The sequence below is a fragment of the Nycticebus coucang genome, chromosome 5 (assembly GCF_027406575.1).
Source record: "Nycticebus coucang isolate mNycCou1 chromosome 5, mNycCou1.pri, whole genome shotgun sequence".
In the NCBI taxonomy this organism is placed as follows: domain Eukaryota; kingdom Metazoa; phylum Chordata; class Mammalia; order Primates; family Lorisidae; genus Nycticebus; species Nycticebus coucang.
This window is the reverse complement of record NC_069784.1, coordinates 27,476,815-27,620,993: the sequence shown is the minus strand read 5'-3', so window position 1 is coordinate 27,620,993 and position 144,179 is coordinate 27,476,815. Positions and strand designations below refer to the sequence as shown.

At 36.0% G+C, this 144,179-nt stretch overlaps 1 protein-coding gene across 5 annotated transcripts; it reads right to left on the bottom strand.

Annotated features, from left to right (window-relative positions):
• Positions 1-27,605: 27,605 nt before the first annotated feature.
• PTBP2 (polypyrimidine tract binding protein 2) lies at positions 27,606-106,277 on the bottom strand. Of its 5 annotated transcripts, none has more exons than XM_053591250.1 (14): positions 106,023-106,277; positions 104,457-104,487; positions 86,613-86,688; positions 69,695-69,867; positions 68,634-68,777; positions 60,608-60,772; positions 60,409-60,519; positions 56,780-56,975; positions 39,414-39,568; positions 37,924-37,957; positions 37,414-37,506; positions 29,462-29,678; positions 29,282-29,359; positions 27,606-29,103 (listed from the first exon to the last, which is right to left on the bottom strand). In XM_053591250.1, exons 1-14 carry the CDS (start codon positions 106,028-106,030, stop codon positions 28,971-28,973), a joined length of 1,614 nt encoding a protein of 537 aa, XP_053447225.1. In that variant the 5' UTR covers positions 106,031-106,277; the 3' UTR covers positions 27,606-28,970. The 5 variants fall into 5 exon arrangements, with proteins under 5 accessions (XP_053447225.1, XP_053447220.1, XP_053447222.1 ...); XM_053591245.1 differs by having other exon boundaries at positions 27,606-29,100; positions 106,023-106,146; XM_053591247.1 differs by having other exon boundaries at positions 39,414-39,553; positions 106,023-106,146.
• Between the last annotated feature and the right edge of the window lie 37,902 nt (positions 106,278-144,179).

The window sequence follows — 144,179 nt, the reverse complement described above, 5'->3', positions numbered from 1 at the left end:
GTTCAGCCAGCACCATTTGTTAAATAGGGAATCTTTTCCCCACTGAATGTTTTTAATTGGCTTGTCAAAAATCAAACAGCGGTAAGTAGCTGGATTCATCTCTTGGTTCTCTATTCTATTCCAGATATCTACTTCTCTGTTTTTGTGCCAATACCATGCTGTTTTGATCACTATCGATTTGTAGTAAAGTCTGAGATCTGGTAGTGTGATTCCTCCTGTTTTGTTTTTATTTCTGAGTAATGTCTTGGCTATTCGAGGTTTTTTCTGATTCCATATAAAACGAAGTAATGTTTTTTCAAGATCTTTAAAATATGACAGTGGAGCTTTAATAGGGAGTGCGTTGAAATTATATATTGCTTTGGGTAGTATGGACATTTTGATAATGTTGATTCTTCCTAGCCATGAGCATGGTATGTTTTTCCATTTGTTAACATTTTCAGCTATTTCTTTTCTTAGAGTTTCATAGTTCTCTTTATAGAGATCTTTCACGTCTTTTGTTAGGTAAATTCCCAAATATTTCATCTTCTTTGGTACTACTGTGAATGGGATAGAGTCCTTAACTGCTTTTTCAATTTGACTGTTGTTGGTGTATATAAAGGCTACTGATTTATGAATGTTGATTTTGTAACCTGAGACGCTGCTGTATTCCTTGATCACTTCTAGGAGTTTTGTAGTAGAGTCCCTAGTGTTTTCCAGATACACAATCATATCATCTGCGAAGAGCGAGAGTTTGATCTCTTCTGACCCTATATGGATACCCTTGATCGCCTTTTCTTCCCTAATTGCGGTGGCTAAAACTTCCATTACAATGTTGAAAAGCAATGGAGACAATGGGCAGCCTTGTCTGGTTCCTGATCTGAGTGGAAATGATTGCAATTTAACTCCATTCAATATGATATTGGCTGTGGGTTTGCTGTAGATAGCCTCTATCAGTTTAAGAAAAGTCCCTTCTAGACCAATTTTCTTGAGTGTTCTGATCATGAAGGGATGTTAGATGTTATCAAAAGCTTTTTCTGCATCAATTGAGAGAATCATATGGTCTTTGTTTTTTAATTTGTTTATGTGCTGAATTACATTTATAGATTTACGTATATTGAACCAGCCTTGAGACCCTGGGATAAAACCAATTTGGTCATGATGTATAATTTGTTTGATGTGTTGTTGGATTCTGTTTGTTAGGATCTTGTTGAATATTTTTGCATCTATATTCATTAGTGATATTGGTCTATAATTTTCTTTTCTTGTTGGGTCTTTTCCTGGTTTGGGGATCAGGGTGATATTTGCTTCATAGAACGTGTTGGGTAGTCTTCCTTCTTTTTCTACCTTTTGGAACAGGTTGAGTAATATAGGTACTAATTCCTCTTTAAAGGTTTGGTAGAATTCTGACGTGAAACCATCTGGTCCCGGGCTTTTCTTTTTAGGGAGGTTTTGTATAGTTGATGCTATTTCTGAACTTGATATGGGTCTGTTCAACATTTCCACTTGATTCTAGTTAAGTCTTGGAAGGTGGCGTGCTTCCAAGTATTGGTCTATTTCTTTCAGATTTTCATATTTCTGAGAATAAAGTTTCTTGTAATATTCATTAAGGATTTTTTGGATTTCTGATGAGTCTGTGGTTATTTCGTCTTTGTTGTTTCTGATTGATGATATTAGAGATTTTACTCTTTTTTTCCTGATTAGGTTGGCCAGAGGTTTATCTATTTTATTGACCTTTTCAAAAAAACAGCTTTTTGATTTATTGATCTGTTGTATTATTCTTTTGTTTTCAATTTCATTTAATTCTGCTCTAATTTTGGTTATTTCTTTTCTTCTACTGGGTTTGGGGTTGGAATGTTCTTCCTTTTCCAGTTGCGTGAGAAGTCCCATTAAGTTGTTAACGTCCTCTCTTTCCGTTCTCTTGAGGAAGGCTTGCAGTGCTATAAATTTCCCTCTTAGAACTGCCTTTGCAGTGTCCCAGAGGTTCTGATAGCTTGTGTCTTCATTGTCATTTTGTTCCAAAAAATTGGTGATTTCTTTCTTAATCTCATCTCTGACCCAGCTATCATTCAACATAAGGTTATTTAACTTCCATGTTTTTGTATGGGTATGCAGATTCCTGTTGTTACTCAATTCAAGTTTTATTCCATGATGGTCCGAGAAGATGCATGGAATAATTTCTATTCCTTTAAATTTACTGAGGTTAGACTTGTGACCTAAAATGTGATCAATTTTGGAGTAAGTTCCGTGGGCTGATGAGAAGTATGTGTATTCAGTTTTGTTGGGATGAAATGTTCTGTAGATGTCTGCTAAATCTAAATATTGGATGGTTAGTTTTAAATCTAAGATTTCTTTGCTCAGCTTCTTTCTGGAGGATCGATCCAACACTGCCAAGGGAGTGTTGAAATCTCCAACGATTATGGAGCTGGAGGAAATCAAGTTACTCATGTCTGTTAGAGTTTCTCTTATAAATTGAGGTACATTCTGGTTGGGTGCATAGATATTAATAATTGAGATCTCGTCATATTGAGTATTACCCTTAACAAATATGAAGTGACCATTCTTGTCCTTCCTTACTTTTGATGGTTTAAAGCCTACCTGCTTTTTTCTGATTACCATTTGCCTGAAATATGGATGACCATCCTTTCACCCTGAGTCTGTATTTGTCTTTTAAGTTGAGATGTGACTCTTGTATGCAACAAATACCTGGCTTGAGTTTTTGTATCCAGTCAGCTAACCTATGCCTCTTTAGAGGACAGTTTAAGCCATTCACATTGATGGAGAGTATTGATAAGTCTGGTGGAATTTTGGGTGTCGAGTTTTTCAAAGGTCCAGTGGACATTTTTAATCCTTTCGCCAGTGTGGAAGTTGGAGTTTGATCCGAAGTTTCTGAGTGAGTTTACTTTTGTGGTATAGGATTGGGTTGGTCATTGTGGAGGATAGGTCTGAGAACATCCTGAAGAGCTGGTTTACTTATGGCAAATTTTTTCAACATATGAATGTCATTGAAGTATTTAATTTCTCCATCATAGATGAAACTCAGTTTAGCTGGATACAAGATCCTGGGTTGAAAGTTTTTTTGCTTTAGGAGATTAAAAGTTGATGACCAGCCTCTTCTTGCTTGAAAAGTTTCAGCAGAGAGATCTGCAGTTATTCTAATATTCTTACCTTTGTACGTTATAGTTTTCTTTCGCCGGGCTGCTTTGAGAATCTTCTCTTTCATGTTAACTTTAGTGAAGCTAATTATGATATGTCTGGGAGATGGCTTATTGGGGTTGAATCGTGCTGGGGTTCTGAAGCTGTCTGCTATCTGAATTTCAGATTCTCTAGGCATGTCTGGAAAATTTTCTTTCATAATTTCATGTAGAAGGGCCTCTGTGTCCTTGGCAGCCACTTCATCATTCTCCAAAATTCCTATAACCCTTATGTTGTTTTTTTTTCGAATTATCTGAGAGCTCTCTGAGTGAGTGATCCGTTTTTGCTCTCCATTTCTCTTCCTCTTTGAGAGATTGGGAGCGTTCGAAGACTTTATCTTCAATGTCAGAAATCCTTTCTTCTGCTTGCTCCATTCTGTTACTGAGGGATTCTACTGTATTTTTCATATCTTTGAGGGCTGTAAGTTCTTGTTTCAGTGTGTCTAAGTCTTTGGTGGTTTTGTCTTTAAATTCGTTAAATTCTTGAGACAATTTTTGAATTTCTCCTCGAATTCCTAATTCCATTTTATTAATCTTGTCTGCAAAACAAATTCTGAATTCAACTTCTGACATCTCAGCCAGTTGTTTATGAATGGGATCTTCAATCACATCTGCCGTATCTTTTCTTGGGGGGGGTTGATCTATTCTGGTTATTCATGTTACCAGAGTTTTTCCGCTGATTCCGCCCCATGGTTTACTCCCTTTGGTTTTTCCCCTGGGGTTTTATCGAGGGCCTGTACAGTGTTGTGGCCTGAGAAACTGGGGCCCTGTCTGGTGTGGTGGAGCAAAGTGGTTCTGTCTTGTTTTCAGCTGGTTTCTGTTCGATCCTATTGCAACTTCTACTCTGGCTTGAAGTCTCAGCTGTGTGGAAAAATCAGCAATTAAGTCACCCCGCCTGCCCACCTCTGGCCCCAGTTGGAAAAGGAGAATCAAACCTTCCTACAATCGCACACCCAGGGCACCGCCTGAAGAGTCCTCAGTCTATTAGCCCAGTTCAAAAGGTCCGAATCAACTGTCTCAATCGGCACTTGTCTCAGGTGGAAGGGTTCAAGAGGTCTCTGGGAACTGGATCACAGGGGCCTGGTGACTCCTCTGACACAGCTCACCCCAGTGCAGCGTGGAGTCAGGAGGAGCCACCCAGCAAACAGAGCAGTCTGGGAAGGTTGACGTCTCCTTCCCCACTTTGCCCCTCCGTCGGACCCAGTCACTGGTATCTCTGCAGATGGCTAACCCAGTTGCCTGCAGTGAACAGACACTCCAGGGGTTTGCACCTGCCTGAATCGCAAGGAAGTCTGCCAGGCCCCCGCAGACTGCCGCTATCTAGCAGGAGGAGATGGGGCCTGACATCTTTGAGTGTTTGATGCAGGTGATGGGAAGGAGGTGTTCACTCAGGCTTAGCCCCGTCCCTGATGGATGCTGCTAACAGAACAGAACAGAACAGAACAGACAACTTTGTGAGGTTCTGTCTCTGTTCCTGTCGTCGCCTACAGGAGACGGGCTGTTTTGAGTTCAAACGTCTTTGCTGCTGGAGAATTGCGTCTGAACACCTCTCTGGGTCGGCCCCGCCCTGGAGGCTTCCAGGTTTGTGAGCTGAGTGGCCGGTGGCCTCCTCCGGTTGCCCAGGGAGACAGGGGGTGTGGCCTCAGAATATCCAGAAGTGAGCGTTCTGCCGTTAAAGAAAAAACGGCTGTTGATCTACCTCCAGGGAACTGCTGCTCTGGTGTGGGCACTCAGGCGACCCTTTTCTCCTCTGTCCCGCGCCCCAGAGTCAGCACTGAGCGGCCGCAGTTTGTGCTGGGTCCACACCCCTTAAGAGATCCCCCAAGAATCAGAACTCTTGGGGGATGGGCCCCCAGACCCCGATTGGGAGTGGGGCGGGGGGAAGCTAGAGTTTCATTCAGTTTCACGCAATACTACGGTCCGGGGAGGGCTCCTGCACTGCACCGCAGGGAAGTGCCGCCAAGGCTTGATTTCCCCTCAGCAGAGTGCCCTCTCCTCGCTCACGTGTCCCAGAGTCAGCGCTGACCTGACGCAGCTCAGGCACTGTGCACTCCCCTCGAGAAATCACCCAAGGAGCCGAACTCCTGGGGGATAGGCCCTCAGACCCCGAGTGAGAGTAGGGGTTCTCAGCTCTCAGCGGGGAGGCCAGAGTCTGATTCAGTCTTGGGCCCCGTATGCCTGGGGAGGGTTGCTGCACTGCACCGCAGGGAAGTGCCGCGAGGCGTGACTCCCCCTCAGCCCGGTGCCCTCTCCTCACTCGCGCGCCTCAGAGTCAATGCTGACCAGTCGCAACTCGGGGACTGTCCACTCCCCTTGAGAAATCACCCAAGGATCCGAAGTCCTGGGGGACAGGCCTCCAGACCTCAGTGGGCGGGAGGGGAGCGCCGGGGATTCAGGGTTGCCGGCAAAGGATTCCCAAAGTTTTATTCAGCCCTATGTCCGGCAGGAGAACGCCACGGCACCCCAGTAGGGGAGGTAGGTCCAGTTTTTAGAAGGTCTCTCCCGTGGAGTGTAGTGGGAGGGCCTTTAATTTCTGCCCGCTTGTTAAATTGTGGGGCTCTAGAGCCGGTCTCATGGGGGAGGGGGACTCCCGTCCGCTTGGTGGTGGATGTTGTACCTTTTGTTTGCGTCCTTGTGATCACAACTTGCCTCAGCGGTGTTGATGTGCGTTCTTCAGCCTTCTCTCTTGGTGAGGCTCAAGTCCACCAGGATACTTACTAAATTCCTGTCCCTTAACTCTCCTTCTGGACGGGAGCCTTTGTTGAAAGCTGGCTTCAGTCCGCCATCTTGTCTCCCCTCCCAGATCTATTTTAAATCATAGTTTTTCATTGTTATTTACTCTCAATCAAAAGTACTAAAAACTAAGGATTTTTATGAAATCATGATTGTCTTTGACATAACCAAAGGTCCTCAAACTCAAAAAGATTAGAAAAAAATTGTAGGAATGTATAGTCCCATCGAAGAGCAAAGCTTTGTTTCTACTGAAGAATATTTAGATAATAACTACTGAAATAGGATAGATTAGTATATTGAAGTTCCTGTTAGAATTTTTTTTTTCCCTTTTATTAAATCATAGCTGTGTACATTAATGCAATCATGGGATACAATGTGCTGGTTTTATATACAATTTGAAATATTTTTCATTTAACTGGTTAACATAGCCTTCATGGTATTTTCTTAGTTATCGTGTTAAGACATTTATGTTCTATATTTAGTAAACTTCACATGCACCCTTAGTTTAGGCCATTAACTTAGTGCTCACTCCTTAATGTATACGCAGGATTCAGGAAATAAAAGGAATGGCAAAGGTATCAGTTTTAGCGGGATCCCCTATAAAAGGAGAAAGGATTTAAAGGCTGATTTAGTAACAAAAGGGCCCACAAAGTGTATAGAAAATGCAATGTGTATTAGTTAAGACTGCTAGACAGCTGAAGCAAATACATTCTGAAATTTCAGTGTTTCAGTACAAAAGAAGTTCATTTTTCTTTACGAAAATCCTAGATTGGCTGGTGATTTGGGGAGCAGGCAGCCTGCTTCCTGTTAGAATGCCAAGGCGTATAAAGATTGTTTTAAGGCTTGAACAGACACATGCTGTTTTTAATAGCTACATAGTATTCTATCCTATTATGATATGTAGCATACCTGAATAGTCTCCTGTTGAAGGACATTTGTTTCAATTTTTAATATCACAAGCCACAATGTAATAAATATCCCTGTAGAAATACTCACATGAATTTCTGGGTCACAGGCCATGCCTAATCAAATCATCAGAGCCAAAAAGAGGTTCTAATTCTAACAGCCTTTTGTGTGCAAATTTCATAAGACTTCAGAAGTCTGTGTAGACTAACCTCTGCTATCATTTTAATTGCCATATGAAAGAGAGTAAGATGATAAACAGAATAAAACAAGGTATGTTAACAATGATATATATAAAGTAGGGGGATGTATGTAAGAAACAAGAAGCTATTGATGGTGCTAAGCAGAGGTCGACCAACAAATTCATAAACAGGCAGATGTGATGCATCCTCTGCTTCTTTGCAGACAATGATAATCATAATGTTTCTCACAATGAGCCCACAGATTCCTTTCCAACACATTATTCCTTATGCCTTCTCCACAGGAGTAGGATATAAGATCTACTAGAGCAATGGAATTCAAGTATGCCAACATGCTCCCAGGGAATCGAGCGTGGATTATCCTGAGATCAGACTCCTCAGCTTCCATAGTATTCTTTTAAAAACTGTTTTGCCTGAGCACCTGCCTGGGTTTACATTAGACCTTCTTGCCTTTACCAAATAAGGCCTATCTCTCTCCACAGTCATCTTACTGTGATTTATTGATGGAGGTTTGGAATCCTCCATATTGCCAAAATGGGGGAACACGCTTTTCAATAATTAATCAAACAGCATAGACCCACAACATTTTTATATTTTCCCATAATTTATACATTCTTATTAAAGATAAATAAAGCTTGTATTAGAAATGTGGGGTTTTGGCCCATGTTGGAACTTTTCAAATCCAGACATAAGCTATTTCTATTCCCTGATTCTTGACATGGAAAAGGGAAAGGATCCAAGGAAATACAGCAAAAAAGGGCATTGGTAAGAAATACTGAAATGCTGGTGGTGGCAAACAGACCCTAAGCTGGCACTCCATGATTTTGTTCCTCCCGATATCCACATCTTTGTATAATTCCCATCCCTTGAATGTGGGCACAACCTGTGACTTGCTTCAAGCAAAGGCGTTGCTCCCATGACTATGTTCTCCTCAGTTGACTGTAAGGAGATACTCTCTGCTGACTTGATAAAATAAGCAGCCGTGTTCAGGAAGCACAGATGGCAATGAACTGTGAGCAGCTTGTAGAGAGTGTGGAGAGCAAATAGGACCTAGCCACAAACCAGCAGGAGGCTGGGACTTTCAGGCACCTAGCTACAAAAAAGACTTCTGTCATCAACCTGGATAAACTTGGAAACAGATTCTTACTCTGTTGAGCCTTCAGATGAGAACATATTTTGGCCCATACCTTACTTGAATCCTTGTGAGACTCTAAGCGGAGAACCTAAACTAAGCCAGGCCTGGACTTGGGGCTCATGGAAACTGTGAAATAGTAAATATGTGTTGTTTTAAGCTGCTAAGCTTGTGGCAATTTCTTACATCACAAAAGAAAAGTTGATATTTTAATTTTAAAAGATTTTCATTGCATGCAAGGGTAACCAATAAAAAGCACATGATTATTTGGACAAGAGGAATGAAAATTCAAGGTGAAGGATTAAAAGGAAGTGTAAAAAAAAAAAAAAAATTTTTTTTTTTTTTTTTTGCAGTGTTTGGCCGGGGCTGGGTTTTAACCCACCATCTCTGGTATATGGGGCCAGTGCTCTACTCCTTTGAACCACAGGCGCCGCCCAGGAAGTGTAAAATTTTTAATGTCATGGAAAAATTTTTACAAAAGCGATATTAAATGGAAGATGGTAGCATATTATCATATAAAAGAAATGAACAGTTCTATGCTAAAAATATTTATAATACTCTGGAGATTCAAATTGATACTAACAGATTTTGTATGTAAGCTTAACATATATTAAGGGATACATACTTTTTCAAAATTCTTCTAGAAGGTACATGAGCAAAAATACTGAAGACCATAGTTGTCCACCATTAAGTTCTTTTCTAATGATGGTGATGTATATGGTACTCCTAGGACATAGAGCAATGCCTAAGACATAGAATAAGTTTAATACTTGTATGGAGTTAAGGTAAACTTATTTTTATAGAAAATCTGCTACCATGAAAGGAGAAAAAGTAGCTTCTTGGTAAAAATAAAAAAATCTTAACAGATATGAAGATGGTGGAAAGGATTTCCTTTGTGGGAAATATCTTTTTCCTATTAGTTTCTGTGTTTAGAACTCCAGAAGTGGGGTGAGAATGTAACATTGGGTGATCAAGCATCAAATTCTTGGCTACTGAAATGGATTCAGAGCAGACAAATAACCCAAACCTAAACAACCAGGGAATTTCTATCCGGACCATGGTGGTAACAATAAGAATTAGCACATGAGTGAAGCTGAGCCCAGCAGGCTGACTTGTAGGATGTGAAGAATTACAAGGAAGTGAAGTTCTTCATCTGCAATACTAGGATAAGAATAGGATGTTAGAGGACCAAGTACAATGATACATGTAAACCACTTGCATCGTAAATTTGGTAATCAGAAGGTAATAATTTGGTGAGAACAAGCTCTGTGATCAAGTTGTATTTAACAATGTATTCTAAGCCTATGATGACCTTAAACAATAGATGTCAGATTTTAATAGTTCTATAGAGATCTTCCAGGCCATCCACAATTTTCAAGGGAAAAGCACTAGTGTTCAGAGTCCTTAAGCTAGTTAAGTGTAGAGCCTACTTAGGAACCCAGCTCGGGTGGTGCCTGTGGGTCAAAGGAGTAGGGCGCCAGCCCCATATGCCGGAGGTGGTGGGTTCAAACCCAGCTCCGGCCAAAACTGCAAAAAAAAAAAAAAAAAAAAAATTTACATCAATTAATTATGTAAATCTACAAAATTTACATCAATTAATTATAGTAAATCTATTCATGAGAAAATGTTGTCTAGTAAATGGTTAAACGATTTATTCCAGGTCAGTCTGAACACTGGCTCACTCTCCTGGACTTTTTAATGTGTTCCCTTACATAAACAAAGAATTTATCATGATAAAGTGAATATATTTTAAATAGGAAAATATAATTGCACTAAATCAATTTAGTGGATCACAGGCAACAAAAAGTCTTTAGGTTGTAGAAATAGGCCTCCCTATAAGCAAAACAAACTTTTAAGAAGTGCTTATTTACTTTTATGTTCCAATTAAGCATTTTTTGACCTGTATCTTATCTAATCAATTGACATAAAAAAGAAAGCTTAGCTTAATACAATTATCTGGGGGGAAAAAAGATGCTCTAAGTTTTTACTCTAGGTAGAATTCTTTTAGTTTGTCCTTTTTACTCCTACTGACATCAGAAATATGTTTATTTTAAATTGTAAAACTGTATTACTTCAAACAACTGGCCTATTTGGGCTTCACAAATCCTTGCCAAATCAAACATAGATGGAATAAAACTAATCTACATATCACAATGAAGGTTATAGTATTTAACAAATAAAACTGATACATGTCTCTAAGTGCAAAACAACATTTAGATGAATACACAAAGAGAAATCATATTTTATCTGCTATTGCGTGGTTTCTACCAACTTCTGATTTTTGAAACATCTTAGATTCTTTAAGAATAAGAAATTAAGGTCCAGCACAGTGACTCACGCCTGTAATTTTAGCACTCTGGGAGGCCGAGGTGTGTGGATTGCTTGAGCTCAGGTGTTTGAGAGCAGCCTGAGCAAGAGCGAGATCCCTATCTTCACTAAAAATGAAAAACAGAGGCAAGACAATCCCCTGAGCCAAGAGTTCAAGGTTTGCTGTGAACTATGATGCCAAGGCACTCTACCCAGGGTGAAAGAGTGAAACTCTAATGTCTCAAAAAAATAAAAATTACTTTAAAAGTACATGTAATTTTTGCTAGCATGCACGTTGTATATATAACTATGCTTTTTGTTAGAAAAGTATTTAATTTTGAGAATCTAACAAAAATTAAGGGGTTTTGTTTTCATAAAAGGATATTTTTAGAACAAATAATACATAAGATGTTGAACTACTAGTGAACATTTAAGAACTATTACATATATATATATATGTTTTTATTTTAGTAAATTATTTGTCCTAACATTTTCAGGAATAAGGAAAATATTAAACTTGGTTTAATTATCATGGTTGTTACAATAACTGCCAAAGTAACTTCTCAGTCATGTTAATTCCAAATTGGAAAATACTCTTATACAGTATATAGTATTATATATCTCTCATCTCTGTTAAATAGATGCCTGAAAATCAGCCATAGCCATGGATTTTTTGAATTAATATGTATTGCACTTAAATCCTACTATCACTACACAGCCAAATTCTATGTGTCAAGTAGGGCAAACTTCTGAATTTCTCTATAGTTAAATAAAGTTACATGATAAAAGTAGCAATATGCAGAATACTTACCCTTAGAGAATACTAAATTGAAATGTATATTAAAAATAAATATAATAGGCAATAAAATTTCTGTGATTGACTGATAGGCATTTCTCAGGAGTTATATGAGTTTGAAATCCTGAGTCAAAGCAGTATTTTAGCCCTGACTGATTTCCTATGATAAAATAAGTTTCTTGAGATTTAACTTGAGAATAAATGAAATTTCTAGCAGCTTAATTACAGCAATAAGACAACTTTAAGACAGTGCTTCTTGAAATTATAATCATGTTTGTGAATTTCAAGCAAAGCTTAAGTTCCAAATGCTTCAAAGTCATGACTATCTTTTCTTTAAAAGTTATTTTTTAACGAATGAATGAAAGCCCACAAGTTTGTGAACTGAATGTTGTCTTGATGCCATAATCTATATTTAAAAATAGAACACTCCAGGACAAGCATCGTGCTGAGTAGGACCACTGCAAAGCCTTCAAATATTTATAAATTAGATCACTGATAATATCAATGAAGCACTAAAGGTGAGAGGTCAATAGCTGTAAGAAATGTATAGTTATTCACCCTCTATTACTGGCTGGAAAAGTATGGGTTAACTAATGACGTGAAATGTTTGTTATAGAGATTTGATAGTTTTACAGCTATATATTAAGATCTGGCTCTAAAATGATAAACTGAACCATAGAAAAGAAGCAATTACTTTTTTGAGGCAATTACTAATCAGGAAAAGATTCTAATAAATCAATCAGCATTAAGGTTGCTCTTCATCAGCTAGATTCATGGTACTGCAAATTATTTACATTTTTAAATGGCTCACCTGGCTTAGCAATGATATTCAAATCATTTCCATAATGTAGCCTGACAAGGACACCTTAGAAAATTGCTTATTTAACTTTGGTATTTTATCGGGAACAAGGAAAGTGTGTGCAGAAAAAAGAAAAGGGGGTGGGGCAACCTCACTAAGGCAGAGAAAAAATAAATAAAAAATGCCCAATGTAAAAAAATAAAATTTTAACAAGTATGTGCACATAGTCAGCCTACTGACACACTGTATTTATACATATAGAATTGTGTAATTTCTCCATGATCACATATCTGTAAGTGATTTATATCCTTATAGAATATGCAGAGATAGTCTAAGCCCCTTTTCATACACTCGGTGAAAATTGTACAGTACCCTATTTATATGTTCTACCCTTTTGATTAGCATATATTTAAGCTTCAAAGCAGAACAAAAGACATCACTTTCTCTCCGAAAGTGACTTTTCAACATCACTTCCCCCCCCAAGTGACTTTTCTATGTTCTTTAAAATTCTCTAAGGTAAACAAACAAAAACCTGTATCTAGAGTTACAGAGTAAGTTCCACAAAGCTTTCAAATTTTTCCCTGTGGTGAAATTTCACTGTATTATGTACCTTGCCAGAAAGTACTTTCTAAATTATTCCCTGTGCAGAACTGGAGAGTGAGTGCATAGGCATAGAAAGAAAAGTGCTTTAAACATAAAAGAGCAAAGAGGGAAAAAATTTTTAAGTAAATGACCATGTTGAAAGTATCATTTTCTGCTGCTACTCTTTTAGAGGGATACAAAATTGGATTCAGTCCCAACCCTCAATGAGCACACAGTCTACTTGGGCAGAGGACTGACAAAGGATGAAACAGATAAAAACAGAAATACCTACTCACTATAGGTGATCTTATTCACTCTCACTTCTATTACTTATGTGGAATAGCCAAAGGACTCCAAACATTATCTCCACTCTCACCTCTTTTATGTGACTTATATTTGCTTTTACAACCCAACTGGTTGTTTCAAAAGTTTTTTAAAACTGAGGTATAATTCACTATCTTCCCTACTCTTTCACCATACTACAACTACTTAATTTTTTTCCTAATAGAAATAATAACTCTCTAGTCATCAACTCTTCCTTCTCCTTCCTGCACTCTCCTTTAGCCCATCCCCCAGACTGTCCAGATACTCTCCATGATCTCACCAATCCTACTGCCTGAGTTCAGAGCATCATCTGTGGCCTACCACACTCCAAGAACGTCTCTGACTGATGTCAATTATTCCACTCTTCACTGCAATGCATCCTCACCGTTCCTTCTAGTTACCTTTCCAATAGAAATCTGATCAGATAAAACCCTTATTTACCTATAGGGGAGACTAAAATCCCCTGCATGGCACACAAGACATACCAACTTTTTCATTCTTATCAATTGCCATTCCCCATCTGCCATCAATGTTGAACTATTTGTATGAGCTGGACATATTCAGCCTCTGCATATTTTCCACTGTATCTAAGATAAGTTCCTCACCCATTTCTCCTTCTGGCATATGCTCACTTAGCCTTTAATACCCTAGTCAGATGTCATTTCCTCTGTGCCATTAATCATCCTTCCCAGGTGTTCTCATAGAACAAATATATACAGAGGGTGCCAAAAAAATGTATACACATTTTTCAAAGTTGAATTAAAGGTACAATGACTGGTCAAGTGTACCAGACATGCTACGCACATCCATTTTACCTACAATTCATCCACTTTTGAGGAATGACAGATTCTGATTCCAACAAGATCTCTTACAATGTGTATACACATTTTGGCACCTCTGGCATATATGTATATGTCCACACATATATACATATATTATATATACTACATCTATAATGATATGATTGTTTTTATGTTTTCTTTGCTAGACTGTAGGTTATTTTTCTTTCTTTTTTTTTTCTGTAGTTTTTGGCCGGAGATGGGTTTGAACCCACCACCTCCTGCATATGGGGCCAGCGCCCTACCCCTTTGAGCCACAGGTGCTGGCCGACTGTAGGTCATTTTTCAATCATTGCTTAAAAAACGAATTTGCCAAGTGCAGCATTAAAGGTAAATAGAGTTTATTAGCAGAGTACAATTTGCCAAATCTAGACTGAGAAATCAGGGAAGAATTCAAGTTATACAATTCAGTCTTAGGGGATAAATATACATCAGTAGGCTAGGAAAAGAAGAAAAAAACATTCCAGGCACAAAGACGAACATGTATAGAAAAGTTACGTTTAGTGATCTGCAAGTATTTGCTAGTGGTAAAGTTGGAAATATGTATATACAGGCTAAGGAAAATAGGAAAAATTGAATTTGATCCTTAAAATTATTAAAGATGTTGCTAAAGATGCAGATAAATTGAGCTAACCTATAGATTTTGTTCAAGTGTACTTGAAAATTCAAGCAAAGAATATAGATTTTGATACTGATCTGTGTTGGAATTTGCTGGGCAGATGTGGCATATATAAGTTAAATTTCATTTCAGGAAAATGAAAATTTTTAGTAAGTAGTTCAGATGACCAGTTCTTGGTTCCATACCACAGAGGGGAGGAACACAGGCTGTGTTTTAAAGATTCGGATATACCGGGACTAAGAAATGAAAAGCCCTAATTCATGGATATAATATTTTTTAAAACATTTACCATGTACAAAATACTGTTTTAGAGAAACAGTACAGATACACTAAAGGAGAAAAAAAGGACAAAAATCCTCAAGTTAAAGCTGGTGTTCAAGTTTTCAGAGCAAAATCAGTTGTAGAAAATACAAAGACCATATGCTGCCGTGGGAAGAAATGACTGAAGTGTTTGTTGTAGAGGTCTGGAGATTAGGAGAACATATTCCACAAAGATATGTTTAAGACATAAACAGGAAATCCATCAGGACATCAGGACTTGTATGAAAAGGAAAAAAAAAAAACAAAAAAAAAACCCAGGTGTATTCTTTAATGAATGTGGAGTGAACAGGAAGTTACTAGATTTAGGGGCAAAAACGGGTAGAAGCGGGCCTAGTCAGATGTAAGTCTTTTTGAAGAAATACTTCTTACTTGAAAGAGAATGGTGAGAAGCAGAGTTAAGACAAAAAAGTATGCACTGCTTACTGATCCTGTGAAATGCACATAAAGTAAAAATGAGGTTTGAGTTAAGGCAAGGCAGTGGGAAAGGGGGGACACGAACACTAAGGCTATCAAGTACTTTGTTTACCAGACGGTGAGGAATAATGGTTCCAAAGGCCCAGTGAAAGGTCAGGGAGAGTAGCAGTGGGAAGTTGCTTCTGAAGAAAGCAAGACAGAAAAGTGTCATCGGGGTGAGTGTAAGGTACATAATAAACTTGAGGAACTTACTTTGTGTAGAGTGATCTGTTTTGGATTTAGCTGTTTCGTGAATTATAAAGAAAACAGTGCAGCAGATGAAAGCAGGTTCTAGAGATAGACTTCCCTCCAGTTTTACCACTCTGGGAGACTTTGAAAACTGTATTGAGTACTTTCTGTAGGGCTACCCAGCGATTCTTAGAGATCAGCTATTATTAATGTGCTAACGTCCAAGAGTTGAAAATTGACTGAAGGTAGTCACTGGAGGCCTGTTTTTTAAACTGAACTGATGTAGGCAAAGCCCTGGGAAATCAAAGGTCTGTCAAAGTTGAAGTTAAGGTACCAAAAAGCGGTTCCTGGTGGAAATGGGAGGCCAGCACATTGAAAAACTCAGTGTGGTATCACTACATTGAGGTAAATAGAAAGGTGATCAAAGGCCTAGTGGCCACCACAGCCACAGCTAAAGGGATAATCAGTGGCCTTCGTACTTAGGTCAATAGTTCTCCAACTTGAGTGTCCACCAGTCATCCAGATGATTTGCTAAAAAAACAGATTGCTGGATCCCATGCTTGCTAGTTTCTAATTCAGTAGATCTGGTGGGTATCTGGAGAATATGCATTTACACCAAACTCAAGTAATGCTAATGCTGGTCCACGAGCCACACACAATTAAGAGAATAATACATTTAGGCCCTAATTACAGATGCACTCCCAGCAATCAGAGGTCAGTTGTATGAGATCTGTTTTCAACGAATAAAGTGATCGGCTAAATTGTACTATTTACAATCCAGACAGATCACGTAGTCTCTAAACATGAGAGAATAAGAAGGCGATTTTAATAACCCTAGAAATATACATAGACATTAGAGAGCTAGAAGAAAGGTGAGGGGACAGAGAAACAAAAACAAAAACTTAACTCCCCCAACTGGAAAGTGAGCCTACCTTTGTGTTTCTTATTTACCCATCACTCTATACTGAACCTTAGAGCAGAAAAATGAGACAAGATGAATAATAAATGTGTCAAAAGAAACCATATGGACATTCATGGAGGCATATAGTTATTATCAATAAAAATCTGTTGGCTGAAAAAAAATAAAATAGTTGCTAATGATAAAAAAGTCTGTTGGCAGGGAACACAGACTTTAGAGGGAGGATTAGTGTTTAAAACATGGGCTCAAGCTTTACCATTCTCCACCCTTGTGGTAACATTTACTGAGCTTTGTTTTCTCTAATATCACATTGTGTCTCACAATGTTGCCACAAGAATTAAAGCAGCAAATGCATAGAGCTTAGTAGAGTAAGCATTGCTAGAAAATGTTAAGCTTTAGCTCTTACTTCCTACAGGATTACACCCGTAAAACTAGACCTACTGGACATCAAATTTTTCTGTTGCCACTACTCCAACAAAAGTGTGTCATTTCCTGAAATTTTACTGAATCCACATTATCTGAAAAAGAAAAAGACATGCTCTTATGCTCATACTCCAGGACGAACAATGGGGACAGCTTAAAGTTCTAGCACTTTAGTACAAAAATGCATTTGGATCTAATGATAAAAACGTGTGAAGTTTATTCCGAAGGACAGAAGAAATGTTAATATAAAATTGTGTCAGAGATATGACTTGTATAGAGAAGGGATCAAGGGTAAAGATGATTCAAGAACATTTTTTTCTTCGTCTCCCTTTCACTGAAGGGCTCCCAGATGGTTTGCTTTTGTACTGCAAATCTAACAAAGCTACATCAGGTACATGGGCAGGGACCATAATTGATTTTAGTCATGTTTTTATCACAGCAAATAAAACAGTATGTATTTGGCTTCTCATGCAAATTTTCAAGAAATTGTCAAATATCTGCTTACTGTGGATTAAAAAGTAATTTTCTGTTTTTGAAAATAAAGAGTTCACTGTGATTCCAGATCCCAAGGCAAGTGTTGCCTGCTAAGTATAATGTAAATACTAGAGAAAAGGGATACAACTAGCCACGTTTGTGTTCTTTCAGAAATCTTGTTACATGTCAAATAACACTGCGTTTTTGTATCTTGTTTGATAATCTGAATTGTTCTGTAACGTTTGTTTCAACTAATCTATAAGGAATCACTTACTTCAGCTGTCCAACTTCCATAGAAAACATTCTAACTTCTCCTGAAAAGCATAAATAGAAAACTCTTATGTATTTGTATAAGTACTTTTGTATATTTAGATACAATTTAGTGAAATGAGATAACATATAAAAACAAAATTTGAGCTAATTTTGCATTTATTAGGGCCATATATTTGCTAAGAATAGTCTTTGAGGTTTATGTAGTAAATACATTAAACACAGAATGAACAAAGTGAGTTCTTTGATCTTCTCTGGCAGGTCAAACAGTATTAAACTAATAATTAAAAGTAAGTTGCATCCACTCAATAATTCATTTAAAGTTTGTGTCAAAATTAGAGTTTGAGTTTCTAAATTAGGATTTGACCTAGACATCAACTCCATACTTTATTTTGATTATGAATGATTAATAAAAAGGACATAGAAAAATACTTGAGGAGAGAGAATATGACGTTGGTAACCTAGATTTCTAGGTCAAGTGTAGTGATTCAGTGATTAAAAAAAAGAAAATGCTAACAAATATTTTTAGAAAACCTGTTTACGTTTATGTATTGTAAAACTCAATATTCCCATAGACAATCTGTCCGTTTGATTTAAATTAATCTTCAATTACTGAATAAGCTAAGGCAGATAGCAAGTGGAGAGGCACAGGTAACAAAGTTGTGTTGAGTTTTTGATCATTAAACTGGTTTTTTGTGTGGTCATAAACTCAAGAATATACTGATGTATAATTCTACTTGAATTATCCAAATGTAACAGATAACGATTATAACGAATAACAGGTAATGGTTGGCAGGTGTTTTATCTACTGTGAGGAGACAATTTAAATGGCAAAACATTTTTAATAAATGTTTTTGCTCTTCTACATTAATTCTTTTAACTTGAAAAATCATTGCTGTTTCAGCTTTAAAATGTTTATGTTACTTAGTGATTCTCAGCAAGAGGAGCAGCACAGCAGAGTGAACTAGTATTCCTGGCAAGCCTTGAAGCATATCCAAAAGTGGCCCTAAAAGCAGAGGCTGAAATAGCTTTGAAATTTCATTTTACAAGCTTTATGTTTGCTCTTGTCTTGTATCTGTTTTAATGGGGGGGGACTTTAAATTATCAGAAAAGAAGATAATAAAAAAAACACATTCTGCTTGTTCCACGGCTTTAATTCTTGTTTCACAGGAGCATGGTCAAAGGGTTTTTAACTATCAGAGGACAATGCAGGCTTACTGAGTAGGGGTTGGTCCTTTCAATATTAATAAGATTCTTTTGGAAGTCTTAATTTTGTATTTCTAAAAAGAGTATCAAGTTTTGTTTGTAGTTTTTTAAATGGATAGGTTTAAATTTATTTTGTTCATTGATTTTTTTGGTAATAGAAAGAAGAAACACAAAACCTAAACCAAATGAAAAGGGGTAATGAATACGGTAAATTCACCAATCTTTTTCTTTTTTTTTTTTTTTTTTCTTGAGACAGAGCCACAAGCTGTCACCTTGGGTAGAGCGCTATGGCATCATAGCTCACAGCAACCTCCAACTCCTGGGCTTAAGCGATTCTTCTGCCTCTGCCTCCCAAGTAGCTGGGACTACAGGCGCCTGCCACAACGCCCAGCTATTTTTTGGTCACAGCCGTCATTGTTTGGCGGGCCCAGGCTGGATTCGAAACTGCCAGCCTTCAGGTGTATGTGGCTGGTGCCTTAGCCGCTTGAGCCACAGGCACGAAGCCTCTCCAGTCTTTTCAAGTCAACCCTGTCTCTACTCCTAAATCCACTTTACCAATAATTGTATTTAAAAACCATAGTTTGGATAGATATCCACTGGTTTTAAAATAGAAGCCAAATGCCTTAGGGTCCTCAAACTTTTTAAACAGGGGGCCAATTCACTGTCCCTCAGATGGTTGGAGGGCCGGACTATAGTTTAAAAAAAAAAAAAACTACGAACAAATTCCTACGCACACTGCACATATCTTATTTTGAAGTAAAAAAACAAAACGAGAACAAATACAATCACACCGCTTCATGTGGCCCACGGGCCATAGTTTGAGGACCCCTGCAGGGTGTTCTGACCTCTTTCTATCCAAACACTTCTCTATTTTTTTCCTTGTCTCATAATTTATGACTTGTCAGTGCCAAACTCTGGTTTCTTCAGGGTGCAATATTCTTGATTCTGGTTTAAAAACAACAAACCTGTTTTGTTAGCAACACTTGTACCTCCTACCCTTCCCTCCAACCCAGGTAACCACCTCCAAAAACCCTTTCCTAACTGCTAATATTGCGCATACTGTAATAGAACCCAGTGATTTCTCCATAAAATGTATCAAGCCATATAATTCTTTACTTATCTCACACCACACTGAAAGCCCCATGGCAGGAACAAACTGTATTTTAATTGCTGTTTCATCCATAGCACTGAAGATGGCACACAGAGCTCTAGTAATGAGTATTTGTTGAATGAAAGATTCTCGAGACTAAAAGTAGATGTTAGCAAATAAAGACTAAAATCAAGTTTCATAGTTATGACTTATGTTGCTAGCTAGCTGGTTGAAACCTGTATTTTTCAGGTATTTTCTTTCATTTGAAAGCAAAATACTGGATGTTTTACACTTACACACAACTTCAAAGCTGAAAGTGACCTCTCCTGGTGCCCTTCTGCAGTTTTTACAAATAGATACAAATAATTAAATTCAAACAAAATTGTAAAGTCAAAGTAATAAATTAATCACAACTTACATACACCATGTTATTCCTTATGGTATAGAGAAAAAAAGGCATGGTTTTTAAGGTCTAAAAATATCTCCATTTGCTTGGAAAAATGTTTTATAAAAATCATCTCACCTTAAAATTTCTCCAAAAGGTGATTTTTATACCACTATAGTCCCAACTCTGTATTTCTACAACATGACATTTATTAATTCATGCTTGCATGAATTATCTTGTTTGGAACTAAAAATAACCCTTTAAAAGACAGAAAGGACACAGATTATCAGCTCCATTTCACAGATGAGAAAATGGGCTTGGATATGTGAAGAATCTTGTTTAAGCTACCATCATTATTATATGACATGCCCAGCCCATTTCCTCACGTCCAGTGCTGCATTATTTTGCTAAACTGCATACTGTCGTGATGCGAATCAGACTAGAACAGAAGCTCCTTGAAAGTAGAAAGTCAGTTCTACTATAAACTAAACATTTTCCCAAATTGCCACACTATGGAAAATTGCACAATACAAGACCACAGGACTTATGAGAAAAATGGTTAAAAGTAGGGGCCCAACATTTGAAATCATCATCAGTGATACAAATAAATACTTGCAGCACAGTTTTACATATATTAAATGGTTACAAAATACGGGTACTACTATAAATCACATCTGGTCCTTGAAAAAGGTTGAGAGGAAGAAGTGTTTGTAGGGTTGCAACTTGTCAGTTACTGTGAAGTGCTGGAAAAAGGATTATCTGAAATGAGATGGAAAGTCGCGTTAACAGCAGATATGGATGAGTGTGGCTCTTAATGTGTGCTCCCCTGAGGGAGCTAACGAAGGTCTCAGGTGTGCACAGGTGTGACATGGCCCAGTTCGGCTGGGTGCAGTTTTCTGCTGTCATCTAGTTTTTCTCATAATGAAATCACAAATAAACAAACATGAAATTCATGTTACATGTATATTATTCTCTAATACATCAAATATGCTGAAACAAATTTACATTTCCACAGTGTTATAGAACTGACTATACTGTGGTTTTATCTTTGTATTCCTTACAATGCACATAGCAAGTGTCCAATAAATGTTTTCTGAATTCTTAAAAGAGGTCAGAATTAGTTTTTAGGGGAAAAAAACTTTCTGCCAACGTAATGAAAAATTTTTTCTCCTCTAGCAGACACCACGAAAAAATACCAATGAATGGAACTGTATTTCACATAATCTTAAGTGAACATATGAAATAGATTATTTCCATTTACAGATGAGAAAATTATGGCTTTTAAAGGTCTCATAGCTACTTGGTAGAATAGGATTTAAATAGAAATTTAGGCTTATGTCAGCATCTATGCTTTTTCCATAGTAAAAATGTATTTATAATTAAGTATATATTTTATATCACAAAATTCCAACTTAAAAAGCACGTACAGATATGTTATGCTCTTTCTCAAGCTAATTTCTAGGAATCATGACTGTATAAATTGGAATCACATTTAAGAATTCTACAGGTCTTCTTAAAAGGAGCTCTCTACACAATTTTTTGACCAACTCCCCTCTATTAGATTAGAATACATTCGTGATAAATACATGAATGCTTCAAGTTTCTGGAGACTCCTAATGATTTCAACCATCTGGAACCATTATAACCAGAAGTTAAAAAAGCAAACAATGCAAAAGAAAAAGCTGCGGCAGGGGGTGTCTGGGGTGGGGTGGAGGCGGGTGGTGTTAAGCTGAAGCAGTTGAAAATAGCAGAACACCTAAGTATTTCATACAATGTGTTAACATTTGTCAATTCATTAACCAGAGATAAAAAGGCAATAATCTAAATGGTTTGTTATAGCTATAAAAATGAGTCACAGGAGCAAAAAAATGTAATTGCAAAGAAATAAAGAAAAAACAAAAACAGCGTTTAAGTGATGGCTAGCTATAGTAGCAATAAGGTTTAGAGATAGAGATAGGGTGGCAAACAGAAATACTGTGGTCAGACATAAGGAAGAAAAAATCGCTAGCCATAATAGTAAGAAACTGTGTTAAAGTTATGGGAAATGGCCTCTGAAGGCATACTACTGTAAAGCTTAGTACAGTATGTATGTATATAGTACAGCTGTAACTCTGGGAGACAATATCAGAGTCATCTCTCAGTAAGACTTAGGCATTTTAACTAGAAGACTGTGATATCCAACTGGAGTGGGGAAAAAGATTGAATAAGCATTAAGTGAATAGAAAAGCTGTCTATTTACTTCAATGACCCAAGGGTATTATTATATTATACCACAAGATATAATAAATGAGTCAGGGCTTAAGAGTGTTAATTTGCAGTCATTTAAAAAAATCAATTTACACAGAAATTCCTTCCCTGTCAGGCTAAATTTGACAGTTAGTACTAAAAACTCATATTGATTTCTAGTGTTAGCTATTAACTTGTATGTAACAGTTTCAATTTATGAATAACTAGTGGCTGGCCTCTACTTCCTTTAATCACTATAATACACTGAAAGACTGGATAGAAACCCAGGGATTTATATTCTAATCATAGGTAAGTTACTGTAACTATGCTGCTAAACAATTCATATGACCAGTCTAGAAGTGTTTACCTTTAAAATAAGAGCTTAGAACTAGGTATCTGGGGTCTTTTTTAATTCTATAATTATTCCTTAGTATTATTAACTATATTTATCTCTGAGTAACTTATAATTACCAATGAAATACAACAATTTTCACACTCAAGGGTAAAAACACTGACAGGTTTGATTTTTCACAGAACTGAGAACACATGTTCTACAAAGTTCTACTCAAACTTTTATGTCAAAGTGGATCACCTGCCAATCTTGTAAAAGTGTAGATTCAGCATGTCAGTTATAGGGCCAACTGAGTTTCTAATAAGCTCCCAGGTAATACTAGTTGCCACTAGTCTGGCGTGCGCATTTTTAGTAGTTAGGCTCTAGGAGCTGAATACATGCAATACTGACAAGCCAGCTAGTTCAGATACTAGGAAATAGAAACTATGACCAGGAACAAAACACTATAAGGAAAATATACCACAAGTTTCAGGATGAAATGTTTGGGATTTGCATTAATACAGGAAGCAAGAAGTGGGTGAAGGAAGCACAAAAGGTGTATCTTGGTAACTAAAGCTGAGTGATAATAAGGGTTTATTATCTTCCTTTTATATGTTTGAAATTTCTCATAATAAAGTTAAAATTTCTTGGCTCAACACCTTATACAACACACTAACACCAAGTTAAGTAAATGATCGTAGAGATGCCAAATATTCTTTCTGTCCCCTGAAATTGGAAGCGTGGCACAAAGCAAGGAAAGGACTAAGGAAAACAAGTTGCCAGGAAGGTGGCTATGCCAAGCTAGGAAGGCTGTATTTGCGTTTAAAGATGTTATACATAATCTGTTTTTAAAATAACAACAATTGCTCCTCGTTTACTTTTTGTATCATTAAGAAAAATTTGAGACCCAAACAACTCAGCATTTATTCAACAGGAGGTTTTAAAAACTTCCTTTTCAAAACTGGTTAAATGTCATGAGATTTGATAAGGGAAGTATCAGTATCCAAACATTCTAACATATTCTTAGTAATGTCAAGAATGGAAAAAAAAGCATCCAATGCACTCAACACTACTATGAAATCAATGTATAATCACCTACACATTCCTATGAATGGCAAAACATAACTACAGTCCAGAAAGTAGAAGAGAAGGAGAGAGGGGGGAAGGGAGGGGAGATATGGGAGAAAGGAGGGCATTGGGAGGGGACCTCACCTAATGTGCATGATGCAATGGTACATTACAAAACTATTAAGAAATGAGTATAATTGTGATGGATGTGTAACCATTTCACATTGTGTATCAAAGCAGTACACTGAACCCCATAAATGCAGCAATGTACAAAGTTATGATTTAATAAAAAAATAAAAAAAAAAAGAATTATGAAGTGTGTGTTGGACCAAAAAAAAAAAAATTGTGCTATTTAAGCATCATGAGTGTTACAGTATTTGCAATATTTTTTAACTAGGCAAAAAAAGAAATTTAGGCTACAGAATATATGACAAATTCCCCCTTGAAAAGCAACCACTGAATAATAAAATATTAAAATTCAAAGTAACTAACAACCTTTATAAAATATTCTCTACATGTTGGCCACATCTTCAAACTTTTATATTGACTATTTTGTAAATAAAGGTACATTTACCTACAATCTCCTATTTTCGTTATGTAAGGAGACTTTAGGGGCAAATTTTGAGGCACCCTGTAAAAAAAGATAATCAAGAATATATTTAAAATAAAAACTATAAAATCAAGACTTTTATTTTTTTTTTTTAAGAGACGGAATTTTACTTTGTCGCCCTCGGTAGGGCTGAGGCGTCATAGCTCACAGCAACCTCCAACTCTTGGGCCTAGGCAATTCTCTTGCCTCAGCCTCCTGAGTAGCATCTGCTACAAGGCCTGGCTATTTTTTGTAGCAGTTTGGCGGGGACTGGGCTCAATCCCGCCACCGTTGGTATGTGGGGTTGGTGCCCTACTTACCAAGCCACAGGTGCTGCCCTAAAATCAAGGTTTTTGGTAATCAGTGAATACTGTAGCTTAAAATTAAGATGTTCTACTGAATTCTTACCATCGGATTTCTAGAAACCACTATTTGACTTAAGAGAAATCTACGTATAATATTCAATTTCACCCTAACAATTCTGTACTCTCCCCTCTTCTCCTAAATGAAAGTGTTTTCAGATTTTTAGTCCATTTTAATATACTAAGGCAATCAGAAAATCTTATTTGAAGTCCTGTGCTATTCAGAATACATCTTTCCTTTAATGTTAGAATTGCCTCCAAAGTTTCACAAAAAGAAACTTTCAAAGATTTATATATATGAAATCTCACTCTTTAATGGAGTCTGTAATTAAATATGTGAGTTTTATTACTGGCCTATAAAATATTTCAAACTGAAAATATTAGGCTAAATCAATGTCTTTTTCATTTGACTTTGGGATGCATGCATATTATGTAACTGCATTTTACACCTTCTTGCTTTACTAAACATTTAAATAATCTCAAAACATTAATATTTCTTTATGGCAAAAGAAACATTAGGATAATAACTTACTGTAAATAACCAAGCTTGCTACGAGCAAAATCAGGCAGTCTGGCAACTCCAGCACTGTTATTTTTTTTTACTTACATATCAGTTTGCTGACTGCATAGCATCCCTCCACTCATCCTATTTGAGCTTCACAAAACCCTGTGAGGTGAGCAGAGCAGAATTTATTGCCTCCATTATATAAATAAAGATAATGAGGCTCAGAAAAAGGATTTATCTTTTCCCTGGCAACAATATGGTAATCTAAATAGAAATACATGAAGAAATCAAGCTAATTGCTGAAATTTGATTATACTAACCCTAAATCGTGACGCTTAAATGCCTCAAAAGTGTTAGTTAATACAAATAAAGTATCACTAATAAAATGATTCACTATACTTCCTAGTTAAGCAAGGGTTTTCTATACTAAAAATTTATTAAAAATAAATTGCATGAATCTATTCCTTAAGTAGGTACTTTGAAACTCATATCCAAAATAAATCATTTAATGTCAAAAATATCAATTTTTCTGTCTCTCAATTACAGAAGAAAAAAATTTCTAGCCCAAGAATATGGGGAAAGGGTATAGGCAGGAGAGGGGAGAGGAGGGGGAAGGATGGGTGAAGGGAGGGTAATTGGTGAGACCACATCTACGTTGTATCTTACATGTGAAATTTACTAAATGTAGAATACAAATGTCTTAACACAGTAACTAAGAAAATACTGTGAAGGTTATATTAACCAGTTAGATGAAAATATTTCAAATTGTATATAAAACCAGCACACTGTACCCTACGATTGCATTAATGTACACAGCTATGATTTAATAAAAAAAAATTCTTTCTAATTTTCAAGGTAAGCAAGCCCTCTACTAACACAGCAAGAGTCCTAAGAATATTTCATAGCTAGTTCACTATAAAAGATTCTGAGGCACAGAATAGTAATGCCAGAGCTGATACTATTTTTACCTAACATTTAACAAGCAATTCACTATAAACCAAAGACCTAGGTTCATTATTTAATGTATTGAATGTCAAATATACTAGAACGGCCAAATCCCCCTTTTACTGCCTTGGTGCTTTGGAAGGAAGGCTGTACTGGAACAGTTAAGACTGTAGAATCTGCCACAGTCCTTGGGCAGGGAGAACTTTAATTTCTAGTCATTTCCCATCAGGGAAATACTAGGAACTCTTACCAGCTTAAGCCACTGGAGCAAGCACAATTCCCACCTGCAGCTCAGAACTTTTATGTTAACCTTGCCCATAAGGAACTACCTGAAAAAAGGACAGAACCTACTTTCAAGTATTATGAGTACCACCTATTAACTGAGGGAAATTCACCTAAAAAAGCTTTGTTCAATTACTATTCATCAATCATAGTATTAGTTTTTATAGACTTTAGATGTTTTTGATGTTGCTGGACTCTGTACTGTGTTATTTTAAGAAAAAACATGGGTAATCCTGGCCTCCAAATCATCTCAAATTGTTGCCTCTAATGTAATTAAAGTCACTATGCTCTTAAACATACTGTATGCTCCTTTATTTTTCATTATACTAATATGAAAGTTTTGCCTAATTGTGAGATATTTTATAACAGAACCTAAGGACCCATACAACTTCAAAGACCCGTATACCGATTTAGAAAAAGTGGCCCAAAACATTTTGAGTAGCACCCTACTGTAACTGTTTGAAAAAGTGAAAGTAGTAAGATCTCCAGTTGTTCAAATGGAGAACTGGAGATATTACTACTTTACCCTTATTTTTAAATACTTGAATATGTATTTTACCCAAGGCAAAAGCACATGATATACTACTCCTTTCTTCCCCAACCTCAAGTATTCTTTGTTAACTCACAAAGAAGTATAAAATTAGTAAGAAATCTTTAGCAGACACAAAAGATGAAAGATGAAACTGCAGCAAGAGAGCATGGCAAATCCAAAAGATCTATTAGTGCATAAATCTACTGGAAAAAAAAAAACAACAAAAGAAATAGAAAGAATTAACAAGCTACAATTAAAGTTATGTCTTTAAAGCAGTAGATTATAACAGGGTGGGAAATGTTTTAATATGTGTCCTCCTGAAAGGCAGTTACCATCTTTTAAATTAAAAAAAAAAAAAATAATAAACCAGCTGGTATATTTTCACAGCATCTGGATTTATTTATGGTACAAAGCCATAGAATTCTAGTATTATTACTCCTTTCCCACCCTGGCAGAGAATAAACATGAATTCAGAAGCACAGTGGAGTGAAAACAAAGAGAGGAGAGAGAAAAGGCAGCAGAGAAAGACAGAAAAGGTGAATACAGAGCTACAGAAGTGTTTATTGAGCATGCTACAGAGGTAAGCAGAGTACACACAAAATGAAATTAAACAACCATCAAACCTCCCAACTTTGTTAGAAAATTAATTTTTAATTGTGCCGCTTTCAAACTATACTGAATTTTACATTTCTAAAGATGTAAAAACTCAACTAATAGAAAATATACATGACCATTCTGTCTACATAGATAACAGAATCTATGAATCTTGAAACTAAGTACATCAATTTCAAAAAGTATTGGTCATTTAAACAGAATCAACAATTCAGATTGACAAGAACTGTTCAAATTAATTTGACCTGTAGATTCTGAGCCATGTTTTTATTAAAGTCAGATCTATTCCTAAATACAAAATATTTTGAAGATTTATTAAAACTGAATATTACAATGCAAGGTAAATTAAGACTAAAGGCACATAAACTTTGGTCCCACCTGGTTGTCAGTTTTAGAAAACTGCCACAAAATTAATCTTCCTGCAAATTTCCGCAGTACACTTTCTTTATCCTTGAAAAATACATGCACCAGTTCCTGAACTAGCTAGACCAGTCTGCACATGCTCAGAAATCCACAACCATATTCCAAATCTTAATTACAAACTAAGGATGGCAATATATATTTAAATGCACATAAGTCATGTCAACTTCAAAAACATCTACGAAAAATATTCAGCCACAAACAAGACATTACTTAGTGCTGACATTTATATGATACGTCCCACAAGAGTGTGTACAAAAAGGTTAAGGTTCCACAATGCTTTCCACATAGGGCTCAAACTTACAGAAATCACTTCGTTGTCTTAAGAAATTAATACTCTGCATCTTGTTAATTTTAACTAATGCCTACATTCATAACTGAATCTAGACCAGAATTGTGAGATACAAAAGGCCAATGTTTTTTAAAGCAATAAAGCCTAAGGTAGTAAAACCTAAAAATGCTGCTTTATTCTTTCAGTATCATGTATCTTATTTGATTAAATAGAAAATAATATGACAAGTCACTAATTCAAAAAAAGTTCCAAGCAGGAGAAACAAAAACTTAACCTTTTTACACACCCCTGCCTAAACATATTTTAATTCCCATGTAACAATGTGCCCTAGACAACCAATTCCTTTTTTCTAGTAAATGCACATAAGCAACACTAGTTTTCCTTTTTAAGGCACGTATGTCAACTAAGTTGAAAAAAGAAAGCAAAATTAAACTGAAATTTTAAACAGACAATAAAAATGGCTTCCCTATAGAACAGATGAAATATAGCAGTTAATAACTCTGCCTTTACATATGCCATTTCATTTCATAACCAAGGAATGATAACAGCATGGGAAAAGAAAGAAAAAAAAAAACTAACATAAAATCAAACTCTGGTCCCCACTTTTCTGAACAGTCAATAGGTGATGACACCAAACAATGTGATTCACCCACAGTCTTCATCTCCCCGTTTTTAAATTGTTGACTTGGAGAAAGACACTCTCAGATGATGGTTTTCACCAAGGTTATAATTATGAAGATCAATCAAGGCCTGGATAGCTTCTTCCACTGTTGCCATCTGAAGAAGAGCCATTTTGTGATCTCTTCTGAAACAAAATTATGAAATTAGATACTTCATAAAAACTAGGAAGGGCTCTTTAAATAACTTGAATTCTGCCCATTCCAGAATCAAAAATTTCCATAAACAAAAAGAATAAAAACTACTTGAAGAAAACTTTTTATTTCTATCAAATCACTACTTTAAAGACAAAGAAGCTTGCTTACTGAAAAAACTTAAATGCTTTCACAGTGCCCCCAGTGTTAGCAAACAGTGTTCGTAGATCTTCTTCTGCTACTGAAGGACTAGGAAAATTGGATGGGGAAAAAAGTAAAGATTAATAATAAATTTTATATTTTATTAAAATAAAATGTATATCCTTAACAAACTCCAGCTTAAATACTTACGGGATATTAGATAGGTGAAGGGTTGCAGAAGGAGGAAAAATGTTCTGAAAATTTTTGGATCCAGGTTTCTTAAAACGATGCAATGGGGAATTACCAAAATCTTTTGTTAGCCCTTGATCATCAAGGCCCTCTCGAGGTAGTTGTACAGTCTGATGTTTAGAGAGAGTAACACGAATAATTTTTCCATACATTTTCTGTCCATTAAGATGATTCATGGCTATCAAAAAAAAAAAAAATGCCTATTAATAAACCACATCAAAGTTCAAAACGAAAATAATTCTTATTTTAAAATAACTTAAAATCTGATTTTATGATTTTAAAATAAATCATAAATTTAGCACAGCCAATGGTGACAAGACTTCAATTCCATTTTCACTTGCACTAGACAAGACATTTTGGCAAAAAAGCCAGCTTCTTTCAAAGAATGAAATCCAGATACTTAACTACCCAAGAAAGAAATTTAAGTCATTTTCCTTTTTTCCCCCTTTTCCACATCCTAATTGCTAAGTCCAGGATATTCCTTCTCCTAATTATTGCTCAAATTCATGTTCTCTCCATGTCTCCACATTTTACTACATTTTAATCTGGATAATTCGATGGGTATCCTCATTTGTCTTCCTGTTAGATATTTCTCTGTTTCTCTCCACTCTATTCTCAGACATTTGGTGACCTCTATAAATTACAAATCTTATCATGCCATCACCCTTAATGTCAAAATCTACCGTTCCTTAAAATTACTTATACCTTTGCCAGTCTGGCCCTTATACAAGTTGAGTATCCCTAATCCAAAAATCCAAAATCTGAAATTCTCCAAAATCTAAAAACTTCTGGAGTGCCAACACGATGCTTAAGGAAATGCTCACTGAAACATTTTGGATTTTGGATTTTCACATTTGGGCAATAATGCAAGTATTCTGAAACACTTCTGGACCCAACCATTTCAAACTAGTGATCCTTAAACCTATATATAATTGCCAGCTTCTTTGAACATATATATTTGTCAATGATATGCAGTATCAATCACTGTGCTTGCTAGTGCTAGAAATGAAGTGGTAAGACAAGAAACCATTCCAGTCCTCACAGAATTTATGGTACCTTAGTACTATACTCCTTGTTCTTTGTGGTCCAGCTATACAAAACATAATATCCTGACACTAAGTGCTAGTTTTTCTTAACTTGTATTCTTGTGCACATGATGTTCTAGTTATAACAATTTCCTATGTCCTTTACTTTCCCTTTTAGTCTACTCATCCTTCAAAAGTCACTTCCAAGAAGGCCTTTCCTCTGTAAAGATTCAGAACCTCACTAGATATTTGCCATACCATTTTTTAAGATCATCACAATTTATTATCATTATCTATTATATTCCTCTTCAGACTATAAAGTACATGGAGATAAGAATTATTGTCTCTACCCCAGCACACGGTGCCCTGCATGAACAGAGAATATTACGTGGTTACCTTTTGAGATAGACTGCACTATTTTTAAACTAAATGAACTGATCTGCTATTTTTTTTTTTATTATTAAATCATAGCTGTGTACATTAATGCAATCATGGGGCACCATACACTGGTTTTATAGACCGTTTGACACATTTTCATCACACGGGTTAACATAGCCTTCCTGGCATTAACTATTTTCTTAGTTACTGTGTTAAGACATTTATATTCTACATTTACTAAGTTTCACATGTACCCTTGTAAGATGCACCACACGTGTAATCCCACCAATCACCCTCCCTCCGCCCATCCCCCCCTTCCCCTTCCCCATATTTTTAGGTTATAACTGGGTTATAGCTTTCTTGTGAAAGCCATAAATTAGTTTCATAGTAGGGCTGAGTACATTGGATACTTTAGAAAGTTTATGTTTTATTCATCAGTCACAACAACTAAAAAAGACCTTTTCTAGTAAGTCATATATTTTTGGCTAAATTGAAAATCTAAATGATCATAATAAAACTGAACGAAAGTATTGAAGTATTAACAGCAGAGAGGTACAGATAATTTGGAAGAGTAAGGAACTGAGAACAGAAACTACTCTCCAAGAAGTCTAATATAATAATTAGTATACTATGGTACACACTCTGACACAGAAGATACCAAGAATTTGTTCAATCAATAAATCCTGTCATACTTACATGTATAAAATAAGCCTATTAAATATAAAACAAATCTATGCTGTGGAAGTATGAAATATGAACAGGAAAAAAAATTAAATTCTTCTTTTACTTAACAACTTCCCTAATTTGTAAAAACAAGTTTACTCTTCCTGATTGTCATTGCAATGGTATATAACAGTTTTCTCTCAGATTTTCAACTGAGGCTAACAGGAAAAAAAAAATTCATCCTTCAGGCTTACATCTTCTCTCACTAGTTTCTTACAATGCATTTCACATACACTTATAAATTAATACATTTATAAAACCAATTTTTAATTATGTACAGTGATAGTACATAAAATCCTTTTATAATAAAACTATTGAATTATAAAACACTTTAAAAGTCCTATTAATTCTACTGTTTCAAGTGAACAAGCTTCTATGATAATGTGCTGTACCTCAGACAAAATGTATTACAAAGTATGAGTTTGGGAACAAAGTAGTATAATGAAAGGAGACTAAGATTGCCTGAAGAAAGCTGTCCCAATAAAAAGACTACACAAACAGCTGAGCTTTGCGATAATGAAGGGCAGGAATAAAAAAAACAATAAAAAGTCCTAGGCCTATCAAGTATATTCTGAAAAAATGGATAATAAAGGAATGAGATTAAAATAAAGGAAAATTACCAAACAGCTACCTCAGGAAGTGGCCAGGTAATGAGAAAGAGTCAAGTCAGCTGACTGCTGACAAAAAGATCTGAAGCAATTTAAAGGAGAAGGAAAGGAAAGACAGGCAATTAGAACACCACAGTTTTTAAGTTTAAAAAAATTTTTTGTCAAAAATCACAATGACTAAACGAAATAAAGCATTGATTTTCAATGAATTGAGCTTTAAAACAATGGGAATCTTATATTTTGAAGTTTACTATTCCAATAAACATGACATAAATGGACAAAGCAATGATAAAGGAGGAAAAAGTTAATGTTGCATAGAATGGCATTTTCAGTTGGATATAATTTTTTACCTTTACCATAATCTGTCTCAGAAGAAATTATTACTCAATAATGAAAATTTAAAAGACAGCAAGAAAGGTACAGATGTAGAACTAAAGCTAGATCAATAGTTCTCCCCTTTATAATTCAAAACATTATTTGTACCACACTCTTTTCTTTATCTTTACAGATACTTGTCTATTACTAGACTTTTCAAAAAACTCAACTTCTGGCTTTGTTTTCTCTCTCAATTGTCCTCTACACCATTGATTTCTAGTCCTATCTTTAGCATCTCCTTCCCTTGGATTTATGCTGTTTTCTTCAAGTTAGAACTTTCTTTCCAAAGACCTCTTCTATTGTACCACACGTATCTAATTTGTATATAGTACTTCCACTATCATTAAGTATTTGTAAACTGCCATTAAAATAACCTTTTGACCGATGAATACCAGGCCTTATTTTCAAATTTCCAGTTACGTGGAGATTTTAAATCTTTATTAACTCCAACTGTGCAATAGAGAATGAGGTCTATATAATATATTTACTCTCTGAAATTAACTGAAGCTTGCTTTATTTATGGTTGAGTGATCAGTTTATGAAAATGTTCCATACATACTTTTAAAAAGGTGCTAGATCCATAACTGTTACATGCAGTAACAGAGAATTAGGTTGTATCATTTGTATCTTTGCTGACTTTTTATCTGCTTGACATATAATTCAGAAAGGTGGGGTTGATTTACCACTATGACGGATTTGCTCAGTTCTACCTGAAGCTCTATCCATTTATGATTTATACGTTTTGAGGTTATTTCACTAAGCAAACATACACAGAAAACTGTTGTATCTTCCTAGTAAACTAAATCTTTTATCAATACTTTGGGTCTTAAATTAATAAAATCATGTGAGTTTTCTTTGTTACTATTTGCCCAATATATTCCTTTAACTCTCTTTACTTTCAATCTCTCCATATTCTGTGATTCTATGTTTATTTTAAAGAGCATATAGGGACCTTTTGAAAAATCAAATATATTCCTTTTTGTCATTACTATTGATGCATCAGGTCTTGATTCTATCATAATTTTTATTTTTTCCCTATTTTTCTGCATATCATTTGCTGTTTTCCCCTCCTTCCCTTGTTTGGTTTTGGGGAAAAGATACCTTGAAATCTTTTTTTTTTTTTTTTTTTGTAGAGACAGAGTCTCACTTTATCGCCCTCGGTAGAGTGCCATGGCATCACGCAGCTCACAGCAACCTCCAACTCCTGGGCTGAAGCGATTCTCTTGCCTCAGCCTCCCAAGTAAGCTGGGACTACAGGCGCCCGCCACAACGCCCAGCTATTTTTTGGTTTGCAGTTCAGCTGGGGCTGGGTTTGAACCCGCCACCCTCGTTATATGGGGCCGGTGCCTTACCGACTGAGCCACAGGCGCCGCCTTGAAATCTTTTATGAGACTACAATGCCTCATTTTTTTTTTTTGGGTGGCACCTGTGGCTCAGTCGGTAAGGTGCCGGCGCCATATACTGAGGGTGGCGGGTTCAAACCCGGCCCCGGCAGAACTACAACAAAAAAATAGCCAGGTGTTGTGGCGGGCGCCTGTAGTCCCAGCTACTTGGGAGGCTGAGGCAAGAGAATCACTTAAGCCCAGGAGTTGGAGGTTGCTGTGAGCTATGCGATGCCATGGCACTCTATCTAGGGCCGTAAAGTGAAACTCTGTCTCTACAAAAAAAAAAAAAAAAAAAAAAAGAGACTACAATGCCTCAAAGTGTGACTTGTTACTAAATTACTTATGATAATGGAAGTGAATATATACATATACTTAAAAACTGCTCAAATACCGTAACACCAGACTAATATGATTTCCATTCATTTATAGAACACTTTGATAAGATATAATTTAGGTGAAGATTTGTTATGAACAAGAACTCAGTAAGTTTACTATTGAGATGGCAGGGCGGCGCCTGTGGCTCAGTGAGTAGGGCGCCGGCCCCATATGCCGAGGGTGGCGGGTTCAAACCCAGCCCCGGCCAAACTGCAACAAAAAAATAGCCGGGTGCTGTGGCGGTAGTCCCAGCTACTCGGGAGGCTGAGGCAAGAGAATCGCTTAAGCCCAGGAGCTGGAGGTTGCTGTGAGCTGTGTGAGGCCATGGCACTCTACCAAGGGCCATAAAGTGAGACTCTTGTCTCTACAAAAAAAAAAAAAAAAAAAAAAGAGATGGCAGCTGTATCTTAGTATTTAATGAAAAACAAGTATTTTTATAAGCAGTTGGTAAAAACAAATTGTAGAAACTAGACATTTTTACCATCAGTTTTTTGGGTGGGTGGGGGGGACGGGACAGGACATAGTCTCACTCTGTCACCCTCAGTAGAGTGCCATGGCAACAGCTCACAGCAACCTCAAACTCCAGGGCTCAAGCAATTTTCTTACCTCAGCCTCCCAGGTAACTGGAACGACAGGTGCCCACCATAACGCCCGGCTATTTTTAGAGATGGGGTCTAACTTTTGGTTAGGCTGGTCTCGAACCTGAGCTCAAGCTAGCCACCCGCCTCGGGCTCCCAGTCTTAGGATTACAGGCGTGAGCCACCGTGCCTGGCCCCAGTAAACTGTTTTTAAAGATGAGAATTTATAAATTACATTATTCTTAAAATATCCAAATTTTAAAAATTCTATATCAATTAAATAGGCTTATGGCAAAAAGTTTATCTAAGAAACATCTCAATGTTTGCTCTTTAAAAATTCTGGTGTGAAACCATTTAATATAGCCTGTAAAATTTGCAATGATCTCATTCACATTTGAATATTACTCACTATATCTTCTCTTAGTTTCCCTTGCCAATTTCTCATTCTAGTTCTTAAGCATAAAGACATCTGCCTATAACATAAAGCTATGAAAATATCCAAATAGAGTCCCATGAAAACCAAAAAGAATGGCACCAGAGTCCACAAAGAAAAACAGAAAAATGTTAAGTCTCATTTATTTTTCTCAATAGCACACGCTAGTTTTGTGTGAGTTTTGAGTGGAAGTGTACATGTGCGTTTTAAAGGCATAGACGGTATGGATGTATTTTTTTAAGGGTCATACACTTCAAGAAGTAATGAAAAACAGTAAATTATTAGCCACAACATGAAGTCCAAAAATTATAAATCATGCTACTGAGAAGTCAAAACTTTAATAACCTTATCTTATGAAAGTGGGGGTAAAATGATTTAAAAATGTAAGTATTGCAACAAACTGAATTGCGTTCCTCCAAATTCACATGTTGAAGCCCTAACTCCCCAATGTAACTGTATTCAGGAGGTAATTTTAAGGTTAAATGAAATCCTAAGGGTGGAGTTATGATTCAATAGAACTGGTGTCCTTATAGAAGGAGGAAGAGATCTGTCTCACCAAAAAGGTCATGTGAGGACACAATGGAAAAGACAGCTGTTGGTAAATCAAGAGGAAGGCCTATACCAGAAACCAAATCTGTTCACACCTTGATCTGAGATACCTAGCCCCCAAAACTGAGAAAGTAAGTTTTTTGTTGTTTAAGTCACCCAACATGATTATGGCAGCCCAAGCAGACTTCAATTAGAATTAAAAATTAAAATACTCGTATTTAAAATAGTTTTTACATCAAACAAACAATAAAAAACCATTCAGAAGAATTTGGTTTATTTCTAACCCAGGAAATTCTCAACCATGATTCTGCATCCTTTGTATAATTTGTATGAAGGTAATATTTCAAATATTAATGAGAAAAAAATAACATTTAAGAATGCTTTGTTGTCTATGAATCACTATTGCTACCTACAATATCTGTGCAGCAGCACTCTTACATATCTTTCATCTAAAATCGCCATCACCATATAAAAATGGATAGTTTTGTATTGTGTTGGAGTTGCTAAGATTATTGCCAAGAAACAGTAAGTTTAAACTTCTTGTTTGAAATCCAAACTTTTCTATCTAACGAAAATTCAAACTTTTCTGATTCCAAAGGCCAAAGCTGGTCTAGACTATCATGCTGTTCATCTCTTGAGTTTCATATGAATAAAAGCAAAAATACACTAATCCTTACATTAAAAATAAAAACGAATTTCAAAATTAACAATGTAGATATGTAGACATAGTTAGACTGAGGCACCATCATTCCTGAATCTCAAGGAACTGAATTATAAACTATGATCATACTGGTATTTACAGTCAATCACTACTGTGAGTATGTAGTTGTATTCCAGATTTATGTAATTTGACTTTATGTATAAAATCAAATGAGATATTAATTTAATCAAAATCTATTATTTACGTAATGATGAGTGTAACTAAAGTATGAGTGTAACTAAAATCTTAAGGAATCTTAAGATTCCCAAAGGGACTAACAACAGCATTTTTGACACAGGTTTTTCATTCTGTACTTACTATCTTTCAAACTTTCATGTGACACTTTCCATTACTAAGTTTAGCCACTTAAAATAAATGACTTAGGAAGAATTAAAATAACATGCATTAATCAGGAATCTATGGACTATATATGAACAGTAAGCTTCTGTTGCAAGAAACAGCTGGAATGAAAAACACTAAGGAGGATCTTTAATATAAATGTTATTCTTATGTAATAGTTACCACAATTTTGAGCTAAATTCTTTTCTCTTTAGATTGTGTTTGAGAAATGGTAGGAAGACACCATAAACATCAAATACCCAAGTCCATCATGTACAACTATTCATAATAAGATATGAAAGATAAAAAGACATTTTGAGACCAGGCCATTAAAAAAATAAATGATTTCTTACTGATGTAAGGGGTTTATTTTTGTTCACAGATTTTTATCAGGTGTTTGAAATCAGAATTGAAGATATATAGATAAAACAGAGGTTAGTCTTACCAAGTTGTGATTGGTTTCCATCCGCCATCTGTATTAGAGCACTGTCTTTCTTATTGTACAAAATCTTCACACGTTGCACATCTCCATAAACACCTTTTTTGGAGTCACAGAGAGGTAATCCAAAAATAGAATTAATCTTACGTGCAAGTCAACTAAAGATTATCTTTCTGACATATCAATGAAACATTCAGACATCAACATGATCACTCATTCAATCTCATCATTCTCACAAATGAATAAAGAAGATCAAGATTTTGAACAGTGAATTTTGAAAAGAATAATTTTTGATAAACCCTCAAAGCTATGTGAATGATATTAAATTAAAGACCATGCAAAATAAATCAGCATGCATTAAAACAAATTTTGTGTCTATGGAGAGTTTTAAATAGCAAAGAAAAATAGCAAAAGATTTACTATTCAACTTTAAGCCAAAGTGCTAGCTACAAATAAGAATTAAGGTGAAACAAAAATCAAATCAATAATAAAAGTATAGTGCTAACAATAACATACCGAAGAGGGTAAACAGACTTTGGGGCGTAACCATCTTTAGAAGGAGAGAAGAGCAAGCAGCGTAAGACAAGAAGAGAGAAGAGTCGAGGAAGAGCGGAGATGAACAGATCATCCATAACGAAGGGTGGTTCCCGCAGAATGGTGAGGTGGTCATGGATCATGGTTCAAGGCGGTTAATTGGGGCAAGTTGGTCCGAGGAACATTTGTTCAAGCACAGAAGCATGAACATAGGGAATGGAGACAGGGAATGAAGACAAGGACAAGGAAAATAAAGGATAAGACAGGGAAGGGAATGGGTATTTGGGAAAAGACAAGGAAAGGGAAGGTGAACACACAGGGAAAAGGATGAAATGGGGAAGGGAAACAGCAATGCAGAAGAAAAAAATAAGGAATTGGGGAACAAAAAAAAAATAAAATATAGGTCAGTACATAGGAAATGCAGGAATTTGGTCAGAAAAATGGTTGGTTTATGTACTGTACAAGAAAAACTGAGTAAAATGTAGTCATCCAAGACAAATATGGGTAAAGTACATCTATATCAAGAGTAAATTACAGCATTTCATCTCAACATAGGGAAGGAAAGCATGCACAGGAATTTTAAACTTTGAACCTTAACTGCATAAGCATGGCTGGTTATGAAATGCAGGCAAAAGTCTTAAAATAAAAACAAAGACACTCTGATTCAAACATTTTAGCATGCAGAACTGTGAATGATAATAGTATTAAATGATAAAATAAGCATAATGTTCATATTAACAGAGGCCAATTAAAAATGAAACAAATATTCAAATTAGACATCATAAACTGATACATTGAGCTTCCCACATTTCATACCAGCTTTCATAGCAATCAAAATAAAATATACCAGACATAAAATGTACAACTAAAGAAAATAACTAAACAATAAATTTTATTTAACAAGGTGGGGGGGTAAAGTTGAAAAAATATTTTTAGAAGACAATGACTAATAACTGGAAAGAAAAAATTACTAAGAAAGACTGGAAGAGTGCCTCGTCAAGATCTTTGGAAGAACCTTCAAAGAAAAATGTATTAGAGTAGTTCACACAAAATAAGATTTAAAAAAATGCAATGACACATAAGCATGAAATGAACAAGCAAACAATTAGAAAAGGTAAAGAGCAAAACTGTTTTACAGTTACATTTGCAAATTAGATCACATTTGCCCTTGAACAACAAAAAGATAAAAAGCCAAACTATGGTACTTCACCATATTTTTCTTAGGAAAAATAGGTAGTTAAATCAAAAAAATATACATATATAGATATAAAGAGATATGACTGTCTAAAGAAATAAAGTATTACCTAAACAAGTACGTAGATTTTATTCAGAAGTGGAAACATACAGAAAATACTTTGACTTTGACTAATGAATGTACATAAAAAAAGGCAAGTGCAAAATGAAATAAACATGAAAAACTTTCACAAATGAAATGGAGTTACAGAGCAAACATTAGAAATTATTTTACTAACCTCTTCATTTAAATTGCTAACCAACAGGACTGTATTGCCACCAGCTGAGACTCCAGGCATACCCACTCGGCCAGCAGCAGCTGCAGCAGCGGCTGCAGCAGCATTTGGAATGGCCAAAGGACTCAGAGCTCCTGGAACAGCTGCAACAGGAAGCCCTAATTTTAAAATAAAGTATATTTTACGAAATACACACAAGTCGTTTACAAAAAACAACTTAAGCACGATAGCTGCATGGTTTACAGCTGACCACTCCAAATGGCTCCTGAAAGTTAATTATTATGTTTATAAAAAATTATTTGGTGATGGGTAGTAAGAAAAAGTAATTTATTTCAATAAAACCATTAATTATTTAAACTAAGATACATACCTGTATTAGGTTAAAAATTAAATACGCATTACTCCACTTCCTAGGAAAAGCAAACAAAGCATAAAGAATATATTTCCAAGTCTGGGACTTGGGAATTTTACTTCCATGATTTATAATGAGAAGCCAAATGTAAAAAAACAAACAAAAAAACAAACCCAACATAATAATGTATACTTTTTTATCCAACTACCATCTTCTTTATGAAATCACACTGGAAATCAAGTAATTATAACTATGAAACAAATACAGTAAGCCCTTCAGTTCCCAGAGACAAATCACTCTGAACATTATTTAATTCATGCAAATAACCTAAAGAAAATCTTAGCAAAATGTGTTTGCCTCCTTAATTCTACATTTGAGTAGTTATAATAAACACAAGTTTCTCTATAAAGCACAACATTCTCCCATAGAAAGAGAAACTGTTACTATATAACAGACTTTCTTTTCCATGTTTTCTAGTTTCCAGTCTTACTGTTGTCCACCATACCTTCAAGTCATTTATTTTAGATGGAATTCTCTTAGCCCCCTTTATCCAGTTTTCAATTACCAATAAACTAAGAATACTTCCATCCCTTAAATTGTTCCATACCAGTTGATTTCTCAATAAATGTTAGTTCACTAAAGAATGAATTAATTATGTTTTTTTAACCTTCCCATGATAAAGGAAAAACACCCAAACTAAATGAAGTTGATTTCATAACATACCTGGGTAGAACTGGCCCTTACCACTGTCGTTCCATAAGTTCACATATTATTTCTTCTCTCTTTCCAGCCTTCTTGAGCATTTCATAAGCATCTGCTGTTACCTTTGGTTTCAGAGATCTTAATCTTTTAGTCAAATTTTTTATCTTTTTGCTTTATAGAAACTACTATGACCTTTCATTGGCAATATGACTTGCAGCCTTTAATATTCACAATCCTTAACCTAAGTTTTTGACTTACATTTATTTTCTTCTCCAATCTCCTTTTAATCCAGCCATTATGCCTTCTCTTTGAGCACTACATCAGTGAAATGATATGGTTCTCATTTAATATTCTTGGATGAGTTTATTTTACAGCTTTTTTGCCTATACCATTTTTAGGAGCTCCTTTTTTTCTTATTTCTCTGCTTTTCTTTTTTAATACTTTTTTGCTTTGGAAAATTTCGAACAAATACAAAAGTAAAAGGTCTAGAATAACAAACCCCCATGTATGCATCAAACAGGTTTAACAATTAATATCTCAGAAATAAGGATCTAACTTTAAAAGTCTTCAGTCTAGTATTTACTAATGCACCACAGTAGTCTTCAGTGCCTCTTTAGATACACAAGTGTGGAACTTTTCCATCAACTATTCTACTGCATTACTAAACTTTACCATGTTAAGTACTATAGCTCTCATTACACTTCCTAAGTTGTTTCCATTTAACACTAAGTAAGTTCAACTGTTACCAAGTCAAGTATAAAGATATAGTCTTAATTCCTAGGCATACATATACACTGTAATTCTTTCCTTGCATTCCCTTACAAAGTGACCTGCCCACATTTATTTTTAACACTCTTCTTTGGTATTTTCAGATAGCTTTTCCTGAATGCACAGAACATCCAACCTAAGTCTACAACAACCCAATTATTTAATAGTAGTGGAAACTCCAGATGTAGTCATTATACTGTCAAATCATCCTCTTGTTTTCCTGCCTTTAATTAGCTACCATTTAATAGAAAAAGTAACTTAAATTCTGTTACATTCCATAGTCTTTATGAGAGCCACCTGATGGCAAAAAAAAAATAAATAAATAACAAAGAACCAAAACAATGTACCCACTGTGATACATTACATACTGAAAAAAAAAAAAAGTTCAGTACTAAGCCTCATGTTCTCTTTAACAACAAAAATACTGTAATATTAAATTTTTAAAAATCTAAAGATATATGACCCATTCTTTCCCACACAGATAAAAAAAAAAAAAAAAAAAAAATCAAACCAGTTTAAGTTCCATTTTCTTTTCAATTCCAACAAGCAAGAAATAATTCTCAGGGCCCATTACATCAGAAAGACTTAACTGGTAAATTATTATTAATTACCAAAATGAAAATGTCAAAAATCTAACTATGAATATTTACTCTGTACCATCTCTTGACTCTTAACTACCATCTACTAAATACACTATATCTCTTATTTATCTGCTAGAATTGTCTTAAACTTTGTAGCCCACAGTGCAAAAGCTATCAAAACTTTTTGGTTTCAGGGTCTTTTTACACCTCTAAAAATTACTGAGGGCAACAAAAAGTTTTATTTATTTGGGTTATATCTAAAGATATTTATCATTTCAGAAATTCAAACCAAGTCCTTTTTAAGACACAAAAACACACTTTGACATATTCTATCAGTCTTCAGAGTGATGTAGAAAACACCACTGTAGAGAATGAGAGTCAAAGGCAAAAAACATGTTAGTATTATACTAACAGTTCTGACTTTGTACACCTTCTAAGGAGGTTAGGTCTCAGGAACTCCCAAAGATCTCTGAAAAGTATTTAGCAAACCTCTTATCACATAGACATATGCTTTGCACATATGGAGTGCTCAAAAACAACAAAAAAAGTATTTACTTAAGAAAATACTATATGACATACATATATATAAAAAAATACCACTAATACTTCCAAAATTCATATTAGTTTATATTTATGTATTATACAATTATGCAACATGTTTTCATTTGTATTAATATTTAAAAAGAAAGCTGAGTTTATTACATACTGACTTTCAAAATTTAAAGTTCTACGTCACCTAATTACACATGTATCCCTACTGCATCACAAGAAAAATTACTAATTCATAAAATATATTTACAATTATCAATCTCCTTAAATTCAGTATCTAGCTAAACATACCAGCCTGTGGTTAATACTTTTATAAAAAATTGCTTCTTCTGAGACATCTCTACCAATCCAACATTTAATTAATCTAATAAAAATTAGTCACCAAAAAGTTGAAAGGTATTAAAAAACTTACTCAAAAACATTAAAGCCTAACTATTTTTAAAAAACATTTTTTTCTTGCAAGCTGAGTTTTACAATGGAGATAACTTAGTGGTACAGTATTGTTTAGAATATCAAGCCTTACCATGGAAAAGGGGAATTGAGAATTTTAAAAGTAATTACATATTAGTGTCGTAGTCCCAAGAGACATTTTAAAAAGTCCCCCCCTCCAAAATGATGTATTTTAAACCATATTGTGCTTTAATAAACATAAAACTACTCATTTTCTAGTGAGAAAAATTTACCTCTTTCTAATAAAGAGATAATGAAAATCTTACCAAAGTGCAATGTTAGCTGTGAGGACCGCCAATGTCCTTATTTCTGAATGCTAATTCACCGTCTCCTCATTTGTCCATTTACTTCCACCATTCTAGGCCACTATACTATAAAGTCAGGTGATCTACTATGGCCAATGACCCTTCAGAGCCATAGTATGGTGTAAGGGTGTTTTAAGAGATAAGGACAGCAACCATCTGTCCCTAATGCTACTAGTACATATTAATATTTCTCTTCCATATTTCCTGCTCTGGGCTGATATCCTAAAAAAAAACTACTTACACTACCTTTACTCCAGTGATTTAGAACTGTATAGTCTAAGTTTTCCCTGGACTTTTAATGCCTCTGAAGACAAATTCCAAAGTTTTCATTAGCACACACTTCTCTGAAGAATTACTTTGTCAATCAGGTATAATTTTGGGGGGAGTTTAATCTAAATGTTGTTTGCTGCAATAAAAATATAAAAGCCTGGGGGGCGCCTGTGGCTCAGTGAGTAGGGCGCCGGCCCCATATGCCGAGGGTGGCGGGTTCAAACCCAGTCCCAGCCAAACTGCAACAAAAAAATAGCCGGGCGTTGTAGCGGGCGCCTGTAGTCCCAGCTGCTTGGGAGGCTGAGGCAAGAGAATCGCTCTAAGCCCAAGAGTAGAGGTTGCTGTGAGCCGTGTGATGCCACGGCACTCTACCGAGGGCAGTACAGTAAGACTCTGTCTCTACAAAAAAAATATATATATATATATAAAAGCCTACAAATTATTTCACGATGCATTATTTATTTACACCATAATGATAAATTCTGGAAAAGAATTCTGCATTATATTTTTCATTATAAATATTAATTTTCATATGAAACCTGCACATTGTACCCCTTGACTGCACTAATGTACAAGCTATGATTTAACAATAAAAATAATTAAAATAAATAAATATTAATTTTCAGCTCTTAAAGGCAATAAATTTATCATGGCCCCTTTGTAAAATTTATATAAAACATGATCTATATATAATACATATTTAATATACAGACTCTGGATTTTCAGCTATAAAAATCATAATTTATTTTTAATAATTTACACCTTTAGCTAAGGCAGCAAGTATACAGGGGAAAAAAACACTTCTATGAATACTGTTAAGAAGGGATAAAAATGCTTGTTATACACCCAAGATTGTTATAAGGATAAAATAATTCAAAAGAAGGTGCTGCAGGGATCTTTTTCACATGAAATGATCCTTATCAGTGGGCCACCCAGAGAGAAGTGATATAAATTACGTACCTATCCTCTGTCCTTCAGGTAAGACTTCAAAGAAACACATAACCATCCCTAACTTTATCCAGTTCAACTACAGAATTATACATTTTGTTAATTTATTTTAAATCGTTTATAAATATTACCAATATTACAAATAATATTGGTAATACTACCAATATTAATAATTTTTAATTAACTTTGTTTTAGAATAGTTTTAGATTTACAGAAAAACTGAAGACTTTACAAGCTTCTTATATGACTTAAGCAACTCACTTCCTCCATTATTAATAATACATTAGAATGGCATTACATTAAGTAGTATTGCTAAATTAACTCAAGTCCATTCTTTATTCACATTTCCTTAGTTTGCACCTAACGTCTTTTGTTTATTATTCCAGGATCTCACAGAACATTTTAGTGATCATGTATCCTTAGGTTTCCCTTTGACTGTGCGATTTAATCTATGATTTATAAAGATAAAGAACTTGTTTTATCCCTCCATTTCCCATTCTAAAATTTCTGTCCAAAGTCATTTACGTCATTTATTTTGATCTTTTCCCTGTTTACATCTGGTAGTTATTAATCCTGTGTTCTGCTGAACAGAAAAAGATGGGTGGTAGGACTCCAAGGCTTTTTCTAATCCTTAAAGTACAGCCTACCCTCCATATCCCTGGATTGTGCATCAGTGGATTCAACCAACCTCAGATCAAAAACTTTTGGGGGGATGGGGGGTGGAGAATGAGCTGTATCCATACTAAACAAATACAGATTCTTTTTCTTACCGTTATTCATTAAATAAAGTAGTGTAATAACTATTTATATAGCATATACATTATATTAGGTATAACAAGCAATCTAGAGGTGACTTAAAGCGGTGATCCCCAAACTTTTTGGCACCAGGGACTGGTTTTGTGGAAGACAGTTTTTCCACAGACTGGAGATGGTTCCAGGATGATTCAAGCACTTAACATCTCCACCTCAGATCATCAGGCAATAGATTCTCAAATCTAGATTCCTAGCGGCACACACAGTTATAGTATAGTTTGCACTCCTATAAAAATCTAATGCCACTGCATATCTGACAGGAGGCAGAGCTCAGGCTATGATGCAGGCAATTAAGAAGTTTTACTTGTTCACTTGACCACCTGCCACTCACCTCTTGCTATGTGGCCTAGTTCCTAACAGGCCCACAGACCATTACCAGTCCTTGCCCTGGAGGTTAGGAACCACAGATTTAAAGTATATATGGAGGGTTGTGCATATAGTATTATATGCATATAACATACCATTTTATTACTATAGAAAGAACTTGAGCATTATGGATTCTGGTATCCACAAGGATTGGGCAAGTTCCTAGAACCAAACCCCCACAGATATGGAGGGGATACCTGTATGAGGTCCTGGCTGGGTACAGCAGTGTTTTACTTTTTATCTCCTGACTTGAAAATGAAAACTTTACTTTTGACAAGAATGACAACTGCCATTCTTTCCTGAAACAATCCAATTCTCCTCTCACACCACATTCCCTTCAATTCCATTACCTTTTCTATCTACCATTAACAACGGCATTTTCATTCAACTTGTTCCTTAGAGAAACTTTTTAATTAAAAGCTTACTTCTGTTCTAATAAACTCCGACAACCCTCTCACAAAGAGTCATTTTTATCTCCCTAAGTCTTTCCCCAAAATGGAAAAAAAGGATGCTTTATTCATCACTCTACCTCACTACGCAATATTCCTTTCAGACTACAGTTCTACCACCATCAATGAGGGCAGCTTTTGACATCAATGCTACCTAGTAACACCACACTCTTTCTCATCAAAATAGCCAGTGGGTCATTGGGACACTTTCTCTAATTACATAAAGCCTTTAGCACCTGGCATCATTTCCTTCTACTCACTCAGCCCCTGAATCATCCTATGTGGTCTTCAACACTCTGGTCTATGTCTTAAATATTTTAGCAACTTTTGTTACATCTTTGATTTTTATTTTCTCTCTTGTTAATGGCCACATAACATTTGAATCCCCTTTCCTGACTTCATTCTTCTTGATCCTCCCATTCTCACACAACTGCTGAACCAACTTTCGACCTTTACAGTAACCAGTCAGTTCCCTTTCTATTCTCCTTTGGCTTGACTTTACGATGTAGCCTAAGCTCCTTGACCCCAATATTCTGTTCATGCACTACCGGTATTCCTTTAACACGTTAATTCCAAACTTAGACAAATCCAATCTTATGTTCTGGCTACGCTTCTGTATGAGTTGGGTATTAGAGTGAAAACATATACCCTCACATACCTAAACCCCCAAGGCTAATTTTGTTAAGTATTCTGTTATCTACTTTTAGCTGATTTCCCAATCCATTTTTCAAAGAGTTATCCACAAATTCAGTAGTCCTTTATCCTACTTTCAACCTCCGTATGTTCACCAAGTATCTTGTAATATTCACTTCAGAATTCTCAGATTGTTTCAACCAACTTCAAACTCCTCACTTACATTTCATCTGTTCCATTTTCTCCTTTTGCTCAGAATGACACAGAATGGTGGGGGGGAAAGTCCATTAAGCTGATTTCAGTTCTGCCTCTCTAGCTCTACACCTCAATGTCTATGTGAACTTGATAAAAATCCTTTCTAGTTCTCACAATAAGAATATCTCTATTTTCCAAGCCCTAACATTTCTATTACTCTTGATTCAGTCTACTATAATCAATCCTAGGACTGAGCCTTGAAAATAAATACAAGTAACCATTCCTTACATACTAGGCACTGTGCAAAGTTCTTCACGTATGAACACATTTAATCCTCATAATAGCCTCAGATGATAGGTACTATCTTTACGTCCATTACAAATATGGAAGCTGACAGGATCTTAAGACCATGCTCTTAATGATCATGCACAATGCTTCACTGAAAACATTTCATCTTCAGTCGTGCTTTACTGCTAAGTTACTATCCCATTTCTTCTTCCTTTCCTTGGTACACCTCTTCAAAGAGTAGTAGATAAATTCTTACTTCATTTATATCCTGGTTCCTTACAGTCTGACTTATGCCTACTCTCCTGAATAATTTTATGCTAATTGCTGGACTGAACAGACATTTCTAATTTTAGTTCTATTTACTCAGTTCCTCAATTTCTTATTTATTTTATCCATAATATAAATGTGCCCTGCTTAAATTTTAATGCCAGCGCCTTAATTCTCTTGCTTATACTTGGAAAATCTTAAAGCAAAGTTTTAGTATCACTCCTCTCAGCTCAGAATTCACAACCCCACAGAACCCCTGTCCAAGTTCTAGGCTTAATTTCCTACTCTCTAACAGACTTCTTCACATGTTTCATTCTTCCTAAGCAACCCAATTAGTAAGATGCCAAATCCTATTACTTTATGTATAATTTCCCCCGTATTTCTTACTTTGCATTCTAATTTTACATTCCTATAACTTAACAATTATCTCTGAGGCTAACAGTCTCCTACCTGGTATTCCTAGTCTCCATTTTCATCTCTCCTGTATACTCTGGAGCCACAGTTAATTTCTTAAAACTAATCTGGTCATTTTTATGCATATGCGTAAAAAAATATGAAGAATCCTTCATATCAATGGTCCTTAACCACTCCTCTGACAATCTGATGAAAGACAAACACCTAAAACTTGGTCCACATGAAACCAAGTTTTATGAAATGGTTACATAAACTTTAAGGTTCATCTTCTGATCATTAAAGAGTCTAAGAATACCTATATATAAAATTCACCTTCCTTAAGAGAATAGTAGTTCTGAGATCTCATAGTTCTAATAATTCTTTTTGGCATCATTACTTTTCTTATTTTCCCAATTACCTTATTTGTTACTTTTAAGTGAAAGTTTGTCACTCCAAAAACATGGTATATACTTTTATCACATTTGCTTATACTGTATTTTTGGTACATTAAAACCCTCCAAATTTCTCCTTTTCCTAATGAATTACTCATTCCATTATGCACTAAAACCACACTAACATTATTATATATTTCACTTTACTTTCAATTAAAGCTATTCATATATTTGCTGCCTCCATGAGATTATAAGCTTTATGAAGACAGAAGACTTGTTATTCTTCCGAGTGCCTACCACAGTGTTAAAGTGACTGCTTAATAATGCAGTAAGTTTAGCAGGGCGTTGTGGTGGGCGCCTGTAGTCCCAGCTACTTGGGAGGCTGAGGCAAGAGAATCGCTTAAGCCCATGAGTTGGAGGTTACTGTGAGCTGTGTGAAGCCACGGCACTCTACCGAGGGCCATAAAGTGAGACTCTGTCTCTACAAAAAAAAAATAATGCAGTAAGTTAATAAACCAGAGTAACAGCAAAGTGAGGCAGAATCCATCTAGGCATGGAAATGCCCATGGCAATTACTTAAGTAAGGGTAGCAGAAAAATCTAGAAAATGGGGGCAAATGGAGGGTAGGTTCAGAAAGAAAGAATTTCACTTTTAAATTTAAATCAAAATCAACAGCAATACAAAAGAAAGAATATAAAGTTAGGGAAAACTCAGGAAAAATAATATCGAGAGAATCTTAACAAATGCCCTATATATATCTACTGCTTTTTAGAGTTGCTAATACAACTCAGAATGAGCTTTACCTCCTTAGAAAGAGGAATATTTTATACTACGGTCATAAACATATATGGTTTTCTTCTAATTGCAGAAACAGTAGTCATATACATCTTCAAAAGGCTTTTCTTTATTTTAACCATACTACATATATAACAAAGAACTCTTAAAATTTTTTTCAAAATACAATCTATGGTCGGATTTGACTTACATCTATTATTTATTTATTATTTATTTTGATACAGAATCTCACTCTGTGCACTGAGTAGAGTGCGGCAGCATCACAGCTCACCTAAGAGCCAACTCTTAGGCTCAAGGGATCCTTTTGCCTCAGCTTCCAGAGTAGCTGGGACTGCAGGTGCCAACAGTGATGCCTGGCTCGTTTCTTTTCTTTTTTCTCTTTTGCTCAGGCTGGTCTCAAATTCCTGAGTTCAGGCGATCCATGCACTTTGGCCTCTCAGAGTGCTAGGATTACAAGTGTGAGCCATAGTACCCAGCCAAAAGAAATTTTTCTTCCTTTCTTTTTTCGGAGACAGAGCCTCACTTAGTCACCCTGGGTAGAGTGCCATGACATCACAGCTCACAGCAACCTCAAACTCCTGGGTTCAACCGATCTTCCCAAGCAGCTAGGACTACAGGCACCCACTACACCACCAGCCTCGTTCTTCTATCTTTAGTAAAAATGGAGTCTCCCTCTTGCTCAAGCTGGTCTAGAACATCTGAGTTCAATCAATCCACACACCTTAACCTCCCAAAGTGCTAGGATTACAGGTGGGAGCCACCATGCTCAGCCAAAAGAAATTCCTTAGAACTACAGCTGAAGTTGGGTGTAGTGGCTCATACCTGTAATTCTAGTACTTTGGGAGGATGAGGTTGGCAGACTACTTGAGTCCAGTAGTTGGAAAAGCCAGACTCTGTCTCCCCTAAAAAATAGCCAGGCACTGTGATAGGTACCTGTAGTGGTCCCAGCTACTCAGGAGGCTGAGGTAGAATTGCTTGAACCCAGGAGTTTGAGGTTGCTATGAGCTATGACGCCACAGGACTCTACCTAGGGTCACAGAGTGAGCCTCTGTCTCAAAAAAATAAAAATATTTCCAGTTGAGAATGATGAGTAATTATAATGGATCAGTTTCAGCAAGACTACATGATCATCAACTAAGAACTTTACATCGTATCTGTAATAAAAGCACTCAACTATTACCCAAAACTATTTCTAATGCTCGAAAGATAAAAAACACCTCAGATTTAAAACACATTCTTTCAAATATTATTTAAAATGAAATCACAGTTGATTAAGCTCTCAAAAGGATATCGTTTCAAATTAATTTGTGACTCAAAAATTAAAATTTCATCCACGGACAGAAATTTAAAAATAAACAATTCTTTCTACTTTAGCTCTTCCAACTTCTTTTCTAAATGAGACATTTTCAGATTTAAAAATTAACATTTTAAAAGTCAGCTATACCAGAGTAGAGGACGTTCAATAATGCAAAAACTCAACACCATTTTCTAAGACTGCACAATACAGAAGGTATGCTCGAACTATAGTTTACTTCCAGGCATTAAGACAGACATGAAATGAGAATCAAAGTTATAGGACAGTAAGTTTGGATAAGTATTTTCACATGACTTCTGAGCAAATATTTCCTAGTGATGCTGGACATGATAAAATATTGTGTTTTAATTTATACATATTTTTACTTTGATGTTACTATGGCACACAATAATGTCCTTTAAAATCTATGTAGTTTTTATGGGGGCAAGACATGATTGCAAGAGGGACTTTACCTAACAATTGCAATCAGTGTAACTGGCTTATTGTACCCTCAATGAATCCCCAACAATAAAAAAATAAAAAAATAAAAAAATCTATGTAGTTTAACATTTCTAGGCTATTATTTCTAGGATGGTTGTATATATGTGATTATTCAAATTTTTCTTGGAATGTAGCTTTCAAAATACTCTGCAGTAGATGAATTATCACTCTGATTTTATGCCCATTATTTTCTTTGCTATAATTAGTCTAGTCTGACTTATGAGATGTTGTAGAGTTTTGTAAAAATTACAATTTTGGTATATAAATATCAATGTATAATTTGTAAAAAATAAAAATAGAAATTCAGTTTACCATATTTTTATTTACATTAGATGTTACATATCTAACCTATTTTGTAGCCAATTTTGAATGGATATGTAAAAATACTCACTTTGGGCTTTGTAGTAAGACAACCAGGTTAAACACTAAAAAGACTTGGCAATAACAAATATCTTAGTATGTGAAAAAAGATAAATAAAACCATGGGACCTACGTGTTTACTAAACGCAAGACATTATTCTAGATTACTATGCCACAGAGAGATATCAGACCAATAGCAGGATACAAGTACACTGTATCCTATTAATTACTTAGAAGCATAGACTTTGAACTGGAGGACCTAGCTTTCAATACTAACTCAGTCACTCACCAGTTATGAGACTCTTAGCAAACTACTCTTTGTGCCCTAGTTTCCAAATGTGTAAAATAGGGGTAATAACAGTAACTATGCTTAGAGAAGACGTGAGCATTAACTCACAATGTAAAGGGCTAAGAATGATGTCTGGCACACAATATATAATAACAGCTATTATTAATAACTCCTATGCGTCAAACATTTTTCATTCCTGGTTTTAAGACATTTCCACATTCTAAGCTATTGTATTTTGAATGTTTCTGCCACAAAATAATGACATAAAGAACTCTAAGCAACAAGATGGAATGTAATTAACCGTTTTTAAATTCATAATTTTCTAATTATTTCTAGGGTAGTAACTATCACAAAGGGTTTTATCTTGGCACTTTGACAGTGGAGTCAAATTTTTATATAGGGATCGAATGATGGTAGGAAAAAGAACAGCTAATCTATCAATATTAAGGATCCAAAAAGACTTTACTTTTTAGAAACTGATATGTATGGACCTCTAAAACGCCTTTTCACTAGGATTTCTTTTTTTAAACGTCTACTTAATGGCCTACCATCACAATAATTAACATTAAAGTAGCCTTCCAAACTCATGAAAATACCAAGCAATATTTTTGTTTTTTCTAAGATGTGGAGCTACTGAAAAAACTCAAAACTGAATATCATCCTTGGAGGACAATGAAACTCTAAACATCCTTAACATATTAAGTAGTATCAAAAGACAATGAATCTAGTTGCCTTGAAAACACATACACACCCTGAAAGAAACACAGCATGATCTATACATACTCTACAAAACATACGGGCAACTGCTCTACTACCTCAATGCTACAACACTATTTCCAATTCAACTAGTTTTGCAGTTTTTCCTCTCATCACTGATGATATAACATATATAAGATAATGTTTCACCAAAAATGTTTTTAATTGCACAGTTTATGAAATTCTACTCAACTAAATAAACAGACACAGCTCTGACTAAACATACACACCTATACAACAACAACAACAAAAAACACCTAAGGATGTTAACCCTTTAATTCTTAGTTGGACATTATTTTTACCTCACAATTAGCTATAAGAGAAAAGTGATTTAACTATTTGTATTTACTGAGAAAATATTAATTCTTCCTGGCCCTTTATTTTATGGGGATAAATTTCTTTTGAGAGAAAGATACCTAAATTTTAATTAATTTCATTTTGCCCTTTTCCACCACTTTTCCTTTTGGGGGCCATTAGGCAGAACAAATTAAATAATTACATAAATAAAAATACTCACCTCTAAGCTAAGGTTATCATTTCAAACCACTTTGGCTACTAGAACCTGTAAGCAGCCAATAGTTTCAAAAGTTTAAAGTACATGTTGGAAAGAATCTATGTTATACCCATTCAGAAACTGGATGATGTAATTACTTACTAACAAAAGCTGGGCATCAACCTTTTCCTTGTAAAACCAGCAAATAAATGCAAGAATCTCACTGTCCTGCACAAACCAAGGCAGACAGCTCTAACTGACAAAGGAAAATCTACTTTTAAAGATTTCAATCTAATTAAGGAATTAGATAGAAGGAATATGTGAATATATTAAGGAACATGTAGAACGAAGCAGTATCTGCAACCTCCCCTTGTAATAAATTAAGGTAGCAATTATTAGTAGATTAAAATCATAAAAACCACAACCAGTCTTAAGACATTACATACACCTCTCCTGAGACATGATACAAAGTATAAAGAAGATCTATAAAGTATTCTAGCTTAAAAAAAAAAAAAAAAACAGACAAGGAAATAGCCAGAATAATCTAATATGTGAATTTTCTAGAAGATCTTGTAACTGGGTCTCTTCATTAAGTAAATAGAAATGAATGAAATCTGGGGTACAGGGAAAGGACTGTGACAGACTGAAAGAGACTAGGAGACATAACAACCAAGACCACCTATGGCCCCTGACAGGATCCTATTATGAATAAATCGAACCCTAAAAAACATTTTTGAGATAATTGGAGAAATTTCAATAAGAGTTGGGTATGTGACAATATTAAGAATTGTTATCACTGTCAATTTTGGTATGATAATCATTTTATTGTTTGGTAAGAAAATGCAATTATTGTAGATACCATGGGTAAAATTTGAGAAGACACATCACAATGTCAAAGATTCATTTAAAAAAAAAAAATACATAAAAACAAGTGTAAGCACTATTGAACCAAGATGATGTAGGTATATAGAATTCATAGTACTAATACAAGGTCTGATGACAATCAAGATCATGAACTCATCTTAAGAGAAGTGCTAGGAACCTCACTGTGAATATCACCATGGTCACTAAGTACTTCCCCCGGGAAGCTATGCACTGATGCCAGTGTCTATACCACTCTCCAGAGCAATTTTGGAACTCTTTTTCTGGACTGGCTATCAGAGCTACTGTATGAAAATCCGACAATTAAGTTTTTGAACTCATCCTAGAAATCTAGTCTAAGAAAACAATTTAAGAGGCAAAAAAGTCACGTACCATATAAAGGCATCAGTACAGAAATAGACCTAAATGTACACTTTGAAAAATATGATATACCCATTAGCATGCTATGCAAGTATTAAAACTATCTTTTTTTAAAATGCTAAGTAAAATGCCAATTAAGATTAGTTCCTCAAACAGGTAAATTATTTTAAAATAGCTTTCCAAAAACTGACCTGTCTAAAACAGATGAATAAAGCTGAAGGCCAGCTCGTACGAAACATGAACATAGTATCATTAATAAGCATTTTATAAAAATTATAGTACATTCCAACAGAAAGGATGACGATAACCAATTTAGAGAACTGTAAATACTAGATAGGCACTTAAAAACTGTAAACTAGATCATTAAAGAAAATAATGGATATTTTCCTATCCAATTTGTCATGAAATTTAAAAATAATATTTAATGCTGGTAGAGGGGAAAGCAGAATAGCCAGACTCATATACCATTCATGTTAGTTTAGTACCACCTTTCTAGGAAGAAATTTGCAAATAATATCAATAGGCTTTAACATTTTCTTTGACCCAACTATTCTAGTTCAAGAAATCTAGTCTAAGAAAACAATTTAAGAGGCAAAAAAGTCACGTACCATATAAAGGCATCAGTACAGAAATAGACCTAAATGTACACTTTGAAAAATATGATATACCCATTAGCATGCTATGCAAGTATTAAAACTATCTTTTTTAAAAATGCTAAGTAAAATGCCAATTACAAAACATAAAAAATTACAAATGCAGCACCATTTTCATTTGTACATAGATATGTATTTACATCAAAAAAAGAAAAATATGTAGAAGTAGTAGTTATATCCTGTAAATTATCCAAACTAGGGAGTCTAGTAGTTGATTTTTAAAACTTATAACCTACCTATTTTCAAAATTGAGAATACTTTAAAAGCTCAGTTACAAGATGGAAAACCATTGAACAAGTAAAAAATAAAGTCATCTAGGCAAAGAAGATAAATTCATCATATTTTTACCATAAAACATTTACCTTTTTCTTATGAAGCAGAGATGGAGAAGCAAAAATACATTATACTAAAAAATTCAACACAAAGCTGGAAGACACTAGACAACTTATCAAGAACTAAAGCTTACCGTTTTTAATACAAAAATGTAGAACACTTAAAAAATGTTTAAAAATACAGAGTAAGAAAAAGTTTTTCTGGGGCTTCATCATCTTTTATGAAGAAGACCTTACTATTACTTTTTTAAAAAGTTCACTAAGGTCATGAGATCACCCGGAAACAGTGATGAATTCCCCATGAGAAGAATCCAGGTGTCTTCTAACCATGGTTCCACACAGGTTCCTAGTTCATGTAAACATCCCAGATGGGCAAATACACATAGCTGCTTAGGGTCCAAGGAGTGATTGTTGTTCTAGCTAGAGATTCTTAGTATTTTATCTTTAAATTGTTTCTTTAATGAGTTACATGTGAATTTCTTTTTTTTTTTTTTTTGCATGTGAATTTCTAAACTTTTTAGAAACTATAGTAAAATCTCGATGCCATCACTTAACTTTATTTGGATAATTTAAATAATGTATCTGCCAAGTGCCTAGCAGAATGCCTAGGACATAGAAGCTACTTGACAACTGCTGACTCTTTTTTCTTCTCTCAGAGTTTAAAAATCTATAATAATAATTTTAAGTGAGGGCTATGTTTCACTCATCATTGTCTCACTCTTAACTTTCCCTTACTTGGTACACTGTGAAATAGTCGATCTTACTAATTAACAACCAGAATGAAGGGAATTAATGTTTAGACTAGGCCCACACAGTGACAGAGATTCTGCAAGGCAAGGGGGTAAGCAACCGAAAGCATCTATTAAGAGTCATGATAAACAGCTATGGCTTATGACAACTATTTCAGAAAATTAGAAGAAAGGGTCAGTTTTGTTTAAAGTCACCAAAATTAATTTCAAGTAGCCACTGTTTCTCTTGTGCATTAGTGTCTCTCCACATTTGTGTCACTTAGATTTCTTATTTACAAGTGGACACCATGACTGTAATATATCTACATTAAATAAGTATTTCAAAGAATTACTTCATTATTTTTTTTTAAATGATGGATGTAACAAACTGTAACAGCTATTGTACCAACCACCATTTATTATATCCTGACTTAAAGATAATCGTATAAACACTAGAAATCAAGAAACAATTTCCCAAGCACATCAAATAAAACTATAAAATTCCAACTTAAGTTACTTCATTCATTTTACTTACAAATTAACATTTTCCCTTATTTCCTTTTCTTTATCTTGATTCATCAACTAATAATTGCATATTTTTGCACTGTATTTTAATGAGGTGGCTCAAATCCATTGTGGGATAAAGTGAAATTAAGACAAAATGCAAATAGCAAAACTAATTTTATAAAACATTTCTTCCAAGTTTAAATTATTTTTCAAAGGGGCTATAATAAGCTTTAAAACACCTATTATGCCTATTCCCATTACATATGCTTTTCCTATTAATACTTCACTATTTTCATGTAGTACTAAATTAAAAGTCAGATTACAGCCCTAAAAAACAGGCACAGGCCCTTAGACCTAGATTTAAACTAGACAGTATTCAAGTTTAAAGTGCAAATATTTCACTAACAATTCAACAGTACTTCTTCAATAGAGCTTTTCTGCTTTTGTTTTGAGAGTGGTACAGAAGAAAAGGTCAGGGTGGTAAAAGGAACAAAACTAATATAACTTAATTATATTTATGAAGTTACACTTCAGATTTTTTCTAAAAGCATACATATGCTTTCTCACCTGAAAAAAAACAAAACTCACAAAACCTAACAGAATTTGTTAAGGTCCTAAATAAGGATTCATTATACTTACTGGAATTTAATAGGCACTTTCCCATTTGTAAAAAGTGGTACAGACAATAAACATCATACCTAAGAGGGATGTCTCCTTGGCAAATGCTGCAGCAATGGCTGGGTCCAATGCAGGTTGTCCATCCCCAGATGGAAGATCAGGTCGAGTATAATCCCGACTTTTATCATTGTTGTACTTTACATTCAAATTCACAAGTTTGGAAAAATCAATCCTTAGGGTACAGCAAGCATTATAAATATTCTGACCATCTAGGGCCTATAAAAGTAAAAAAAGTTTATCAGCAATCCTTCTAAATAAGGAATAAAAATTAGCAAAAGTATAATTTTGACAACAAAACTCAATACTGAAAACCTGCTCATAAAAGCCCCCAGAAAGAGGATGCAAATTTCATACATTATAACTTTGCTGTTCCAGCTGTACATGTATTAGTTTCCACCTAAAACTATCTTCTTTAAATAGAAAATGCTACTTAAGGCTTGGCACCCCATAGCTCAGTGGTTAAGGTGCTGGCCACATACACTGGGCTGGCAGGTTCGAACCTGACCAGAACCGGCTAAACAACGACAACTACAAAAACAACAACAGCAGCAGCAGCAGCAAAAATAGCTGGGGGTTGTGGCGGGTGCCTATAGTCCTAGCTACTTGGGAGGCTGAGGCAAGAGAATCACTTAAGCTCAAGAGTCTGAGGTTGCTCTGAGCTGTGACGCCACAACACTATCCAGGGAGACATAGTGACACTCTCTGTCTCAAAAAAACATGCTACTTAAATCTAAAATACAACCAGTTAAGAATCCATGTAACACTTTTAATTTTAAAACCCTACAAATAGTTTACTTTAAAAAAAAAAACAATAAGGGTCAAAGGTATTCAGTCCTACCAAAGCAGTACCATACTAATGTCTGCACAATGAAGTTACTTTTACACATACATTTACTGTTGTATGGCAGTACAGTTTTGGTATAGTTTTAAAAAGTTGCATGGCAGTATAGTTTTAAAAAGTCTGATGTCATGAGGTTGCTTCACTAAAGCAATAGAAATTCCCAGAAAATGGGGCAAAAAAAACCCCTAGTTTCGTTCTTAACCTCAAGTGTTCAACCTTAGTCAGAATACTTTGATAAAATTAGCAAATCTAGTGTCATTCCAGGACAGTTCTAGAACAGAGGAGTGTCAGTTCTACACTTAAGAGCCTGGACTCAATTAGTTCATCTTGATCAATTTAACCTCCCTGCAGCTCAATTTAACCTAGAAAACCTAATGCTGCTATGCTTCCTCACAGAATTAAATAAAAAATCGTGTATGTGAAAGTATGAATTACACAGGACTTTGCTACTGTTAAGATTATCTTTTCTTTTTTCCGGTCCTGAATGATTACCATTTCTAGTATAGCTGAATATAAGGTAGGAACAAACCAGAGAATGGTAGAATATACTGTTAATCTTTCATTATAAGAATAAGCATGTCGGGGGGGAGGGGGTGGGTAGAGGGAGGGGGATCGGTGGGATCACACCTGTGGTGCATCTTACAGGGGTATTTGCGAAACTTGGTAAATGTAGAATGTAAATGTTTTGGCACAGTAACTGAGATAACGCCAGAAAGGCTATGTTAACCACTGTGATAAAAATGTGTCAAATGGTTAAAAATAAATAAATAAATAAAATAAAATAAAATAGAAAAAAAAAGAATAAACATGTCCTGTTATGGAGAAACTAAACTTCTACAGAAACTTAAGTATATAAAGCTTTTAATTAAAATATTCCCACTCTCTGAAACATAAAATCTTTTTCCTTAATATACAAAATTAAGTTTTATATGACATTTACCAAGCTAAAAACTAACCTAAAAAATTTTCAGCGTAAGTTCACCCACTGAAATATATATTGGTGAAAACTCATAGGGACTTCATATAAATCAGGATATAAATTGCATTTAGGTCAGGTAAGGACGGTATCTATCACGTAAAAGTAGAAACCACTATCAATTTTATCAGGCAGAATAAAATTACTATTAATTTGCCACCCTGCTATAAAAGCATTGTAAATAGATATTATTCTACTCATGCAGCATTCTTACAGGGAAAATGTGAGTAAAGTAAAAGAATTTATATTCTAAGAGATGAGGTCTCAATATGTTGGCCAGTCTGGTCTTAAACTCCTAGGCACAAAGCAATAATCTCACCTCAGCCTCCTGAGTACCTGGGACTACAGGTCACCATACCTGGCCCTCCTAATTACTTTTATCTGATCACCATACATTGTATGTGTGGAGATGTCAATATGTGGACTGTGAATAATGTATAATTATCAGCCAGCCAAAAAATTAAGCAGAAAACAAATTGTACACTGTATGTACCTGTGTTTAGAGTTTAAAAAATGCCAACACAAAAACCATGGCTTCTAGTTTGTCTGTCACTGATAAAACCTCATACACCACCCTGATTTTGGTGACTCAATAACTGTATTTCCAAAGTTGGGGGGCTATGATGTATGAATAGTAATTATTTGGGGGGGAAAAAATGAATTCCAATTGTTAACTTATGCCTGAAAAGGCAAGTACAATAAGGTTGGATTATATAACCTGAGAACCAGTGAATAACAACACACTGAATATCTAAAAGGTAGATCGAAAATGTTTACCTTATAGACAGTAAGCATTATGATAAATGATTCATGTCTTTAAATCTTAGCATGCCCTTGTAACACAGGAAGCAAAACCTGGTTACAATATAAAGTCGTGGTTGGAACAAAATGAGCTCATAGCACTTGGTACATTATTACTTGTACCGCCTTTCTGCTACCTAAACCTATTTTTGCTCCCCAAAGGAGATTCTGAGGATGTAAATATAAGGAAACAGTAATGAGAAATAGTGTTGGTTCCATGGAAGTAATTATGACCTGAATGAAGCATTAGAGATCTTAATTTGAAAGCAAAAGAATAAACAGGAGAAAAACAGGTAAGACAAAGTAAAGACAGTTGATTTAATGGTTTCCTAATAATGATTTAATAATGAATTTTAATGGTTTAATAATGGAATAATGACAATGAGATACATGGCACCAAAAGTTAAAAAGACAAAGGAAAGCAGATATAACTAAGATATACAAAGAGAATCAAGGCATTTGGAAACAAAGATGTGGTGTATAAGTTACCATTTCGATGGTAACATTTTATTTTTTTAAATTATATTTCATCCATACATAACAATGACAAAAAAGACAAATGATGGGAATAAAAAGTAATCAGGAAATCTACTCAGAAAATCTGTTCTCTAATGAGATCTTTAAGAAGAACATAGGAAATAGTCTTAAAAAAAACTGAGCCAAGGATAGGTCTGGGTCACATCTATATGGATATATTTCAGCTAAACTATCTTGAAAATCTTAAATAGGTATATATTCACAATACAATACTGCTACCTTTTCAAAAGCACAAAACTTTTGTTGTACCTAAATCAAACAAAAATAAAATATAAGCCTAAGTTATACATAACAGCTTAAGTCTAAATATTTCCTTTTTATGACAAATACTCAGGTTTCCTAATATGATTTTAATGCCACCAATTTCTACCATCTATAATGCTACAGGTTTTCCCAAGTTACGACAGGATTAATAAAATTAGCTATATTGACATACACATAAGTATATTTCAATGAAAAAAATATCACTATGGCCAAAGAAGCTCTACACTTACTAATTTCGCTTGTTGAGCATTTACTGGATCACCATACTGAAGCAAAGCTTGAAACTGGTTATTTTTTGTAAATGTGATTATCTTCAACACAGCACCAAACTTAGAAAATATCTGTTAAAACATTAAAATCAAGACATTATTTATCTATGTTATTATTTATCTAAATTATAGTTAAGTATGCAAATTAAATTAAACTTACTTGGTGAAGAACATCAAGTGTTACAGGGTAGTACATATTGTCAATAATTATTCTAAGTACTGGACTCTGGGCTGGAGTCACTGCACTCTCACTAACTGTGGTGCCACTAAGAGGAGTACTTGCTGTCTGGACAGCTGTCACAGCTTGAAGAACTGCTTGAGCACGCTGAAAATTAAGATTAAGTAGTTTAGAAACACACCCATTACTGTCACATACTTTGCTATATGTTAACACTATTAGTTCTTTTCCATTTCATGTATTAAACAAAACTTAATGCTCGTTCAATAAACATTTCTGAGCACCTGCCACGAGGCAGATACTGTCTGTTTATAATTCAAACATGCTACTGGTGTTTAAATCATCTAAGTGTTGGGATCAATGTTCAACAGGCAAAGATAAACAATGTAAGATGACATTCGGCAGATCTACATAACCAAAAATGTTTTAAACAAAAACTTTCAGAAAGTAACTATTCCACACACAAAACAGTTACATGGGAAATCTCAACAAGAAGGTTATTGGTTTATTGAAAAGACCTCCTATAAAGCTTATTACTTCTAATATACTTTTTAAAAAGGAAAACTTAGAATACAAATACTGTATTTTGTTGTGTATAATGTGCAAGTTTTTATCCAAATTTTTGAGGGAAAAATAAGGATCTATAATTATGCATGAGTAGTACAGCTCAGGAGCAGGGTAGGTCCAGCAGACCTCTTGGGGCTGTCTTGCCCCCCTACCTGGGCCCACAGAGAACCATGGGGTTCCAGTCTAAGAGGAGCCAAGACTCAGTGGGAGTGGGCTGGAGTGGCTTCTTCTGAGAGGCAAAATAAGGGGAGGGGGCAACAGTGAGGCTGGCAAAGTGGGCTGTGGCCATGCAGGGTGAGAGCCAAGGCTCAGAGCCCAGCCCAAGAGAGGGCACCAGGGGATCCCCACAGGCTCCAGCACTTTCCTGGCTGCCCAGAGGCTTACCACCCTCAGAAGCTCCTACCTCACCAGCCACGATGTGGTTGGGGAGGAAAGGGCTCAGGGCTCCAAGTAGAGAAAGAAGGGACAGCCTTCAAACAGGAGGGCAATGCAATAAGCATGTTTACCAGGGGAGTGTTAGCCCTCCTCCGGTATCTCTCCCCCAGCCAAAAGCCAGCCATTTTCATTTTCTCAAGGGGAGTTTTTCTAGAAGTCTGGGCTAAAAACATGGGTACACATTATACACATTTTACATGGTAAAATATAGTGTATCTTTTTCACACTACTGTTAATTTCTCACACCAAAATTTTTAGAATAAAGACTGATGTGTGCACTAGTCCTGTGGTCCACAACCTGTTAATGGTGAATCTTTTTCACACTACTGTTAATTTCTCACACCAAAATTTTTAGAACAAAGACTGATGTGGACCACTAGTCCTGTGGTCCACAACCTGTTAGGAACAAAGCTGGGCTGCAGAGCTCCAACTCCCCCACCTGCCCTTCTACCACTCCCCCAACCATGCAAAATCTGTCTTCCACAAAACTTAGGAACTAAGTTGCACAGCAGGAGGTAAATGGGGGGCCACTGAAAGCAAAGCAATTTACTCTCCACACCTGGCATTACCACCTGAGCCCCTCCCCAGCCACCAACAATGGTAAAATTAAAAAACTGTCTTCCAGGACCAGTCCTGGGTGCCAAAAAGGATGGGGACTGCTGCTCTAGTATAAAACCAAAGTATCTTCAGGAAATTTTATGATACGATGAATATTTGCTATGTATTTTACAGTATCAAAAACACGATTAATTGTAAAATGAACTGTTATTTTATGTGTGATGATTAATAAGATGTTGCAAATTAAACTCTGATGAATCAACTACTGTAAGATACACCTTGATTTTCAAGATATTTTGAAATACAAATAATATACATTTGAATAAACATAGTATCTTTTGGAAGTATGTCAATCAAATGTTAAATGCTCTAAAAGACTGCTCTTATTACTAGTAGTCCTTTCTTACTTTTTGTGACAGATTTTCTGTTAAGAAAATCATTTGTACCATGTGTTCAGAAAACACATATAAAAGCATATAGCTAAATATAACAATGACAAATACGTCTACTACTTTGCTTTATAGCTTGAAAAATCTGTATTAGCAGATAAATAGGAATATAAGCTGCACATTAATGAATAAAAGGGAAAAAGAATACCAAAGAATTAGGACATTTATGGAAATAAACAATAGCAATCATTTTACTGAAATACTATATAACAAGAAATGATATAGCTTGAGACTCAAAGAGACCACATATTCATATAGACCAGTGGTTCTAAACCTGTGGGTCACACCCCTTTGTAACAATGAAAATACATCCTGCATATCAGATATTTACATTACGATTCGTAACAGTAGCAAAATTACAGTTATGAAGTAGCAACGAAAATAATTTTATGGTTGGGTGTCTCCACAACATGAGAAACTGTATTAAAGGCTTGCGGCATTAGGAAGGTTGAGAACCACTGATCTAGACATACCTCATCATTTAAATACTACTTAAGTAAGAAACTGAAGTGACTCATTAATTTAAACTCAACATTTTAAAACACCATAGTTAATATAATAGACACTTTGAATTACTATAGACGAAGTTATTAAGTAGGTAAAATTAGATTTCTAGAGTAATATTTATCTATTTAACTACATTTGAATACACTGAAATAAAATATCTTAAGTAGTTCATTGCAATTTTATTTTCTTTAGTAGTGAACATGTTCTTACAAATACTTATCTATACTAACAAGCATGACTATCACAACTTAGAAAAACACTAAAATCCGTATCAAATAATAACATGTGTTTTTAAAATAGGAATCACTTGATCATGGTATACAATCCAAGTGGTACCAAAAAATCCAAAATTCCCCTGCAACTATCACTCAGCCTGTTTTTCCCTACCAATTCCTTACCAGTATTACCTTGATTATCTTTCCATAAATACTACCTACACATACAAGCATATATGAATATATCTATTACTTATTAGTACTTTTTTCAATACTAGTCATTGTTGTCCAACTTCCTTTTGTAGCTTAGTAATTATATGCCCCCTTATCAGTAACAAATGATATCACACATCTTTTTTTAATTCACAGATCACAGTTGGCTTGCCAACCTGAATTTTAATTGAATTTACCAAAATATCATACATTCACGGAAAGGACTCAAACCCTAAGTGTATAGAGCCTAATAAAATACCACAAATTAGACATCTCTGTGAAATAACCAAGTATTATTAACATTCTAGAAGCTATATTCAGTTTTTCTCTAAGTTATTTAAGTGGAATCATCTAAGATTCTATTGTTCTACTTTGCTCAAGCTTCTTTTTAAGAGGTACACACATAAACTTATTTATTCTTACTTTTAGACAGCATTCCACTGAATGAATATACCACAAAATTGGGGGTGCCCGTAGCTCAGTGGGTAGAGCACCAGCATCCACCAAGGCTGGTGGGTTCGAACCTGGCCCAGGCCTGCTAAACACAATGACAACAACAAAAATAGCCAGGCATTATGGTGGGCACCTGTAGTCCCAGCTACTCGGGAGGCTGAGGCAAGAGAATCGCTTAAGCCCAAGAGTTTGAGGTTGCTATGAGCTATGATGCCACAGCACTACCCAGAGCGACAGCTTGAGACTCTATCTAAAAAAAAAAAAACACACAAAATATTCCACTGCTCCTGACATTTGGATCATTTCCAGCTTTAAGCTATTACTATAGTGCTTCATGAACTATCCCATATATATCTTTTGATGTACATACATATATACAGACACAGTTTTCTCAGGTATGTAACTAAGAAATGGACTAAGACAAAGAATACTTATGCTTAACTTTAGTATATATTAAGTTTTCAAAAATGATTTTACCAATTACATTGCCACCACTTATATATGAGAATTCATGTTTCTCTACATTAATCTCCAACATTTGATACTACTTGTCTTTTTAATATTAACCAATCTGGTATATATGTATGTATATACCACTGTGATTTTAATTTGCACCTAAGATCCTCAATCCGAATCTAATCCACTATTTTCGTAATGGGAAGCCTTTCTAGAGAAAAAATAGCTAAATGAAGACCTAAAGATATTTAGCAATGTAAAGTGTGGGGTAGAAGGGTAGAGCAAAGACATGCAGGCCACAATATTCCACATATATGTGAGAATACAGTGACATAATGGCAGCAAAACACTGAAATCAAGAGATAACATCCCAAGTTTGAGGCTCTATCTACTTTTAGGACAAAGCACAGACTAATAGGATAGCAGTAGCTGTAAGACAAAAAACAATCTGAGAAAGGGCCTTTCTCCTGAACATGAAAAGTACCTACTATAGGGGATTAACTCAGATTACAGAAAGATTCATACTGGCTGCTCTAAGGAGAAAGACTTCAAGAGAGAAAAGAAAGAAAGTAAATAAGTAAGAGAACTATTGTAATAACAGAGCCAAGAGGTGACTATGTTATGTCTGAGAAGTGCAGTAGCAGGAGATGTAGAAAACCAGGCAGATAATTAAAGAGAGTAAATGAATAGGACTTGGTGATTTCATGAAGGGTTGTGGAAGAACTCATGGTTAACACATGTTTATCATTTGCCACTCTTTTGTTATGAAACCCTATTATAATGCCTATAGGTGGATGAATATAAAATGAAATAAACACGAACACTGAAAATAAGAAAGGTCATCATTGGCTGAAAATAATTTTATCTAACACACAGAAAATGAATGGAATCAAAGGGACAGAAGACACAATGAATACATAAGCAAACAGGGGTTACACTGGTTTGCCACAAAGAACCAGCTCAGAAATTGGCAGGTTCACAGGAAGAAAGGGGTGAAAACTAAAGGATAAATGGAAAGTCTAGCTAATGAACAAACATAGTTAAACTCCTCTTCTCCCTTGCCTCTGACCACTATGTCCCTTCACCATAAAGAAAACAAAACCAATTTAAAAGCCCTGCCTTAAAGGAACCAGAAATTCTACAGTAAGTTTGTTAGCAAGGTATAAAGGCCTTTTGGGGGGATGAAGGAGGGGGCTGAGGATGGATGTACCAGCTTACTATCCACCTCTTTACCTTACCCTAAAGGAAAGCATACAGGTCCAATAAAACCTGACGCCCATTCTGCAACATGAACAGACAAAAACGGGGGGCGGGGATGGAGATGGAGAGTTAGAACAATATAAACATAGACGCCAACACTGAAGAAAACCTAATTCATAGTGATGTATTTTTAAAATATTTCAATACTGGCTCGGTGCCTGAAGAAAAGGTAATTCATAGTGATGTATTTTTAAAATATTTCAATACTGGCTCGGTGCCTGTAGCTCAGGGGTTAAGTCACCAGCAACATGCACCTAGGCTGATGTGGTCAAACTCAACGAGGGCCTGCTAAACAACAGTGACAACGACAACAAAAAATAATAGGTGCCTGTAGTCTCAGCTACTTAGGAGGCTGAGGCAAGAAAATTGCTTAAGCCCAAGAGTTTGAGGTTGCTGTGAGCTGTGATGCCACAACACTCTACCCAGGGTGACACAGTGAGAATCTGTCTCAATAAACAAACAAATAAACACATAAATACATAAATAAAATATATTCAATACTATAATTAGTATCCTCAAAGAACTGTGATTAAGACATAACCAAATGCAATATAAAAAGGATAACCAAAGAAGAATTAAAGAGCTTTTGAAAATTAAAAATATTACAGAACTTTTTCAACAAAAGGTACTATGCATTGATTACTCCCTCTGTCTAGAATTAAGTGGCTTATTCCCTAGCCACTTTGAAGCTTATTTTTCAAACTCAACGGGGCTTTCACTGGTTAACTTTTTTTTAAATTACAAGTCCCCCCTCACCCATAGACATTTATCTATAGACTATTTTTATTCTTTACACATACCTCTCATTTAAATCTTTTAAAATAAAAATGTGTTCAATTACTTTAATAAAAATATTAATAAAATTGAGATATGAAATGCCATTTTAAGAGGACACTATGCTAAGTGAAATAAGCCACCCATAGAGAGACAAATACTGCATGATCTCACTTATATGTGGAGCCTAAAAAAGGTTGAACTTATACTAATAGGAGTGGAATGGGGCTACTAGAAGCAGGGAGGGAGGGAAGGAGTAGACAGAGAAAGAGGAGATGTTGGTCAAAAGGTACAAAGTTTCAGGTAGGAAGAATAGGTTCTGGTGCTCTACTATGTGGCATGGAAACTATAGTTAATAATAATGTATTGTTGTGATGCTAAAAAATACACATGTATTTGGTCTTCAATCTACTTCCTGATACACAACTCCTAAAGTTCTTGTAATTGCCAAAGTAACGTCTTTTGTGTGCTAATAAGTTGACTGATGGGGCAGCAATGCCCCTTCAGGATGGGGGCTAGTAGTCTGAAAGAGGAAAGCATGAGATAAGAGAAGCTGAAGGTTAAGTTGATCACCAATGACCAATGGTTTCTTCAATCATGCCTATGAAATGAAGCCTCCATAAAAACCCAAAAAGATAAGTGTTTGGAAACTTCTGGAATAACTGAAGATGTGGCAGTTTCTGGAGGGGTAAGAAGGGTAAGAAGCTCACTGCCCTATGTATTTTTCCATCTGCATCTTTGTTATATTGTTTACAATAAACTAGTTAGTCAACATCCATAAATATTTTCTTGGGTTCTGCAAGTCACTCAAATTAATCAAACACAATTAAAGTTGGTTGATGCCAAAGGCCTGATTTACAACTAGTTTGAAAGGTCTTGTGAGACTAAGCCCTCAAAACCTGTGTGATCTGATAATATATCCAACTAGGTGGTATTGGAACTCAACTGGGCTAGAGAACACCCAGCCAATGTCTGCTGCAGAACTAATTGCTTGCTCAGTGTGCAGGGAAAACTTTCCCTACATCTAGTCACAAAATCATCTGTGTTAACTGTTGTGGTACGAGTAGAAGAAAAATAGTTTGAGTCTTTTCACATTCAACTGTATTATTTCATAACAGCTATAAGGGTTTTATATATTCTTACCACAAACAAATATATTAAGATGATGGATGTTAGCCTGATTTGATCATTCCATAAGGCATATATGAATCAAGAACTCACACTATAACCCATAAACTGCTAATTAAAAATAAAAAATTTAAAAAATTGCAAAAAAGAATCTAAGTAAAAATAGAGTATTTTGTTATACTTCTTAATGATAAAGTATACATTCTCTTCAAAAGAAATGAAAAATGTATTATCAAATTACAATTGAAATTTTAGCCCTATTTTTTAAGCAAAAATTTATAAGCTTATTTTTCATAAATTATTAAAAGAGACAAAAATCAGTTAAGCAATCATTTTCTATTACATTTTCGTTAAAACAGAGTTTATATTTTATTGAAAGAGATAGAGATAATTAGTTTAAAAACTGTATTAAAGCAGCTAAAATTTTTAGATAATTATAGCAGTCCTACATATCTAAGTCTAAAAATATTCTTGTATTATTTTTAATACATTAAGTATCTTTTACATTGTATTTTAAAAACATCAATACACATACATTCCTGTATTTTTCTTAAGATATTTTTGCAGAAAAATCAATTAACACATCTTCAAAAGGAATTTTTCCGTAAGAAATTACAACCTATAAAAAGGCAAATAACCAAAGGCACTGAACTACACACCTTAAAGTCTAAGTTGAAGAGTTGTATAAAATAAGTCCTACTTTCTAAACAATTTTTATATAAAAATTTTAACTTGCAACAAGAAAAAATGAACACTTTGACCAGGGCTTGCTTAAAAAGAATTCAAATCTCCACAATATTTAATACTTAGGAACGTTCATTCTGCATGAAAATATCATAAAAATGGTGAATATTTTTGAAATATCATGAAAAAAATCAAGAAAATACCTAAAGAAATATTTTGAGTGGTTAATTATTTTATTTGTTATTACTATGTTTATAAGATTCTTAACATCTTCTAGGCCATGTTACTTAGGTACCTACACATACTCACTTGGTTTAATGTATTATCTGTCTTTAATTCTTTGTGATTGGAGTACTGGATATAAATTGGTTGGTTACGAAGATGAGGCGTCACAGCAGAATAGTAATTAACCATAGTAATAGCTGCTTCCTCTGTTGCTAGTTCCAAAAATGCCTGAAAGTTTAAATAACAAAAATTATAATGATATATATTAAATTCAAATAAATTTCAATGTCTGTGTAATCTATTCAGCTAATTTAAAAATATCAATTACATAGAATAACCTTTTAAGTGACATTTCAATGTTCTAGTGAGAACAATTAAAAATCTCTTACTGAAGTTTACCTATACAATTAAACTTAACCCAGTACATTTACTTCTGCCTTCCATCTATAGATCGTCCACATCCTACAAATCTATTTCCCCCAACGAAAGCTAGAAGTGTAAACATTCTGTAGCACCAGAATTTTAGTACATCTACCCTAGCGAATGTTTGCTCTCAGAAGTCATTTAATAAGCCGTATAATTATACAAAGAAAAAAAAATTTAATTGTCAGATTAAATACAACATTACTATATTCACAGGAAAGTTAATTTTCATAAATTCTTTTAATAGAAATTTTAAAATGAAATTTAGTATTTAATATACCTGAGCCCTGATGATACTGAAATAATAATATCCAGAATTATTCCCTAATTTCTGCGAATGCTACCAGATAAATATTTATATGGGATAAGCTTCAGTATAAAATGCTATTACCCCTACTGATTTCTGATGTCAAAAAGAACAGAGCCACAATAAATATTTCATTTATATTTTCCAATTTCATTATGAGTCCTAAAATATTAAATTTAGGACACTGTGTTCAGAGTGAACTCAAAACGCAAAATCTGAAAACTAAGTGACTAATTCATTTTGACCATTTAGTATAGTTACTTTCCTACAGACCTCTACCAAGAAAAATTAGAGTAAGGCTTCTGTTATGTTCTTTCAGAAAATTAATCTGTTTTCTACTCTTATTAAGTGGCAAATCCACACCTTCTGGGTAGTACGAGGTTTATCATTTCATTAAACCCTAAAAGAATTGTACCTGATTTTTTCCTTTCAGCATAAGGATGTTGGTCACCTTACCAAAAGGTAAGCCTAAAGCAATAACTTCAGTTTCTGTCACTTCACCGGGTAATTTTCGAATATGAAGTACACGAGAAGGAGCACCATCCATTTTATCTTCTCCTTTAAATTTTTTACTATCATTACCATTGGCTGAAAGACATTAAAAAATAGTCTATATATTAACAATAAAATAATAATTTTCCTTATTTGTGTAAAAACTACAAAAGTTTAAAAGAGAACTTAAAAACATACCTAGATAAACCTAAATAATTCCTAAAAATTAAAAAACCTGAGTTTTTAAAATAATGGAGAAAATCATATCTAGCAATTATTACTAAATGAAATTATCAGTTAAAATCTTCATTACATAATAAACCTATAAACAGTATATACACCAATATGCCAAAACATTAAAATGCAATTTCAGAGAAGCACTACAGAATACTATTACTGTCATGTGCCACATAATTACATTTTGGTTAACAACGGTACACATAAATATATGATGGTGATGCCAGATGATTATAATACTGTATTTCTACTATACCTTTTCTGTATCTAAAAATGTTTAAATACACATACACTTACCATTGTGTTACAACTGCCTACAGTATTCAGTAAAGTAACAACAGTGTATAGTTTTGTAGCCTAGGCACAATAGGCTAGACCTTAAAGCCTAGGTATGTGGTAAGCTATATCATCTAAGTTTGTATAAATACATTCTATGACATTTGCACAATAATGAAATCACCCAACAAAGCATTTCTCAGAACACATCCCCATCACTAAGTGAAGCATGATTATTTCCTGCAACTTAATCAGATGATGGACTAACAAATACCAAAAAAAATGAAAATATTGAGTTGTCAAAAATGACAAGATTGTAAGATTATAATCTTAAAAAATTTTAAGATTATAATTTCACAGGTGGCGCCTGTAGCTCAAGTAGCTAAGGCGCCAGCCACATACACCAGAGCTGGCAGGTTAGAATCGGCCCAGGCCTGCCAAACAATGACAACCACAACCAAAAAAAAATAAAAAAGCTGCACATTGTGGCGGGTGCCTGTAGTCCCAGCTACTCAGAAGGCTGAGGCAAAAGAATCGCTTAAGCCCAGGAGTTTGAGGTTGCTATGAGCTATAACGCCACAGCACTCTACCCAAGGCGATAAATTGAGGCTGTCTCAAAAAAAGGAAAAAAAAAAAAAGATTAGAATTTCACCTGAGAGATTATAAATTGTTCCATTCAAAAATGTTATACTCAAAAGTAGGATTAAAGGTGCCAAGGCTATCAAAATTATTATGCAGTCAATCCACATAATGGCTTATCTACAGTGAGGCTCTCCTAATACATTAACAGTACCACTAAATCTACCTATGTAAATATTAAATGGTATTAACATCAATATACTATAAATCACTCATGAAATTAGTACCTTATTCTGCTCCCCTGAGCCTCAAAGTAAACTAATATATTTAAATCAACAAATCCATTAGTTATCTGCCTTCATTCTAAAACTGTACCAAAAGCAAAAATATTACTAAAACATTAACTGCCATAAGAGTTGTATTTAACTTATGCTAGTTTTGAGCCCAGTGCCTCATAAAGCATATATAGCTCACACATGTCTTGACCTATCTTGACCTAATAAAACATCATGACCCCAAGGGAAAAAAAATTTTTTTTAATGTGGGATTTAAATTAACATGTTAAAGATGCCTATAAAATCGGTTGTGCTTTAAGTAGAATTGCTTCAAGAACTTGTACCATAGTCTGTTCACCATGCCAAACAGATGGTTCTTAATCTTCTAGGGATTCAAGGATATTTCTGACACTAAAAATGAAGGATCCTTACACATTCAGAAATATACACGAATACTCCATTTTGAATAAAATTTTAGGTACTTTATGGTATTTCCTAAAACATTCAACACAATTTATAAACAATAAAATTTGTGTGTACATTCAACAATATCTATAAAACTCTAAGATCGCCTTGATCTTTAAGTATTTTCAAAATTCATTCATTCATTAATTCTTTAAATATTTACTAAGTATCAGGCACTGTTTTAGGCTCTGGGGATGTAACAATGAACAAGATAAATATGATTCCTGATGCTCTATAGTCTAGCGCAGTAATTTTCGACCCGTGTACCATGAGAAGATTTTAAGTGTGCTATGAAAATGTGTGAAGATCATTATTTTTGAAAGAAGCTCAAAGTGTAGTAAGTATATACACACACACTTTTTTTTTACTTTTTCTCGATCAACATACTTTAAGTGTACCATAGAAGCTTAACCATAGACTGAAAAACACTGGTCTACTGGGAGACAGGGACTGCATGAACCAGATAATTTCTTATAGTGGTAAACGCTATCTATGAAGAAAGTAAAACAGAGAGATGTGCTTAAAAGGAAATTTGCCAAGAGTAGAAGAGAAAGGTGATAATGACTTTATTGGATAACCAGAGAAGGTAGCCCCAGGAGATAATATGTGAACTCACACTTGGTGAAGTTACCTGTCAAGCTATATTTAAGTCATATTTTACTTTAAGAGTTTCATTTAAGTTTATATACTTGAATTGTCAATGAAGGCACTTAAAAATCCCCTCAGGTTTGCCTTGGAACAGAAGAGGAGTAAACTCTGGCTTCTAAACAGACTACCCTGAAAATCTTGGCTGGCTAGCTGTTCATCACTCCAGAAATTAAAAAAAGAAAAAAAACTACAGAAAGCTATTCATAAACGACAGGCATCTAAACTTGTCAAAAGAAGAGCCTTGACTTTCTATTTTGTAGTGTCTTATGTAATTAATAAAATCACCATTGGGTTTGTTAATTAAAAATGTAAGTTAAAACAAGGAATGAAAAAAATACACATATACCTTAAAACATATCATTGGCAAACACATATATTCTTCTGCCATGGCATGACGGCCTTTTCTTAGCCAAAACAGTCTTGAGTTCAGAAACCTGATAAGTCTGTTCTTATTCATTAGTTTGTTTGAATAACAAGGACAAATACTTCATTATCCAACCTAGAACTCCTGTGTTATAGGTTATGGTATCAGGATACTCAAGACAGAAAATTTCAGCTCTTCTAAATTGGTTCTTTCCTTCTGGTAGATGTCCAAGAAAACCCCACCAGGGCAGCATGTGGCTCAAAGGAGGGCACTGGCCCCATATACCAGAGGTGGCGGGTTCAAACCTGGCCCTGGCCAAAAACTGCAAAAAAAAAAAAATCACCAAAATAAAGATACCACCTATCACTGTACCTATAAGGTGTGAAAGTCTTCCCTTTTTTTTCCAAATGATTTTTAGAATATAATCTCCAAAATGCAAAAGCCTCTCTAAATCAATTATTAAGAAAATTAATAGTTTAATATTTTGGATTTGTGTTGGATACTTTCTGGATGGTACATGGTGGGTAGAAGTCAAACAACTAAAGAATAAAGAAGAGGATGGGATACCTCTGAAAATCAGTAATTAATAAATTCTTGGTTTCTTAGAAAAATATAGAAAAGATAAAATTTTATTTTGCATCAGTATTGAACATTCCCTGAAAATTAACCATATGCCAGGCAATTTACAACTCTAGGATGGCCATTATCATGATCTATCAATGCCACTTAAAAGGTAGTTAAAATGCCCAAGATCTTACAGTTACTAAGCGGTAAAGACAGAAATTAAAACTCAAGAGTATTGACTCCATAGCCTGAACTTTTTTCTTCTTTTTTTTTACTTTTTTAGAGACAGGGTCTCTCACTGTGTTGCCCGGACTGGGTGTACAGTGGTGTTATCACAGCTCGCCACAATCTCAAACTCCTGGACTCAAAAGCAATCCTGCCTCAACCTCCCAAGTAGCTGGGACTACAGGTGTGCCAACACGCATAGCTAATTTTTCCATTGGTTTTTTTAGCAGAGACAGGATCTTGCTATGTACCTCGGGCTGCTCTAGAACTCCTGGTCTCACACAATTTTCCTGTTTCAGCTTCCCAAAGTACTTACATTACAGGTGTTAATCACGGAGCCTGGCCTGCCTGTTCTCTTAAACTACTACTAAAGGACACCCCGCCACCCCGCCAAGCAAACTTCATATTATACATGGATGGCCTAAAAAAGATCTGTCTTCTGCTCCCAGAGTCCAATCCAGCTACTGTGTAACTTTAACTGTCAAAATTTACTTCAAGAAGGTGACTACTAAGTATTCTTATCCTAATGTTAAATACTATGGAAGTCTTCATTTCAAATAATTGATACTATGAAAATGTGAAACTAGGAAATGGAACTCCTTTAATCTTACAATCCTATTTTCATGTATAAAAACATCTCAAGCCTAGAAAAGAAAAAGGGCCAAAGATAATGGGTGGCCGTCAGCTTCTAAAACATAGAAGCCATTTATCACCTTTTCAGAGAAGTAAATAAAACTGGATCTGTTGGTGTTAACAGTTTTATGATTCTTCAGAGACAAGAGAATAACCCGATTTTCTTCCCATAATCTTTTCCCTTTCATTCTCCCCCACCCCCGAAACCCAGAAACTTTTGTTTGGGCATATAAAACTAGCAATAATTCAACTGACTTTAGGATTTTATGTTCAATTAACAAGGCATATAGTAATGTAGTAATGGTAGAACTCTTATACTACACACCGTTTTCCATAGCTTACTCAAGCTCTTTTAAAGTCTTTTGCTTAGGGAAGATGTTCATCTACTCACAAATTAAAAAACAAATACAATTTTAAAACTGTTTCTATTCAAACACTTTCTTTCCAAACTGAAAACTAGATCTCTACCTCAATTCTAAAGTCAAAATCTTCACCTCTGATCAATCCATCACTTTTCTCCTCCAGACTGATCTTTGTTCTCCACCAGCTTTTACCTAAAATTTTCAAATAAATGGGTGCCACCAAGATCATGGGTAATTTAAAAAAATCACATCCATCAGTAACCAAGTAACAGTAAACCCTCTCTTCCTTAATTTCTCAGTTCTCATAGCACCCCTAACAATTTCCACTTCTACTTTTCTTACTTCCCTGACTCACCTGACACCTGCTTTGAGCGCTCTGCTTACTCATTCATTCACCCAACTGTTAGTTTCGCAAGCTATTTGGTCCCAGGTGTTTCCTATTTTCACCTAATCATTATAAACACTCCAGCTCCTGGATTTTGCAATCAACTTATTCAACTATTATTTTAGGTCTACTCATTCGCAAATATATTCTACTATTCTCAACTGCATACCAACATAAAAGGGCTACAATTCAAAACTTCATACTTCATCTGTCCAGAGAAAACTTGTTGACAAAATGTAACTGTATCTTTGTTCTCCAAGTCTTTCAGACTAATACATTTATAAAAGTCTTGGTAACTCTCTTTTATCAAATGATACTGACGAGCAAAGCAGTTTTAATTCTAATCAGTTTTAGACTTCAAGGCAAAGCACAATGTTACAGAAGCTGCTGACTTTAGAAAAATAAAAAATAAATAGGCCCTAAGAAAAATTAATGTTGGTACCCATTCTTATACAAGAGAAATTCCAAAGAGTTAACCTGAAAAAAAGAGCAGACATATACAGATAGATGGTACTGCCACAATTCTCCAACAGCCACCACACAGAAAGCCTCAATAGGCTTACTGTAAAAGCTCAGTGTGAATCCCTGCATTTCCAGGTAGCTGCATAGTTAGGGTGCCAAATGGACTTTAGGCATGAACTAGAATAATACAGAAGATACCTAGAGGAAGGCTCTCATTACTTCCATATTCAAGAAGACATGTTCTTAGAATCCTGATAAACATTCAAACGGTAAAAAATACCTTTTTGGAATACTCTCAAAGCATTTTAACAAAATGAAAGGACATCATAGAAAAAAAGCAGAGAGAAGGAAGGAGGGAGGGGGTGGGGCCTTGGTGCATGCCACACCTTCTGGGGGCAAGACATGATTGTAAGAGGGACTTTACCTAACAAATGCAATCAGTGTAACCTGGCTTATTGTACCCTCAATGAATCCCCAACAATTAAAAAAAAAAAAAATTAAAATTAAAAAAAATAAACGAAATCTCAGAGTTCGAATAACATGTACCACAATCTACGGGATGATACCAGTGCTTTAATTTAAAAGTAAAATGCCACACTTTTAGCAGTAATAAATAAATCCTGCTATTACAGACATATTTCTGTTAGGTAAAGAGGGACTTTACCTAACAAATGCAATCAGTGTAACCTGGCTTATTGTACCCTCAATGAATCCCCAACAATAAAAAAAAATAAATAAAAATTAAAAAAATAAATGAAATCTCAGAGTTCGAGTAACATGTACCACAATCTATGGGATGATATCAGTGCTTTAATTTAAAAGTAAAATGCCACACTTTTAGCAGTAATAAATAAATCCTGCAATGGCAGAAATATGTATATTTAAAGGGATAGTCCAATTCCTTGGCTATAAAGAAACGACTTAAAAATTTAAAGAGACTAAACCTTACAACTGTCAAGCTTCTTCCCCTGCTAAATATTATAGCTATGAAATTCTTTCAATAAAATCCAATTCCAATGTTAGATGGGGTTACTTGTAATTTTTAAATATTTCACTTCTATTTCTCCTGAAGGAACCTGTTATAAAATATTCTTATTGTGTCAACACAGACCTTTCTCTGAGATTAAATTTCTGATATTAACAACTTTCCTCACTTACTAAAGTCAATTGTTTTCCTTTTACACAAAGCCTCTATTCAATAGGTATAGAGAAGGAAAGTCTGGACAGATAAGGGCACGGCTGCTGAGAGATACTTTTGGAAACACAATTTGATAGTAAAATCAGTTAGAATAAACATTTTGTATAAAGCTGGAAGCTGGAACATAAAAATGAAACCCTGTTCATATTTGATAAATAGCAAAGTGTCCTTGTATAAGTCTTCAAAAGTCCTTTTGAGTCATCTGAACCAGAGGGAATATTTTTCCAAGCAAATACAATCACCAGTTTTTAAAATCTTTTATGCTATCTGCTCTTATGAGTAACAGTACTCAAATTGGTGTCAGAACACATGCAGACTTTGATCTTTTATGCTAGGAAAAAACAGAAAAATCTTACAATTCAAATGTTTTCTCTGTACACAGAGGTTGAATATATCAAGTTGACTGCATGTAAATTTCTTATGTTAAAACAAGGCTTTAAGAAATTTTATTTCAATACTACAAAACAGACTGATTGGTCATAAAGTATAGTATGCATCATTCATAAACATACTTCAAAAATAGAAGAGTCACAGATTCTTTCCACCAAAAGAAAGAATCTTGGCGCCTGTAGCTAGTGGCTAGGGTGCTGGCAGGTTTGAACTCGGCCTGGGGTCTGTCAAACAACAATGACTACAACAAAAATAGCAGCTGGGCATTGTGGAGGGCGCCTATAGTCTCAGCTACTTGGGAGGCTGAGGCAAGAGAATCACTTAAGCCCAAGTGTTTGAGGTTGCTGTGAGCTGTGACGCCAGAGCACCATACCCAGGGTGACATAGTGAGACTGTCTCAAAATAAATAAAATTAAAACGAATCTCTTTTTCTACTTTTTCCCCATAGTTAATGGTATCATCATCAACCCAGTGTTTCTAAAACAAAACTAATACTTTACCCAAACTCTTCTCCCAAATAACTGAGTTCTAATTACGTGACACATAATTTCCTGTATATTCTAAAGACCCTAAAATTCTTAACCTTGATATCTTTAGAGTATATTATAAAGTTTTTAACTACTCTCCCGTACATACATTACTGACCCTAGCCCTCTGAAATTAAATAGAAAAATCCTTTCAATAATGTAAACCTGTGCCTGTTTCTCTATTTTTTTACATATTTATATTTCACATTTCAACAAAATTACTTGGAATTCATAGTTAACAAAAATAATCTGTTTTCAATAAATTTTGATGTTTTACAACTTAGTTTATTCACATAACATATGTCATCACCACAGAAAATGTCTTTGTACTTCCTGTTAACATTCAATATCCACAACTACCCATTATTCCAGTCTAAACTAAAAACGAATTATCTACACTTCAATGTCATAAAAATAGAATCACACAGATATGTACTCTTATGTCTGGCTTATCTTAGTTCATATAATGTTTAATATTCACCCATGTTACTGTAATAATAACCATTCTTTTAATATTAGAAAGTAGCAATTTCTCCATTTTTCTGTTAGACATTTGGATTATTTCAAGTTTGGGATCATTATCAGTGTGTTATGTTCTTGATAACATATTTGTACATGTCTGATACATTTTCACTTGTTAAAAAAAGTAGAAGTACTAGATCATAAGGTAGATTTCTTAAGCTTCGTAAGAAAATGCCAAACTATTTTCTTTGTATACTCTCAGCAGCAATAGAAGACAGTTCCACAGCTTCATCAACATATGGTGTTGCCAATCTAATCTTAGCTACTAGAGTTGAAGGCTATCTCATAATGGTTTTAAACTTGTGTTTTCCCCATAATTAATGTATCTTGCTGTTCATATTTATTTTGCGGAAAATTTCCTTATAAGTACTTTAGAAGACAAGCCTTTTGTCAGGTATGTACATCAATATGTGAGTATTATCCTCTGCAAGCCTGTGCCTTGCCATTGTCTTACTGTCTTTTGCTGAAGCAAACTTTCCCCTTTTAATCAATTTTATAATCATTACTTTATGAATAACGATGTTTGTGTCTTCACTAAGAACTCACTTACCTCAAGGTTGCAAATACATCCTACAAGTTTTCCTAAAAGCTTTGTATGTTTATTATTTAGTACATAATTGATCTCATTTTTCTAGACAGTATGATGCAGGGTTTGAGTGAGTTTCTTTTTTATTTTTAATGTGTTTTAAGACATTCTGGCACCATATGTTGAAAAGACTTCTCTTTTCCTACTGAGTGACCAAGGCACCTTTGTAGATTGACCATAAATATGAGTTTATTTCTGAACACTATTCTGTGGCACTAACCATGTTAGTCTTTCTTTAATTAAAGGATTACAGTAAATAGTGAAATAGCATGTTGCAACTTTTCCTTTTCCAAAATGGTTTCAGCCCATTTTATTTCCACATAAATTTTAGAATCTACTCATTGATTTCAACATAAAAGCCTAATGGACTGGATTAACTGAATGGTATCCCAATTTGGAAAGGATAGGCATGTTAGCAAATTAAGCCTTCTAATTCATGGATATGGTCTCTTCCTTTATTTAGGTCTTTTTAAAACTTCCGGTAGTGTCTTGAAGTTATTGGTGCAGATGTCTTAAACACCTTTTGTTGATTTTGTTCCCAATATCTCGTCTTTCTGATGCTTTTATAAATGGATCTCTTAAAATTTCATTTTCCATGCCTTGGCACCTATAGCTCAGTGGCTAGGGCACCAGCCACACACACCAGAGCTGGGGGATTCGAACCCAGCCCAGGCCTGCCAAACGACAACTACAACCAAAAAATAGCTGGGCATTGTGGCAGGTGGCTGTAGTCCCACCTCCTCGGGAGGCTGAGGCAAGAGAATTGCTTAAGCCCAAGAGTTTGAGGTCGCTGTGACCAGTGACGCCACAACACTCTACTGAGGGCAAAATAGTAAGACTCTGTCTCCAAAAAAAAAAATTCATTTTCTAATAATTTGCAGTTAGTGTAAGGAAACAATATGATTTAAGGTATACAACTTGTATCCTGTAATCATTCTAAATTCACGTATCAGTTCTACTAAATCTTTTGTAGATCCCTTTAGGTGTTCTATTTTTAAAAAACATGTTGATATGATTGTGAGTTTTGCTTCTTCCTTTACAATTTATACATCTTTTATTTCACTTGTCCAACATAAGCTAGAAAAAAATTGTGAAAACAACACCTTTCTGTAATTCGTGTTTTTTTTTTAATTAAATCATAGCTGTGTACATTAATGCAATCATGGGGTACAATGTGCTGGTTTTATGTACCATTTGAAATATTTTTATCAAACTGGTTAACATAGCCGTCACTGCATTTTCTTAGTTATTGTGTTAAAGACATTTATATTCTACACTTAGTAAATTTAACACGTACCCTTGTAAAATGCACTGTAGGTGTGGTCCCACCAAATACGCTCCCTAGTATTTCCTGTTTTTAAGGAGAAAATAGTCAAGATTTCCCCATTAAATACAGAATTTGTTGTATGTTCTTAATAGATGCTGCTTATCTACTTTGGCAAAAGTTCCCTTCTCTTCCTAGTTTTTGAGATAATTTTTCTCCTTCATTCTATTATAGTGATGAATTATACTAAGTTCATTTTCAAGTGTTAAACTTAAAATCCTGGGATAAGCCTCAGTTGGTTATCATTAATCATCACCTATACACTGCTGTATAGATTTACCAACATTTTGTTAAGAACATTTGCACTGGGTGGCGCCTGTGGCTCAGTCAGTAAGGCGCCGGCCCCATATACCGAGGGTGAGGGGTTCAAACCCGGCCCCGGCCAAACTGCAACCAAAAAATAGCCGGGCGTTGTGGCGGGCGCCTGTAGTCCCAGCTACTCGGGAGGCTGAGGCAAGAGAATCGCTTTAGCCCAGGAGCTGGAGGTTGCTGTGAGCTGTGTGAAGCCACAGCACTCTACCAAGGGCCATAAAGTGAGACTCTGTCTCTACAAAAAAAAGAACATTTGCATTTAGGTGAATGATAAATATTAGTCCTAAATCTTGATTTCTTATATTGTTAGATTTTGATGTCAGAGCTATAGGAGTTTCATAAAGTGAACTAAGGAGTACCCACCTTCCCTATTTTCTAGAAACATATGTTAAAGACGGTTGTTTCTTGCTTTCAAGTTTCATAAAATTCAACAGTTAAAACCATGTATGTCTAGAGTAATCTTTGTGTGAAGCTGTTTTAATGACAAATTCGGTTTTTACGATGGAGCTAATCAGATTTAGTTTTGATAAACTGCATTTGTTAAGAAATGTGGCTAAGTTGTTGAATTTGTCGGCATTAACATTATTTGTGATATTGTGTTACTTTCCTACTATGATTCACTATTTTGATAATTGAAATTTTTATCCTCTTTCCTTTATCAGTCTTGATAAGGACTTTCAAACCTTTTTTCTAATATGCATGTTATGTATTTAAATGCATATTTTCCCCTCTGCATACTCTTGGTTTACATCAAATTTTAATATGTAATATTTTCCTTCATCAGAAATATGATCTTTATGAAATCTCTTTTGATTCATGTATTGTTCAGAATTGTGTTATTTAACTTCTAAATATTTATTACTTTTCCAGATTTCTTACTTTTGATTTCTAATTTGATTCCACTATAATCAGATACTATATGTGCTTTTAATCATTTGAAATTTGAGTTGTTATGATTTATGCTTTAGTATAGATCATCATGGTGAATATTCTATGTATACTTGAAAAGTTGTTTGCAATTACTGGGTATAGTTTTAAAAATGTGAATTAAACCATGGTAACCAATAGCATTATTCAAATTCTCCATGTATTTATTTGGAGTACAGGATTCAACTGCCCCATCAATTATTATTAGGAATGTTAAAAACATCTGATCATTACTGTGAACTTCACTGTCTTCTTAGTTCTGTCATGTTTTTCTTTATATACTTTGAAGCTCTGTTTTTAACACCATAAGGAGTGTTGTGTTGTGATATACTGACCCTTGCAACATTATGGAACATGCTTTTTTATATCTGGTTAATAGTGCTTTGAATCTTACTCTGGCATTAATACAATTATATCAACTTTGTGTTTACGATGTACATGGAATATCATTTTTCATCTTTTTACTTTCAAACTAGGCTTTTATACTTTAACCTAACTCTAGTATAGGCAGTATACTAGTTAGGCCTTCCTGTTTTATCTACTCTGACAATCTTTGCCTTTTGAAACTGCTTAGAACAATGATATCGAATGTATGGACAAGTCAGACAGTAATATTTTTTAAGAGCTCGTTTTTTAGGATAGTTTTACTACTAAGAGGAGAGAGATACTTCTCATATCCCTTCTGCTACCACACACATGTACAGCCTTCCCAATAATTAACATCCCCACCAGAGTGGTACATGTATGCAATTGATGAACCTGCCATGGCACATCATAATCAGGGTCCATAGTTTACCTTAGGGTCTGCTCTCTAATTCTCTAAGTTTGGACAAATGTATAATAATGTGTATCCTTCACTGTAGTATCCTACTGAGTATTTTTACTGAACAAAAACAGTTCTGTACTCCACCAATTTATTTTTCCTCCAACCTCCATCATTCACTGATTTCTTGTCATCTCCATGGTTTTGCCTTTTCCAGAAAGTCATAGGTTGGAATAATATAGTATGCAAAATAAAATTCTCAGATTGAACTCTTTCACTTAGTCACCTACATTTAAGGTTCCTTGATAACTCATTTCCATTTAGTACTAAATAATATTATATCATCTGGCTGTACCACTGTTTATTTGGACATTCAGAGATAAATGAATCACAGGTTAAGTATTTAACTTTTTAAGAAATTGACAAACTGCTTTCCACAGTAGTTCTACAATTTTACAATCCCATCAACATTATATAAGTACCACCTCCACATTTAAAGTATGTACTTGACATGGTAAGTCTCTTTAATTTTTGTCATTCTAATAGGTATGCAATATTCTGTCAGTATAGTTTTAGTTAGCATTTTTCTTCTGAAGATGTTGAGAATCTTTTCCATATTGTTTATTTGCCACCTGTATCTTTTTTGTCAACTACCTGTTCAAATGTTCAGCCTAATTTATTAAATTGGGTTGTTTGCTGACTTGTTAAGTTTGAGTTTATATATTCTGAACGGATACAAATCATTTATCAGCTATTTGCTTTGTAAAGATACATTACCACAATATGGCTTGTCTTTCCATTCCCTTAACAGTGCCTTTTCAAGAATAGTTTTTAACTCCAAGGACATGTCCCTCTTGTTTTGTCACAGATCGTTCTTTTAAGGTCCTAGCAAAGAAATTTCTAATCCAAGGTCACAGAGATTTTCCATATTTTCTTCTGTTAATTTTTATAATTTTAGGTTTTACATTTAGGTCATGGTCCATTTGGAATTAATTTTCACATGCAACATGAAATTCAGATCCAAGATCTCTTTTTCACATATGCTATAACCAATTGTTACACCATCCTTTCTTTACAAGTGTGTTCTTTCTCCATTGAATTGACTTTTCACTTTTGTCAAAAATCAGTTGTCCATAATTTTAGGTTTTATTTCTGAACTCTCTATTCTGTCTCATTGACTACTTATCTGTCTCTATGCCAATATGATGTTATTTTGATTATTGCAGCTTTGCAGTAATTCTTAAAAACAAGCAATAAATGCTCTAGTTTTCCTCTTGTGGCTTTTAGCTACACTTCTTTGTACTGTTTCAAAAGATTACACTTAGAATTTCAACATACAATCTTGTTAGAATCTTTTTTAGTTAATACATCACTTCATGTAAAATTTGAGAAACTTACTATTGTAAAATTCCATTCATCTACACTTTGTACTAATTACTGTCAGATAAACACTTATATAACAAACTCCATTAATATGAAGCTTTCATTTACATAAACATAGACCTTCAAAGAAACTTCAGAGGATAAATACAGACAGCCTTTTTAAATTTATACACTTAATTACCATTCCCACTACTTCCCACCTCCTGCAAATGCATGTTTTTATCTAATGTCTTTCCATTCAGTCTGAACAAGTTAGCCTTTTATTTTCTCATGTCTTTATTCCTGGCTGTTTTTAGATTTATTCTTTGTTGTTAGCTTTCCGTATTTTGACTATTACATATGGTTCTGTATACATATCTTACACGTGCCTGGGTGTCTCAGATATTTCTTATTCAAATTTTACAAGTTTTCAGTCATTCCATTTCAAATACATATACTTTTCTTCCCCCCACTCTATTCCCTCTTAAGAGCTTCAATTAGACTGCTTACAGATTAGACTGCTTAATTGTCCAACAGGTCTATTTTGTTCTCTTTGGAAGTTTGAATAATTTGTATTTATCTGTATTCAAGTACGCCAACCTTTCTTCTATTGTTTCCCATCTGCTGTTAGTCCCAAGTGAATTTTTCATTTCAAAGATTGCATTTTTCAATTAGTCTTGATAATTCTTTATCTCTTAATATATTCCTCCATCTGTTCAGTCATTACGTCAATCTTTTCCTTTATAGCTTAAAATATTTATCATCTTTATCTGCTAACTCTATTATCAATAGAGTAATTTTGGAGTCTGCTCCTATTGAATGCTTCTCTATAGTTTATGGGTTATTTTCCTGCTTCTGCACATCACTTTTAACTTCTGACTGTACGTTAGATATTATAGAGGACAGTTGTAGCAACACCGAGTCATGCTGTTTGCCTTTACATTTCCATCATCAGGTCAGATTTTAGGTTTAGTCTTACGAACAGCACTTACTATAGAGCAGTGATTCTCAACCTGTGGGTCATACCCCTTTGTAACAAAGAAATACATCTCGGCATTAGGAAGGTTGAGAACCACTGCTATGATCCTTTCTTTTAAAGCCTAATTTTTTCTTAACTTAAAATCAGTGTTTTTCAACCTTTTTGAAAAAAGCACAATCGAATGTATAGTTACGCTTCCACGGCACACTTGCATTATATTGATTAAAAAAAAAAAGTATATATTTATTGTGCTCTGAACTTCTTTCAGAAGTAATTTAATTAAATGATCTTTAAAAATGTTCACAGCAAACCTAAGATCCTCTCACCACACACCAGCTGAAAAAAAATCACTGGTCTAAATGGAATCACTGTGCCGGGAGCCAAAACATCTCACAAGAATACCCCTTGCTATCTTGATTTTACAGGCAAACTATTCTCAGGAATTCAACCGTAAACAGCAACGGTACTTTCCCCTTGCATATCTCCTCAAAAATGCACCCCCCGCCTTAGGGTCCCTCTCCTAGTAATTTTCCAGAAACTAGCCCCCTCCCCGCCCTGTTAGGAACAGCCCTTAGTTACTTCCTCGTTTGTGTGCTTATAAGCCCAGCTGAAAAATAAACTCGACGGAGCTTGATCAGACTCTTGACTTGCTCTCATTCTTTCGTGTCTCTTGTCCCCTCATTCGACTGACCCCTTTGTTTCCCAGGTCCCCGTTGAATTCCCTGCGGGCCGGGGCATCACTGAAGTCCATTTTCTGACTTTCCGAAACTTCAAAGTCTGACTTCCCACAACTGCAATGTCTTAGTGCACTGTTCAACCTAATGGAAATTACCATTTAGCTCTCAGCCCCAGAGCAAGTCATTTCTGACAGACCTTACAAAGTCTCGATCTGCAGACATGTAACCCACCCATTATCTAAAATTCTGAATAAAGCAAGTCCCCACACCAATTTCTACCCCCTAACCTGTGCCTAAACCCCTAAATAATTCCCTCTTCTCCAGGACCATTCCCCACAAATTCCTTATGTTTGAAGAGCTTTGAATTATACTCTTGGTCTCCTCAGCAAATTGAAACCTGAATGCTCTGTTTGATTTCCATTTCCCTGTACTATGGCAGTAAAACAGTCCCAAGGAGAAAGCCAGAATGGTCAGGAGACTCACCTCATGTTTCCCATCTCTGAAAGATAATGATCTTACATTAACTGCTCATCAATTCCAGAAAATAGCTGCTTCATATATTTTGTTCAGTTTAACATAATTTTTGATTTGGGGAGGAGATTGGAAAGGGGGCAAGGCAGCTACCAATTACTCGGTCATAGCCCCAATTATTAATTTTAAAAACATTTCCATTATCAAAAAGAAAGACATAACAAGACTATGTGGTCAATTATTTTTACCTGGTACTTTTGACTATTTTGCTTTGTAATCCCTATATAGAAAAATCAGTAATAATGTGTTGACAAATTCCTCTTCACATCATTATGGCTAAATTTGGTTAGTATGTCCTTATAATTTTTACTTAACTGAACTTTACACAAGTAACTGCTTCTAGTCTTTTAAGATCCTTTTATTGCCCGATATAATTCCTCACACATGTAATTCAAAAAAAAAAAAATAACAGAAAAAAATTTCAGTTTGAGGTAAAATAATGTGAATGTTGGTTTATAAGGTAAAATCATTCAATAATAACAATAATCAGATTCAAAATTTGGTTCAGCCATAAAACTAAGGTCTACAATTAGTCTATATTGGTTCACAGACCCTACAACTAACATTATTTGTGACATATACCAAAACTCTAACTTGAAAAGTTAAATCATCTTAAAATTACAAGTAGACAACATAAAAAAATAAATTAAAATAATTAAAATATTGTTATGGCAAAGAAAAAGGTTGAAAGCACAGAAGAAAACAGTTATGTAAGTTAACTTTTTTGGCTTTTATTTAAAGTTTGAGTTTTAGGGTTTATGGCATAAAGAAATAAAGTAAAAATATTCTATGACAATCAAACAAAACTAAAAGCAATAGAACAAAAAGGATGAGTATGGGGGTTATAACATAAAAGAGGAACATTTTTTGTGATCAAAAAAGGAAGACCATCAGACTTAAGTTTCACTTGCCCACAAACTCACTAACTTTTAAGTTTTTTTCACTAGATTCATTTATATGCTGGTAAAAATTTCCTCTAAAGTTTTTCAACATAGCTTTTAAAAAGAATAGCTACTCTCATATAACAATTACAGGTGAAACTTACTAAATGCAGAATACAAATGCCTACATACAGTAACTACAAAAATGCCATGAAGGCTACGTTGAACAGTTTGATGAGAATATTTCAGATTGTGTATGAAACCAGCACATTGTACCCCTTGATTGCACTAATGTACACAGTTATGATTTAACAATAAAAATAAATAAATTAAAAAATATATATGTACTATTAAAAAAAAAAAAAAAAAGACTTAAGTAATACTTACCTGTAACTACCATGCTGCTCATATTAGAGTTTGGACTACTGAGAACACTGCCTGAGAGTAGTTCGTCAGATCCTCTCTATATAAGCAAAAAGAAAAAAAAAAAAAAATTAGCATAGACATCTTAAAATTTAAAAATATTAATCTGAAAGCCTGTCACACACTTAAACAAATATCAAATGTTACATTATTGGGGAGACTCAGAAACTTAATCCTTAAAATAAAAAGTCAACTTCATCTCTCTACTCTCTTATCTGTCCCCTTCCCTTTCACTTAAGCCCAAAAGACAATAAATACAAAAGATGATCAGTTTCCATAATCAAAACCTTTGAAAAGCTACCTCAATTTTTTACAAAAACAACTAATGTCATATAATTTTCCATTCCAGTAATCCTTTATTCATCCAGATAACTCGTCTTCAGAATATTAGAATTTCATACTGCTAAGGTAGACATCATCATCATTAAAATTAAAACAGGTATAGACATCAGTAGCTAGGACATTGAAAGCAAAATGAAAATATATAAAATGAGAAATTTCTGTCAGAATAAAAAGAAATATGGTCATGACCTAAAATCTTTCAGAGAAAAAGCTAAAAGGTGTATGTTTTGGACCTGCGCAGTTGTTCAAACCAATCAGTAATATTTTAGGTATTTTGAAAAACGTGTGTATTTACAAAAATATGTGAATACACTAATATTTAAACTAGCTAAATCAACTTTTTCGCCTATTTTACATATGTGTATGTTGTCATACATATATAGTAAAATTTAAAATAGCCAAATCAATACTGGCTGATTTAAAACAACCACCAGTACAAAAAAGCTAAATACAACCACAAAAATTAAAAAATGTATGAAGGATATAGAAGCATTTCAGGAAGTCAAAGAAAATCCAAATTAACCATAAATTCCACACTAATTTGTGTTACTCATAATTAATAAGCTTTTGTATTACAACAAATATGAAAATAATAAACAGGTATTCCAGGTCATCTGCCTTAAATGTTTTAAAAGCTTCCCATTCATCAGCATCAAATACTCAAATACAAATATTGGGAAATAAAGCACAGTTTCAAGCCACATTAACATTATTTGCACCAAATCTAATTTCTAATCAAGATTTGGAAAATGTGACATGGCAGTTAGTTGTATGTGTGTAAGAACATAATGAGCAGAGTTAGATATTTTAGTGATTCTCAAAATACAGTCCGTAAGACTAGGATAAAACCTGGAAACCTGTTGTTAATACATGTTCTCAGGTCCATCCTAGACCTACTGAATAAGAAACTGAGGGTGGGGTCCCATCATCTCAGGTTTTAACAAATCCTCCTGCTGTTTCTAATACACATTAACATTTAAGACCACTGATACACATTATATTTTGGTCCACTATATACAAAAGAAAATGTTTCCCAGTTGTCTATTTTCATGACAAATATGTAACACAGTTTTAAGAAAAAGGTCTCTGAAGTCAGCTTCTACTATCAGCTATTTAACTTTAACAATTCTATACCTGAATTCTTCATTTGTAATATAGAAATAACATCTATTCATATCACAGCCATTAGGATTAAATGTGATAATACATGTATGGTGACAGATAGGAAAGTTACCTGGCCACATTGTACTATTCCCTATAGTATTCCCTACTGTCAACCAATTCTACATACATACATAACTATTGGCTAAATAACTGAATGAATGCTGAGTAACAACAACTGCTACTTATCTTTCGGCCTTTGTTCTTAGAGCCCCAAAATTGTGAAGTTATTCCATATACAAAAGCAAAGTTAGCCCCCACCATAGGATGAGGAAAAAAAAAAAAAAAAAAAAAAACGTTCCATAAGTCAATAAAACTCCAGATCAGTTATCAGATATTATAAAAGTAAAAAACAAAACTGTAAAGAGGTCTTTAAGTGCTTTGGTCACCTGAACAAAATTTCTAACCACTTAAAATATTTTCAGTGTTTTACCTCAATTCTCAAAACCATTTTAAGTCCCCTAGCTTTCAAAAGTACATTTGACCTCTTTTCAAATGTATATTATCAGTTTATTTTTAGATGTTCACAGAAATAAAATTCTTCCACATGGCTACTGTACTACACAATTCACTGTAATAGTTCTGCTTACAGTAGATCCCAAGTAATTGTGGAAACTGATGGGTGGGGAATATTGGCTCTACTCAAATACAAAACAAAGCCTCTAACTCTGACTTATGGTATATAATATGCTCTCTTCTTCCTTCTGGCAATGCATCTTTATGCATGGCAAAGTCTTTAATTTTTTTCTTGAAATTTTGTATTTGTTGTCTTTTTTCTTCAAATTATTTCATACCTGCTCTTAAGAAAACAGACTGAACAGCCTTCATAAGAGTCAGAAGTAGTATCCAATTATTTGCAATTCTGAGATTTTATCAAAATTAATGAAGTTATTTTATAAATTACATTTACATAAGTACAAAACCAATTAACGTTTGCTTTGCCACTTAGTATAAAGCTTATCATTGCTATCCCCAAAAGAAGTAACTCTACACTATAGATATATGTTATTAACATTATCATATTGACTGATGGAACCATTTCACTTGAATTATCAAGGCTAGTTCTTTAACTCAGAATATATATAAAATGATCATTGGTTGTGATTAATGGCTGTTCCATATTAGCAGCTACCAAAACAAATCAAATCAATGGTACTTAAACTCAGAATCAAAATCTCTACTATGAAAAAAAAATCTCTACTACAAATGTATCCTTTTTAAAAAATTTTAATCCATCTACAATAGATGTCGACTGATTTTAGATTCAACCTAGAAAAAGAAATTAAATATTAAGATTGGCATTGATGTTTCTTGTTAAATCTGACCACAGAAACTTTTCTTCCTATGTAGTATCAAGGACCATTTAAAAGAGAAGGTATTTTTCCCACAGAAACAATTAGGAAACTGCTGTTTCTAATTGTCCAGCAGTTACTGGACAAGTTACAAGTCAAAAGAAATGACTAAAAGAAGAACAGGTAAGTACAAAAGTAGGTTCACATTAAAAGCTATTTGACACTGATTCCAATGATATAAATGTCTTATTTCTTCTTTTCATGGTTATTGGCTATTCTGTTCATCACATAATCTAATCATAATAATGTAATCCAGTGGTTCTCCACCTTCCTAATGCCGCGACCCTTTAATACAGTTCCTCATGTTGTGGTGACCACAACTGTATTAAAGGGTCGCGGCATTAGGAAGGTGGAGAACCACTGACCTACTCCAATTATCATCTATCATTTCTGGTAGAGAAGTTGGTGGGGCTGCCAGAAAGGCAAGCAAGAACTAATGGCTGAAGTTGACAAGAGTCCCTAGGCTCTGCTAAGATTCAGTACTGAGAGCTGACCAAACACTTTCTCCTCTGAAGATGTTAACTTAGGAAACGACAGAAAAACATGAGACAAGGACAAGAGCATTAGTTTCCTGAGGAAAACCAGACTCTCAGAGAGAAAAGAAGGTATGCACCCACATGATTATTCATGGACTTGTTAAACATAGAGGTGTTACCAAAGATATGAACAGGTAGAACTGAATGCTACCTACCTATTAAAGGCTGGGAAAGCACTAAATCACACAAGCAATAAATGTACAGAAAACAGTAATGCGCTGAAGAGTATAAATGTCTTATCTCCTTAATATAAACCAAAAGCTAACTTTATAAAAAAACAAAATAGACAAACCTACAGGGAAATTAAAAAAAAAAAAAAGATAGCACAATTATACACCAACAGATCACAAAGCAAAGACAAAAACCTAGGGATTAGTGAAGCAGTAGGATGAAAGTAAGTTGGCCCAAAGAATGGAGCAGATTGATACCATTTTCTTATACCAACAGCATTTTTGCTATAAGAGAGAAGTTTATGGCCTGTTTATGCTACTAACACTATGCATTTAATTATAGCATAAGATTGGTACAAAAGTAATTGCTGTTCATGTATTGCTGAAATTTGCCATTTGGTACTGGAATACACTGAGTAATGCGATTGTTATACATCATTTTAATGCAAATTTCTTGCTTTATTTTTTTTTTTTTGCTAATGAGGTATTATTTGCTGTTTATTTTATACTTACTTTAGATTTTGGAAATGGTGTTAGATAAAAAGCAACTTCAAGCAATTTTGAATTCAAAATGGGTCATAAAACAGCAGAGAAAACTCACAACATCAACAACACATCTGGCCCAGAAACTATTATCGAAATCATAGCGCAGGAGTGGTTCAAAAAGTTTTGCAAAGGAGACAAGAGCACTGAAGATGAGGAGCAGTGGCCGGCCACTGGGAAGGTGACAATGACCAATTGAAAGCAATCATCGAAGCTGATCCTCTGACAACCACACGTTAAATTGCCAAAGAAGTCAACATCAACCATTCTATGGTCATTTGGCTTTGAAGCAAAGGTAAAAAAAACTCAATAACTGGGTGCCTCATGAGCTGCCAAAAATGAGAACAATCATTGTTTTCAAGTGTCATCTTCTCTTATTCTACACAACCACCACAAACCATTTCTCGATAGGATTGTGACATGTGAAAAGTGGATTTCATGACACCTTGTGATAACCAGCTCAGTGGCTGGATGGAAAAGAACCTCCAAATCACCTCCCAAAGCCAAACTGGCACCAAAAAAAGGTCATAATCAATGTTTGGTGGTCTGCTCCCAGTCTAACCCACTTACAGCTTCCTGAATTCAGGTGAAACCACTAAATCTGAGATGTATGCTCAGAAAATAATGAGAGGCACTGAAAACTACACCTGCAACCATCACTGTTAACAGAAAGGGCCCAATTCTCCCCCATAACAACACCTGACAGCATGTCCTACTACCAACACTTTGAAAAGTTGAACGAACTGGGCTAAGAAGTTTTGCCTCATCATCTACCACATTCACCTAACTTCTCACCCACCAACTACTACTTCTGCAAGCATCTCAACAACTTTTTGCAGGGAAAACACTTCCACAACCAGCAGGATGAGAAAAATGCTTCCTAAGAGTTCCTCGAATTCTGAACCAGGAAATCAGGGATTTTTACTCTACAAGAACAAACTTACTTATCATTGGCAACAATGTGTTGATTGTAAAGGTGCCTATTTTGATTAACGAAGATATGTTTGTATCTAACAATGATTTAAAATTCATAGTCCAAAACTGCCATTACTTTTACACCAACCTAATAGCTTAGCCTCTGCCATTACTTTTACACCAACCTAATACAAATGTAAAAAGCAACTCTCTAAAAAATTTTAGAGGAAAATACCTTTAAGAATTCTGAGTGTGTAAAAGGAGTTTTTAAAATTAAGACATAAAAACCTAAACATGAAACAATGATGAATTAATTCTACTACAAAATAGCCACATGATCTAGGTGTAAAAAATTGTACTGCAACAGTTGAAAACCTAAAAACTGTTATTAGAGACTATTTTTAAAGCCTACCAACAATTTACATGGAAGATGTCCACAAGAGCAAGGGAAAATTAAGCATAAAGCATGGGATCATATAAATGATTTCTAAGACACCGAGAGAATCTGTGGCCGTATTAGAACTCTATACTATGCATTCAAATTAACAACTTCTATTTATCAAAAGACAGCATAAGGAAGCAACAAGGTAAGGTACAAACTTGAGAAGGTAACAGTGACAGAAATCAGTAATAATAATACAGTTTTAGGAACTACAATTTAAGTTACATAACAAATTGAAATTTTTATGAAGCTAAAAACACAAATAGACATTTCATAGGATTTCGAAAGAGAGAAACACCAGTTGTCATAAACATGGGAGAAAAAAGATGTAACACTTCATTAATAATCAGGAAAAGACAAAGACAAAAGAAGATACTATACGCCAGACTGGGAAAAATTAAAAATTTAACCAAGTGCTGGTAAGGATAGCAAGGAACTCTTATGTGAGAACATTAAACAGGAAAACTTACTTTGTAAAGTTTAACATACTTTACCTAGCAATATATGCACTTTAAGATACATAGGATCAAAAACTCTGGGCGGCGCCTGTGGCTCAAGGAGTAGGGCGCCGGTCCCATATGCCGGAGGTGGCGGGTTCAAACCCAGCCCTGGCCAAAAACCACAAAAAAAAAAAAGGATCAAAAACTCTTGCATAAATACACAAGGAAGCAAATATTTTTAAAATAATGATACTCATAACAATCAAGTTTTTATTTGGGTAGCAGATTCATGGTGATCATTTTACTGTATTTCACAGTATCCTTATGAGTATATCTTAACGAATATAACAAAAGATTCTAAGAAGAAAGCAATAAATAAGAATAAGACGACTACATATTTTACCACACAAAAATGGGGTATCTATAAGAGAACAATAACATCAGCAAACAGATGTAATAGAAGAAACCTAAGAAGTAACGATCAGAAAGTATAAAGACACTCACATAAAACCAGATGTGTTAAAATATTCATATTTACCAATAGAAAGGCTCCCTATCAAGTGAGAAAAGAAAATGAATTTGATCAAACTATACTCAAAATGAAAGATTATATATTGCACTAATTATCTCATGAGCAATTACACTAAAAAGAATAACTTCATAAATTTAAAGAGATACCCAGTACTATTACCTAGAGAAGTTATTATATGCTCTTTTAAAAACTTTACAATCATTTAATTTTATTGGTACTTATCATTCTACATGACATTTCCCACAAAGCTATCCCTAGATTTGTTTTGTTCTCTAATCTTCAGCAACAAGATATGAGACCTGAAGAAGTAATCAAAGAATTATCTCTCATATTCTAAGTCATCTCTTCTAGTTATACGACTTTCAAAAAATAATATTTCATACTTTAGTACAGGCATATAAGCAAAAATAAATTTCATAAAAGTACAGCCATATAGGCACATATATGCAAAAAGAAAAAATATGAATCATAATCTTTCTGCCCACATTGACATTTTTTAAATTTTAACAAGAAAATTCAAAAAAAAAGTAAAAACATAAAATGAAACTCTCTTCCACCTCAAAATTAGTCTTATGTTTCATGAAATTCCTTCCCCCAAAACTGACAGAAGCCCATTTTTAATATTCCTACAAAAACACACAAAAGCTGTAATATTTAGCACTGTACTCTAAGAAAACGGCTTAGAAATTTTTTTAAATCAAACAGTTGCGCTATATTCTTCTATGTATATCATAGTCTTTAAATTCTCTATCGACATATATTTATTTCAGTTATATGCAGTTTACCCACTCAAATTAAATGCCCATGAAAATCACAAAAATAGTCATATATTATATAATGAATATGCCAATGAATTCATAAAGAAAAAGTATATACTATAATAGTCATATGTAATTAGACATTTTAATAAAAAGAACAGAGAAGAGAAAAACATAACAATTGTTTCAATTTAATCAGCTAAAACTTTTAAATAATTCCTGAGTAACTGGATCAAAAGGAACCTAAACTTCAAATACAGACAAAATTGGGGGTGGGGAGGCCCCATTGAGGGAGGGTGGAGAAGGGAGGAAGAAATAAACCTTACATTGAATAAAAGAGGTATAAACTGAATGTCTGTGACAATAGGTAACAATAAGAGAAAAAAACAAGGAGACAGGAATAGAAGGCTAGACTTCTCTGTACAGTAGTGTATTTAGAAGCTTTTTAGAGAAACAATAGCTTGCCTTACAGTTTTGACTCTGAAAAACTTATTTTAAACTGAAAAAAAAAAAAATTATAACAAAATGAAAACAGACTACCACCTTGACAGGAGAACCACAGAGATAATTATTTAAATAAACTTTAAAATTCTGTGATTATACTATACTGTACATTCTTTGTGGAAGATAATTTCAGGACAAAAGTGACTGCAAAAAATTTCTAACTATGTTCAATAATTACTATGTTGTATGTAATACTGATGTTGATTTAAAATAACCAGTGTGTGTATGTATGATTATCAATGCTAGTAAACAAGACTGTTCAGGGTACAGAGATTAATATAAAATACAAAATCTTCAAGAGATCGAAGTAAAACTGTGTAACCTTAAATATGAATTGGAAATAACAAATGAGCTCATTATGCATTTCTCTTTAAAAAAAATAAATGTCCATAGAAAGAGCCCTAAAATAATAACAACCTAAGAGCAATTAGCATCCTGGCACCCACATTATTTTGGTTTCTAAGGACCATTTCCTACCCATAGGAACTTGGACTTTAAAGAACATTCATTAAAGGTCTAGAGCAAAAAAATGATACTTTAAACAAGTATCAAAGCTACTGTTCTGAGCTCTTGCTGGCCAAGATGAAACAATTCAAGCATTTATAAAAGAAAGATCACTATAATAGAATAAAAAATAAAAGTTAAAATCTTTGTTTTCAAAATGATACTAACAACAAAAGGAGTCTGGTTATAATACTGGTTATAATGGAAGTTGCTGGGGTAATAACTTGTCAGGAAAAGTTTTTTAAAAGTCAACAATTTGTCCATGAAATATATAAAAAGAGTACTTCCATGTGATCCAACATTTGGTGGATAAAGTTCTTAACAGAAGAATTAATATATGCAAAAAAAAAAAAAAAGAATATTGCCATTTTAGCAATACGCAATAAAATTATGCAATCATTAGCTACTAAAAACTATTAGGTAAAAGGATAATGTGATGAAGTGTAGAGAGCAGGCTCTGAGACAGCAGAGCCCTCACAGCCCGGGGAACATTCAGAAAATGAACCCCCAACTGCTTCTCCTCCATTCCCAAAACAGCCATATTCCTTTCTTCCTGCTCCCTCTCTGCCAAAGTCATGTAGCCCTTTCTTTCTACAGTTAACTATGCAGAGATCCTTCAGATCTCTCCCTTTCTCCTTGTCATATGCTAACAAAGTTAAGTAGTAACCACTAAGCACATAGTTCTTCTTTTGTTTTGCTAACTATGCTGGGATCATCAGGATCTTTCCCTTCTTACTTCTTGTCATATGTTAATGAAGTTGAGCAGAAAGCATTAACAAGATGGTTTGTCTTTGTTAAAGTTATTTACATTTTCCTATTGTACTGTAAGACCCAAACTATGTCTTTTGTTTATGCTATTTCCCCATATTGTCTATGCTACCTCCCCCTGGACAACCCTGTACAGATACTATAAAATAAAGCTGATTATGTGCTTTGGGGCTGGCTGTAGCCATCAGCTCAGTCAGTCCTCCTGGTCCCAGCCTTTGTTTCCATGTCTTCTCTTGTGTTGTATTTTCCTCATTCCCCACCAATTCCACTCTGGTTCACTCTCCTTTGCCATGCTGGTTCACGACAATGAAGCACTCTATAACATATGCATAGAGTATACACCTCAACCTACTAGTAAATGTGGTACCTTATTACTTTTAAAATATTAAACACCTTATCCTCTAGTGTAGAATGCCTAGAAATTAAGAAAGCTATTAAAATTTAGCAACACAAATAGACCAAGTAAGAGACTAAAATAATTAATAATTATAGAGACTCATTATTCTAACTCATTGCACTCCAAGGTCAATCTTTTATGGAGCTCAGTCTCCAAACTCTGAAGACAGAAGAATAATGAGTTACTTTTATGTATGGAAATGTTCTGTACATAGAATAGCACCACCAAAACGAAGCACAAATTTCATAACCTGGAACTGTGGCCTTTTATAATCTTTCTGCCATCCTGTCTTTCCTCTTGTAGCCATAAACGATATGCAAACCTTTAGCCATAAAAGCCAAATTATTCAATTCACTGCTCAATGGCTGTGGATTTTGTACCAGCCTATATACACAACTTTGGTCTTGTCATTTTCTCAACATGTATTGTTCTCCACACCCTCCTCCATCCTCCAACCTATAAACAAGACACAGGTCACCCCCCTACTTTAATAAAACCTACTCTGATCCTACCAACTGAAACTAATCTCTCTTACTATAGTCACACAGTACTTAACTTAAAACCTTGGGTCTTTATCTTTCCAACTAGATAGGTCCTAAAAGATAGTCTCTTTTGGATCTCTGGCAAAAAATAAATGTAGGCTTGGTGCCTGTACCTCAGCAGCTAGGGCACCAGCCACATATACTGGAGTTGGTGGGTTCAAACCCAGCCTAAGCCTGCCAAACAACTACAACCAAAAATTAGCTGGGTGTTGTGGTGGGTACCTGTATGTCCCAGCTACTTGGGAGGCTGAGATAAGAGAATCACTTAAGCCCAAGAATTTGAGGTTGCTGTAAGCTGTGATGATCCCAGCTGTGTTGCTAAATGGCTCATGAGATTTTAAGAATGCTGAAGCCCATTGACACCTATAGTCATTAAATATTAACTGAGTAGAGTCACTGCCCTCAAGAAGTGTATATTCTGTCTCCAGTTTTTGGAATCAATTTGTAACACAGTGCTGTCATTTAGTAGACACATTAAAATGTCTAAATTGAAATTCTAATAAAAATACCCGAGCCAAGCATTATGTAGTAAGACAAGCATTTTAAGAAAAACCAAAATCTAAAAATCCATTTTTCTTGAAAGTGCATCCAAGAAAAAACTACAAAAACCCAAACACCACAAGATTCTGAATAACATACCCATTATAACCAGTTACATCATTACAAAAAAAGTTATGTTTAGCAATACTTAATTATCTAAGCAAGCCAATAATGGTAAATCAATAGCCATATTACAATTTAAATTATGAGTTCAGCTATTTATTACCAGTGCTTTCCGAATACTAATAAAACCCCTCTTAGAAAAATCCAACTTATTTATTTTTGATGCAGAGTCTTGTCATTTGGGCAGAATGCCATGGCATCATAGCTCTTAGCAACCTCAAACTCTTGGGCTCAAGCCATCCTCTTGCCTCAGCCTCCGAAGTAGCTGGGACTACAGGTGCCTGTCACAATACCTGGCTAGTTTTTCTATTTTTAATAGAGATGGGTCTCACTCTTACTTTGGTCTCAAACTCCTGAGCTCAAGCAATCAACCTGCCTTGGCCTCCCAGAGTGCTAGGATTACAGGCGTGAGCCACTGAGCCAGACCAACCTAACTTATTTTAAGAAATAGGTCCTTTAGCAGTTGTCTAGTTCTAACCTCTTAATTAAGTTTACTTACTAAAGAGAACTGCAACAAATTTCCTTAAAATGTGCATCTAAAAAGTTAGTATTCTACCATATTGGGTAACCCTTTATCATTCTGCAATCATTTCATGCATTTCCATCTTCTCAAGTAATAGGCCCATTATTTTCTAAGGATTTCACTCCAGCAAAATAATTAAAAGTACAAAAATAAAACTCCTGAATTTAGAAATTACAAAAAACATAAAAAGCCATTTTACAGAAATGTAACTCTCACATTAAAAACTCAAAATTTCCTTGTCTTATAGTTTCACTGAGCTAACCAAAAATCTAGAATTAAGAGCTGAATTAAAAACAAATTTATTTTTAAAGAATTAATAAGATTCAATATATCCCAAAGCTATAAAATCTCTATATTCTGTATGTAGCATACATTAACTGTAGAAAATACATTTATGCATACTTGATTATTAAAATCCCATTTTAAGAATGAAGAAACTGAGGCTAAAAATGTTTAAGTATCAAACAGATTAAAAAAAATTATACTTAAGTATTCAAAAGTATGCCCAAGATTATGAGGAATGTCAAAAAATATAAAAACTCAAAGAAAAACACCTACAATTTTACACAAAGAGCTGTGACAATGATTACCATTAAAATAGGTTCAGTATACAAAGAAGCAGTTCACAGAAAATGAAAATTAATGACCAGATTTGAAAAAAAACTCATTCATTTCAAAATATAAATTACAAAATCTTTTTAACCTAAAATTAGCTACTATTCCAGATTTTGAGAAAACCTAGAATTGGCAAGGGTATGAAAAAACAGAACTTCCATACAAAGTTATGTGAAACAAATGACAATTTAGGCCTTGTGGTTTTCAGTAACTTTTAAAGTATAAATTTAATTTGATATAGCATTTTTATTTCTAGTCCAAATATCACATTTCATAACTACAAATGGAAATCAAACCAAAATGTCTAATGTGGGAACTAAATTGCGCATGTTCAGTAACTACACTGTGGTACACACAGGTATTCTCTATTATCTTTAACAGAGTGTTTCAGCTGAGACCATATTATGTAATTATTTAAAAAAAAAAAAAGGTAGACTTCTACACCCAGCCAAGACAGTAATATGAACCAGATTTGCCCTGCTGAAACAATGAAAAAACAAGGAAACACAGAACAATAGGTTTTGAAGACACTGGACATCAGGCAATGATGAACAATGATCCCTGGAAATCAGAAAACAAATAAGGTGAATCCACATTGCCTCAACGTACCCTCTTGATTTTCCAGACCACAGCTAAGGTGTAGGAAAATCAGGCTGAATCTCAAACACTCTCTGATCTGAGAGATAAGAAAGAGTCCCTGAACACTAAACTGACCAGAGTCTCCATGTCAAAGCACCAGAAAAAAGGAGGAGCACAGAGAACTCCAGAAATCTGAAGAGAAATCACCCTACCTATTTGGTGAATGTGGGCAACTACATTACAAGTAATATAGAAAAATTATACTTATTTTATCTTTTTAAAAGATAACTGGCTATTCAAACAAAAAGAATGCTGTATAGAATTTATAACACATGCAGAAATAAAAAGTGTAACAATAGCGCAAAACCAAGAGGACAGAGATAAACTAAATAACACATACTATTTACAATAATCAGACAGTGTATATATGGAAAGTGCTATAAATACCCATTGAGGTAAGACTGTGTAAGATCACAGATATATACTATAAATCCTGATGCAGCCACCAAAATAACAAATTTATAACTAATCAGTTAATAAGAATAAAATGGAATAAAAAATACTCAATACAAAAGAAAAGCACAATAGGAAGAAAAACAGAACAAGGAATAAACAGAAAACAGTAAAGTGGTAGTTTTAAAATTAGCCATATTAGTAACAACACTAAATGTGAATGGTCTTAAAAAGTGTTTTTAAGATGGGGGAGGGGGTAAGGAAGCAATTTCCAACTTTATGCTGCCTATAAGAAACATACTTTAAATATAGAAAAAAGCCAAAAATAAAAGCATTAAAAAAGACATACTCTACTCAAAATGAGGCAGTTAGCTGTATCAATATCAAAAAAAGGAGACTTTTAAAGCAATGAATATTAGATTAAAAAAGGCAGTATTGAAAAATATTATCAGGGATAAATATGGTCAGTGAAAAACAAATAAAAAAATGCAACAGGGGATATAGTAATCCTTAACATTTAAGTACTAATAATAAAACATCGAGGTAGATAAATTAAAAACTGATAAAACTGCAAAGAGAAATTGACAAATCTGTTAAGTATAGGTAGAAATTTTAATGCTCTCTTCAGCTGATAAAACAATATAGACCAAAAACCGCAAGGACAGAAAACATTTGAACAACCCTATCAATAAACATGACCCAAATAATATTTATAGAACACCACCCAATAACAGAATACAACTTCTTATCAAGGGTACCTAAAACATTTAACAAGATATACTGTATTTGGACCATAAAACAAATCTCCTATTTAGAAAGATTCAAGTCTGACAAAATATGTTCTCTGGTCAGAATGGAATTAAAATACGTAAATGAAAGATATACAGAAAACTACAAATATCATTAAATTACATACATCCTCATAACTCATGGGTCAAAGAAATAAAATGGAAGATTACAAAGTATTTTGAACTGAATGAAAATGTACATGTCAAAATTTGAGGGATGCCATGAAAGCAGTATGTAAGAGAGAAATACATAGCACAAAACCCCTATATATTGTTAATGACAGTAAGTAGAAACAGAAAAACTAAACACAAAAGCAGAAGAAAATAAGTAGGTATCAGTAAAACAATAAACAGAAAAACGACAGAGAAAACTCAACAAAACCAAAAAAATGATCATTCGGACATTAATAAAATCAATAAACCTATATCCAGAATGACAGGAAAAAAAAATATTGAAGTGTAAAAAGGTAATATCATGAACAACTCTGTGCAAATAAATTTGGCAACTTAGAAGAAATGGGACTAATTCTATGGAGGATACAAATTACCAAAGCTCACCCAAGAAGAAACAGATAACCTGACTAGCCCTGTATCTTTTAAATAAGTTAAATATGTAGCTTAAAAACACCCCACAAAAAAAAAAAAAAACAAACATCAGGCCTATATGGCTTCACAATTAAAAAAGAAATTACCATTTGGAAATTACCATACCATTTGGAAATTACCATACCATTTGGAATGTTCATCCTAAATAAAATGAGAAACAAGGTAAAGATACCTACTCTCATCACTTCTATTCAACATTACATTAGATGCAATAGGCAAGGAAAAGAAAAAGGAACTGATATCTAGATAGGAAAGGAGCTATCTAAAGACAAGTGGACGTAAACTGCATATGTAGAAAACCAATGGAATATAAAAAAAAAACCTATGAGCCCTACTAAGTGAAGTTAGGACGCAAAACGCTCAAGAGCAACATGCAAAACTCATTTATTTCTATACATTAATTCTGAACAACTAGAGCTTGAGTATTTTTAATATTCAACATCTAAAGATAGGACATACTCAAGGATCATTGTGACCAAAAACGTATACACTGAAAACCAAAAACACTGCCTTCAGAAATTAAAAATCTAAGCAAATGGAGAGATAAAACTATTCATGGGTATGACCACTCAACATTGTGAAGATATCAATTTTCTCCAAACTGTTCTACAGATTCAAGTCAAATTCAACAAAATCCCACAAGACTCATAAAAATACAAAAACTTCAAAAGAGTCAAAACAACTTTGAGAAAGAACTAAGTTAGAGGACCAAAACCATCTGGTTCTGAGACTCAACACAAAGAAAGCTACAGTGAGTAAGACTATGTTTGGTGATTCTAGATATAAAATATGTCACTGGAAAAGAGTGAAGTACAGAAATACAATCGCACGTACAGAGAATTAATTTTTAACAAAGCTGCAAAGCCAGTTCAAAGTATAGTCTTTTCACTAAATGATGCTGGAAACACTGGATGTCCGCATCCCAAACCAAAAACTTTTGACCCATATTTTGTACTATAACATTGACTCAAAATGGAAACAAACAACTAAATGTTAAGCCAAAATACAAAACTGCTATCAGAAAACAAAAAATCTTTGTGAATTTTGCTTAGGAAAAAAAAATCTTAAATATGACACCAAAAGCATAATACAGAAAAACCTGGCAAACCAAGTTCGTCATTAAAAAAAACATTGCTCTTCAAGACACAGCTGAGAAAGAGAAGACAAATAGCAAAAAATATTCACAAACCATGTATCTGACAAAGAATTTGTAACCACAACGAAGACCTCTCGAAACTCAAGAAAAAGAAATAACCCATTAAAAAAAAGTTTTAAACAGACATTTCACCAAAGATAATAGCTGATCAAAAGCTGTTCAACAGCATAGGACATGAATAAGAAATAAAAACTAAAACCACAATAAGATATCACTTCCTACCCACTGGAACGTCTATAATCAAAAATACAAGACAATTTAACAAACATTGGAGAAGATGTGGAGGGAATGGAAATCTCATATGCTGCTGATGGCAATATAAAATGGTACAACCACTTTAAAAAACAGTTTGCAGTTCTTAATAAGTTAAACATATGCCTACCATATGCTTTGGCCATTCTAATCATAAAGCCTCCCCAAAAGAAACAAAAGCATACATACACAAAAGAACTTTTACAAAAATGTTTACAGCAACTATATTTTAATAGGCCCAAACTGAAAACACACATCAAGAGATGAATGGATAAACAAACTGCTACACAGCCATACATTTTAGTATCAGCAATAAAAAGGAATGGCACACAGATATGCAACAGATAATTGCAAAATAATTACGCTGCCTGAAATAACCTAGACCAAAAAAGGTACACGTGTGATTACAGTTATTTAAAATTCTAAAAAATGCAAACTAATTTATACTAATAGAAAGCAGTCAGTGGTTGTTAGAAGGAAGTCAGAAGGGAGGCAAGATGGTATTTTTTATACTAATAGAAAGCAGTCGGTGGTTGTTAGAAGGAAGTCAGAAGGGAGGCAAGATGGTATTTTTGGAAGGGATGTTCACTATCCTGATTTTGATGATGGTTTTTCAGATTATGTATACATACACCAAAACAGTATGTACTTTAAGTATAGGTAGTTTATTTCATGAATGCTTTTTTTCAAAAAATGCAAGATGTGAACCAGAACAAATAGCTTGAATGTTTGGTAATACAGAAATTAATTTCAGAAAAAATGCACAAAAATGTTAACACAGTTATCTCACCTAAGAAAAAGAAAACTGTCAATCAGGGAGAAATCTTTCACTTTAAATTTTTTCTTAAACATGCACATATATTACTTTCTTCAAAGAAAATTAAAAATGTTTTTAAAGCAAGTTCAATTACTTGTACACAGGCCTCATACCTCTAATTATCCTAGAAAATTAGATAAAAGCTTAATTATTCAAACTCTTACACAATGGATTAAAAAAAAAGTTAGCAATTACTTTCATGTCATTTTCTAATGTTTTTTCCCTCAAACAATTAATATAGAAAACTGGTGTAACCAACATGTCCTTATATGTAAACCTCCTCTTCCAAGTCTCAGTTTTTTCCCCTGCCTTCTCATTCTGGGTCTTCTCTATTAACCCTCTCTCTCCTTATTCACTAACTGGACAATTTAGTCTTCTATCACTTATTCTTTTACAAAATTCATAGAGGAAATCTGTTTGAATGGTAAATACAATATGCACATTTTGTACTCTTCAGTTACTCCTGATTTCACATCCTATACGTATATAAACTTGGAAAATATTACCAAATTTAACTAGGCTCTCCCCCAAACAGTGTTTATTTCTACCCCAATATGCAAAATATGAACTCAAGAAACACGCCTAATATTAAAGAATGGACAAGTATCTAGTTCATAATAGGGCAGAGGACAGAATTGAGCAAGGAAATAGTAGTATCTCAAAAAGTATTTTAAATACTATGGATGCAATTTTAAAAATTCAAAAAAAATATTCTGAAAAGCCAACATCAGTGGACTAAGCACACTGCCTCTCAGGACAAACAGGCTTGCAAGCAAAAATTGTAACATACCATGATGTTAAAACATGGAAAGACCTAAACATTACAACTAAAGTTTAAAGAATGAGTAATTTTCCTAGCCAAAAAGTGGATGAAGGAGGATTCCAAAAGATCTCTACTACAACATCCACTTTCCTATAATTGACAGGCCAACTCTTAACATCTGACTCAAATATGAAGCTAATTGCCTAACAACTTTCTTCTCTAAGTGTCAGTATAACTCTTTTTTAATGTGACTTATTATTGACAAAAACATTTTCATTTTTATAAGACAAAAGGAGAGTAAAAAATACTTAGATTAACAAAATTGTATGACTTAGGTCAAACCACTAATTTGATGATTAACATCACTATTACCCTCAGAAAACCAGGATATTGATTTTTGTGTTCACCAGAAGTTGTATGTGAGAATAATTTTTATTTTAATTCCTTGAATACCACTCATACTTTCTTTAAAATGTTCTTACAAATGCCAGTTCCAGAAACACTTAAGGCTATTGTTTATTTACATTATAAGCTATTTATACAGCCAACTTTAGGAATTAAAGAAACATTTTACACTTGGGTTTTGTTACATTACAGTTTCCAAAAGCTAACTGAAATTTGCCATTAATTATAAGGGAAGACCCAACAATGCAGTTTTCACATTCATTTCAAACAATCTTTTCCTACCTTCACACCAACTGCAACCTCAGTGACAATTCTGCAAAGAAAAAATAAACACTTTAAATCATTATTCTTCTAATGATCACTGACTGTAAACTTTTTAGGGTAGCTCATCGTTCATAAATCTTCCAAACACAACACAGATGGAAAAAAACACAGAGATGATCGGTGACGCTTCTTCCAAATATTCCTAACCTGATTTTCTAGAAAATGACTTTCAGTGTAAGATGAAATTCAGTAAACTTGATGCTATCTTTTTTTAATAACACTCTCAAAAGCAAAAAGAAAAACCTAACACTGTAAAACCATTTCTACAATGCTATAATTTAACACTTAAACTCTAGCAGTCTAGACAGAATCTAAGAATTAAGAAACATGAATTCCAATGCAGTCAAAACTCTGTACTGATCTGGAGGGATTCAAAACTTCTCTGGAGTTAAGGCACCAAAAAAATAATCTCTAGACAACCTCTAGGATGATTTAAATTCTGTGAATCTGTTAACTTGCGTAAAATTTTCGTTTAATCTTTAAGAAAAAAAATCAAGATGCCTGAGCGAAACAAACTCCCTTTTGACTCTCCAATGTTGTCATTAATTTTCATAAACGTACTTGTTAGGTGGTACTGTTTTCTGTCCCCCCAGCGGGCTGACTGCTGCTGTGTTCTCGCCCTTTCTAATGTTAAGTCATGGGAGACCTTGGTCCCTATCCTTTCCCAGAGCCTGGCCTCACCAGAGCATTCTATCTTCACTCCCAGGCTCTCAAAGATGCAGCGTGCTTCTCGTTTTTTGGTAGTTGTTTTGTTTTTCCTGAAACTGGCCAAAGTAGCTAAAAAGATGGCCCTGTGTTGACTCTCCACTCTCGTTCCTGCCATGGCCGTTGGCCTCTGCCCATGTGACTGATGGGGACCTCGAAACACTTCGTTTTTCAGATGATTTAATTTCTGGGCCCTCGTGCCAAGCCTTGAATGTTCTCGTGCCCCACAAAAAGGCATTTCTCGGGCCTCCCGCCCCCCACTTCCCGGCTCGAATGATAACAAAGGAGCGTGACACCTGTCCTCCCTCCCTCCGCCGCGCGCCCTGCCCCCGCCCGCGGCCCCGCGGTTCCCGGCTCCCGCCGCCGGCATCTCCCCCAGGGCGGGCCGGGAACGGGCCGGGGTCCGTCGGCGGCGCCTCTCCGCTCCCCCTGAGGGCCGGGCCCGCCCCAGGCCCGACCCTGCCCGCCCGTCCCCGGGGCCGGGGTTCCGGGGTACGGATCGAAATGGCTCCCTGAGGGGGCAGGGACGCGAGACGGCCCGGGGTTCCCGCCGCGCCGGCCCCCGCTCCCCCTCCGCGGGCGGCCCCCCGGCATCGCCCCGAGGCCTCCCCTGCCTCCGAGCCCGCTTTCTCCTCGTTTTTTCGACCCGGGCTCGCCGGGGAAGCGAAGGGAGGGGTGTGTGCGATGGGGCGGGGGTTGGGTAACGGCAGCCCAGCCCTGGGAGGGGCCGCCGGCGGGTTTCTGCCGGATCCCGGGCCTGGCCGAGGGCCGGCGCGGCTCCTCTCTCACACACACCTCCTCGCCGGCCAGGTTACATACCCGTCCATTGCCGAACCGGACAAAGCTTGCCTCACAAGAACCGAGCCACGCAGCCAGCGAGCCACACAAGCGGCGAGAAAATGGCGGCCGGAGCCCGACGGAAATTGCCGAAGGTGGCGAGGCGCACGGGGCAGCGCGCGGCAGCGGCGGCGGCGGAAAGAGCCGAGCGCGCCGGCGCCCGGCAGCCGGAGGCGAGCGGCGAGGCGCGGGGATGAGGGGAAGTGGGCGCCGCCGCCGCCTCCTCCGCGCCGCCGCGCTCCGGGTTCCCTCCGCCCTCTGGGACGGGGACTGCTGCAGATGCTGATGCTGATGCTGCTGCTGCTGCGGCTGCACAGCGTGACGTCCCGGGTTCCCCTCCCTGGGCGGAGTGCGTGGGACCCCTCCCCCCCGGCGCGCCGTCCGCCTTGAACCTGTGGACGCTGGCCCTGGACTGCAGGACTGCCCCCGAGCAGCCTCCACTTTCCCCCCAGCTTAGCTAACCCTCAACCTGAGTGGGCCAGGGAAAAATGTTATAGCTCTCCTAACTGTCCCCCTAGGCCATCTTTATTCAGACCCCTGCCAGCCTCAAAACCAAAAATATTTACCACATTCAACACGGCTTAGTAAAAACTATTTTCTTGAAGCAAGTAGAATTCATCAGACCGAAATGGAGGCTTTTGCATCCAGACCTGTAGTAGTATCACGCCACGTGGAAATAAATGTCATTCTCACCTCAGGGGATAATTGGTGTGCACCTGTAGAAAATAACTCAGAAAACCCTAGGTGGAAGCGACACAGGTTGAGCGAAGTGATACAATGCTACCGATAGTAGAGGCTAACCTTTCAGGGGGGGTTGTGAACGGGAAAGTGGGGCTGGGTGTTGAGGCACCTAAGTCTTCATTGATGAGAAAGGGTAGAAGTATTAAAATGGGCCGCACAAATTGACTCTCTTTTCTGTAAGGTCTCAGGGTCTCAATTTTAATGTTAATAGCATCCTGGACATTTTCCTTTAATATACTTTTATCAGAGGCTCAACAAAGTTTGAAAAGACACCGTACTCTTGGAAAATTTTGCAGTGATTGCTTTGTCAGCAACCTTGCTTAAGTAACTTTCACTGTCACCCCTAAGATGTGTCTAGTCCTGAAAAATGACAAATATTCCCCGTCTCTCTCCGGTTGTTCTCATCACCCGCTCTGTGTTTTCTCAGGTCTCTCTCACACAAACCCCTTACCCTTTACTAATCGGAATTTCACTGTACTAAATGGGAGGGTCTGTATAATTTTTAAAATAATAATGCTTTGAATTGGGCAGAACCTTGAAGCGCATCTTGTCCAAATACTTTGGTATACAACACTTCAAAGTACCCACGTGTTTACAGATTCTTGATTTGCCTCGGGGGATTGTCAATTCCTAAAAGGAATTCATATCAAACTTCCTACAGTGCCTCCCCTTAACTTTTCACCATTGACTTATGATACATAACAGACTTGTTTTCGGTGCCATTAATAATCACTTTTAACATATATGCGATTTTTTTTTTTTTTGCTACAGGAGCTTACTCTTTTCCTGGGGCTAATCATCACAGGTCATATTAAACTCAAACTCCTAAGCTCAAGCCTTCCTCCTAGTCAGTACCCAAAGCGCTAGGATTGCAGGTGTGAGCCACCATGCAGGGCCCATACATGCATTTTCACTTAACAAATATCCAGACTACCCAAGGGCAGGAACTATAGCATTAATTCTCCGTATTCCTCACATTCACTTAATCAATACTGATTGATTGTGAAGGAAAGTACTACCAAATCCAAAAAGGGGGGGGGGGACCAGATATGTAACAGCACCCCTCGCCCCCTACCATAAGAATGTGACCTTTTGTAACTGTCCTAGGAAATAGCCCCGAGCTGAAGCAGATAACCGGTAACTGGTTCTGAAAGAAAAAAGCTAAGCAAATGTTTAACTGCTGATCTTGTTTTAAGACAGATGAGTAATGAACCAGAGTTATTCTTATCTAGAAAAGCCCCTGTGTCTGCTACCCCTCCCTAAAGCCCCTGCTATGTCTGCTACTCCTCCCTACTTGATGGTTTTTGCCTTTATAAGCTTGTAAAACCTGCTGTTCAGGGCTTGACTCCTCGGCTCCTAAAAGAGTTGCGAGTCAAGCCCCAGCATGCTGGAATAAAATCCTCTTGCTGTTTGCATCAAGCACCGTCTCTTGCAGTTGATTGGGGTCGTCAGAGCTCAGGGCAGAGTGGGGGGTCCTGCCCCAAGTCTTTCAATTGGTTTTCATTTTATCTTGGCAAAGACAAACTGTTCCCTGAGAGGGCAGGCCTGTCCTTCAGTGGCAGAAGACATTATAGTGTTCACAAAAACACAGTTTTTATTTTTCTCCTAATAAAGTACAAGACTGCAAACATACAATTGTTAATGTGCTTATTTATTTAAGCCAATACTTCCTAGAAAAGATGTAAGAAAGTTTGCAAGTAAGGCATATAAAGTATTAGGTTAAAAAATGAAATGAAAGAATAAAACAAGAGGACACAGCATAATATGAATCAGGAATGAGGCTAATGCAATGATGTACTCACAAAATCATTTTGACTTAGGTTTGGGTTCGTATTTGAGCTCTTCCATTTAATAGCTGTGTAACATTAGGCATGTTCATTAGCCTTTCCAGGAAAAAAAAAGTTTCCTTTACTGAAAGTAGGATTAAAAATAGGGCCCTCATCCTGGATGGTTCTAAGGTCTGAATGCTTTAATGTACACAAAGCATCTCCCTAGCTCAGTAACTGGCTATTGGTAAATACTTAAGAAAGGGTGCTATCAACATCCTCATTATTTTTATTACTACTGTTATTCACCTTGAGAAAAACCAGACCACAGATTTGGCTCTTTCAAGATTCATATAAATAAATCTATACACAGATTTTCACTAAGGTTAAACATGTCACTAAAATAATTATTTTGGCTGGTATCTAGAGGAATAAATCTGGGAGATGTCATAGATAAATTTCTAAAACCTCATCCAAATCTAAATTTGTACAGTGAGTTAACCGTGGGGTAGATTATAAATCTCAACAATAGCAGATGGACACCCTTTGTAATATATGGCAAGATTATATTAGTGTTTATGGATTCCTAACAAAATAAGGCATAAAAAGTAAGGTGCCTATACAGTATTGTTTCCATACTCGTATTTTATTGCAGTATAATGATTTTTTTCCCATCTGAATGGTAAATGTTTTGACTTTTTACAGAGGTATACACTTATGCAAATAATGATTAAATCTAAATTTCAGTGATATGCTAAGCAATAATGAAGTTAAATATTTATGCAATAAAAATAAAAAGTAAAATCTCATTCAGAACATTTTTAGCCTTACCTCTCAGCTATTTTTAGCATCAAAGACACCATTTAACTTTTTCATGCTGTGGTTTTTTTTCTTATGAGAAGAGAGAATGATAATAGGATCATTAGATAATATTTTCTTATGGAATAGGTGATAAAATTCAAAGTAGAAAAAAATTTACAAAGTATAAAATCATATACAAACCATCTAGAAAAGGCAACTATGATAAATAGTTGTCTAGGGACAGAAGGGGGACTGGGAAAAAGTTTCTTTTAAAGATTGAACTTGACTGTGATGATGTTTGTGAATATGTCAGAATTCATTGAATGCCATGGAATTTCAGTATATAAATTTTATAGCAATAAAGCTGTTACAAAAAGAAAAAGCATATACCTTCTACTCCTGCTCCCCAGCTACTGAGTTCCATTTTCCAGGGACAACCCATTTTACCAGTTAATTGCATTATTTGTTCAGAAATATTCTGATGTATATATTGATTATTTACATAGTTTTTATTATAAAATAAATATTTTATTTACATAGTTTTTCTCTTGATTCAAAAGTGGTAACTACTGTCCACTCTGTTCTAAAATTCATTTTTAACTTAAATATGCATTTTAGATAGCTTTCCTCATCAATACATTTAGAATTGCCTCATTCTTTACATATGGATACATGATAATCCACTGAGTATGCAAATCATCATTTATTTAATTAGCTCATAATGATGGACATTTAGGTTGCTTACAATTTGCTATTTACAAATAATTATTCTGAATGGAAGAAAAAATATCCAATGTATTCATCCTTACTATGAAACTAACTTAGGACCTTCACATGAAAGCTATAACCAAGCTACAACCTAAGAACAGGAGGAAGGGGGAAAGCGTGGGGAGGGAGGGGGGAGATGGGTAGAGGGAGGGGGATTGAAAGGATCACACCTGTGGTGCATCTTACAAGGGTACATGTGAGCCTTGGCAAATGTGGAATGTAAATGTCTTGGCAAAGTAACTAAGAAAATGCCAGGAGGGCTATGTCAACTAATGAGATGAAAATGTGTCAAATATTCTATGAAACAAGTGTATGGTGCCCCATGACCATATTGATGTACACAGCTATGATTTAATAAAAAAAAATAAAATGAAAAAGAAGGGAACTCTGGTACATGCTATGACACGGATGAACCTTGGGGACATTATTCTGCTAAGTGAAGTAAGCCAGAGACAAAAGGACAAATTTGGTTCCACTTGTGTGAGCTATCTAGAATAAGCAAATTCACTGAGGCAGAAATCAGAACAAAGGTTAACAGTGGCTGGAGGGAGGAGAAAACAGACTACTGTTTAATAGTTGCCAAGTTTCAGCTGAGGAAGATGAGAAAGTTCTGGGGACAGATGGTGGTCACGGTTGCACAACAATGTGAATGTGCTTGGTGTCACAGAACTGCTCACTTTAAAGTGGTGACGATGGTAAATTTTATGATGATGGTATATTTTACCACAATAAAGATGTATATAAAAAGCTCATAGAACTGGAAAAAAAAATAATTATTCAATGAATATCTTTGTTTCTAATCCATTTTCAATGTGTGTGAATATCTGCTGGATAAATATATAAATAAAATTACTGGATAGAATTTATTTTTAATTTTAAAAGATGCTATCAAATTACCTTCCATAGGGCTTGAGTCTTTGGGTTAAAATATTAGCAATTCCTATAATTTAAAAAAAGGAGAGGTGCTGATTTATTTAATATAAAGGAGTTCTTACAAATAAAAAAGCCAAAAGTCAACAACCAAATAGAAAAATGGATAGAGCATATGAATTAAATACTAATAGATTACAGGAAAGTATTGCTCAGCCTGACTCAGAAGAAATTCTACATAAAACTATATTAAGATATGTTGGTTCACCTGTTAACACCCTCTCTGGCCAATAGAGCACAAAGTTTCTGAGTACAGGCTTGGTGCCATGCCCAGTGGTTAGGGTGCTTACCACATACACAGAGGCAGGTGGTTTAGAACCCAGTCCGGGCAAGCTAAACAACAATGACAACTGCAACAAAAAACAGCTAGGTGTTGTGGTGGGTGCCTACATCTCAGCTACTTGGGAGGCTGAGGCAAGAGAATCGCTTAAGCCCAAGAGTTTGAGGTTGCTGTGAGCTATGAAGCCATGGCCCTCTTCCAAGGGGGTCAAAGTAAGACTCTGTCTCAAAAAAGAAAAAGTTTCTGAGTACAATATTGAAAAAAAAAAAAGATTCCTTTCCAAACCATCAATAACATGTGAAAATAGAATAAAGATATTTCTAGATACACTAAATGTCAAAAACTTTGTTTCCTATGCATTTTTTTCTTTGGAATCTTCTGAAAGAGATAATTCTAAATACAGGAATACATCAGGAAAGAAGAAGAAATAGGATCCAGGAAACCAGAGATTCTGCCTAGGGAAGGAAATTGAATATTGGTGAAAGAAGCCCCATACCAATAGTTATATACCAGGCCTAGGGTTCCAATGGAATATAAGGCCAGAGGGGTACAAGAACGATGTCACCAAGAAAAACATGGAACATACCCCCAAAAAACCCAAAATGCATGGATATATTGAGATGTTTATGATCTGTTGGGAAGCTTAGGAAAAGAATTAATCAAAAAGGGCTGCTGGCGTTGGGGCTGGGTGGAGGGTGGAGGTGGGCCAGGGTTGGGGTTAGGAGTGGATCGGGATTGTTGTTGGATATGGGGATAGGAGTCAGGGTTAGTGCTGGTTTGTACCACATTCCTCAGAGGTTTTAGAGTCCATATTGGCCATCTATTCCTGCCAGCCATTTATGAATCTGGGCAGCAGATGTTCTGGGAGGGGCAAGTCCATCCCAAAGGCCATCCTGGCTACTCCTACCTAGGCCACTCCAATGACCTCATGCTCATCAAACTGAAGAGTCTATGGCACTCAGGATGTCAAGCCCGTCAACATCTCCTCCCATTGTTTATCTCCTGGGACCATGTGGTTGGTATCTGGTTGGGGAATGACCAGCAGCCCCACAGGTTCTCCAGTGCTTTAATGTTACTGTGCTAAGTCAGGACAGGTGGGAGAAGGCCAACCCAGGAAAGATAGCTTATACCATGTTTTGTACCAGAAAGAAGACAGGTTGAGACTCCTGCCAGGTGAGGATTCGAGACTTCTCCATTTATTCAGAACATACATACTGCGTGCAGACTTGGTAGCCTGGAACTTTGGTAAGTGCTGAGAATCTAGTAATAACCTAAACTGACAGAGCTCATACTGAAAAGCAGTGATGTCCAATGGAAATACAACATGAACTGCATGTCATTTTAAACTTTCTAGTAGCCATATTAAACAGAGTAAAAAAGAAACAAAAATAAATAAATAAAAATAAAAGAAAGAAGAAAAAAGAAAAGAATTAATCAAAAATACATGGTAACCTTTTAAACATTAACTGTAGGATAAATAACAAATTGTAAAGAAATATGATCCTGGCTTGGCACCCATAGCACAGTGGTTACAGCGTTGGCTACATGCACCAAGGGTGGTGAGTTCGAACTCAGCCTGGGCCAGCTAAACAACAATGTCAATGGCTACAAAAAAATAGCCAGGCCTCGTGGTGGGTGCCTGTAGTCCCAGCTACTTGGAAGGCTGAGCCAAGAGAATCGCTTAAGCCCAGGAGTTTGAAGTTGCTGTGAGCTGTGACACCACTGCACTCTACCTAGGGTGACAGCCTGAGACTCTGTCTCAAAAAAAAAAAAAAAATAATAAAATAAAAATAAACAAATTCTATCTTCCAACATGGAAAGTCAATAGATAGTATCTGGAATGGATAGGTAAGGAAATGGCAAATGAGCACATTATTCAGAAGCATGGAGGCAAATACCAAGAGAATCAGAAGAGAATCAGGAAGAAGAAGCAAAAGTGGATGCTTCCGGTGCATAGTACAGGAGGTTAAGAAAGGATGAGATAGAAAAGTATAGTTTTGGGGGCGGTGCCTGTGGCTCAAGGAGTAGGGCGCCGGTCCCATATGCCGGAGGTGGCGGGTTCAAACCCAGCCCCGGCCAAAAAAAAAAAAAAAGAAAAGTATAGTTTTGGGTTTTGTTTATGTCATGATAAACCTTCCAGAACTATTTACTTTTTAGGCTATGTGCATATGTTACTTTGATTAAAATAAATTTTACATTAAAAAAGGGAAGAGATTAGATGGCAGGGAGAGAGAAAGGACTGTTTTAGCACAAATACTGCCTCTTTTGTATTCAGCAATAGTGACTGCTTATCTACAAGTTTACTGAAAAAAGCCCAGCATAGCTGCCTGTCCTTCCTATACTGTGCATATAATAAAGATTATTCTTGGAAGAGAACACAATAGTTTGAGTGGATCAGCAGTTTTGGAAATGATCATATATAAAGACCTAAACTAGGGGAGAGAATGAGCAAACTAAAGAAATTATACATAAAAGTAAAAGATGAAGGGAAAAATGCTAAAATCAAAGGAGACAATATCCTTTTGCTTTACAACATTGTCAACTACGAAATATAAAAATATTGTCAAATCCACATCATAATGTATGTGGCCCTATGCAAATAGGCACCTAAATGAGAACTAAAGATAAATGATTTGCAAATAAAAATACTGTAGTTTAAATCAATATACAGATTTTAAGCTTATACTTGAAATGCGTAACTCTTCCAGACTAAATTCTTTAATAACTTTACAAAGAAAGGAACCACATAACAAATGGAAGCTCTAAGTCTTTTCAAAACTTTTTAATATTTCTATAGTTTTCAAAATAGTTTAGATGTTTAACAATAGAAATGAAAAATTTTTAACAAAGAAAAAATGAGAGCTGAAAATAGTTTCTATTTAGTTGTTTCTTAATTGTTTTGCAGTAGATGTCCGTTAGAACATTGTCACTTTAGTCTATGATCCCCTGACCCTTACACTCATTTTCAATTATAGAAATAAAATATCCTGCTGGGCACAGTGGCTCACATCTGTAATTCCAGTGACTAGAGAGAAAAGGAAATATGCTTTCAAAATGATCTTGCCAAGAGTGTAAGTGAATATAAATGTAAAGTTTCTACTTTATGCTTAAAAATTTCACTGCATAAATACATATAAGGGGATGTGTAGCTTGATAACAATTCCTTTAAAGAAAACATGAGGCATTGACCCAAAACAATCTTAGGCTTTGTCAGTAAAGAACCTCCATAGTTGACAACCTCCCTACATGGACCTTCTTAAGTTGACTCCCTTCTTTGTTTTTTTATTTTTTATTATTAAATCATAGCTGTGTACATTAATGTGATCATGGGGCACTGAAAGACTTGGGGCAGAACCCCCCACTCTGCCCGGAGCTCTGACCACCCCAATCAACCGCAAGAGATGTCGCTTGATGCAAAAATGCAAGAGGATTTTTATTCCTGCATGCCGGGGCTTGACCCACAACTCTTTTAGAAGCCGAGGAGTCAAGCCCCGCACAGCAGTTTTTACAAGCTTATAAAGGCAAAAACTACAAAGTAGGCGGGAATAGCAGACATGGCAGGGGCTCTAACCGGATAAGAAGAACTCTGGTTCATTATTCAACTGTCTTAAGATAAGATCAACAGTCAAATATTTGTCTTTAACAATAAACATTCGCTTTAGCTCGGGGAGCTATCTTCTGGAACAGTTACAAAAGGTCACATTCCTATGGTAGGGAGTGAGAGGTGGTCACATTCCTATGGTAGGGAGTGAGAGATGGTCACATTCTCATGGTAATATTTTCTTTCAGCACCATACACTAGTTTCATAGACTGTTTGACACATTTTCATCATACTGGTTAACATAGCCTCCTGGAATTTTCTTAGTTATTGTGCTAAGACATTTACATTCAGTTGACTCCCTTCTTAAGTTGACCTAGTTTTCACAGACTGGACATGCACCACATATATATATATATGTATCAGTACAGCTGGCCTAATTCCTTGTGTTGATCAACTCTGTATGTTTACCAGTCTTTCATAGTCCCTTGGATGGTCACTTTATAGAGGTCTACAGTATTCAGTTAAAGACCCATTTTATTCTACTCGAATTTTGACCACAACTCATGTTGAATGAGGATAAATATTAGGCAAACAATAATCCATATGTCGGAATGAATATGGAGGTCATTATGGGTGGTTCCTTCCGTTCTCTCTTTGCAGAGTAGCCATGCAGCTTGGGTAGGTTTGACCCTCTTGCCCAGTTCCAGAGGAAAGCTGATCAAAGTAATCATCTCCCTTCCACAGTGATAGTTTCAGTTAATCCAGACATAAAGTTAATCAAAGCCTGCCATTCCCTTAAACTCAGGAGGTGAGTGAATAAGCATGAAATTAAGTTTGATGATAAACACATATATATCCAATGGAATAATGTCGTTCTAATCAATGCTGGCAAGTCCCACTAAAATGCAGAAGGAGCTTCCTTAAACATCAAGCCTATAGAAAGACAGAAAGAAACTCTTCACAAATAACCTAGTCTGAAAAGGAGCCGGGGAAATACTTTTAAAATGTAAAATCATGTCACTCCTCAGCTCAGAATCCTAAAATAGAACCTGATTTCATTCTGATTAAAAGCCAAAGTCCTACCATAGGTTTATAAGGCTTGCTGATGTGATCCTGTGTCATCTCTCTGCCCTCATCCCTCAGGACACTTCCTTTCACTCCTTGCTCACCAACGTGCAAAATACCACCAGTCGTATTTTGCTGTTCTTAGACTCTGTCTCACCTTAGGGCACCTGCGTAAGCTGTTTCTCTGTTCTTCCCTCAAATTTTCCTGCTCCCATCTCTTCCTTTCTTTTTTTTTTTTTTTTTTTGTAGAGACAGAGTCTCACGGTACCGCCCTCGGGTAGAGTGCCGTGGCATCACACGGCTCACAGTAACCTCTAACTCCTGGGCTTCCGCGATTCTCTTGCCTCAGCCTCCCTAGTAGCTGGGACTACAGGCGCCCGCCACAACGCCCGGCTATTTTTTTTTGTTGTTGCAGTTTGACCGGGGCTGGGTTTGAACCCACCACCCTCGGCATGTGGGGCCGGCGCCCTACTCGCTGAGCCACAGGCGCCGCCCATCTCTTCCTTTCTAACTCCCTCATTTTTGAAGTATTTATTAAACTTCCCCTTCTCAAGGGCAGGTACTCTGATTACACTATTTAGCTCTTGCCACTTGCTAGTCCTCTCCAAGATCTCAACCCCTGCTTTTCCTTGCTCTACTCTTTTTTCAAAGCATGTATTATAGTCTAACATACTGTATAATCGGGGAGTTTTTTTTTCTTTACATTCATTCTCACTATCTGTCTCCTTTGATTGAAATACGGGTATAAGCTCTAGAATGGCAGTTTGTTCTGTCCCTGATATATCACAGAGTAGATGCTCCCTACACCTTGCTAACGGATGAGGCTGAACTGCAGGAGTATCCACCTTCTGAAGACTGACTTTGGTGTACTAGTGGTACTAGTGAAGGATGGGGATCCACATCAGAAAAAGAATGTTTGCAGGATCCCAAGATGTTTACCATGGAGAAAACCAGTGAAGAACGTCATAAATAAAGGGCTATCAAATAAAAAGAGGAATGAGGCATGTTATTTATTGTTCTACAATGCAAAATGGATTAAAGTTATAAAGAGAGACATTTCAGCTCAGCATAAGAATGAACCTTTGAACAATAAAATCGCCTCACTCTGGAATGAGCTGCCTCATGTACTGGTCAGCTCTTTACTATTACAAGTTTTCAAGCAGAAGCTAACTGCTTCTTTTAGATGACAGAAGAAATGGAAGAGATTGCCTCTTTACTGGGCAGCAGATCGGGCTTGGTAATTTTTCAGTCCCTTTGCTACTATAGAATCAGTTATGAAGTATTTTGATGTGGCCACTTATGAGATACTTGCTTAGCCCATCAACAAATGCTGTGTACGAATCACCTGTCTCCTAATTCCTTGACCACTCTTCACCTGGGTGGGCTTTCAGCAGCCGTATTTGTACTAAGTGAGCCAAATCTCTTGGGCCAGAGCTGATAAGATCAGGAATGAGCAGTTTATCACTGTGAGCCAGTCAGATTCTTCCACCCAGAAATTAGGAAATAGGTGAAAAGATTCTCAGTTGGTTTTGCTTTGTGGTTGGAAAGGTAATATTTACCTCAGAAGTGGTGGATGGCTTTCTGCACTGTGGCCTAAGAAGGGAAAAAACAAAAGGAGGAATAAAAGAACGAAGCTATTGCAAAGAAAGAACGAAACAAAGTGTCGGAGCCGATGTTGACCAGCTCCATACATGGACCAGTTTATTACCATCAGTTGGCGGGCCAACCTACGGAGGTTCTATTGTATTTCTATTTGCACAGCTTAAAGCCACTGTTACATCCTACACACTTTGTGGGGTATGAGTACTATTGGTTCCTGGCCTTTCCTAGCTCTTTTGTTCTTTTGGGTTTAGATGGTGGTGGTACTGTGAATGTGATAATTAAACATTTTTTTAAAGCAGAAATGACACATAAATTCAGGAGTGGGGAAGAAGTGCTATTTCTTTTTTTTTTTATTAAATCATAACTGTATACATTGATATGATCATGGGGTATCATACACTCGCTTCATAAACCATTCGACACATTTTTATCACAGTGGTTAACATAGCCTTTCCGGCGTTATCTCAGTTACTGTGCCAAAACATTTACATTCTACATTTACCAAGTTTCGCAAATACCCCTGTAATATGCACCACAGGTGTGATCCCACGGATCCCCCTCCCTCTACCCACCGCCTCCCCCTTTCCCACTTCCCCCTATTGTTAAGTTGTAGCTGGGTTATAGCTTTCATGTGAGAGTCCCAAATTAGTTTCATAGTAGGGCTGTGTACATTGGGTACTTTTTCTTCCATTCTTGAGCTACTCTACTAAGAAGAATATGTTCCAGCTCCATCCATGTAAACATGAAAGAGGTAAAGTCTCCATCTTTCTTTAAGGCTGCATAGTATTCCATGGTGTACATATACCACAATTTATTAATCCATTTGTGGATCCATGGGCACTTGGGCTTTTTCCATGACTTAGCTATTATGAATTGGGCTGCAATAAACATTCTGGTACAAATATCTTTGTTATGTTGTGATTTTTGGTCTTCTGGGTATATGCCCAGCAGAGGAATTACAGGATTGAATGGCAGATCTATTTTTAGATCTCTGAGTGTTCTCCATGTATCTTTCCAAAAGGAATGTATTAATTTGCATTCCCACCAGCAGTGCAGAAGTGTTCCCTTTTCTCTGCATCCATGCCAACATCTCTGGTCTTGAGATTTTGTGATATAGGCTAGTCTCATTGGAGTTAGATGATATCTCAAAGTAGTTTTGATTTGCATTTCTCTGATGATTAAAGATGATGAGCATTTTTTCATATGTCTGAAGGCCGTGCGCCTGTCTTCTTCAGAGAAGTTTCTCTTCAAATCCCTTGCCCAGCCTGCGATGGGATCCCTTGTTTTTTTCTTGCTGATGCGTTTGAGTTCTCTGTGGATTCTGGTTATTAAACCTTTGTCAGAGATATACCCTGCAAATATCTTCTCCCATTCTGAGGGCTGTCTGCTTGCTTTGCTTACTGTGTTCTTAGCTGTGCAGAAGCTTTTTAGTTTGATCAAGTCCCAGTAGTGTATTTTTGAAGCTGCTTCAATTGCCTGGGGGGTTCTCCTCATGAAATACTCACCCAGACCAATTTCTTCAAGGGTTTTCCCTGCATTCTCCTCTAGTATTTTTATAGTTTCATGTTTTAAGTTTAAATCTTTAATCCAATGAGAGTCTATCTTAGTTAATGGTGAAAGGTGTGGGTCCAATTTCAGTCTTCTGCAGGTTGCCAGCCAGTTCACCCAGCACCATTTGTTAAATAGGGAATCTTTTCCCCACTGAATGTTTTTAATTGGCTTGTCAAAAATCAAATAGCGGTAAGTAGCTGGATTCATCTCTTGGTTCTCTATTCTGTTCCAGATATCTACTTCTCTGTTTTTGTGCCAATACCATGCTGTTTTGATCACTATCGATTTGTAGTAAAGTCTGAGGTCTGGTAGTGTGATTCCTCCTGTTTTGTTTTCATTTCTGAGTAATGTCTTGGCTATTCGAGGTTTTTTCTGATTCCATATAAAACGAAGTAATGTTTTTTCAAGATCTTTAAAATATGACAGTGGAGCTTTAATAGGGAGTGCGTTGAAATTATATATTGCTTTGGGTAGTATGGACATTTTGATAATGTTGATTCTTCCCAGCCATGAGCATGGTATGTTTTTCCATTTGTTAACATTTTCAGCTATTTCTTTTCTTAGAGTTTCATAGTTCTCTTTATAGAGATCTTTCATGTCTTTTGTTAGGTAAATTCCCAAATATTTCATCTTCTTTGGTACTACTGTGAATGGGATAGAGTCCTTGACTGCTTTTTCAATTTGACTGTTGTTGGTGTATATAAAGGCTACTGATTTATGAATGTTGATTTTGTAACCTGAGACGCTGCTGTATTCCTTGATCACTTCTAGGAGTTTTGTAGTAGAGTCCCTAGTGTTTTCCAGATACACAATCATATCATCTGCGAAGAGCGAGAGTTTGATCTCTTCTGACCCTATATGGATACCCTTGATAGCCTTTTCTTCCCTAATTGCGGTGGCTAAAACTTCCATTACAATGTTGAAAAGCAATGGAGACAATGGGCAGCCTTGTCTGGTTCCTGATCTAAGTGGAAATGATTCCAATTTAACTCTATTCAATATGATATTGGCTGTGGGTTTGCTGCAGATAGCCTCTATCAGTTTAAGAAAAGTCCCTTCTAGACCAATTTTCTTGAGTGTTCTGATCATGAAGGGATGCTGGATATTATCAAAAGCTTTTTCTGCATCAATTGAGAGAATCATATGGTCTTTGTTTTTTAATTTGTTTATGTGCTGAATTACATTTATAGATTTACGTATATTGAACCAGCCTTGAGACCCTGGGATAAAACCAACTTGGTCATGATGTATAATTGGTTTGATGTGTTGCTGGATTCTGTTTGTTAGGATCTTGTTGAATATTTTTGCATCTATATTCATTAGTGCTATTGGTCTATAATTTTCTTTTCTTGTTGGGTCTTTTCCTGGTTTGGGGATCAGGGTGATGTTTGCTTCATAGAACGTGTTGGGTAGTCTTCCTTCTTTTTCTACATTTTGGAACAGGTTGAGTAATATAGGTACTAATTCCTCTTTAAAGGTTTGGTAGAATTCTGACGTGAAACCATCTGGTCCCGGGCTTTTCTTTTTAGGGAGGTTTTGTATAGTTGATGCTATTTCTGAACTTGATATGGGTCTGTTCAACATTTCCACTTGATTCTGGTTAAGTCTTGGAAGGTGGCGTGCTTCCAAGTATCGGTCTATTTCCTTCAGATTTTCATATTTCTGAGAATAAAGTTTCTTGTAATATTCATTAAGGATTTTTTGGATTTCTGATGAGTCTGTGGTTATTTCGTCTTTGTTGTTTCTGATTGATGATATTAGAGATTTTACTCTTTTTTTCCTGATTAGGTTGGCCAGAGGTTTATCTATTTTATTGACCTTTTCAAAAAACCAGCTTTTTGATTTATCGATCTGTTGTATTATTCTTTTGTTTTCAATTTCATTTAATTCTGCTCTAATTTTGGTTATTTCTTTTCTTCTAGTGGGTTTGGGGTTGGAATGTTCTTCCTCTTCCAGTTGCGTGAGATGTCCCATTAAGTTGTTAACGTCCTCTCTTTCCGTTCTCTTGAGGAAGGCTTGCAGTGCTATAAATTTCCCTCTTAGAACTGCCTTTGTGGTGTCCCAGAGGTTCTGATAGTTTGTGTCTTCATTGTCGTTTTGTTCCAAAAAATTGGCAATTTCTTTCTTAATCTCATCTCTGACCCAGCTATCATTCAGCATAAGGTTATTTAACTTCCATGTTTTTGTATGGGTATGCAGATTCCTGTTGTTACTCAATTCAAGTTTTATTCCATGATGGTCCGAGAAGATGCATGGAATAATTTCTATTCCTTTAAATTTACTGAGGTTAGACTTGTGACCTAAAATGTGGTCAATTTTGGAGTAAGTTCCGTGGGCTGATGAGAAGTATGTGTATTCAGTTTTGTTGGGATGAAATGTTCTGTAGATGTCTGCTAAATCTAAATATTGGATGGTTAGGTTTAAATCTAAGATTTCTTTGCTCAGCTTCTTTCTGGAGAATCGATCCAACACTGCCAAGGGAGTGTTGAAATCTCCGACGATTATGGAGCTGGAGGAAATCAAGTTACTCATGTCTGTTAGAGTTTCTCTTATAAATTGAGGTGCATTCTGGTTGGGTGCATAGATATTAATAATTGAGATCTCGTCATATTGAGTATTACCCTTAACAAATATGAAGTGACCATTCTTGTCCTTCCTTACTTTTGATGGTTTAAAGCCTACTGTATCTGCAAATAAAATTGCAACACCTTCTTTTTTCTGATTACCATTTGCCTGAAATATGGATGACCATCCTTTCACCCTGAGTCTGTATTTGTCTTTTAAGTTGAGATGTGACTCTTGTATGCAACAAATACCTGGCTTGAGTTTTTGTATCCAGTCAGCTAACCTATGCCTCTTTAGAGGACAGTTTAAGCCATTCACATTGATGGAGAGTATTGATAAGTCTGGTGGAATTTTGGGTATCGAGTTTTTCAAAGGTCCAGTGGACATTTTTAATCCTTTCGCCAGTGTGGAAGTTGGAGTTTGATCCGAAGTTTCTGAGTGAGTTTACTTTTGTGGTATAGGATTGGGTCGTTCATTGTGGAGGATAGGTCTGAGAACATCCTGAAGAGCTGGTTTACTTATGACAAATTTTTTCAACATATGAATGTCATTGAAGTATTTAATTTCTCCATCATAGATGAAACTCAGTTTAGCTGGATACAAGATCCTGGGTTGAAAGTTTTTTTGCTTTAGGAGATTAAAAGTTGATGACCAGCCTCTTCTGGCTTGAAAAGTTTCAGCAGAGAGATCTGCAGTTATTCTAATATTCTTACCTTTGTACGTTATAGTTTTCTTTCGCCGGGCTGCTTTGAGAATCTTCTCTTTCATGTTAACTTTAGTGAAGCTAATTATGATATGTCTGGGGGATGACTTATTGGGGTTGAATCGTGCTGGGGTTCTGAAGCTGTCTGCTATCTGAATTTCAGATTCTCTAGGCATGTCTAGAAAATTTTCTTTCATAATTTCATGTAGAAGGGCCTCTGTGCCCTTGGAGGCCACTTCATCATTCTCAGAAATTCCTATAATCCTTATGTTGCTTTTTTTCGAATTATCTGAGAGTTCTCTGAGTGAGTGATCTGTTTTTGCTCTCCATTTCTCTTCCTCTTTGAGAGATTGGGAGCGTTCAAAGACTTTATCTTCAATGTCAGAAATCCTTTCTTCTGCTTGCTCCATTCTGTTACTGAGGGATTCTACTGTATTTTTCATATCTTTGAGGGCTGTAAGTTCTTGTTTCAGTGTGTCTAAGTCTTTGGTGGTTTTGTCTTTAAATTCGTTAAATTCTTGAGACAATTTTTGAATTTCTCCTCGAATTCCTAATTCCATTTTATTAATCTTGTCTGCCATCCAAATTCTGAATTTGATTTCTGACATCTCAGCCAGTTGTTTATGAATGGGATCTTCAATCACATCTGCCGTATCTTTTCTTGGGGGCGTTGATCTATTCTGGTTATTCATGTTACCAGAGTTTTTCCGCTGATTCCGCCCCATGGTTATTTTACTCCCTTTGGTTTTTCCCCTGGGGTTTTATCGAGGGCCCGTACAGTGTTGTGGCCTGAGAAACTGGGGCTCTGTCTGGTGTGGTGGAGCAAAGTGGTTCTGTCTTGTTTTCAGCTGGTTTCTGTTCGATCCTATTGCAACTTCTACTCTGGTTTGAAGTCTCAGCTGTGTGGAAAAATCAGCAATTAAGTCACCCTGCCTGCCCACCTCTGGCCCCAGTTGGAAAAGGAGAATCAACCTTCCTACAACCGTACACCCAGGGCACTGCCTGAAAAGTCCTCAGTCTATTAGCCCAGTTCAAAAGGTCCAAATCAACTGTCTCAATTGGCACTTGTCTCGGGTGAGAGAGTTCAAGAGGTCTCTGGGAACTGGATCACAGGGGCCTGGTGACTCCTCTGACTCGGCTCACCCCAGTGCAGCGTGGAGTCAGGAGGAGCCACCCAGCAAACAGAGCAGTCTAGGAAGGTTGATGTCTCCTTCCCCACTTTGCCCCTCCGTTGGACCCAGTCACTGGTATCTCTGCTGATGGCTAACCCAGTTGCCTGCAGTGAACAGACACTCCAGGGGTTTGCACCTGCCTGAATCGCAAGGAAGTCTGCCAGGCCCCCGCAGACTGCCGCTATCTAGCAGGAGGAGATGGGGCCTGACATCTATGAGTGTTTGATGCAGGTGATGGGAGGGAGGTGTTCACTCTAGCTTAGCCCCGTCCCTGATGGATGCTGCTAACAGAACAGAACAGAACAGAACAGAACAGAACAGACAACTTTGCGGGGTTCTGTCTCTGTTCCTGTCGAAATCACCTACAGAAGACGAGCTGCTTTGAGTTCAAACGTCTTTGGTGTTGGAGGTTTGAGTCCGATCACCTCTCTGGGTCGGCCCCACCCTGGAAGCTTCCCGGGTTTGTGAGCAGTGTCAGGAAATCCCCCGCTCACCGGTGGCCTCCTCTGGTTGCCCAGGGAGACAGGGGGTGTGGCCTCAGAATATCCAGAAGTGAGCGTTCTGCCGTTAAAGAAAAAACGGCTGTTGATCTACCTCCAGGGAACTGCTGCTCTGGTGTGGGCACTCAGGCGACCCTTTTCTCTTCTGTCTCCCGCCCCAGAGTCAGCACTGAGCGGCCGCAGTTTGTGCTGGGTCCACACCCCTCAAGAGATCCCCCAAGAATCAGAACTCTTGGGGGATAGGCCCCCAGACCCCGAATGGGAATGGGGGGGCGGAAGCTAGAGTTTCATTCAGTTTTAGGCAACAATACGGCCCGGGGAGGGCTCCTGCACTGCACTGCAGGGAAGTGCCGCCAAGGCTTGATTTCCCCTCAGCAGAGTGCCCTCTCCTCGCTCACGTGTCCCAGAGTCAGCGCTGACCTGACGCAGCTCAGGCACTGTGCACTCCCCTCGAGAAATCACCCAAGGATCCGAACTCCGGGGGGATAGGCCCTCAGACCCCGAGTGAGAGTAGGGGCTCTCAGCTCTCAGCGGGGAAGCTAGAGTCTTATTCAGTCTTGTGCCCGGGGAGGGTTGCTGCACTGCACCGCAGGGAAGTGCCGCGAAGCATGACTCCCCCTCAGCCCGGTGCCCTCTCCTCACTCGCGCGCCTCAGAGTCAATGCTGACCAGTCGCAACTCGGGGACTGTCCACTCCCCTTGAGAAATCACCCAAGGATCCGAACTCCTGGGGGACAGGCCTCCAGACCTCAGTGGGCGGGAGGGAAGCGCCGGGAGGGTTGCCGGCGAAGGATTCCCAAAGTTTTATTCCGTTTTATGCCTGGCAGGAGAACGCCACGGCACCCCAGTAGGGGGGGTATGTCCAGTTTTTAGAAGGTCTCTCCCATGGAGTGTAGTGGGAGGGCCTTTAATTTCTGCCCGCTTGTTTAATTGTGGGGCTCTTGAGCCAGTCCCATGGGGGTGGGGGACTCCCGTCCACTTGGTGGTGGATTTTGTACCTTTTGTTTGCGTCCTTGTGATCGCAGCTTGCCTCAGCGGTGTTGACGTGCGTTCCTCAACCTTCTCTCTTGGTGAGGCTCAAGTCCACCAGGATACTTACTAAATTCCTTAAGTAATTTTAAGTCTCCTTCTGGACGGGAGCCTCTGTTGAAAGCTGGCTTCAGTCTGCCATCTTGTCTCTCTCCCAAGAAGTGCTATTTCTTTGACATAGTTTGCCAACTACAAGGAACAGACACTAAGGTGACCTCAAGTGTTGGGATGTGGTAGGTAATAAAGATACATGAGGAAATAAGCACGGCCATTTGACAGGTGTCTACCACGTGAATTGGTCTCATAGACGTCAGTCCTAGCTCCTAAGGCAGTGATCTCACTTCTGCTACTCTCTCCTGAATGGCACTAGAACAGCGCCTAACACTATGTGGTAATTCTATAAATTTAGTTGATTGTTATTCTATACATTTAGTTGATTATTATTCTATATGTTTAGTTAATTATTATTTGTTTTGCCTCCCACTTCCCAAAACACAAGGTACATGAGAGCAGTGACTGCAATTTTCGTTCTTTGCTTTTCTTCCAATACCTAGAATGATGGATGCCTCACACAAAGTAAATAGTCAACAAATAATTATGGAAGGAGTTAATGACTAGAATTTGTTAAATTGTCAAGTGGTAGTGATCTCTATTACTCAGTGCTTAGCTCAGTTCCTGGACCAGAACTGAAACTCAACAAAAATGTCTATCTGTGAAAATAATTAGATATAAAAGACAAATGAGCTGAAGTTGGGAGTTAGAGGAAAGTTCATTTAGGAACTTTATAATTTCTAGCAACATGCCTGCATAGCAGATGGCAAATCTTTTCTTCCTTTTCCTTTTTTGTAGAAGACTGAAATACAGAAAAATAAATTGACTTTATCTAAAGACATACCATGTGTTTGATTTATACAAGGCTAATAGGTCAACTCTGCAACAGAAGTTTTGGGTTGAACCAGACTGACGTAACATGAGATTGGTAGTTTAGGAGAGTTGACTCTTCCTACCTGCCTAGATTGGGTGAGACATAAAACTTAGCTTCTTTCCCTAAAAGAAAGGACATGAATGATATCCCAAGGAGGTACAAATCTCTTCCAACTCAATTCTATGATCAGGTTACCTTATTTAAGAATATAGACTTCCAAATTTCTTTAATATTAGCTGAAAAATCCAGTTCAAACAAAAATTAAGTTTCCATTTCAGAAGTTTCCATTCATGTTTTTGTTGTTAGTGTTCCAAAGTTATCTAATGAATTCAAGTTAAAAAATACATATATATGTATATGTATAAAATAGGTGGCCAAGGGCGGTGCCTGTGGCTCAAAGGAGTAGGGCACCAGCCCCATATGCCAGAGGTGGTGGGTTCAAACCCAGCCCTGGCCAAAAACTGCAAAAAAAAATAGGTAGCCAAATAGAATAAGAGACATTTTCATCTATTAAACAAATAATAAATATTTATTCATATAAAATACATTTATTCAATAAATATTATTTATTCATAAATATTTATTTGACCCCATTTAATAATATAATCTGTCCCCTTAGTACACACGATCCTCTTCACCTACTCCCATTTTTTTCACAACGTCTTCCAGTTCATAATTATTTTATTTGTTATATTACTTTTTACTACCTTTCTTCCCTTCCAGTCACTCCCCTACTCCCCTACTCTAGCCACTTAATGTAAACTCCACAAGGGAAGTACTTAGTTGTTCACCAGTGTATCCTAAACACATAAAACAGTAACTGGATCTCCATAAATATTTGTTAAATGAATGAATTTCACACTTTTTATGTTTCAAATACTATTTTAGGAACTAAGAATACAACAGAGAACAAAACAAAGACTCTGTAGTGTATGTGTGTGTGTTTAGACTACAACACAGAAAAATTATGAAGTAGGGTACAATGAGAGAGAGATAGTGAGAACTGAGTAATATCTTTTAATGGGGAGATTAGGAAAGACCATTCTGACATAGTGCATTTAAACAGAGAAGTTAAAGTAAACAGTATGAAACTAAAGGTATAATAATCCAGGCTGAAACTGGACCCACACCTTTCCCCACCCACAAAAATTGATTCGAGATGGATAAAGGACTTAAATTTAAGGCATGAAACAATAAAAATCCTCAAAGAAAGAATAGGAAAAACACTGGAAGATATTGGCCTGGGGAAAGACTGTATGAGGAAGACTGCCATGGCAATTGCAACAACAGCAATAATAAACAAATGGGATCTAATTAAATTGAAAAGTTTCTGTACAGCCAAGGAGATGACAACCAAAGCAAATAGACAACCTACCCAATGGGAAAGGATATTTGCATATTTTGAATCAGACAAATGTGTAATAATTAGGATCTATATAGAACTTTAATTAATCCACAAGAAAAAAACCAACAATCCCATACATCAATGGGGAAGAGAGATGAATAGAATCTTCTCTAAAGATGACAGACGAATGGCCAGCAAACATATGAAAAAATGTTCATCATTCCTAATTATTAGAGAAATGCAAATTAAAACCACCCTGGGATATTATCTAACCACAGAGAGAATGGCCTATCTCACAAAATCTCAAAACTGCAAATGCTGGCACAGATGTGGAGAGAAAGGAACACTTTTACACTGCTGGTGGGATTGCAAACTAATACAATCTTTTTTGAAGAAAGTATGGAGAAACCTCAAAGAACTCAACCTAGACCTCCCGTTTGATCCTGCAATCCCATTACTGGGCATCTATCCAGAAAAAAAAAACAACTTTTATTATAAAGACACTTGTACTAGGCTGTTTATCGCAGCCCAATTTACAATTGCTAAAATGTGGAAACAACCTAAATGTCCTTCAACTCAGGAATGGATTGGTAAGCTGTGGTATATGTATACCATGGAATATTATTCAGCCATAAAAAATGGAGATTTTGCAGCATTTTTACTAACCTGGATGGAGGTGGAACACATTATCCTTAGTGAAGCATCACAGGAGTGGAGAAGTATGCATCCTATGTATTCAGCTTTCATATGAGGACAATTAATGACAATCAATGACACAGTGGGGAAAGGGGAAAGGGGAGACCAGACAGAGAAGGAGTGAGTGGGTGAGGGAAAGGAAAAGAAGAAAAAAAAAATAGATAATAAAAGAAAATAGTGACTAAGTCTCACATAAATTGAATTTAATTTTGACCAAAGTACATTACTTAAACATTAATTTTTAATTCAAATTGTTAATATGTTGTTTGGGATATTGCATCCTCATTTATAAGTGAAATATGTTTGTAATTTCCCCTTTATAATAATATATTCTCACCAATTTTAATGTCAGGAGTACCCAGATCAAGTAGAATGATCTTGAAGTATTTCTTCTTTTTCTATTGTCTAAGATTTGGCACGATCTGTTTTTGAAATTATATTTTACTTTTATTTATAAATATTAGTTGTCTATTTTTTTAGACTTAAAAAAAGAAGTTAACTGATGACTCTATACTGAATCTCAGAGTCAAAGCATTCTATAATAGACATATTCTTATTTGACAATGTGAATGTTACTTTCTTTGCATTATTATTATTATTATTGCTTAATATTTCAATGCAGCAATTCTCTGATTTCTTTTCTGAATGTATTTATGTTCATTCATTCTTTATGAGGTTTTTGTTTCTAGTCCTTATCTTAAACATTGTTATTATTATTAAATTTTAAGCCTCTTTAATTTTGTGAAGGCAAAAAATGGAAACCTAATAAACACAATGTATATGTGAAAACAATTTAAAGTGTGGAAAATAAAAAAATTAATAGCAAGCTAAGGTTAATTTATGATTAAAGAAATAATTATTCAAACAAATAAATTAAAGTTAAAAAAAAATCCAGGCTGGTAATGATATAGAACTAAATCACCTGTGGCTGGTCTAAATTTTTTAATATTAAGTTATTTAACATATGATTATTAAAATCTATCATATCTCGGGTGGCGCCTGTGGCTCAGTGGGTAGGGCACCGGCCCATATACAGAGGATGGTAGTTTTGAACCTGGCCTGGCCAGCTAAAACAGCAAGTGGCAACTACAAAAAAAAATAGCCAGGTGTTGTGACAGGCACCTGTAGTCCCAGCTACTCGAGAGGCTGAGGCAAGAGAATTGCTTAAGCCCAAGAGTTTGAGGTTGCTGTGAGCTGGGACGCTACAGCACTCTACCAAGGGTGACAGAGTGAAACTCTGTCTCCAAAAAAAAAAAAAAGCCGCTGTCCCCAAAATCTACCATATCTCGATCTCTGTGTGATATACTACAGTTGTAAAGATGAAACAACAGCATACCCATCTATCCTCAACCTTAAATAACTCAACTCTGGGAAAGAGAAAAGATAAGAAAATCCATGATTATAATTCAGGGTAGCATCAGTACAACCAGAAAAAGCACAAAAGAGAGCCTCCATGTTAATCTTTTCAGATTATGAGTTGGAGACAGTTGGGAATTTGTGATGAGTGGATGTGGAATCAACTGTCAGGTTTTGCAGTAGGTGGGTCAGGGAAGGGCATGTGAGAAGACAGGGAATTTTAAGTAAGGTGAAGTGCTTGGAATCTGTAGCTAAAGAGATCATGGTTTTGAGGATTTTGGTAGTAAGGAATCAAGAATGAATATGAAATCTGTTCCTTAAATGTCTGTCGGTGTATATCATGCAAATAAATTTAAACCGTAGCCTAAAGACAGTGCAATAGGAAGTTGTAAGAGTATTTTAAGCAGCAGTAGGACAAGGGTATACAAGATTTTTAAGTAGACATTCAAGGTGGAGATTTGGGATTTTAACTATTTTTTTTATCTTACAAGACTATTTCATAAAACAGTTGGCCACCTGAGACTCTTTATTTTCAGAAGATGGGGGAGGCGGTATAATGAATTTACAATTTCTCTTTAATGTTGACAAAAATAGAGGATATTTACTAAGTAAGGCCTGGAACTATGTTTGATGTGGCGCTTCTATCATAGGCCAATAGGAAATTTCCCCCTGATATTAATGCTGATACTAAGCCAGGCATGGTGCATGCTTATAGTCCAAGCTATGTGGGAGGCTGAGGCAAGAGGATGGCTTGAACCCAGGAGTTGGTGGTTGCTGTGAGCTATAATGATTCCTCTGCACTGTAGCCTGGACAATAGTGTGAGACTCTGTCTTAAAAAAAAAAAAAAAATTTTTGTTTTAGGCTTCTTTTTTTTTTTTTTTTTTGGGCCTGGGCTGGGTTTGAACCCACCACCTCCAGCATATGGAGCTGGCACCCTATTCCTTTGAGCCACAGGCGCTGCCTTTTTTTTAGGCTTCTTTTGTGACAATGGAAGGAGTAAGAAGAGGTGACTGAGGACTATAGACATCTGGTTGTCAGAGAGGGTCCCAGGAGGTTGTGAAACTTCTTCGTCCTTGGTCATAAGTTTTTGGTTAAGAGTTCTCCCATAAATCTTTTTTTTTTTTTTTTTATTAAATCATAGCTGTGTACATTAATGCGACCATACACTGGTTTTATGGACTGTTTGACACATTTTCATCACACTGGTTAACATAGCCTTCCTGGCATTTTCTTAGTTATTGTGTTAAGACATTTACAGTCTACATTTACTAAGTTTCACATGTACCCTTGTAAGATGCACCGCAGGTGTAATCCCACCAATTACCCTCCCTCCTCCCACCTCCCCCTTCCTTCCCCTCCCTTTCCCTCTTCCCCCTATTCTTAGGTTATAACTGGGTTATAGCTTTTACGTGAAAGCCATAAATTAGTTTCATAGTACGGCTGAGTACATTGGATACTTTTTCTTCCATTCTTGAGATACTTTACTAAGAAGAATATGTTCCAGCTCCATCCATGTAAACATCGCAGGTTGGGCAAGGGACTTGAAGAGAAACTTCTCTGAAGGAGACAGGCTCATGGTCTACAGACATGAAAAAATGCTCATCATCTTTAATCATCAGAGAAATGCAAATCAAAACTACTTTGAGATATCATCTAACTCCAGTAAGATTAGCCTGTATCACAAAATCCCAAGACCAGAGATGTTCCCATAAATCTTTAACAGAACACTGTGTCTTGTGTGTGCATTTTCCTTATCTCTCCAGGAGTTAGTTTTGGGAAAGGGATGATTACCATTTTTCTCCTAAAGTTGAACTACAAGCTAAATGCTATCTGTTTTTTGTTTTTTGTTTTTTTTGTATTTTTCTTGAATACAGAGAGGTTTGTGGGTTTTGGCAACAACAAACAAAAGCTTGTCCCATTGATTACTTGGCTAATAGCTTAATAGAAGATGTCACCAGAAGATGTGGAATGTGAAATGACTGGTGATAGCATATTTCAAGATAAGCCGTTAATAATTTATAATTTTATAAATTACCTTTGAATCATTTTCGTACTCATGTTAGGTATAAGCACATCTTCAGGATTTCTTCCCAATGTCAACAGAAGAGGAGGAAGAGGAAGAAGAAGATATTTGAAAAGCTATTATGAAGTCTTTTTTAAAACTCTGCAATATTTAGCTTTTATGATTATTTACAATTTCTCAGGTTCAGCTACACTAGTTAATCTTTGCCAAAATAATTCTTTGCTTACAGATAACACAATTTAGTTGTAAGCAGAATGTTTAAAATAACGTGGACTATGAAGTGTTTCTAAACACCTTCACCACCAGCAAGTACTTTGGAAGCAGTGGATTTGCATACAATTGATATGCTAATTATGATTAATTTATGAATAATTATTATCTATTCATTAAATCCATCCCCTAAGGACTTCTATTAGTCAACATATTGTTAGCTTTAAGACTTTCAGTTGCTTAAGACTTGATAGCTAATGAGTAAGGCAAAATTGTGAAGTATTTTCTGCCCTTCATCCTCATCAGATGAATTTGGACATTTTCTCTTTTCCTCCTCAGTGACTGTCTCAACTTGTTTTATACTTCTCTGTTTTATATCCCATTAGAACCCAACACTGTTATGTCTGCGGATAATGTCCAACTACAGAGGCCATAGAATATATCTATATCTATATCTATATCTATTTTTTTTTTTTTTTTGCGGTTTTTGGCCAGGGCTGGGTTTGAACCTGCCACCTCCAGCATCTGGGGCCAGTGCCCTACCCCTTTGAGCCACAGATGCCACTCAGAATAATTTTTGAAGATAAAATAACTGAATATACTATAGTTTCTATCTCTCCAGCTCCTGATATAACATTTGGAAGGGAGGCTTACCATGATTAACTATATATTTGCTTATAACCCCCAGCAGCAATATCCCTTAGGTTAAAACCTTTTACTTAGCTCTATACATAGGCCAGCTAATTATAGGAGGAATTTAGCTTGTAGTTCAACTTTAGAAGAAAAATGATAATCATCCCTTTCCCCAAACTAACTCCTAGGGAAATAAGGAAAATATACACAGACGAGACAATGTTATGTTAAAGGTTTATGGGAGAACTCTGACCTGACCTAAGTCATCCAAAGTTAACCAAGAATGTGTGACCAAGGACAAAGAAGTTTCACAACCTCCTGGACCCTTGCTGACAACCAGATGTCTATAGACGTGAGTCACCTCCTCCTCCCCCTTCCATTGTCACTAAAAGGAGCCTAAAGTTTATCCTAACCTAAGATGGCCCTTTGTGACATTAGTCCATCATCTTGGCTTTCTGAATAAAAGTTCTTTCCTTCCCCTGACACCTCGTATCTCTACTTACTGGCTGTTGTGCAGTGAGTGGTATGAGCTTGGACTTGGTTATGATAATCCTTTATCAAAAGAATCCTAAACCTTGCCGAACACATTTTCCTATAGTGACTACCTGGAAGAATTTCATCGAAAAAAAATAGGGCAGCTCTGCTTTGCTAGCATCCTAACACAGATTTAGCCTGATTAGTGATTAATTAGCATTAGCCATTATAGTTACCAACCCATCAAGCTTTTTCCAGACATTGACCTTCCTGGACCAGCCAGAAGAGACCTCAGAGGCTGCATTTACCTTTAGGAACAGAAGCTTTTGGTTTGCTATTAGGGTGACTTTACTTTGTAGCCCAGCCACAGGAGTGTACAATAGTTACTAAATGCTCACATGTTTTTGGTTATTCAATCTCACTCAGAAAATTTTCGTGTGCTATCCTAGCACTTTGATGTTTGAAAATGTCATGCCCTTGTTATATGAAAATGACAGTACTGAGCTGTGCTTTAAGTTGTTTATTCAGAGGCAGTGAAAGGTCAGAGATACAGTCACTCTTTTCTTTAGTTCCTCTTACAAAAGGTAGCATGCATCCTTGAAAGGATGCCTCAAAATAGAGTTCATCTATTCACTGTTTCTATGTGTAAGGCATATGCTAAGCGGTCAGGGGATTCAGAGAGAAATCGATTTGAAACCCATTTCTTGATGGGGGCCTTCCTCCAATTCAAGATAAAGTTGGCATGAATTATCAATGTTTACTCCTGGGAGCTTAAATTATGATAAGCTCTCCCTCCAGTTCCTGTGTTATAGAACCATAAGGTTTGATTACACATTACATGGTAATGGGCCAATACACTGAAACAGCTGATGTTGCTGCAGGGCGCTTAATAACGAATTGGCCACTGTGTGAAGAGGTGGGAGGAAAACTCAAATCTTTCCGGGACTCTTGAACTGAGGTTTTAAAGGAAATTTGGGCAGGAAAAAGACTGAGGATCTGGGTCTTGCTGATTGGGTGAGGTAAAATATGAACTCATGGAAAAGGAGATGAAGAAACACGCCTATCCCCCTTCAGGTTCCTTGGCAGGGTCTTCAGACTGGCTAGTGTCAGTGGACCCTCCAGAAGGCAAGATCTGCAAAATGGAAAACATGAGATTTCTTTTTTTTAAGATGGAGTCTCACTCTGTCACCCAGGCTAGAGTGCTGTGACATCATAGCTCACAGCAACCTCAAACCCCCAGGCTCCAGGCACCCACCACAATGCTGGACTAGTTTTTCTATTTTTAGTAGTGATGGGGTCTCGCTCTTGCTCAGGCTGGTTTGGAACTCATGAGGTCAAGCAATCCACCCTCCTCAGCCTCCTAGAGTGCTAAGATTACAGGCATGAGCCTCCATGCGTGGCCTTTGAAGTTTCTTAAAATAAAGATGTTAGTGAAATTATTAAGGTAAGTTAGTTCCTGTGACAGGGTGACATATAGGCAGTAAGTAATTGTAAAGAAAAGAACCAAAGGGCAGGCTGTAATAAGGGAATGGGCTAAAGCAGTGGTTCTCAACCTTCCTAATGCCGCAACCCTTTAATACAGTAAGGGCCGCAGCATTAGGAAGGTTGAGAACCACTGGGCTAAAAGGGTAAGCAGTCTAAATTTTCAGAGGTTATCATTTGCTTTTTCATTTAGACCGTCTCACCTGTATCTGTGTAGCTCACATCTGCACACCTTGCCCTCACCTGTAGGTGAAATTCAGTCCCTTGTCTACTTTACATGAAAAGTTATTCATGAGGCTGTCCTCAGATATATGGGGCAACCATAAGGAGTTATACTGCACAGGAATCAGACTTCCACACACTTTTTCTTTTCCATCTGTCTTGTTTTGTACTCTGTCTCTTCTCTGTTGAACAAAACAAAATCTCCCCATGCAAATCATTTTAATGAACATTATTTATTTGCTTCAACATGCCTTTGAAGGGTTCACCCTCAACTCCAAGAAATAATTCTTTCAAATGATGTCATACATTGTTCTTCCCAAGAAGAACTCTGAAAAATGTAATTTTCCCCTCCTCACAAAAGTGTTAGAAGTTTTAAAAGGTCCATTTTAATCACTTAAAGAAAGCTTTCGACTACTTGTCAGAAGAACTCTGAAACTCTGTCCTCCCAACTCAGCCCAAGAAAACCCCCAATCATGGCTTTCATCTATCATTTTCTCTTTCCTGCACCTGAACAGTTGAGTGCTGCTAGTGAAAAAAATCTCTCAGTCTCAAACCTCAGCTGGATCTGCAGCCCCCATTAATTCTTTGATTTGTATTACACTTAGCCTCCTCTCCCTCAACTGCTACTCTAAATCTGCACACTTCTTATCAAATGCTCCACTTATTTCAGAGTACTTTCACTGGGAAAACTGAAGCCATAAAGTCATCTCTCTTAACTTGCAGTTCTCCTTACCTGTGAAATAATATACATAAACCATTCATACTCCTTTCCTCTAATCTTGAAAATGAAGAGTACCTCTTCTGGTCCCCTGATGGAATAGAATCTGTGTTCTTTTAGAAAAAAATAATTTTTTAATTTCAAAATATTAATGAGATGTACAAATATTTTTGGTTGCATGGATTGCTTTCGTAATGCCTTAGTCATGAATCTGTCAATTACTCACTTTTTTCTATTCTTAACCTTTGTTTAGGGCAGGCACTATCTCTTAATTACTATGTGTCAGCGCCTGCTGTGGCACCCCAACACCGTGTGAATAAAAACAGCCAGGAACACGGATTGAAGTACATGCCTGCAAGAGGTGGGCTTCCCAAATCTCCAGGGATAGCCTGGAAAAACCTCTGCCATGGCCTTTTTTTGAAGCATTATACAACTGGTGTGGGGGCCCACGTACTAGGATCACGTGCTTAATGGTCTCTATGTGCTCTTTCCCCACTGGCTCGACTCCCACCCTGCTGCACCTTGAATGTTCAAAGTGTAACACATGCTTGCTAAGGAGCCACCATCTTATCTCATTAACACCTGCAGCTGCTTGAGGGCTTGTCTCTGGGCAGCAAAACATCTCCATGCCGGCTAGGAGACTTTCTCCTTCCCAGCGCCTTCTTCAAGAACCGGTGACCTCTTTCACAAGCTTGGTGCACAGTCTCCTACAGTAATGATTTTTTGACTCCTTTAACCCCTGTTCCTGTCCATATTAACTCCACACTCCACTGTATGTAAAACACAGATCTGCTCATGGGACTAATTTTCTTCAAGTCCTATAATGACTCTTCCTCACAATAGATGAAGTTTGAGCTTTTAAACAGGTGAGCACACTTTCTACAGTGTTGAGCTTCATTCTAGGCACTCCCAGTCTCTACCGTTATACTCCAGACAAATAGAACATCAATAGTCCCTGCCCTATCATGCCATATGGTAGATTGATTTAAATACTGTCCCCAATCCTTCATCTCTCCAATATGTCTTGGTAGCTCCTTCTATCAAGACACAGAGTCTATGTGTATTTCATACTTTACTTTAATCTGGGATTCCTTTGTGACTTGCTTTGCCCTATAGGACTTAGCAGAAGTGAGAGTCTTTGTAGAAGACCAAAGAGTCCTTGTATAACTTCTGCTACCACTTTTGAAATATTGTCATTGCTATGGGAATAAGCATAGGCTAGCAAGCCAGATGATGGAATAACAAGTATAGTCCTCTATTCTATAGCCCACAGGTAACTAACATAAATGACGTCATCTTAGACCTAGACCAGTCAGTTCCCAGATTGCCACATACATGTAAGTAAGCCTGGTCAAAAGGAGCCAGCCTGCCCAGATCAGCAGAATGACCCAGGCTACTCACAGATTCATGAGCAATGATAAATGCTTATTGTTTTAAGCCACTGCTTTTTGAGGTTGTTTTTACACAACAACAGAAAACTGATAGAATATAGGTAAAAATTTTGAAGACAGTGACTTTAAAGTTAGGTTAAGATCTGCTTTTCCTTTCTCTCTCTCTCTCTTTTTTTTTTTTTCAGTTTTGTTTGAACCCACCACCTCTGGCATATGGAGCCAGTGCCCTACTCAATTGAGCCACAGGCACCACCCTGCTTTTCCTTTCTTTAACTCTTAGTTAAAGACTTGTCTGTATTAGTCCCATTCTTAGAAACTTCATTAAGTGTTTGGAGATGATTCTGACCTATATTCTTCCAACTTCAAGTGCAATGGGAAAAAGCAAGCCTCTGTTTTAGTAGCTTCTGCAAAAGTTTTGAGATACATTCTGATTGCATGGTGTGGATCACATGACCATCCCCAAACCAATCATTGCATGATTGGAATTTGATGTATTCATTGGCCTAGGCATGAATTATATTCCTGGAATAAGGATTGGTTTCCCCCAGACAATCTTTTATTCAGCCAGTATATACTATTATTGGTATGCTACTGTTTATGACCACTGTATGTTAAAATTAGTTAGCATTTTCTATTGCTACTGGAACGAATACCTACCAACCTAACATCTTACTACAAATTTTTTAGCTTAAAACAACATAAATTTCTTATTTTATAGTTCTGGGGGTTAGAAGTCCAAAATAAGTCTTGAAGTCTTTCACTCTTCTACAAGGACTCTCACTTAACATTTAGGGGTACTTCTTCTGGAGCCTTCAAGAGAGTTTATTTGCTTATTTTTTCTAGCTTCTATAGACCACCTGCATTCTTTGGCTTATGGCCCCTTCCTCCATCTTCAAAATACCTCACTCCAGCCTCCGTTTCAACCTACATCCCTTGTTTCTCTCTGACCCTCCTATCTGTCTCTTATATAGACCTTGTGATTACATTAGGCCCACCTTCATAATTTAGGATAATTTCTTATCTCAAGATTCTTAACATAAACCAGGTGCAATGCCTGTAATCCTAGCGTTTTGGGAAGCTGAGGCAAGTGGATTGCTTAAGCTCAGGAGTTCAAGACTAGCCTGAGTAAGAGCAAGACCCCATTTCTACTAAAAAAAGAAAGAAAAACAAACAAAAAAAACCCCTTAGCTGGGCATTGTGGCAGACACCTGTAGTCTCAGCAACTCAGGGGGCTGAGGCAAGAAGATGGCTTGAGCCCAAGAGTTTGAGGTTGCTATGAGTTGTGACACCACAGCACTCTACCCGAGGTGACAGAGTGAGATTCTTAACATAATTACCTCTTTTGTCACGTAAGGTAACATATTCATAGGTTCCAGGGGTTAAGATATGAACATCTTTGGGTGAGTTAGGGGAATTATTCTGTCTACCACAATTTGGATATCCATATCTGTGCTCTAGTAATGTTTAGTCGTTTGATGATTATTTTCCTACCCAATGGAATGAGTATCAGGAGGGTGGATAAAAGCATAAAAGAAAGTAAGTAACCAAAACTTGATGAGACTACAATGACAGCAGAAACCCACATACGTCACGTTCAAGTTGGCAGAAAACATACCACAACTACTAAAGCCTCCTGAACGTGTTCCCAAGTTGCATGTAGGACCACATATTCTTACATGTTTATTGTTTTATAATAAACATTCTACTTTCCACCCCAGGTCTCTTTTCCTCTCACCTAATCACCACTTGCCTATGATTTGCTAGGATCTTCAGCTGGGAAGAGCAAGAAGCAAGCAAGTCCTTTAAAAGGACTTAATTGGTAACATTTCACTATCACTCTACTCAGGGACTGATTCCACAGTAAACTCTTTCCCTTTAATTCATTCTCCTCTGTGATCTCTGGAGAAATGAAAGTATCTCCTGCTTATTAAAATATTTGGACCATTTGTCAAATGTGCTATACGACCTCGGTCAACTTATGTGCCTACTTTGGCCTTCAAAGCTCTTATAGTTCAAATATGAGTTAATATTACTTAGCCACGATTTAGAACATAAAAACCCTTTATAAATGGCATGTAATAGCTTAAAAATTAAATGCAACTGTTCTGAAATCAGAATATCTTTGACTAATTACTTCTTGAATCTTTAGTCTTTCCCTCTATAAAATGAGGATTAATAATAGACTATAATTGTGAGGATTTAATAAAAAAAAAGCATGTCAAGGCCTTAGCATAGCCTGAAATACTTGTTAAAAATTATAGCTATTCTTAAAAATAATACTCATTTCTGATTCAATCAACATTTATTGGCTTCCTACTAAGTGCTATGCCCTGTACTAGATTCTTTGGCTCCTCATAGAAGATATTTTAAGGGTGGCACCTGTGGCTTAGTGAGTAGGACGCTGGCCCCATATACCGAGAGTGGCGGGTTCAAACCTGGCCTTGGCTGAACTGCAACAAAAAAATAGCCAGACGTTGTGGCGGGCACCTGTGGTCCCAGCTACTTGGGAGGCTGAGGCAAGAGAATCGCTTAAGCCCAGGAGTTGGAGGTTGCTGTGAGCTGTGACGCCACAGCATTCTACCAAGGGCCATAGCTTGAGGCTCTGTCTCAAAAAAAAAAAAAAAAAAAAGAAGATATTTTAAGCAAAATAAGATAACTCTGTGGTGAGTTTATCTTATGAGTTGATGGGGGATTTAGTTAAGACATTGCAATGGATTACTTTCAAACCCAAGTATTAGCAGAAAACTTAATTCAATTGGCTTCAACAATAAAGAAAACATACCGTGCATGAAACTAAAATGGTAGGGTAGAGCTGAAGAAATTAGACTCTTCTTTTTCTGATTTTCATAGCTTCATCGTCCTCTCTGTCATTGACTTTGTTTTCAGACTGGTTTTCTTCATGGTAGCAAAAAGGCTGCAACAATTCTAGGCCGTATATCTGCACACCACATCATTCAGAATGGGAGAAAGTTTCTCTTCCTGTAGCCATTGAAAAAAAAATTCTGGATTTTGCTGCTGCTCGAACCAATTAAGATCAGGTGTCTACCATTATCATCAAACTAATGACTGTAGCCAAAGGTCCTGTGTGCTTCCAGGGGCAGGGATAGGGGCTGAGGTTACTCTTACTGAATATGCATGGGTAGGCCAGGCATGGTGGCTCACACCCTTGATCCTAGCACTTTAAAAGGCTGAGGTAGAAGGATTGCTTGAGGCTAGGAGTTACAGAACTGCATAGTCAACATAGAAAGACCTCATCTCTACAAAATATAAATTAGCAGAGCAGGTAGTGCACACTGTAGTTCCAGTTACTAGGAGACTAAGGCAGTAGGGTATCCAAGAGTGTGAAGTTGTAGTAATGATCCCACTGCTCTTTAAACCAGGAAACAGAGTGACATCAGATCTGAAAGAGAGAGAGAGAGGGTGGCACCTGTGGCTCAAAGGAGTAGGGCACTGGCCCCATATACCAGAGGTGGTGGGTTCAAACCTGGCCCTGGCCAAAACTGCAAAAAAAAAAAAAAAAAAAAAAGAGCGAGGAAGGAAGGGAGGGAGGGGAAATGCATGGCTAATTCACAATGTGAAGCCATGTAATATTTTTTGGAAAAGAGACCAACAATGTCTACCATACAGTCAACAAGAAAAACCCAGACAAATTTGAGAGTTATTTAAAATTACCTTGACAGTGAGAAATTTTGCTTATAATTACCATGGGTTTTCAAATAGGTCATCTACTTTAAACCTTGCTACTTTAGGTAAGACTCTTACTTGCAAGTGACAGAGAACTCAAACTCTTTTAAACAATGAAAGGGACTACATCAGCTCATGAAAATAAAAATCACAGGAATGAAAAGGTGAGGCATAGCTGGACTCAGCTCTCAGGCTTTCTGCCTGTCAGCTTTGCTCTCTGCTGTGTTGGCCTTCTTCACAGGGTGGCCCCCCAAAACCCTAGGATTATCATCCCTTAGTTAGCGAACCCAGATAAAGAAGGCATCCTTTTCCCCACAAACTCCAGCAAAAAATCCAAAATTGACTTTGATTTGGCCAAGTTTGGATAAAATTCCTATTCCTGAGGTAAGGTAGGGTCAGAAAAATGGATTATGTGGACTGGCCAGCACTAGATCACTTGCACGTCTAGCTGTGGCTTCTAGAAGAAAGAAATAGAAGCAAAAGTGGGAAAAATTAAAGAAGCGACTACATCTGGCCAGCTGTTTTGTCCCTTTATTCACCTAAACAACTCATATCATGGCAGAGCGTGGTGGCTCATACGTGTAATCTCAGTGCTCTGGAAGGCTGAGGCAGGTGGATTGCTTGAGCTCAGGAGTTCAAAACCAGACTGAGCAAGACTGAGATTACATCTTAACTAAAAATAGAAAAAAAACTCGCGGGGTGTCATGGTGGGCACCTGTAGTCCCAGCTACTCTGGAAGCTGAGGCAAGAGGATTGCTTGAGCCCAGGAGTTTGAGTTGCTGTGAGCTGTGATGACTCCACGGCCCTCTATTAGGATGATAAAGTGAGAGTCTCAAAATAACAAAACAGCAAGAAAGCAAAATATTTATTGGGAGTCCCCAGTGGGTGGGATTTGTATTGGGGAACTGAGTACATAGCCATCCTCACTCTGTACATAGCATAGCACAAAGGAGAACTATTAAACAATCACAATAAAATGTGATGGGTATCGTGACAGGTGAGGTACAGCGTGACACAATTGGCTCACTTGTACAGCAACAAAGAAGACTTTACAATATCTCTCTGCATTTACAAGTGGGGAAGAAAAAAGAAGGAATGAAAACAAATTGCTTTTATCTTCCTTTAATCGCTCAAATTTGCCCTTTGAGGCTCAAACCTGAATTAGTTAATATTTACATTGAATAGTTCCTTAGCAACTATCTCATATAGGGGGGGAATGGTATAATAATTGTTTCAATAGAGCTGGACATTAAACAAATCTCAGCTATATCAAAATGTTCTTGTATAAATATATTTCAAAAGATTTTTTTTAAAAGTTTTATCATGAACTTGAATATACAGCCACTAAACACGATTTCAAAAGGCCCAGTCGTGTGTCAGTGACGGTAAATTTCTCAAAATTATATACAAAAATTCAATTCATCTTAGCCAATGTTGACTGCAATTGTTTACTGAATATATTATAATGAGCTGTTACCCCAGCACATGGCAGCAGTTGGGAAGAAATATTTGGAAGGAATCTATGGTCAAACAATGTGTTAGAAGTCCAGGAAATTTGCAAAGCCAGAAGACTCAGGTGGCTGGCTGTGGAGGAGTCTGGGAGATGGGGAAGCTGTGGCAGCTGCACTCCTCAGCACTAGGGGAAGACAAGGGATGAGCTTATTGAATGATTCTATTGCAGAGAGTGCTGCCCTCCCACCCCTATATGTTCTTTAGAGAGGGTGGAAAGCTGTTGGCTTATAGCTGGGCATCAGGCAGGATTGCAACTTTGGCCTGCAAAAGGTGGGATTGCCACTTCGGCCTACAAAAGGTGGGATTGCCACTCTAGCCTGTAAAAGGTGGAATTGCAACTCCAGCCTGCAAAAGGCTGGGATTGGGGCAAAGCTTGAAAGTCTCTGTAAGGATTACAAGGAGTCTTTATGCCAGCACTCTAATAAAACACTCTAATAAAAGCACATATATTCAGCCTTAAAAAGGAATGAAATTCCAATACATAATGCCATGTGGATACATCTTGAAACATTGTGCTAAGTGAAATAATCCAGATAGAGCAAACATTGTATGATTCCACTTTTATGAAGTACTCGGAATAGGCAAAATCAGAGAGGCAGAATGGTGGTTACTAAGGGAAATGGGAGTAATGTTTTTAATGGGTGCAGAGTTTCAATTTGGGATGGTGAAAAACTCTGGAGATGAATGGTGGTGATTATCGAACAACATGGTGAACGTCCTAAATGCCACTGATTTGTACACTTAAATGTGATGACAGTGTCAAATTTTATGTTATATATATTTTTATCACGATAAAAATGCACACACATATAAGCATCACTCATTTATTTAACATTACTGAACATCTACCACTACATATTAGGGCTACTGGGTAAAATATAGGCTACTCAGTGAAATTTGAATTTCAGAAAAAATATTTTTTTAGGGCAAATATGTCCCTTGCAATATTTGGGGCATATGTATACTAAAAAATTATTTGTCATTGATCTGAAATGGGACATATCTACACCAAAAAATATGCATTGGGTTTCTCTGAAATTCAAATTTCAGTGGGAATCTTGTAGTTTTATTTGCCAAATATGGCAACTTCACCTGTTATACTATACCTCAGACACTGTGCTAGGGACTGAAATACAAGCAGATACAGATGTGATTCTGACCTTTCAGGGAACTTGTTGACTTGTGGTCATTCTTAGACATATCAACAATTTTAATTCTACCTGATACAGAACAGTAGAACCCAAAACTGGGTTATAGCCTGTAGGCCAAATAAGTTCTTGGCTTCACACAGGAAAGAATTCAAGAGTGAGCCAACAGAGCAAAAGTTTCCTCCTTCTTATAAACTATATAGGGTAATTTCCAGGAATTGCCATAGCATCTTTAAACTTTTATGGCTCTGGTGGGAGTTTCTTTCAGTGTGGTAACATATTACAGCTCGTGTATAATGAGCAGTGAAGGTGACCTGAGGTCATTTTTTATGGCCATCTTGGTGCTAGCTGGTTTAGGCCAGCTTCTCTCCCACCTTCTGGTTTATTGGAGACCTTGTTTTGGGTCCTATAACTCCTTACTGAATAGGACCTGTGAGTTCCCTATCTTACCTGTATATGTACGTGTAAGTCAAGAGAGTGATAGAAATTAAAAAGAAGTCTCTAGTTATTATTTTTAAATGACTAAAAATAGCCTGATGCTAATGTTAGAAAACAGAAAAAGGCCCACACATTAATTTCCAATTTTTATAGTGTTTGTATGTAGTGATGGAATGGTGTTGCTGTAGAGTTATTTTTTTATTCTTCTTATCTGAAAGAACACAATTAAAAAGAAAGTTTTTTATAACCTTATTTATTTGTAAGAAAACACTTCTCTATTTCGGATTAGAGTAATGATGCTTTACCCTATATTAGTGTTTAATATTTTATAAAGTATTTTTCCTATTCCATAGAACCTCTGAAAGTTGACCACCCAAGGGACTTAAACGGGGTCAACTTATGGAGGTGGTCATCATAAGGAACTTGCCCTATATATTGATATGATATGTCATATATTTTACTTTTCTGGTACAGTTTTTATTAGAGAGTATTATACAAAATCATACACAATCAAAACACAGCAAAACCACACATTCAGTATCATATAAAATCAATACATTTATTGCTTTCTCATGATTTAATCATTCTTTCTGAAAAAAAAGTCAGTCTTGGTCTGTTTCCAATTCTTATGACAACTGTAAGTGGAGAAAGCGCTGTCAATGCTGGCTATACCACTCAGCATACCCGGGCGTTTTTCTACAGCAAATGACTCCAACTGCATCATCAGATGCCTCACATCGCCTTTTTTTGTGTGTGTGTTTTCTTTGTTTTTATTGTTTGGGATTCATTGAGGGTACAAAGAATTAGGTTACATTGATTGCATTGGTTAGATAAAGTCCCTTTTATACTTGTGTCCTGCCACAAAGA

Coding starts and splice junctions, on each gene's coding strand:
- PTBP2 (XM_053591250.1), bottom strand. Junction 68,778..69,694: donor TGCTGAAAGGAAAAAATCAG/GTACAATTCTTT, acceptor TTAAACTTTCAG/GCATTTTTGGAACTAGCAAC. Junction 37,958..39,413: donor TTAGCAATTTAAATGAAGAG/GTTAGTAAAATA, acceptor CTCCTTCTAAAG/ATGGTTACGCCCCAAAGTCT.